General features: G+C 52.1%; 2 protein-coding genes across 19 annotated transcripts in view; both read right to left on the bottom strand.

Moving 5' to 3' along the window:
- The window catches only part of EBF3 (EBF transcription factor 3), a 117,402-nt gene extending 96,784 nt beyond the window's left edge, over positions 1–20,618 (bottom strand). For 5 of the 11 annotated variants that reach the window (XM_045068741.1, XM_045068742.1, XM_045068748.1 and 2 more), the window contains exons 1-6: positions 19,923–20,615; positions 19,661–19,817; positions 19,234–19,297; positions 18,487–18,542; positions 15,403–15,476; positions 13,710–13,778 (exon numbers count right to left, since the gene is read on the bottom strand). In XM_045068741.1, coding sequence (XP_044924676.1) covers positions 13,710–13,778; positions 15,403–15,476; positions 18,487–18,542; positions 19,234–19,297; positions 19,661–19,817; positions 19,923–20,056 — 554 coding nt within the window. In that variant the 5' untranslated portion in view covers positions 20,057–20,615. Of the gene's footprint in view, positions 1–13,709; positions 13,779–15,402; positions 15,477–18,486; positions 18,543–19,233; positions 19,298–19,660; positions 19,818–19,922 lie in introns of all 11 variants that reach the window. The other 6 variants (XM_045068745.1, XM_045068743.1, XM_045068746.1 and 3 more) reach the window with 4 other exon arrangements.
- A 54,129-nt stretch (positions 20,619–74,747) lies between these two features.
- Positions 74,748–130,688, bottom strand: CUNH10orf143 (chromosome unknown C10orf143 homolog). 8 transcript variants are annotated; one of them, XR_006603132.1, is made up of 5 exons: positions 129,389–129,845; positions 103,137–103,244; positions 102,967–103,029; positions 98,539–98,657; positions 90,907–91,462 (listed from the first exon to the last, which is right to left on the bottom strand). XR_006603132.1 is itself a non-coding variant. In XM_045068510.1 (4 exons), exons 1-4 carry the CDS (start codon positions 129,650–129,652, stop codon positions 91,433–91,435), a joined length of 465 nt encoding a protein of 154 aa, XP_044924445.1. In that variant the 5' UTR covers positions 129,653–129,837; the 3' UTR covers positions 90,907–91,432. The 8 variants fall into 8 exon arrangements, 6 of the variants coding, with proteins under 6 accessions (XP_044924443.1, XP_044924445.1, XP_044924441.1 ...); XR_006603131.1 differs by lacking the exons at positions 102,967–103,029; positions 103,137–103,244 and adding an exon at positions 97,737–97,868 and having other exon boundaries at positions 129,389–130,688; XM_045068510.1 differs by lacking the exon at positions 98,539–98,657 and having other exon boundaries at positions 129,389–129,837.
- Between the last annotated feature and the right edge of the window lie 12,032 nt (positions 130,689–142,720).

Raw genomic sequence — 142,720 nt, 5'->3', positions numbered from 1 at the left:
ATGGGTGGGGGATCAGGGGAGCGTGTTTTTGTGCGGAAAGCTCAGGTAACAGGCTTTCGTCCTGAAACCCGCTACCCTCATGCTCCACGGACGCCAGACCACACTGCAACGTTAAGTCAGGGGACTTTAGTGCAAGACACAGTCTAACTCAAGGTACTTACTTATTTAGTGCTTTCTAATGGAGATTCTCCTCCAGATTCCTACAGGAAGGTTGCAGACAGGACAGATTCCAGACTCCATGATTCTCAACCGCTCGGCCTGCAGGACGGAGGCGGCGGTGTGACCCCTCCCCCACCCAGCTGCTCAGAAAGCCGAGTCTTTCTTGCACACAAACAAGGCCAGCCCGGGTGTCCACGCCGCCAGGCGGCCCCTTCATTACAGCAAGGCCTGACCCGCATTGCTAGTCGGAGGGGAATCCAGCGGCTCTCCACAGACAAATAAACAGCAAATACTTCCAGGGGACAGCCTTGTAGAACTGATTCCTTAATCAACAGTTAAAGAAGCAAATTGGATTTGCTCTATCACAAAAAAAATTAATCCCAGATTGTCGTTTTTGTCTTAAGTACAAGAAGGTTGTCTTATAGGCTTGGTTGGATAATTTCATTTTAAAAGTATCTCTAAAATTTGACATCCCTTGGGATTTGTGGTTTTCCCCATCATTATATAACTGTAAACTTCTGGATGTTAGAGATTGGATAATTTCTTTCAGCTGGACCTGGCCTCCAGTGCACTTGGACGCAAAAGATGAGCCCCAAACGCCCGCCAGCGTTACCAGTCGGGCTCAGGAACGAGACGGGTCCCTAGCATCCACACCGAAAGTTTCGGCGGGCAAGACGTCTCTTGTTTCTTTTCCTTACTACATTTTCTTCTCCCTCTGCCATTAGTTAAAAGAACTGTCAGGAATTCCTCCGACAGGCTGCGTCTACTCTAGCTAGTAACAACAAAACAGAACCCAAGTCTCTTTAAGGCTTTTGGGTTCGATCCCGTGGAGCAGTATTTCCGTCTGTGCTCTCTGGAACCATATGCTCACACGACATTATGGAGGGAAGCTGGCCTTCAGCACACAACAGTCGTGGGCTCGCAGACCAGCCGAAACCGTAAAACGCTCAGTAAAACCAGCGGCATGCAGAATGCGGCGTGTGTCTCCACGGGTGAAATATTCCCCCAGACTCTCCCGCCCCGCGCGTGATTTCTGAGTTGATTAACATCGCACCTCTAGTGTTATGTTATTATGGCTTTTATGTTTTAATCCATTTTTTACACTGTGGGAGAAGGGGAAAATATCACTATTCTAGTAATCAAGTTATTCCTGTAAAATCCTAAATAAAATGAGAATTTTATTAAAGATATTTATCTTATACAACAAGAATAAAATCAATTTGCGCGGCCGGTCCGGCATCCAGTTATAATAACGTTAAAATATACTGTTTACGTGCGGGCGGGGCTGTTTCTCTTCTCGGATTGGTCAATGCAGAGAACACCCCAGTGCACTTCTTTCAGAATATTGGCTTGGTGGCTGGACATGGAGGAGAGCATTTTTATTGTTAATCAATGCCAATCAATTCTGAGCCTTGATGTTAAATAGGGATCAATATCACTGGGCTGCAGATGAGATCTGATTTCAATTGGTGAGCAAACCTGCACAAGTTTTTAATCATAAGGTAAATCAAGACCTGGAACATAAGTCAGATGAATTAATATCGGCCGTGCAGGACCTCTCTTGCCACTGATCCAGCACAAGGAAATTTCTGTCATATTTCATTATCACTCTTAGGGCGAGCTGAAGGCAGCGTTTGGGGAGCGTTTTCCTAGCGGAAGCTGGAGCGCCCCTCACACCGCGCAGCGAGTCCTTCCCGCAAGTGCAGCCCGCCGGTCCGCCGAGTATAGTTATACGTATGCCCCATGAATCTCATTTTATGCGATTAAGATCCATAAAAATTCAATAGCTTTTCTTCTGCAATTCACATTTTACCTGGTGAAATATCATAAGAATTTCATTATCTTTGCAGCTGTTGCCTAGGATCAAGCAAAGGTTATTACCCTCTTCGAAAACACTATAGAATATGTACGAAAATGTCAGGAGAACTGGGCATTTAAAGCTTGATTTTTTAAAAGAAAAACACTGTCTGAAGTTTAGAATAAACTGTGCTTGACATTTATGTGCCATGATGCATTTCTTGGTAAACTGATTTTGCAAGGAAATTCTTTGAATTCGACTCTGTGACTGGATTGTAAAAGGAAAAGGGAGAATGGGGAGGGGAGGCAGGTGGGAGGGAGATGCTGGAGCCGTCCGAAACCGAAGCTCTGCCCACGTCAGACCGTATAGGATTTCTTAACCTTTCAGATAACCATCACAGGAAAGATAACTCCGGAGAACCCTAACCGATTGCCATGGCCTAATCCTATGGATCACTCAGGCCCGTTTAAAGCATTTGAAGAAAAATGGCCAGTGCAAAGGACGTGATTGATCAGAAAGCTCCGTAAATCATGTGGATCCGGTACAGTCCTCTGGCCTCCACTGCTAGGGTCCCATCTATGATGATAAATTAGCATTAGATGGAACCTAATGAGTTTACTAAACATTTGGGATTTGTGCTAATAAACTGGCTGGCTGTGAACTAGCAGAAGCGATGAGCAATCCCGGGGCTCCCTCTTATCTCTGTACATGACAGTTAAACCACGCTTCCAATCTGCGATCAATTCATCATCCAACATCATTGTACATTCTTCACAAAAAGATAATTACTGCTTCCCTGGATCAGAACACTCATATTTCCTTGCAATTGCTGGTCTTGATAGCAGGCACTGTCACCACTTCCTCCGAGCCTCACTGTACAGCTCTATTTATGATCATTATTTTCGCCTAAACAAGCCTTTTTCCCCGACTTGATAACGAAACCTGCTATGATGAGAAGGGAACAGTTACGGCATTGTTTCCTCTGCGGAGTGCTTTTACGTTTAGTGGAGGCCGCTGACAAATATTTTATTCAGGGCATTAGTAAAAGTTTCCACTCGTTAGAAGATATCGCTTCCATTTCCTTCAAAAAAAAAAAAAAAAAAAAAATCCTGTTCCCAGCTCTGATTTGTTAAAAACAGAAAGGGAACAAGAGTAAAAGCAAGTAATGTAACAGAGAATAAATCAAAACATGATTAAAAAGACCGTAGCAGGTCTCTAATCACGTGCCCCCCGCTCCGCCGCCTTCAGGTTACTAGACCCTCCGTCCTCGCCCTGCGAGGGTCTGCCCTGTCGACTGGTCAACTCTGTTTGACCCCCAGCACACGCAATAAATTACCGTAACACACAACTCTGAAACAATGTAAATTAGTTACTGCTCACAGTCTAATAAATGGGAACAAATGTGTTTGGGGCTGGCAGGGGGTTCTGGATGCTCTAATTGCTGGGGATAATTATAATGGGGTCTCGGGGAACGTAAGCAGGAGCCACTTGTCATGACAGACACCCCCAGCCCAGCAAATCGCTCCTGACCACAAGACTCGTAACAGTCCCCTCTTCTTTTGCTTGAAGTTAAATATACTTATAGACCTTGCTTCGTTCACAATCACATAAGAAAGCCTGTACTGCAGAGCTTTTTCTCGGATTGTCGTGGGCACGTGATACTCGAGGAGAGCAGAAAGTCCAACACAAAAGCTTTGGTGACCAGCAGAAACGGGAGAGGATCAGCCCTTCGTGAGGGCAGCGGGAGAGGGCAGGGTCTATTTCTGAGCTGCACAAAGGCACACCTCTGGATGGGGAACCTGGCCGTTTATTAACTTGCATAGCTCATTTATTTGTTCAAAGTAATGATCTTTGGGAAAAGGGCTGTTATATTTAGAACCTGCTTGTCAAATTTAATAAATGATAGTTATTGCCATTTTTTCCCCTGAAAGCACTTTCCCAGATCCTTCTCACCTTCCCTGGGGTCCCCGCCGGCCAAGGACCGATGGGCAGCCGCAACTCGGTAACTGATGACTGCTGCCCGGTGGCCGGATCAGGCCGATGACCTCGGACGGTGGGGATGAGCATCACGTCTAATCCAATCCCCCACTTATTTCCTGACCCAATCTTCCTGATGTCAGAGGACGAATCGCTTCATTGAGAAAATGGAAATGGACGGGGGAGCTCCCTTTGGCAGCGATTCCAATAACCAAATATCAGGATGGAGAGACAGGAGAGAGCCTGCTGGGGACCAGCCCACCCCGCGCACTGATCTGATTTACAAACCTCTCCTAATGCGAACCAAATGCTCTGGGTGTGAATTCATACTTAGCCATAAAACCCTTTCGTTGCTCTGTCTCGTATTAAATACCACATATAACTCTCAGCAGGTTTTATGCTGTGTTTCACTGTCAGCAATGGCTAAAGCTGGCCTAACATTTTGTTTGGCAATTAGGAAAATTTGTAGTTTAATTTATTAAACCAAAAAAGCCAACAACTATGCTGAATGCCGAATTCATGCCATTTTTAGGCCACAGTGTAGTACACTTGCCTTCCAATAATTTAATCATTCTCCTTCTATGGCCTATGCTATTTAAATAACCCAAAGAAGTATTACTTGGGTGGAGAGAGAACCCTGATAATAAGCAAAATGGAGTCATACCACTTAAACAAATTCTTGGTAAAAGGTGTGCATTTCTTTGCAAAGGAGCCGACTGCTTTAAAAAAAAAAAAAAAATGAGGAGCTCCAGTGGCACAATCGGTTAGCGCACAGTACTTATTTCTAAATAAATAAATAAATAATGGGCAGGGCATGTAAATTTCTAAAATCCAGGAGAAACCCAGACAGTATCCAAAGATCCAAACAGCATGTCACTGTGTGCAGTGATAAGCGCCCAAGTAAGGGAGTTTATTACAAAAACACAAAGACATTAAATGAAAGGGAAAATATCATTCAGAAACCTTTAAAAAAGGGAAAAAAATAGAAATTCCAAATATATTATCCGTGGCTATAAAGCCACAAAAATACACAGAAGTTCTTAAATGTGGACTTGTAAGTGAAAGAAACTAATCTGAGAAGGCTACGTTGTGTAGGATCCCAAATATATGCCGTTCTGGAAAGGAAATCTATGGAGACAGGAGAAAGCGGAGTATTGGTCAGGGACGATGGGTGCGGAGGCACGAACAGTGGACTGATACATAATATGACATAAACTGTGGATTTGTTTTATGTACCACGTATCAGTGTTGGTTCCTCGATTTGTAACAATGTGCCCACTCGCACAAGACCTTACCAAAAGGGACTGTGGCAACTTTGTACTTCCTGTTCCTGTTTCTATAAACCTTGAACTGCTCTAAAAATATACAGTCTAGGGGCCCCTGGCTGGCTCAGTCAGCAGAGCATGGGACTCCGGACAGGGTTGTGAGTTCGAGCCCCACACTGGGCCTACTTAAAAAAAAAAAAAAATCTATTGATTTTTCTAAAAAGCAGCCTCCGACCATCTTGGAATCTATCTCAGATGCAGAGGAAGGATGTGCCAAGTTGGGGTGGTTGTCTCTGGTGTGGGTGTGGAATCTGTGGCCCCGCTCCCTGACCACCCGTGCCACGGCATCAGTTTATACCTCAGCGTCTTTCTTCCTCACCGACCATGGGATGTCACTTACAGAGCTGGATGGCTCGGTGACGCTGAGCCATGACACGAGGGAAGGACAGCTGTGTGGAAATTGGCCAGAAAAGGGTTTAGGTACCTACAGACCATACCCCTGGCACCGAAGGTCTTAGAAGACTTAGGAGATTGTCAGGAAGAAGCATCCCTGACCACTCCCCAATGCCACGTTGGTTTTGCTAGGTGTTATTTGAAATAAAAGGGGCACCTTCCCTAACGGGCCAACCCCGCCCAGAGTCAGTGGGACCTGACCGCCCCGGACCCAGACACACCCCTGTGCCGCACACAGGTCACCCTCCGAAGGCCCCATACCAGGGGGGGCCTCCAGACCCCTTTTTCAGGGACTTCATCACATCCAGATTGGCCACTCCTGCGAAGGCTTTCCATTTCTGTGAAAACGGACATCCAGGTGTGAGGCTGTGCAGCCTTTACCGGGACGGTGGGCCTCAGGTCAAGGCTGGTCTTGCCCCTTCTGGAATCTCATCATGAGAAGGGCAAATGTTTTCAGGGCCTTCAACACCGCCCAAGTTTCCTCTTGTTTTAACAGGGCACCCTGCCCCCAACTGCTTTCTGCTGAGAGACAGGGAAAAGGAAAAATATAGGCGAGGAGGGAGGAGGGGCGGGGGAGGGGGAGGGGAGGGAGAAGAGGGGGGAGGGGGAGGCGGAGGCAGGGGCGCGGCTGGAGCTGCCTGTCTGGGCGAAGCTCGGCCTCCTCCCCAGATGTGTGAGCGGCTCCCTCCACACCCAGCAGAGACAAGCTGGAGCCGACTCCTTCCGTCCGTGGGGCCTGGGCTCTGCGTCCTACAACAACACCAACTCGAGCCCTTCCTTTCCGCACATGTTAAACTCATTTCCTAGTGAATTACTGGGGCCGCGCGGCGCTGCTGCCTTCGGATGCCACGAGGGCGTCCGCGGCTCCCCCCGCACCGGCCCCGCCGCCCCCCGTGCATGCGGAGTGTTCTCTAGCGGAGAAACTTCCAGCGAAGGAATTAGAGGGATATTTTTCATGTGTTTTGTTTTGAAAGGGAAAGGGAAATGAGAGATTCGAAAACCAACCAAAGTAAGAGTTTCCCGGCAGCAGCTTCCACGGTGCTCTCCACCGGACTGGTGGCAAATTTATAGCATTTATTCACTCAGAGATAGGACAGACTGTTTTCTGAATAAATAGTTTAGAAAACAGTTTCTCCTGAAGCGCCTGCGATTTAATGAACCCTGGTTACCCCCAAAACTAAGAAGCTTATAAAATGCAACCCAAAAAACCCACACACAAAAAAAAAAACCCTTAACACATAAAATGCCTCTGCTTATTTATTTCAATTAGAGCCATATTTTTTTATTTTAAAGCATTAATAATACCAGCATAATGTCTCATTATGTGGACTTTCGACCACAAACATTTTTGGGAGATTTGCTTCGAAGATAAACAAACAAGAGGAGCTTGTGTTCTGGCCGGCTAACCGGAGTGCATGGTTTTCATTTTCTCCGAGTCTAAGCCCCAGAAGCCAGGCCAAGCGCAGGCGTAAGCTCCCTGAGTTTTCACTTCCTGTACCCCTACTTGTCAGTCACTTCCTGTCTGCCACGACAATTTCCATCATGAGTGCGTGGGGTTTTTATCTCCTCCACCGCGCCTCCCCACGCCACTGTCGGTTTGAATTCCGGTAAATTATTCACCATCGCTGAAAAGTAGCCGAAAGCACGGCGTCGATGCGAGCCACCGACACGCAGCGAGGACCAGCGTCCTCCGGTTTGTCTCCTAAACGCTCTGATGAGGCCAGCGCCTCCTGCTTTCTTCAGCGGCACGAGAAGGCCTCTGGCCAGCCCCAATTATCTCCTGGTGCACAGAGAGTAATTATTTGCTTCCTGTAAGCATGCGTAACAGAACCCCGAGTTTGGACGGCTTTCCATAAGGTAATCCAATTCATCCAAGCCATCCTAACACAATTACAGGCACTGGCAATATCTTTGCTTTTCACCTGATAAGGCTGCCGCAGAGGCGCGGGATGGCTTGCGTCAACATACCTCGTGGAGTATAGCTTCTGACAGCCCTGCCTGCAGCCCCTCCCCTCCGCCCCCTGCATTTTCATGCCCGGCCTGCTGCCCTGGGCTCCCGGCTTACAGCGGCAGCCGGGAGGAGGCCTCTCCCTTGCACAGGAGGAGGAGAATCGGAGTTGTTTGAGAGCCTTGCGGAAGTCATTACGGGTGTGTGGCTTGTTGTAAAACCCAGCCTTTGCCGGCCTTGGCCAGGGAGTCCTTACCCAGGCCAGGCAGCCATAAATCTCTGCAGGGCTCCCGGCCCCAACCAGAGGCGCGGGCCCTGGGCCTGGTGGCGGCCCTGAACCGCGGTGGCAGCCGGCTGCCCTCCCCGTGGCACGCGGTGGCAGTGAGCACGCGGGCTTAGCGTGTATGACGGAGAGCCGCGAGTCCTGGGGCTCCCAGGGAGGGAAACACACAAAGTGGGATCTGTTTCTGGTGTCCCCCTATTTAAGTGAAAGCCTGTCATTGTGACTCAGTAATGTAGTGCTTCCTCTCCTGTTTATTTTCAGAAGTTTATGAAAAAAAAATTTTTTTTTAAGGCTGAATGAGCACGGTGAACTTTTTGCCTCTCCCCACCGGCGTGCCAGGGCATAAAACAGCCATTCACACCTGAGTGTGCGAAGCCAGATGGGGCTGGTGCCAGGCAGAGTCAGACTCTTTGTAGCCACATCCATTCATCCAAAGTGTGCCTTCGTATTGCCAAATTCTAGCCAGTATCTGCCCTTCACTCAAGTCCCAGTGCATTAAAACAGCCCCTGAGCCGAACCGTGTCTCAGACGCACAGCCAGCGTGGAGAGAAAGGCTCCAGGACCTGCAGGCCTATTCGCTGATAATTATATTCACATCTTGAAGAGAACCGAGAAGGAAAAATTAACACCAAACTGTACTGTTTTCATCGCGTTATGCAGATGAAATGACACGTTGTCGTTTAAGAAGTTAATAAACAGTCTCCGTTTTGCAGGTTCTCCAAATGCTACTGAATAGAAAACCCTGGGTCCCTAAATGATGTGTAATTAAAATTATTTTTAAAATCCTCCTTGACAGGCCGGGGCTTAGCCAAAATGTAAATGACATTAAAGAAGACAATGAATTTAATTTTATTTAATGTCCCTTTTTGCAGATCCTCATTTACATAGCATTTTTAACAAAAGCGTTGACCTTATAAATGCTGGCATTTGTACAGCTCCCTCGGAGCTGGATTTAATCACGCTCGTGCAAAGCCGGGAGGGAGGAAGCTTTAAGTTCTCTGCTTGGAGACGGAGTAGGAATAAAAACAGTGGGACTGGTCAAATGTTTATCCTCCCCGCTTCTGAAAACAACCTGACAAGAAGATGTAAGGGCTGGGGAATAGCCCAGTGCTGTTTGTAAGGCTTGGTAATAATCATACATAATCGTTTGGAAATATAGCTAATAAAAAATATAATGAGTGTTCAGCAAAATCGGCATTAGGCCCAAATTACATGATATTAATACTTGAACAGGTGCAGAAAGGCGCTTTAAATGAGGTAAATGAATAAAATGTCCCAGAGCACAACTGTGTGTGCTGACAAAAAGTCAATGCCATGAATAATTCAGTGAGGAGGACTGCCAGCAAAGGTCGGCTCTCTTTGACCTTTGTGACAGGAAGTGAAAGGAAACACTGTTGACTAAAAAAAAAGAAGAAGAAGAAGAAGAAGAAGAAGAAGAAGAAGAAGAAAAAAGGGGAGAAAAAGAAAGAAAGAAAATATCCAATCGGTCTTCAGCTCCCCTTCTGCAATCACTTTAAAGGTGTAAACTTAAAAAGCGCAAATGAATCAAAGTGAGGCTTTGGAGGGGGGGGGGGGGGGTTCGAGTTAAAATGGTTGGTAGTTAGCACATCTGACTAAGGACAATGTGAAATCGCAGACAATGAAAGGTTAAGTAAATAATATTTTTCTACAACCCCATGTCAATGATGTATAAAAATCTGAGGTCAGCTGAAAAGTATTTTCAGAGCCCACAGGGTTGAAATTTTGTAACAGCTGTTAAATATGACCAAACTCCCACCCCCCCAAACTAGAGCTATTCCAAACTCTGTATGAGAGAAAATGGGATAAACAGATGTCTGGCTTCCAGACAGGAAAGTAGGACAGACTCGGAATGATAAGTCTCCCAAACTCTATAGACCAATGCCAGATTTATTGGGGAGGGGGCACTGCCCGCCGCAGCGGTGCCAGCAAGCAGGACGCCGGAGACGGTGCCATCTGGAACCGCCCCGCCGCGCACGCTCCCGGCACCGGGCGGGCACACGGTGTGCGACCCGGCCTGCTTGGACGGTCACGGCACCCGGGCTCCCGCCGCCTCGCAGGTTGCAACAGTTGGACCGTGCGCCTCCCGTCCGCGTGGGCCAGGCAAGGAAGGGAGGTGAGAGCACGGACCTTCCCGGGCACTTCCAGAAGGCCTCAGGGAGCACACCAGGCTGGCACGGGAGGAGGACGAGAGCCAAAGTGTGGTTCTGGTTTAGCAGCTACACCGACATCCTGTAATCATTTACAGCCCTTGGAATGTACGGGTGAAACAAGAGAGATTTATCTGTTCATAGTTGGGATATGCGGACAATGGGTGTTCCTAATGAAGACCATCTGCTTTTGTGTTTTCCCAGAAAACATTATTCCATGAGGACAATGATACTCCCATCCCTTTCAGGAATACCGTAAAAAATTACGCATACATATGCAGATGCGCACACACACAGATATACATACGTGTGGGGGTGTGTGCCTGGGTGTGTGCACACTCACTCACTCACACTCACACACACTCACACACACTCACACTCACACTCACACACACACACACACTCACACACACTCACACACTCACTCACACACACTCACACACACTCACTCACACGCACTCACACTCACACTCACTCACACTCACACACACACTCACACTCACTCACACACACCCTTCCCTTCCTTGCATCTGGCTCTCCACAGGTCCCTGCAACGCACCAGAGATGCTCTCTCCCGTAGTTCCTCTTTACGGACCACGCTTTTTACTTTACAATGTTACGTTTCCCCTTTCCTTTACCCCCATAAGTTGTTACATTATCTTGCATAAACTCCAGTGTAATTATATTTGTGGAGCTATAAAAAATGGTTTCTCCGGCATTGTTTTATGAGGAAGAAAACAGTTAACGTAAGTGAAACCCTTGCAATAAATTAAAAGGGTTCGGTTATGCTTTCTCCCTCTTTTTGACTCTGAAGGGTTTTCTGTGTTGTTCATGAGTATTTAATGCTTCTGAAAGATAACTAAATTGTGTAATTAATTGATTTAAGGCATCAGAGTCTATAGAATGTGATTTCCCTGCCAGAGCGGGAAGCTTACTCCTCTGTTCTCATAACACAGAAAAGCAGTCTCGGCGTGCTGGAAAAGGCTCAGTGTGGGTTAGAACAAATGTGGGCCCATTGATCTCAATTCAGGTTGGAATTATTGGTTTATATCCTCAGGACAAATATGCCTTATCTGGTCAGAACCTGCTAAATGTATCCAAAGGCCACAAGGAGCTGGCGAAGCACATTGTATATAATTCTTTTTTAAGCCAACTAACCAAGTGATGACATTGCTGATGGGGACCTGTAGACTGACTCACCAACCTGATGGGGTATTTTATCCTGCAATACTCAAGAGGGAACGCAGGCTAGAAACTCAACATAAGCAACTAATTTTAGGAGGCAACACACACCCCACAGAAATGACTATCATTACAAAATTGAAACACATCTCAGTTCGCCAAAGACTGCCTCTCTCTAAAGATATTCCCCTCCTGTAGGTGTTTTTCTTTCTCTGATTAACACAACTTGCCCTAGTGAACAGGAGAGTCTTCATTTTTCCTCTTGAAATACGCCTACAACTGGAGATTGGGCCAATACAGCAACCATGTCAGGAGGATTTACATCAAGCAGCAAAATGCAAATAGTATTTATCCATTATAAGTGACAACTCTCTTAAGAATGCTAAAAATGTACCTTCTATTTGTCCTGCGTAGACAACTGTCCTTACCTTAAAAATCCTAACATGGAAGGTGATTAAAATTCCTATAAAATTGTCGTATCTTTGAATTTAGAAGCAGAGCAGATTTTTCATCAATAATTAAGACCTCCAAAGCATTTGCGCCAGGCGTGAAAGGAGCTGCAATCCTCCTTATTCAAATAAACTTGGTAAACCCATTAACCAAATGTTTTTACATTTTTCCCCTCCTCTCATGCTTCTAGAATATCAAACGATCACACACTTCTCTTACTTAGATGAGGAAGGTATCAGTAATCTTCGGATACACTTTAATTAACCAAATATAAGAGAGAATTCAGACATGAATTACAGTGTACATTTCTGCATATCAAGGGAAGCTATTTGCCATTGTGGGATTACAACCGAGTATTAAAAGTTGCTGGCTATCAATAGTCAATAAATGACGGACTGTCACACAAACCCAAAATGATTCTGAAGGGGAAACACAGCCTCCAAAACGTTAGTTGGATCAGCCTGAGTACTCCTCTATCGTGCCATGCTGAAAACCGCACAATTTGAAAGCAAGTCATCTTTTCAGAATGTACCAACATCACAAATCGAGGACAGCTCAAAAGATGAAACACTTGGCAGTCCTGGATCCCGAGCAAACAGGCACTGCCTTTTCAAGCATCTCCCACTCAGACAAGATTCCAAGAGCTGCTCAAACACTTTCAGCCAATCAAAAATAAAATAAAATAAATTCAGTTACAAGACGACAATCCGAGGCTGTGTGATTTCCATAGCCACAACACTAAAGACAAATATAATTATATTGATTTTTGTAGCTGGAGTTCCATAAAGTGTTGAACTTGTTCTCAATTGAGTGACGGCCACAACTGGCCAGCCCTATTTGATTACTAATAAGAGAGCTGTCCCTTCTGTCAGATACCGAACATTCTCCACTAAGCAAACAGCTATTCCAGTTAGTTAAACATTAGCATTGCTCGCCACTGGTGGCGCATATTTCTTTAGGCTTAACTCATAGAGTTTTCCGGGTTTAATTTTTCAGACACTGGACAGCAAAGTTCACGATCAAAAGATAACTTTGTAATGAAAGCTGCTGAAACTCAACCCCTTTTCCAAACAGTCTAAACCTGCTTCACAAAACCGGTGTCATATGTCCACGCCTAACATTTATTCGGTTTGGGTACCAATTGCAAAATCTGCAGTCAATCACACCCTGGGCCTTCTGCTGTTCCCCATTGTTGGGAAGAAAGCAACCCTCGTCCCCTCCAGGTCACCGAAAGCCAGCGATTTGGGTGAGTGCTCGAAGAGGAGGGTGGGAGGAAGTGTTTTTGTTGTTTCAACTAAAGCCATGCCAAGCGCACATTAGCACTATTAGGACTAATGATTAGTATCTTAAAAGGATGCAACATTGCCCAAGGAGTGTGATAGATAGCCAGCTGAGGAGCAGCAAATGTAAAGAATGCATACAGCTAATCTAGTCATGGAAATTAATGCTGGAAAATGTAACCAGCATGTGTAATTAGTTTCAATTATAACAACTTTGGTTTGTTAGTTACATATTTGCTACTTGACATAAAACGACAGCCACAATTGGAAAAAAATTAGGAGACATTTTGCAACTAATTGAGAGCAGATTAAATTCATTCTAACACTGGGCAACAATTACAACAGGCACACCACCCAAGCCTCAACTTCAGCTATCATCCGAGATAAAAATAATGCAAAAATGAAATACTTGTTAACAAATTAGCAAAAAGCATTTTATGACATATCTCTGGGTTTAAAGCCAGAAACTCTCTAGGCATAAAGTGCTCCTCACAGTGAGAGCAGTGGCAGATGAAACCGCTTCCCTTGACAACTCACAAGCAATTACCGAATCCCCACAGAGCGAGCCACCAGGTTTCCAAGTCAACCCACCTGTGCACGGTAACACACGCGGACAAGAAATGGTGCGACGCGCACGAGGGCCTCCACACCAGACTCGGAAATATGGAGCAACCGGAAACCGAGCAAAGCAAAGGGTTTGGTTGCTGCTGCGGTTTTGTTTGGAGAAATAAAGAAGTCATCCTTACCTGTCAATGATTACAGGGTCTGAGGGCGTTTCATTTCTGTTGCCACAACTTTTCTTGTCACAGCACCGGCTGTGGAGGAATTGTGAACAGTGGTTTTAATATGCATTGTGTCCGTTTATGCCTGACTGGTCTTTTTTTTTCTTCTTTTTTTTTTGGAAGTTTGACACGGAAGAGGCTGGAGTCAAGAAAACACAGTCTCCTACCCCAGCACTTGGGCAGACAGAGACCCAGAGAGCTCATGGGCTCTGCGGCTAAACTTCCGATGCAAGTTTCTACCGGAAGGAGCAAAGTTGAACACATCTCTCGCCCTAGGAGGGTAACCTAGCTACAATATAAATTCTGATGCTAAAATATGGAAAACATGTTGTCGGTGTTTGTCTTTGCAGTGAACTGAGGAGAAGGGGAGGCAGGAGGCTTGGGAATAACTTTTCACAGCTCCGGCTTTTGTTTACCTCTAATTGTCAAGCTGTTATTTCTGGAAAAGATGCAAGATGCCACCTTCCACCAATATTTCTTTTGGGCATTTATTAATTATAACCACAAAAGCATGCATCAATCCTTCAGAAACTTCTATTGTTCCTTCTTTAAGCCCACCTTAACTCCGTTATTGAAACTTTAATTAAAGCAGAAATGAAACAAAAATGTTATGCTTCTTGCATTTTAAAAAAGCATACTTGTATAATGGTTACATGTCTAAATTAGCTAAATTAACACCATATGGTAGGCAAAGTATATAAAGCCTTTTAAAGCTGACAGCTAAAGTGATTAAAGAAAGTCTAGTCTTCCACTCAGAGCTTAAATCACATCTGTGCGCTTTCTATGTTAATTGCAGTACATGCAGAAGTGGATAATAAAGAAATTCCACTTTATTGGTTGTAATTTATATTTATTACCTGATATGAGAAAAAGTCAGCTTTTGTATATTAGTGCTGTAACAATATGTCTGCTCAGAAATGGCATTTAGGCAACAGGCCCCGTAGCCAGGCAGAGGATGCCCCTCAGAGTCCGCGGCCTGCTACTGTAGCCTGGAAGCCCGAGAAGCAGGTCCTTGCTCCTCGCAACAGCATTTCACATGCCGCACATACAAAGTCAATGATGCATTTTTATTTGCCATGTAGGGGTGAAACTCTTGTGGTAGTTAGAAAAAAACAGGTGGGAAATTGCTCTTCTGACAGAGATCTCGAGGAAGGCGCACACAGTCTAACAACAATCGGAGCGATGCCTGGCTGCTCTGGGGAAGAGGTTAACTGACAGAATCGCGATCCAATTCTCACATGCACGAGCTCTATAATAAGCACAAAAGAGTTTCCTTTTTATCAACAGCAGACAATTGTATATCTCCGGATGCGAGGGCTTGAGAAGGAAGTAGTAAAACCATTCAGAGCGCTGCTGACTCCTCCCGCATCGGGGACAGAGGCACCACGCAGGACCTGTTTTCGGTTTTTGACTACACCGCTGCGACACGGCCAACATACTAATCCGCTCTGCTGAGCAGCCGGTCGCGCTGGGCGTCCTCACGGGGGGAGATGAGACCCGGCCCCTCGGTGGCCCGGCGCAGACTGGGGCCGATCACATTTCAATCGATGCCCTACCCGAGGTCGGGCGGGGTGGTGGCGCCTGGATGCAGCGTCTTTTGTAGACGCAGCTGGCGCCGAGGCCGCCCGCGCCCCCGCTGCCCGCGCCCGCCGCTCACCTGCACATTATCTCGTGGGTCAGCAGCACGCGACACATCTCTGGGTTCTTGTCCTGGCCCTCGTACACGATGGCCTGCGCGGGGGGGACAAGCAGAGGCGGGGGTTACGCGGCGTCCGCGGCTTTGGCGCCCGGTCGCCCCGGGTGCTGCGGGTCTGGCAGGCGGCAGGTGCACGGCGGGCAAGGGGAGGCGTCAGGGCCCGGCCAGGCCACCCTCCCGGCAGAGTCACCCCGGAGCGGGGCTGGGCCAAGGCAGCCTCCCTCCGTTGCGGGCGCCCGCCGGGCCTGCGTGGGGGGCCTTGGGATCTGGAGGATGCCAGCCGCGCTGGGTCTGGGGCTGGGAAGAGGAGGGGGGAGGGGACAGGGAGGCCCAGGCCGGGGCGCGGGAAGCGAAGGGGCTGGGACGCCCCGGCCCCCTCGGCTGCCCGCGCCAGGCCGCGTCCTTGGGCCATTGTCTGCCCGGAGTTCCAGTCTGCGTGTTGGAAGCAGCCGGCCAGAAGGCGCCGCGGCCATAGAAGCGGGGAGGAGCCGCCGGGGCCGCAGTGTCCCCGAGCTGAGGCCCGCGCGCCCCGGCCGCTGCCGGCCTCCCGAAGCCAGGTGCCCAGGGTGCGCCTCCCGCCCCGGCGCCGCGCGAGCCCGCCGGCCGCCCCGCCAGGCCCTCGGCGGCCGGGCTCCCATCGCGGCCGGCGGCCCGGGGTGCTGCAGCCGCACGTGGCCGCGCCGGGCGCCCGCAGGAGTGCTCAGGGCCCCGGGGCGCCGGGCCGCGCGGCCACGTGCTCGCCGCCGGATGATATTTGGAAAGAAAGTGCTAATGGCCAATCTGGTGTTTATTTTGAAACTGCTAACAATGATTTTTCTCGGGTAAAAAGGCAGTGTCTGCGCACACGCTCGGGTGGGTTTTGAGCAGAGGCTCCGCCAGATGGTGCGAAGCCCTAGGTGCGCTCACGACCGCGCTCGGCCCGGCTCCGCCGCCCGGAACCCGAGCCGGGGGCCTGGGGGCCGCCCGCTCCGCCGCCAGCGCCAGCCCCACCGCCGGCCTCGCCGAAAAAGAAAAAAAAGGGGGGGGGGAGGTCACTGGGGGAGGGGCCGGGGGGCGGGGAGCCACTAGTTCCCGGCAGAAAATTCCACGGAAGGGGGAGGGGAGTCCTCCTCTCCAGTCCCCCTCCCCCCACCGAAAATTATCTGGAAATTACTTCCAATCTCCTCGGGCACTTCTAACACTTTCCTCCCCTTCCAGGCGGACAAAGCCCTTTCTCGAGAAAGCCCGAGGCAGCCCTCTGGGAACAGGGAAGGGTCCCAGCGAGCCCCTCTCCCCCAGACTCCCTCTGGATCTGCTCGGAACCGCAGAAGTGATGGGTGTCACCTCAGGCCAAGGGGCCGCCTGGGGCTGCAGGGCGCCTGGCCGAGGCAGGCACCAGCACTTCTGAGAGCTCGGCTTGTCCTCCGATGGATCCCCCGTATTTATATTTGATTTATTTTTTATTTTGTAGCACAAACAGAAATCCATAAACTGTCGGTTCAGCGCCATTGACTCTTTGATCAGTTACTGGGCTATTTCTTCCCCCCACCCCACCTCCCCGTCAGTGAGAGGAGATTAAATGCCTTTATTTTCAGCCCTGTTTATGTTGCAAAGGTACCAGGCTAAACGGACAATAAGAATACACTTAAAACGAAGCCTCCTGCTGTAAGCAACAGAGAAACTTAGCACTGCCTACATCAACCTCTTAATTAGACCACTGCGGTTTCTGACAACATTTAGCCCTTATATACAAAGGAAATAAAAGCACCCTGTCAAGGAGCAGCCCTAGTTCCAGAGGCTTCTCTGGATCCGAGTGGAATAATTACCGAAGGGCACACTGCCTCCATCTTTGTCAGAAACAGGGTAGTTTACCTGAAAGATCTGTTTTACTCTAAAAGAAAACCACACTGTTTTACGTGGCAGACATTAAAATCCAACCCGCTTGTTGCCTAGGTAAGGACTAACTTTTTAAAGGGGAAGTAAAACCCAAAAACCAATTACTGAGCAGAGAGTAGGAAGCAAGCGTGCTGGGCTGCAGGAAACCCCAAGGAGTTCTTTTTCACTTGGCTCCCAATTCTTAAAGTTAGCATCAAAAATGAAGGTGCTACTTTCATTTCTAAGCCTGAAGCCCACCTTGGAAGTATATGTTAAATCAATCTGTTCCCAGGGAGTTTACTATACACATTAAACTTTCTCCTCCCCCAACACTATTTTAAGAAAATGGGGGGGGGGTGTCTTTACAAGGACTACACAACAACGTACCACCCAGCACAAAACCAGCCAGAGACTGCACAACATCAAAAAGCAATGAAGCGCTTTTTCTGCAGTTAATCACATTCCTGATAGCCAATAGTTATCATCGGAAAAGTTGACCAAGACAGGTTAAATAATTTAATAAGGAACTGCTTGTAATTATGTTATTTACAAGGTATGACAGAGGGTGGAAGAGGGAGCAGAAGCTGCTCCCAGAGCAGTGGACGGATGTGGGTGACCTCTGGAGCTGGGAGTTTGAATTATGGAGAGGAGAGGCTGAGAGGTGAAGACGCACTAGCGGAGAACAAGGTGACTTTTCACCCCAACACATTTCACTTTTAAATCCAAATCAACGTCTCGCGTTACTAGACCATCACACTGGAAAGGAGAAAAAAATGAACTAATCAAGTCCAACTCAATGGGCTTTAGAAAGGAGTTAGTTGCCTTTGTTAGAGGGGGGAAAAAAATCAATGAAATGATCCCAAGCAGAGAGAGAAACGTTTAAAAAATATACAATAGGAGAAGCATCCTGAAATTTTTCTGTCAAATATTAATCACCATAACTAATGAAGACAGAATTTTATCCCAATCACATGCCATCTGATGAAACCATAGATGTCCTGTTCTAACGACAACATAAACCGTTTTACCAATCGCATCCTTTATTCCAATAAATATGGAATTCTCATTAGTATGTCAAGGAAACTAGACGGAAAACAACTCCACCAGATCCATCTGTCACGACCCTCCTCTCAACCCCAGGACAAGCCCACCGAGCAGCGCAAACTAGTGCGAAGGCTTAAACTTTCTCACCTGTTTGGTCATTGAATCTATGAGGCGAACATACAGGTCCTGCTCCGTTCTGACTCCTGCAAAAAACAGGGACAAATTCTCATCAGGATTTTGGCGAGGGCACCTGAGGCCCAGGAAGTCGGTAACTCAGAACTGCTGCCCGCGGTGATGCAGCAAAACTCAGGCATGCCGTTTGAAAGGCAAGAAGACAACCCCAACCACTTCTCCTTCTCTTGCTCTCTTCCCTTAATTAAGAACCTCGAGAGGCTTAGGGTTTGCACTGAAAGATGTAACAAATTTGCCGGACTGCGAGCAGGCCTGGTGGCCACACCGGGGGGGCCCATGTGGTCATTTATTTTTAGAAAACAGAAAGCACCAAATGAGTGAGAGTTTGAACTCTTTCTAATGTCTCTCGAGGATTTTTTAAAAACTCCTGTACAGGAAGTAAGTTATGCTCGGCTTATGGAGCTACCCCCATCTCAAGAATTAACATTAATTTGCAAAATTGAAAAAAGTCACTTTAAAGCGACGCCCTGCGGAAGCCCCTATCGATCCCCTCTTCACTTTCTGCTTCAAGCCTCACCGGTTAATCATGTGAAGTGCCATCGACTTATTGATCGTTTATGTTTTGTTTTCCTTCTATGCCATGAGAAGATTTCGTGTTTACATCCATGTCATTTTAATCTCAAAATCTTTACGTCCTTGAGCCGGCTGGGGAAGGGAGCGCGCGCCCGGGCTGGGGCGGGCCGGCGGCGGGCGGCCACTTACCGTTGCTGTACAGTAACTGGAGTTTATAGTGGATGCCGTTGTTGGTTTTCTCGTTGTTGGGCTCCTGAAAGTAACGGTAAAGAATTGCATTTAGTGGGATCGGCGTCCGGCGCGGCGGCCGCGCCCGGTGCCCCTCCGCGACCGAGGCCCTGGGGCCTCACGCAGGGCAGGACTCGTAGCTCGGGGCGGCGCGGTGATGTCACTTTCCCGCTGGAAGCCCAGCGTCCTCCTCGCCCCGAGCGAGTCCGGGGCCGCGGAGAAGTTGCGCAGCCCTCGCCGGGCCCGGGCGGCCGCACGTGGCGGCGGCGGGGGCGCCTCGCGGAGCGGACCCCGCCGCCGAGGGGGGCACTCGGGGCCACCGCGCGCGGGCACCGCCTGCCTCCCGCTTCCAGAAAGGCGGAGGGTGTGACTGCAGGTTTGCACTTACTTTCTCTTTCTCCACAAAGTCCACAAAAGCGGTCCTCTCGATCTCCACCGGCTGCCCCTGCCTGTCGTAGAGCGCCAGCACGAAGTGGAAGAAATTGGACTTCCGGAGGTTGGAGGGCGGCTGCTTCTCGAAGTGCGCCCGCGCCAGCCCCACGCCGCTGCGGGAGGAAACAGACAGCGGCCCGGTGAGGCGCGCGGCGCCGGCCGGCGGCGGGGACCCGGCCGGGCCGGGGCCGGGGCGCGCGGGGGCGGCCGGTACGTACCTCTGGGCGGCCGTGTTGGCGTCCACCACCCCCGCCGTGTGCATCCACGAGCGCACCGGGTTCATGCCGCTGCCCAGCGGCTCCTCCTTCATGGTCGTCCCCCCGCGCGGAATATTCTCCTGGATCCCAAACATGAACCCTGCTGGCGGCGGCCGCAGCTCCCGGCCGAAAGCGCTTCCGCGAGCAGCGGCGCTCGGGGCTCGGCGGCAGGCGGCTGCCCTGGCCGCGCTCGCCCTGCTCGGCGCCTGCGGTCCGGCCGGCCGCCGGCTTCAGCCCGTCCCGGGCAGGCGCGACATGCACCAGCGGCCGGGCGCTCCGGGCGGCCGGGGGCGCGGGAGCGGCGGCCCCGGCGGCGGCGGCGGCGGCGGCGGCGGCGCTTCGGAGGAGCGGGACGCGGCGGCCGCGGAGGCGGTGGTGGTGGTTGTTTGCGCGCTCAACGTGCTGTCATCCTAGCCGGGCGGCGTCCGCGGCTGCAGGACACTGCGGGATCGCCCGCTTCTGGCGCGGCCCGCCTGCTCCAAAGACAAATAAACGGGGCAGTGAGTGCCGCGGCGCAGTCCCGGGCGCAGGCGGGGCGCGGCGGGGCCTGGAGCGGCGCGCGCAGCGGACGGAGGCGCACAAAACTCAGCCCTCTCTCCCCGAGGAATGGACCCTTTCCCGGGAGCCAAAACTCGAAGCCCCCGGGAGCGGCGCTGTCAGAGGGTGACGTCGGGGGGCGGCGCCTGCGCCATATATGGGAGCGGCCGCCCCTCGCCGCGCCCCTCGCCGCCGCCGCCGCCGCCGCGCTCGCTGACTGACTGCCTGACGGCGCCGCGAGCCGGCCCGAGCCCCGCGAGCCCCGCGAGCCCCGCCGCCGCCGAGCGCCGCCGAGCGCCGCCGCCGCCGCCGCCCCCAGCCACGCTGCGCGGCTCCCCGCGCCCACCCGCAGCCCAGGAAGTTACTCCTCGCCCAAATCAATCTCCAAGTGAAACAAACAGCCACTGCACCATTGCCGCTCGGCCCCCCGAACACCTCCGCCCCAAGTCAGCCACCCAGTCGAAACGCTGTAGGGAGCAGGGGTAAAATGCCGCGCGAAGCGCCCCCAACTTGCCCAAACGCAGGCACTAAACGCGAAGGGCCTCGGCTCGCCCTGGGGCCGCCCAACAGGAAAAGCGGGAAGAAGCAGGCAGGCCGCAGGGAGGGGGCATGCGGGGGCAAGCGACCGACCGGGGATGGGGATGGGGCGGGGGGCGGGCGGGGTGAGGGCAGGGCTCCCTCGCCAAGGCGGGGCGCGCAGCCCAGTCTGGTTTCTAAACAGACCTAAGGCGGCTGGGGGGCCAGTCTGCCCCCGCCTGGGCCTCGCCGGGCGCCGGTGCCTTCTGCCCTGGCGGAGGCTGCTGAGTGCCGGGCTGAGGACCCACGTCGGAGGCGGGCTTTGCCAGATGCTCTGTCTTTCCCGCTGGCCACGGGAGCCCCCGTCCCCCGGCCTGGGCTTAAACGCGGCGAGTGACAAAGAAGGCTCCGGCTCTCCGGACCGACGGGAAGCGCGCCCGGCCTCTCCGGCGACCCGGAGCCGGGTGTCCGGCTGCGCGCCCTGCGCGGTAGCTAGACCTCCCCGGCGCCGGCCTCTCTAAAAGCCGAGCGGACTTCGCGGGCGCCGGGGTCCTGCCCTCAGGGCCGCCGGGCCCGGGTGAGCGCGCAGCGCGTAGCTTCCCGACCTGGTTTCGAGGAATCGGGAGGGCAGCGGGGCACGGGCAACGCGTGGGCCCGGCGGCCGAGCTCCTGCCGCGGGGACTCCGCACCTAGGCGCACTGTCCCCCCCCCCCCCCCCCAGGACGTCTGCACGACACGGAGCAGAGACCCAGGGGACAACCAGGAGCTGTCCTGGCACTTCCCTGCCGAGAGAAATCAGGCCCTTTCGATTAAAACAAAACCAAAGCAGGTTTCAGGGTTGCAAGTGTGTCGCAGGGCACCCCTTCCCCGCCCGCTATGGGGTGGGACTCCCTTTTCCCATGAATTGGCAGTGTGTGTACGTTAATATTTTAATTAATCGGGAAAAAGCGAAGTCCGATTTACGTTATCTGGGGACCCCCACGCCTCTTGGAAGGGGTGAGGAAAAAAAAAAGGTGTGTTGGAAAGCAATCTATTTTGCTGGTGTTGGGGGTTAATGACTATTGCCAAAGATAAGTGAATTATCAAAGCTGTTGCGCCAGTCCCATCTCAAAATCCATTACGGTGCCGGCCGTCTAATTAAATACGTAAGTATAATAAAATCATATTTTATGACTATTTGAGGGTAATGAGATTAGTCTTTAGAAGCGATCGCCACATATTAAAGATGCCACTGTCTATAGAATGTTAATAACCTTAAATCAAAGTGTATGGAAACTATTCACGATAAATTAAAAGAAAATTTCTGTATTCCTAATAAGCCCAGAGCTTTCCACCCACCTCAGACTGAGTGGGGAAAGGAACACTTTCTTCGTGGACCGACGATGCAAAATAAAGTTGGCCATAGGTGTAGGGTGGGGTTGAGAAATTGCTTTGTCTCTGCGCGTTTAGCTGCTTCGGGGGCTCACGCAGGGCCAGCGGCCCTGGCAAGCGCTATTGTCAGAATATGCAAAGTGCCTTTTCGGGAAAGATGAAGTTGGAAATAGGAAACAATGCTTCCTTTGTAGCACACTTCCTAAAATGCCCAGCCCGCCTTGGAGGTGCCCCTTCCTTGCACTAACGAAAGTATCATGCTTAAAATCATTTACAGTATCTTTAATTCAGATTACACGCGCCAAGGCGATTTAAATCTGATTACCAAATTAGAAGGTTTAAAAACAAATCCTTCTAAATCTGATACTGTTGACTAAAGAGGGGAAAGAAGTTGTATAAGCCCATCACATAAGGTAACGATCCTGCCCCAGAAAGAAAAGGGGTTTTAAACCTTTTTGACAACAAATGCAGCTGCCCCACTATTTTGGACGATATTAAGCGAAAATGAATGCAAATCTGTGTTCAGCAGCCATCTGGCCCGAAATGGGGGAATCAGCTGCTCTCACAACAGGCTCGGAGGCTGAATCCATTTCAGCTCATTTTCTAGATCATCTGGTCCCGCACCCAAAGCGTGGAAAATACGGTCTTTATCATTCACCAACTTTATCTTTTTTGTCACTCCACTTCTGGCTCCGAGCTGTGGGCACAAGGACTGCCCGACCGGGCTGGGTCTCCACCCGGGCCTGCTGGGGAGCCTCCTGGAAAGGCAGCCCCTTACCCCCCCCCCCCTCATCCTACCCTAGATTTTCGCTTTAAAGCAGGGGGAGCAGCAGCGGAGAGGAGCAATGGACTGAGCACCCAGGCTGGGGAGGAAGAGGGGGCATGCAGGGTAATTCCTGATGCCCTGAGAGATGCTGGAGCTCAGCCCTGCGCCGGCCTCCTCCCTCTGGAGTGGGACCCCCGCCTCTCTCCCTTGCTCGGGAACTAGGGGAGCTAAACGCCCAGGAAGGGAAACCATGGGGGTGGGGAGTGGGGAGGAGGGGCGGAGAAGCAGAGAGACAGGCTGACACTTTGGAAGTTAGGCAGGCCCGGCCGCTCGTCCGGCCTCGGTTCACATAGCGCTCCCAGGGGCCAGACAGACGCCCAGGGGCCGGTCCGGGCGGGGCCTGACCTTCGTTGGGAACCCCGCGGGCCGCGACGGCGGCGGCGACCGCTCAGGGCCCCGCGCTCAACGCGATTTGCACGGGTGGCCCTTGCGCCGCCGCCGCCTCTCCGCCGCCGCCTCCTCCTCCTCCTCGGAGGGTGGGAAGTATTCCTTTTGTGCGGATTTACGGGGAGAGGCTTCAATGAGCCCCCTCACATTTGCATTTAAATAGCGGCATCAAGCGCTTCGCGTGCCACACACCAGTGGGCTCCCAGATGTCACGCCGGAGTCAGTCAGATGGCCAGTGCCCAGCTGTCCTCCCCACGTCGTGGCGGAGCAGGCAGTGACCTTAAAGAGACAGCGCCCGCCGCCCCTGGAGCCCTGTTCGCGGGGAGCGGCGTGCGGAGCGCGGGGCAGAGGCGGCGCTTGGCCGCTGACCCGCAGCACTACCGAGGCCCAGCCAGGCGGTACGACCGACCGGGCAGCGTCCGCGCCCAGGCCCAGCCCGGCTTCCCTGCGGGCCGTGCAGCGCCCCGTGCCCCGCCGTCGCGCGCGTCAAGCCCCTCCGCCCGCGGCCGCTACCCACTCGGGGAAGGCGAGGGGCCGCTCCGCCAGTGCCGGACGTAACCGCCCCCTTGTACCACCCCAGTCCCGGGGCCTCCACTGCTGCGGGATGCAAGGCCTGGAGAGCCGGCGGCGGGCTGGTGCCAGTCTCAGAGGCATCCTGAAACTTGGACCAAGTTAGAGTCCCAGGGAGTGAGGCCAGCTGCAGAGCCCGCCTCAGGGTACTTTGTGAACGCCCCACCTCACTTGCGGCCCACTCCGGGGAGCCAGACGACCTCCCTACCAGCCTTCCAAAGAGTAATAAACTGCATTTCCGGCGTTGAGAAGCCCGGGCAGGGTGTTCCTGGAAGCCAGCTGAGCCCCCTGAGAGATCCGGGGGCGCGTCCGTGCCCGGTGCCCTTGAAGAGCTGGTGGTCTCAGGCCCAAGGCTGCCTGCCTTACTCCTCGGCCCTCAAGAAAGGGTGAGAAGCCAGGGGCGCCTAAGGCCCCCAGTGCCGAAATGCCAGCACTGCCGTCCACACGGCCTCCCCGCCTGGGGGTCACGCTCAGCCGGCAGCGGCCACCCGCCCTCCACCCTCCTTCAGCTCCTGCTTAGGACCCTGCACTGAGCACCGGCACCGGCCTGAGAAAGAACCCAAAATTGGGAGAGTCAAACAGACCTTGGGTCCCGGCGGGAAGGAGGCCACAGGGACAGAAGGGCCAGAGAATAGGGAAATCCCAGCAAGACACACCTAGAAAGTCCCGTGAACTGTGGGACAGGGTAGAACAGTCACGCACGGGCAAACCCTGGCCACCGCGAGTCACTGTCTTGTGGGCCCCTGAGAGCATCCAGGGCTCAGACTTGCGCTGTGGGGTCACGCTCACCCCGGGGCTGCGAGAGGCCGAGGAGGCAAGGGCTGTGGTCTCAAGCCACCCCAACCTATTAAACTGGGCACAAAGAGGGCCGGGCCAGGTTCGGGTGGGTTTTCCAGGGCCAGAGAGCATGCCTTCACCATCTCCCGGCAGGAAGGAAGCCACGGGGCCCTCAGGAGTCATGTGGAGAACTGAATCCGAGCCAGGCCGCGGGTCGCGCCTGCCCTCAGAGGCAAGGAACTGGGCACCTCGCCCAGGACACCCGGGCGCCTCAGCGGGCTACTCTCGCCTCTGCTAGAAGGGCTGGGGGAGGCCTGGCTGGAGTCACGGGTAAAAAGTGAACACTGAAGGGTGTCAGACCCTGATTCTCTGCATCACCCTCCACCCCACCCCACCCCAAACCCGTCATCCTGTAAGGTTAAGGTTGGTGAAGCCCGACCCCTCAGTACCGAAAAAGGCTCAATTCTGCAAGCTGGAACATGCAGGCGCCTCCTGTCTAAGCAGCCAAGTTTGACAAACAGCGCCTCCTGGGGTGGGGAGAGCGGTGTGGCGGCAGCCCGAGCCCGAGCCCAGCCGAGGCTTCCACCTACCCCAGGGCAGGTGGCTGCCGAGGCTCCCTGCCCGGCCTACCAGCTGCGCCGCGACTCCGACGCGCCCTGCGCATCCTGCGCACCTAGGCCCCGCTGACCCCCTGACCCCAGAAGCGCGCAGAAACACCCACCCAACGCCCGGTCCTGACTGCCGCCCACATGTGTCTGCAAAATCCAGGCCGAGCCCGGCACCCACAACAAGGCCAGGGCGTTGAGCGCCGCGCCCACGCCCTTGCTGGCGAGAAGCATGCGCTCCAAGTGCCCGGCTCCGCGGTGGGACAAGCGGTGGCGACCCGGAATTCTCTCGACCCTGGAAAACCCAGGGCTCTCCTAGCTGGGCGGGAAATGCCGGGGCGCTCCTCGGTTCCTGCTGCCTGCGAAATTAGAAAGGAAACAGTTAATTACTGTCTCCTTGTCCTGACTTTTCTCTGGTTCCTTCGGTCACTTTGGCTGACCCCACCATTCTGAATCTGCCCTGGGGGCTCTTCAGCCACAGCGAGAATCCCAAATCAAACCCTTGCATTCTGCAAGCTGGGCTTCTCCCAACGCACCTTGCAACCTTACAGATTGCCTCTCCGCCAAAAGCTTGAGAGGAGCACCTGAGCTAGGAAAGACAGCTGGTGCGTGGCGGGGTCCCTCGGACCCGAAAAGGTGCAGCGGTTTCACAATGAACTGGAGTTCCGGAGCTGCGTTCAGCGGCGCCCTAAGGCAGTCGGGCGCACGCACGGGAGTCAGCGCCTGGTACGCGGACCCGCCCCCGCCAGTTTACAAAGCAAACTTTCCCCTGAGTAGTTTCTGGATCGAACAGTGCACGGAGTGCGCCAATCAACACCTAAACAGACCCAAAACGTAGAAACACGGATCGATCAGATAATTTCAAATATTATAATTGGCTTTAATTAAACACACTGCGTTCTAATTAACTCTGAAATTTTAGCATGCTTTGGGACACTGGTGTCTGATTTGATATTGTCAGTCCAGATGTCCTAATAAAATTCAATCTTCCACTCAAGACTTCAATATTCACTAAGAACAAAATGCAAATTAAATGTAAAACCTAAAGTGTCGCCAAAGGTATAATCAAGAAAGGTGTCTCAAAACTTCTCACTTTTTATTACGCAGTAGTTAAAAAATGCAGATTACATCCTAACAAGACCTCTCCGGCACACCATAAATCTTAACTCTTTCCTGGGAGGGGGCGGAGTGCCCTGCCACCGGCTCAAAAGTAAAGGAGGGGATAACCAGACCCTGGGCGAGAAGGAAGCACCCTCATCTGATAGCTCACGGAGCCCCAAACTTTGCCAATGACGTTCTGGCTTGAAACGGGTTTGCCAAAACTGCAAAGGAGTTGAAGGTGGTAGAGAGCCAAGGGGGTGGGGTGGGCGGATTGGCAGGGGATTGACGTCCTCCTCTGCAGGGCCACTCGCCCCCTCCTCGGCGGTACCTTAACCGGGTGCGTACACATCCGTTCCTGTGCGCAAAAATGGGTTGGTGGTGACAGCTGCCTAGCCTGGTCAGTCCGCCAGGGTAATTATCTCAGCTGTAGGGACCGCGACCACGAGGCTGGGAGGGACGGGAGAGCTCCCTACCCTTGGTCAGAAATGTGTCAAACCCTCCTCCCTTTCCGCCGACACAAACCCTTTCACCCTCGTTCTCGGGGCTTCTAAGGGATCCAAGCTGGCGGACGGTATCGGGCGGCGCGTGGCGGCGGGACGGCCCCTCCCGGTAAGCCGGGCGCAGGCCATGCGACGGGTGCGCCTTTGGTGACACACTTGGTCGCGACGTGATTCTTTACCAATCCGAGGGTCTGCTAAATTTACAGCCCAGAACGAGCCCTGTTAAAAGGAAGCTATTCCCACATTAAACATGTGTATGTTTTCCATACTAATGGAGTCACTTAAAGCTGTTGCTAATTTAACTTTTTAAAAAGGCCACACTGTGGAAATTTGCATTTTCTTTAGGATATTGAAATGAAGAGAAAACTGCTGGGCGGCGAGGCTGCCCCGGGCATAGCTAGGGGCCATGCAGAAATAAAAACAGATAAAGAAAAGAAGAAAGAAAGAAACCCGCTTCTCTCCTAGACTATTAATAAGCAATTTGTCCCGCTGAAATTTACATGGCAAAGCCGAGCGCGCCGGCAGCGGAGGCGGCGGAGCCGGCGCGGGCGCGGGCCGTGCACCCTGCGCGGGGCGGGGGCGGCCTCCCGGCCGTCCCGGCCGCCCCCGGGGGTGATCTGTGGGCGGCTCTGAACTTGCGGTCCTCGCCGCCGCTCGGCCGACCCTCGCCCGCGCCCACGCGTGTCTGCGCGCCAGGGCCCCGCCTGGGCCGCGCGCCCGGACAGCGAGGGCTGGGGTGCGCGGTCGCCGCCAGGCGCGCCGCGGCCGGGCCGGGGTCTGTCTGAGAGAAGCCCCTCGGCTCGCACCGACGCCCCGGGCTCACGGACCCCCGCCCGCCCCCCCACACGCTGCCCTGGCCTTACACGTAAAAGGCCAGCATAAGCTTAACTCCCTTCCTGCCGAGCCGCGCGGCCCTGGCCCACGTCCACGGCGAGTGCGGAGCCCCGCGCCCCGCGCCCGCCCCGCGCCCCCGCCGGCTCCCCCGCCCGCGCGCGCCCGGCGCCGGCGGCTCCCGAGCCTAGCGTGGGGCCAGGGCGCCATCTACGGGCGCCGCGCGGCTGCCGGCGCCGCCGCCTCCCGCTCGCCCGCCGGGGCCGCTCCTCCGCCCGCGCCGGCCGCTCGCCCCGCGCCCGCGCCGCGCCGCGCCCGCTCCGCCGGGCCCGCCACTCACCGCGACCGCGCGACGCTCCCCGCGCCGTGCCGCTCACGAGGCGCCGCTGCGACCCAACTTTGCGTTAAAACTTCCGAGATGGAGGCGCCCTCCCGCCTCGGACTTGGAGGCGGCCCGGAGCCCCCGGAGCGCGCAGATAACGCGGCGTGATTTGTTAGTCTAACTCTGCGGTCTGAGACTTGACGTCCCCGAAGACCCGGCGAGTTTTCCCCTTTATTTATTTTTATTAAAACATCAATCTACGCCGGAGCTGGTGAACTCGGTTTCACCTGGAGAACATAAAATGCTCCACACCGGAGAAGTAAGCACCTTTCATAAATCAGCGGTATTCCTGACACATCGATCAATTTTTGGTTGTTAATCCGAGAGGCGGGGTTTTAATTGCTTCCTGCGCTCTCTTCCAGGCACCTTTCCCTCCCTCGCTCCAAGGGTCTCACCTCGGTACGGAGGGGAGGGGCGGGGATTGAAAACCCGGGTCCTGCCACCAAACCCCGGAACCCCCAATCTCCGCCTGCGCCCGCGCGCGCCTCCCCAGCGCCGAGGGCCCTCCGCCCGCGCTCACCTCCGCGCTGTCCGGCCGGGAGGAGCCGACAGAACCGCCGGAGCCCGAGGGGCTGCCCAGGCACTGCTCGCCCGCCGCCAAAACGCCGCCAGGACGCGGCGCAAAAGTTCACTGCGAGGCCGGAGCCGGATCGCCGCCCAAGGTCCCGGGGTCCCGCAGCCCCAACCCCGCGGCGCGCGCCCCCGGAGGCGAGCAGAGCGCACCCCGGCGGCGGGTGGCGCAGTCGGCGCAGCCTGGGTCCCAGCGCCCCGCCCTCGACGCGGCAAGTTCAACTTTAGGGGCCGGTGGCCTCTGGGGGCCGCAGGCTGGGGCGGGGAGCGCGAGCAGTCCCCGCGCGCTTACCTGCGCGGCTCGTTCGACGGGCGTCGCGGGGCGCCCTGGCCGCGAGGTGGCGGCGGCGCCAGCGGCGGGCCGGGAGGGTGTGCGGCCCGGCGCCTTCCCACGTTCCCACTTCCCGCTCTCCCGGGAGAGCCCACGGGCCGGGCCGCGAGCGCGTCAGTGCGCACGCGCCGCGCTGCCTTCCACCGCGGGAGGCGGCGGCGCGGCGGGCTGGGGGCCGGGCGGGGGCGCAAGAAGGTGCCCGCAGGCGGCCCCGCGGCCGGCCCGCCGCCGTGCCCCCCGGGTCTCAGCTGCGCCCCGCTCTCGTCGCCTTGGGGAGGGACCTCAAAGGCGCCCCCCTGGGCCGGGCGAGGGGCCTCCAAGAGGGAGGCCTTGCGCTAGGACCGGAGTCCCGCTCCTTCCTCCGGACCCCGAAGGCTTTGGTGACCCCTGGCCGAGACAGCGCACCAAACCCGGGGAGTCCCGAGGCCCGTGTCCCAGGCTTGGGGTGGCCCAAAGCCGTCGGGTGTAGACTTGTGCACGCTCCCAAGGAGAGGATGTCGCGGGTGGAAATGCCAGGTGAGAGGACAGCTACCCTGGAGTCTGGATGCGAAGAATCTAGTGGGAAGCTCAACGCCAGGCAGTTACAGTGAAATGGGGCGAGGCAAGAGCTCTCCCGCAAAGAGAAGGACTGGGATTCTCCGGATCAGGCCGCTGCGCTGGACAATACAGTGCAGTCCTAGGAGCAGAGCGGTGCGTTCAGGGCAACGTTAGCAGGATGGGCTTCTGCTGCCCCCAGGAGAGAACGAGGCCAAACGGCCCTGACCATCCCACTCCTACCTTGGGTGTCACCTAGGAAATGATCAAATGTGGGAACTTTGCCATTAACATCTGGAGCTGCTGCTGAAGGCAAGAACAGGGTTCCTGCCAGGGCGTCCACATCCTTGACCTGCTGGGTTGACCCTTGGGTTAAAGAAGCTGACTTCTAACCAGGGTGCCTGGCTCCAGTGCCTGCTTATTTCTGTAGTATGCCCCTTGGCTAAGAACCTAGTACTATCTCCTACTAATTCTTATAGTCCTGCTTCCTCAAGACCCAGGTGCACTGTAGATGCCTGGGAAAACATGACATTCCCGCAGCCAAATTTCTTCTTCAAAAACAGAAAGCGTCACAATGTCAGAACTGGCCTCTCACCGTCAACCATGTTTTGCTTTTTTTCGCCTGTTTCTTGCTTCTAGATTTGTTTTGTTCTCTTTATTTCAACCTTTTGTAGTGAATGTTGAATGTGCTGAATCATGAAATCTTACTGGAAGGGAACAGATATTTTTGGCCATTTATTTAGTAAAAAGCACTCTAGAGAATGCAACCCAGAAATGTACTTTATTATGATAGCTTAATGTAAGAAAAGAACTAAATAAGGAATATTTCCCCTTTGTCATCTTCACTTGGGAATCATTTTTAATGTGAGCCGGCATGAAACCATTTAAGCAAGATGCAATATTTTAAGATACAAAATTACCCATGTTTTTAATAGCAGCTCGCATGTGTTGAATGTTACATCCTGGCCACTCAGGCCAGGCACAAGCTTGGGAAAGTCAAAGGGCATGTCCCCGGTTACACTGCCAGGAAGCTGGGACTCCAACCTGGACACCGGAACTCCAGCCCTTACGTAGCTCCACAACATGTAGCTTCAGAGGTGAACAATGGGAGGTTCAGTGTCTTAAAGTCACTTTGCATGCACGGAGCCCTGAAATGGCCCTTGCTACGTGTGCCCAGACGGGCTGTGGAATGACAAGAAAGAGGCTAGGGGATGGATAGGATCCCACTAACGCTGGGTTGGTGACCCTGAAGCTAGGGGATGGGTAGGATCCCACTGATGCTGGGTTGGTGACCCTGAAGCTAGGGGATGGGTAGGATCCCACTGACGCTGGGTTGGTGACCCTGAAGCTAGGGGATAGGTAGGATCCCACTGACACTGGGTTGGTGACCCTTCCCTCCCAACACTCCTCTGCAACCTTACCTGTCCTCCAAAGAGGCCATCCTGGGCCTCCTTCCTCCAAACACTCCTAGAGCATGGAGGCCTGGCCTTAGTCTTGGTAGGTCCTCAAGGACTTGTTTTTGTTTTTGTTTTACAGGAATGAGAAATAAATGGAGAACACTTAGTTATGTAGGTAATTGTTCCTGATCAGCAGCCTGGGAAAGAAATGGTACTCGTCACATAAGTTCCTGAAGGAAATGATGTAATCCTATGGGACAGTTTGAGGAAACCCATCACTTTTATGGGAAAGAGCTTGGCCATTGACAGGAGACCCGTGACCTCACCTTCATATACAAGTAACAGCACAGAGTAAAACTTAAGTAGGAATAATCGCTGACTTTCTCCATGCCTCACTTATGAGATACAGGGATTGCTGTCCCCTTCACTGTCCGCCTTTGTCCCACAAATATTCCTGTGGTCTGTCAGGCCGTGCTCAGCAGTGAGCAAGGCCCTGCTTCGTGGTGCTTGAGGTCCACCCCGCAGTGTGAGGACTCAGCTCGGAGATGTTTGCAGCAGGAAAGGCTTTCGTACATCTAACAGGCACAGAAAAATCAATGTCCATGTCATCATCTGTCATTGTCACGTGTGTGCTTTGTCACTGGCCTCTGTACCCAGAAACAAATTCGCAAACATCGATATTCAAACATGTTTCAATATTTACTTTTATCTCTTTGTCCATAAGAAGCAATGTGCCTTGTGGCCCCTGCTAACCAGCCAACATTTCAAGTGTGAGACTTAGGGTGGGACTTCACCAATGCCAAATCAGCACTATCCAAGGGCGCAGAGGGTTAGAGGGGCGCCACTGCAGAAATTCGGCAGAGGCAAAGCTTCGTCACCTAATCCAGAAGTCAGAACTATATGCTGTGCATTTTCAGAGGACTAAAGTGTTCAGCAATTGTTTGCTTTATTTGCTGACCTATCAGTCTGGTCGGAAACCCATCCATACGCGGATTCCTCCTGTAGGAGACTCCCGAACTTGGTACCCACCTGTTCTCTTCATCTAGTGGGTGAGTTCCTGGCGCAGAGCTGCATGGGGCACGCGGGATCAGCAAACAGCTGTTGAGTTAATACGGATGTGATTCCGCCTCAGAGACGTGGCACCGTGGAAAGTTTTAGACACATACCCAAGTTGATAGACCGGGAAGAAAAAAGGGGCTCTTCTGCTTGGAATGTTGTCGTCTGTCCACAACTCTTCCTGCCTCTAAGGAAAAAAATACTTTAATTAAAATGGCAGCGGATTTGGTCAAATATGCTGTGACCTGCTTTGTGACATTTTGTCCCAGTGGCGTAACCTGGGTGAGAGTAACAAACCCACCCGCTGTCCATGGAAGACAGCCAGGAAAAGGCCACCTGTGGGAGTCAGGTGGGCAATGAGACCCGCCAGCCTGGGCCATGTGGTGAGCAACCAGCCATGTGATGACAAGCCTGGCCAGGGATGGTGGGTACCAGCTTCCTAGGGCCTCTTCTGTTGGCCCTGGGATGGTGGTTCCAGGATGAGACCCACTTGCCAGTGCATAGAGATGGCAGACTGCTTTCCCATGTAAACTGCTTTCCCAAGACTAGATTCAAGCACCTCCACTCAAGACTGTTTTCAAGGTGTGAAGGGAGGCACTCGGGGTGACCCCGTGAGGCACCCTGGCCCTCCATGGCCCCCACTCTTGGCATTCGAGGGAATGATGACGGTTCCTCCCTACAATCATTCATGAAGGGAAATCCTAGGACTGGAAGCTCTAGCTGTGTTCGAGGTCCGTGAAACATCATATTTGAGAAAGACTGAGATGCATGCATTGGTGGGGGAGGGGTCGTCCTGGGGTCACTGATGCTGGTTTTCGCCCTGACGTAAGTATATCCGACTCCTTGTTTTTTCAGCATAGGCCTGAACATTTTCATTTCTCATTCTTCTATTTACCTAAAGCCTTGAAAGTCAACTCTTTTAGACCTATGGCATGTGAATTACACCTCACTTCAGAACAGTTTAACCTAAATACAACAGTCGGGGCACACAACGGTTTCCTGAGGCAGGGACTTGCCTCCAGGTGGCTCGCCCAGAAGGGCTAGGCAGGGGCTAGGGAGGCAGGCAGGATGTGGAGGCTCAGCAGAGGGTGGCCTGACTCCGAGACCCTGCGGACCTTCCCATCACACGACAGAGCCAATCCCCTTGCCCACCCTTTGATTCTGAGCTGGGGGTATGACTTGCCTGGGCCTCTGGATGTTAGCCGCTGCGCGGGACGTCCCATTCCTGCTTTTTGCATCTCTGTCTTCACTGTAGGAACAGACCCAACCAGCGACCAGTATGGAATGGACAGGTGGCACGGAATCCAGTGGCCCCGCCAAGGCCATCCTGGACCAGCTGGCAGCCAGCTGACCCACAATGGGGGAGAGACCCCACCAGGACCAGTGAGTGGCAGGTGCGTGAGCCCACACCAGCCACCTCTCTGCGTGGGTATGAGCTGGCCAGTTAGCAACATTAGTGTCGCGTCACTTGTAAGATGGGCTTCAGTCTGGTCCCTCGAGACGCTCAGAGTGTAAGTTTGCCTTACGGTTCTCCTGCCCAAGGTGAGAAGTGGGCCTTTCCGGTCCCTGCAGCCAGTTGTCCCCGGCTGAAGGGCTACCTGGGGAGACATGACTTCTCTGGCCCTTCTAGACTGCACAGCCTATAGCAAAACTTCATATTCTTTTACAATCTGGAACCCGTTGTAAAATCTACCTGGTAAGGAAGCTCAGATGCTCCCCGCCTAGGAAATGAATAGGAATTCTAGTATCTGGCGATCGTGCAGACTGGAGAGGTGGAGACAAGCAGCGTTCTAGCTTCTCCTCCCACACCCGTCAAGAGGAGACAGCAAGCCGTGTGCCCATGACTCAAAGAAAGTGACATCAGGGGTGTTCTGGCAAGCACCTGGTCAAGCCCACCCTGTTGTCTGCAATGCGGAACTCTGAGATAGGAAATGAGTATTGTTTGAAGCTGCTACATTTGTGCCAATTTATCACAGCAACAGCAGACCAGGAGCGCACCTGCCTTTGCTGCCTGGAGGCCAATGCCCATCACTCACACTGTAGATCGGTCAGTTTGGCCACGGGGGTGCTGCTAACCTTCCCAGGGCGGCCACTGTACAGCAGCCGAGCTTCCTCGCACAAGCCCCGCCCGTTGGCTGCAGTGGCTGTGTGGATCTGGGCCCTGCTGGTTGTGAATGGTGAGGTGCGGCCTCGGACCACAGGTCCCAGTTAGGTCAGCTCTGCATGTCCCTCGCCTTCTGGGATCAGCCAGCCCCGGGCATATGCTTCTCGTGGCAATAGCAGGAGCTCAGCGGGACGAGCACATTCGAGATTCTGTGTCCCATGTACGCGCTCTTTGCCGATTCGTGACGGAGAGCGCGTCCATGCAGGGGGAGCAACTGGGACAGGACCGGGCGGAAGTAGCCTGAGAAGCGTGTGTGGTCTCCCCAAGTCCTTGGGTGCTGGAACCCTGAGAAGGAGAGACACGTTCTCCTCGGTCTTCGGCTCCTTTGTTCTCTTATCCCATACCCTCCAGCAGGCATACACAGCCAGCTACGACCTTCCAAGGGGCCAGCTGCCCCAAAATGGCAGATCTCTAGAGCCAGAGGACCCTCCTCGGTCCCGCCTGGCCTTGTACTCTGCTTGCTGCCCGTGGCTTCACCGCAGACTTCCTGCTCCTGCCCGCAGAGGCCCCCTCCCAGCTTCTAGGAAGGCCCCATAGAAGAGAGAAGGGCCAGCACGTGGGCTCGGGGCCAAGACAGGACACCCTGCAGAGGATGGGCCCCAGAGAAAGCCTGCAGAGCAAAGAACTTGGCCTCCAAAGAAAGGTGTGGATTTGGTCTTGCCGATAGGAAGGTCTTTGTTGCTTATGAGCCCTCACCACATCTGATAGTGTGTGCTAATGGGACGACCAGGGCAGGTGCTGGCTGTGCCAGAAAAAGCAGCCATGGATTAAAGGATGGGGACCACAGGCCACAGGGTGCGGGGCCAGCCTCCTGGCGGAGGGGAGCTGGAGCTGGAGTTCAACCGCATGGGCCAGTACAACCAATGGAGCCCGTGGCTGTAGTGAGGCCTCAATGGCAGCTCTGCACACTGAAGTCGCGGGGGCTTCCCTGCTTGCCAGTGCCCAGTGCCCAAGGTGTGTGGTCACACCTTGTGACAGAGGGGTGACACCGTCCAGGACTCCACAGAGAAAGGAAGACCGAAGCTCTGCGTTTGGATGCCACCCCGATCCCACCATATGCATCTCCCCCTTTTGCTGTTTCCACTTTCATGCTTTGCCTGTAATAACTACAGGGGTGATGGAGCTACCGTGAAATGAGCAGCATCTCCCACCATAAGGGGCCCTCCCTCCTGATCACAACCCCGGGCAGGAGCCAGAGACCGTCTCAGCAGAACTATGGATGGGCCAGCTAGTTTTCTGGGAGCTTCCTAGCTCCACGTTGGCCATAGGCTGCAGCAGACCTGGTCTTGAGCTCTGCAGGCCAGATGGACACTGCGGGTACCTGGGGAAAGGCTACCCAGATGCTGAGCCCTACAGTGGGGGAGGAGACGCCCATCAGCCCTATCAGGATGTTATAAATGCTGAAGAGGTTGCAAAGATCGAAAGGTAAGAGTCCTCAGTACTCGCCCCCACGTGTCCCCCCGGCTGGAGAAGGGCTCCCGACAGGCCCCGTTGAGTCTTGTCCTTACTGCCTCCAGCTCCCCAGTACCCAGCGCAGTGCTGATGGCCTCCAATTCACATGCCTTCATTTAGCAACTCCTGACTGCCTTAAAAATCCCAGAGAGCTCGGTTTTGTCTGGGTTGGCTCACATAACTGGTCACAAACCAAGTATGGTGATGCCAGGAGTAAGGGTTCTTTGCTAGGTCAGCATCTATCCCAAAACTGCCTGGTGAGGAGTGGACCCAAGGGAAAGAATGCAGGGCAATGAGATGAGTCCACCACAGCAACCAGAGGCCGCGTCCCTTGATGAGCCATGCAGTATCTTTCAATACAATTCTGTCATTCAATTCTGGCTGCAGCAGCTGCCATGGGGGCATCCTGAGTTGTATTTCTAAGAGAGACTCTCCCCTTGCGTCCTGATGTGACCCTGTCCCTCCATGGTGTATAGTAGAGGTGCTATATCTGTCCTCTGGGTTGAGCTCGGAAGATGATGTAGGCCTTCTCCAATCTCTTTGACCTTCCTCTGGCTGGAATGCAGGTCTCCGTGGCCCAGGGGACAGCAGAGCCACAAGCTGGAAGGAGCCTGGGACCCTAGGTCACCATATGGAGGAAGGTTCCCCACCAAGCAAACCTTCATTGGACTATTACGTGTGTGAACACTAAACTATTTTCAGCTGTTGAAAGTGCGAAGCTTACTCATTTGTAGCAACTAACTCATGCAATATTCATGGTGATCAGCTTTAAATGGCCTAGAGAAAAATGTGCTACTCTGGGCTGGAAAAGTTATGTTCTGCAAACCATAATAGCTATCAGCACACTGGGAGTGATCCTGTATGTAACATTACAGTGGTCCCAATCCATGGGACATAAGGAAAGACTCAGGAATGTGCAACTCTGTCTATTGGGGGTGGTAGCACAAAGAACAGCAGCTTATTTTTAAAAGTGGACATTTTTAATGTTTACTTAAAATTACAAATAGTACCTGCTTATAATAAACAATTTGGGAATTAGACAAAGGCAGAGAGATAAAATAAATGAGTCACTGGTTAACTTTTTGGAGTATTTCCATCCAGTCTTTTCAAAAAGACATTGGAAATACACACTTTCCCATGACCAAGTGCATTTTGTGCACCTAATTTTTTTCTTAAAAAATATTAAAAACAAGAGATTTCTGCTTCTGAGAAGATGAAGTAGATGAACTTTTTTCTTTTCCTCCTGCTAGATACAACAGAAAACCCTGGACCTTACACATAAAACACATGAGAAGACTGAAAAGTGTCCAGAAGAAGAAAGACTAGTTAGGGATCTTGAGACCCAGGAAACTACACAATGATGATTTTCCTGGATTTTCTTTTAGCATCATACATCCCAGCCTTGGAGCTGACAATGTTGTCAGTCCAGAAGTGTCAATCATACAGATTTAAATTAAAAAAAAAAAAAATCCCTGCTATCTCTAGCCAAAGGACCGGGAAGGAGCATCCTGGTAAGACAGAGAACTTGTAGACTATAACTGCTCTATACCAACCAAACACCACAGAAATCTTGTGGCCCAACCCTACTCATGCCACCAAAGACCAAGTGGGGAGACTATACTCCTATCCCCAAGGGGCTGTAAGGGAGTGCTTCAACAGGATGGCATCAGAGAAGGCCTAGTGGGGATTTGGGGACTTTACTACAATTCACAGTGTCAGTAGAGGCCATGTGGGGAGTAGTAATGAAGCACTCTCTCCCAGGCCAGGAGGTAGTAGTGGAAGTTTCACAGGCAGCCAGAACTCCCAACCGCTATCCAGCAATAATAAGGAGCCCCCCCCCCCCACTGGCTGTGAATGTGGACTGAGTGGGAAACAAAGACTTCTACCCTGTACTTGGTAGCAATGAAGTGATACTTCCCTTTTCCCATGCCAGAGCAATGCCAGAGAAACCCAACTGGAACAGAAAGTTTAAATAAGATGCTTAGAACATAGTAACCAAAATGTCCAAGCTTCAACTGAAAGTCACTTGTCAAATAAAGAATAAGGAATTTCTCAAACTGAATGAAAAAAGATCACCAGTAGATGCCAACATTGAGATATGAACAGGTTAGAATTATCTGACAGATATATTTAAAGCAGCCAAAATAAGAATGCTTCAACAACTAATTATAAATATGCGTAAAACAAATGAGAAGATAGAAAGTATCAAGAAGTAAGATAGACGGTTTCAGCAAAGAAATAGAAGATATAAAGAAGAACCAAATGGAAATTTTAAAAATGAAAATATAACCAATATAAAACACTCAGTGGAGGAGCTTTACTGAAGTATGGAAGATCGGAGGAAGTAATCCATGAACTTGAAGACAGAACAATGAAAACTACTCAATCTAAACAGAAAAAAATTTAAATGAACAGAGCTTTTGAGGAACATGTGGAATTATAACAAAAGATCTAACATTATGATTTTGGAGTCTCAGGAAGAAGAGAATAAGGACACTGCTGAAAAAGTACTAAGAAAAATAATGGCTGAAAACTCCCCAAATTTAACAAAACATATAAACATAGATTCAACAAACTTAGTGAATCTCAAACAGGATAAGCTGAAAGAAATCCACGCCAAGGCTCAACACAGTCAACCCTCTGAAAATCAAAGACTACATATATACATAGTATTTTAGTAGACAAAAAGCTTTCATACAGCAAAGGAAACAGTCAAAAAAACCTAAAGGCAACCTACAGAATGCGAGAAGATATTTGCAAATGATGTATCAGATAAAGGGCTAGTATCAAGATCTATAAAGAACTTACCAAATTCCACACCCAAGAAGAAACAAAGAATCCAGTCAAGAAATGGGGAGAAGAAATGAACAGATGTTTCTCCAAAAGAAGACATACACACGTGTATGTGTCAACAGACACATGAATAAATGCTCCGAATCACTTGGCATCAGAGAAACAGAAATCAAAACCACAATGAGAGACCACATTATGCCAGTCAGAATGGCTAAAATTAACAAGTCAGGAAATGACAGATGCTGGCAAGGATGCGGAGAAAGGGGAACCCTCCTACACTGTTGGTGGGAATGCAAGCTGGTGCTACCACTCAGGAAAACAGTATGGAGTTTCCTCAAAAAGTTGAAAATAGAGCTACCCTATGACCCAGCAGTTGCACTACTGGGTATTTACCCCAAAGACACACTACAAATGTAGTGATTTGAAGGGGCACCTGAACCCCAATGTTCATAGCAGCAATGTCCACGATAACCAAACTGTGGAAAGAGCTGAGATGTCCATTGACAGATGAATGGATAAGGAAGATGTGGCTCATATATACAATGGAATATTACTCAGCCACCAGAAAGGATGAATATTTACCATTTGCATAGATGTGGATGGAACTGGAGGGCATTATGCCGAGTGAATTCAGTAAGTCAGTCAGAGAAGGACGGTTATCATACGGCTTCACTCGTACATGGAATATAGGAAACCGCACAGAGGATCAGAGGAGAAGTGAGGGAAAACTGAATGGGAAGTCATCGAGAGGGAGAAAAACCACGAGAGACTCTTAACTATAGGAAAGAAATTGAGGGTTGCTGGAGGAGAGGTGGGTGGGCGCATGGGGTAATTGGGTGATGGGCATTAAGAAGGGCACACGATATGAGGAGCACCAGATATTATACAAAACTGATAAACTGCCGAACACTACATCTGAGACCAATGATGTATTATATGTTCGCTAAATTAATTTAAATTAAAAAGTAACAAAAAAAAGATTATGGTGTTCCAACAACCCACAAGAAGATAGAAGTTATAAAAAAGAGAAATAAAATGCAGAGGGGATAAATTGAAAACACAACATAAAATGACAGACTCAACCCCTTATATATAAAAAACTACATTAAATGTAAATGCTCTAAATACACCAATAAAAAGATCGACATTATCAAAGTGGATTAAAAAAATTATACTCCACGCCTCCCGTGTTCCTTAGAAAAAAAAAATTATACTCAGTAATACATTATCTACAAGAAACTCATTTCAAATGAGTAATGAGGATGTGAGGGCGATCTGGCTGCGACATCTGTCACCCCATTGATCGCCAGGGTTGATTCGGCTGATCTGGCTCGCTAGGCGGGTGTCCCCTTCCTCCCTCACCGCTCCATGTGCATCCCTCCCGAAGCTGCGCGCTCGGTCGAAGAGGACGACCTTCCCCGATAGAGGAGAGGACCGTTCTTCGGTCAAGGGTATACGAGTAGCTGTGCTCCCCTGCTAGAACCTCCAAACAAGCTCTCAAGGTTCAAATGAGTAATGATACAGGAAGTTTGAAAGTAAAAGGATAGTAAAAGTTATATCATGCAAACATGAATTTTTAAAAAGCAGATTTTGTTTCACTGAAGTCAGATAAAGTAGACCTCAGAGCAAAGAAAATTATCAGAGACAGAGAGAAACAATATATAATGACAAAAGAAAACATAAACACACCAAATGTGTTTGTAGCAAAACAGCCAGAAATAGGTGAAGCCAAGAGTGATAGAACTGAGGGACACCTGGGTGGCTCAGGCATTAAGCATCTGCCTTTGGCTCAGGTCATCATCCTGGGGTCCTGGGATCGAGCCCCAAGTTGTGCTCCCTGCTCAGCTCCCCCTCACCCTCTCCCACTGAGCCTGCTTATGTTCCCCCTCTCGCTCTCTCTGTCAAATAAATAAATAAAATCTTTTTTTTTAAAGTGATAGAACTGAGAGGAAAAATGGAAAAAAAAAAAAAAAAAAAAACCCTATAATCCCTTTCTCAACAATTGTTGGAACTCTTAGAAAACCAGCAAAAATTCAGAACTCAGTCACACAATTAACCAAAAATTCAGTCCAATTAGGATCTAACTGCCACTTCTAGAACAGTCCATGCAACAATGTCATTATACACATTATTTTCAAATATCCATGAAACACATGCCAATATAGGCCATATAATCTAGGACATAAAAACAGATCTCCAAAGAATCAAAATCATACAGAATATGTTGTCTGACCACAATGGAATCAATCTAGTGTCCAGTAACAGAAAAATCTTCAAACACTTGGAAATTAAACAAGGCACTTCTAAATAATCCTATCAATCAAGGAAGTCTTGAATGAAATAAAAAAGAAGAAATAAACGGAATGAGGATAAAAAGACAACATACCAAATTTGGGGACAGAGCTAATGCCATGCTCAGGAAAAAATCGTAACATTAAAATGCTTAGGGGCGCCTGGGTGGCTCAGTGGTTAAGCCGCTGCCTTCGCCTCAGGTCATGATCTCAGGGTCCTGGGATCGAGCCCCGCATCGGGCTCTCTGCTCAGTAGGGAGCCTGCTTCCTCCTCTCTCTCTGCCTGCCTCTCTGCCTACTTGTGATCTCTGTCTGTCACATAAATAAATAAAATCTTTAAAAAAATGCTTAGAGAATAATGCTTTTCACAGACAACCAAGCCTCACATCTTATATAAAAATTAGTTCAAAATCGATCATGGACTCCGTGTGAAATGTAAAACTACAAAACCTTAAGAAAAAAATGAAGGAGAATATCTTGGGGTTCTGTGGTTAGTCAAAAAATTCTTAGACTTGACATAAAAGCACAATCCATAAAAGGAAACACAGATAAACTGGGTTTAGTCAAAATATGTTGGGAAAAACATCTCCCACTTGGAGTCTTTTGATCCCTGCACTCAGCTGCATAAGCAGGGGCACTGGGCTTGGAACATTTCCCTATCAAGAGGTAAAGAGCCCACACTGCCTGTGCTGACTTGTCTCCTTGTGTGGATAGCTTTCCTGGTTTCAGATTCAATGTGTCCTTCTCTGCCCTGCCCAGGTGTGCACGAACTAGAGCCCCTGGCCAACCCTATATGCAGGAAGGGGACAGAGTCCATCTGACGCAGCACAAGAGGGGTGCACGCAGGCCAATGGCCCCGCATCATCTGCCGTGGGGAACCTGCTGACGATGGGGAAGGGGCTGATGCTTACTACTGATGCAGATTTTGCCAAGTCCCATCTCTGTGTGAGGAAAGCCTTGTTTCGTGGGGTGCCTGTGTTGTTTTTCCTTGGTCCCTCTGATACCAAGACACAGCAGCCATGGTCAGACTTCTGCTCCTGGTAGTGGGCAATAGATCTCACTGGCTTGACAAAAAGATTAAAAAAAAAAAAAAACACTTAGTTTAAGCACTTCCCTGTTAAAAAACATTTGGACTGTTTCTTGCTTAGGGCTATTATATGAATAAAATTGCGACAAACATTTGTGTATATGTTTTTGTGTGAACATAAATTTTAGGTTTGCCAAAGATCCTGTAAGGAGATCCAATGATAAGCCGCAGACTAGGAGAAAGTGTTTGTAAGTTGAAAATCTGACAGAGGACTAGTATCTAGACTACATAAAGAACTCTCAAAATTCAACTGTAAGAAGACAAATAATCTAATTACGAGGCAAACTGATGACATGAAGAACCATCTCAGCAGAGTGTACACCGATGGCAATTAATCACATACAAAGATGAACAACATACTCATTAGAGAAATGCAGATTAAAGTCACAGTGAGATCCCACTACGCTCCTATCAAAATGACAATAAAAAATAGTGCCACCACCAAAGGTTGACGCAGACTTGGGGAAAATGGATCCTTCAGGCACTGTTGGTGGGAAGACAAAACGGTGCAGCCGACTAAACACACGGCCACTACACAGCCCGGCAACCCCACCCCTGGCCGTTATCCCGGAGAAGAACCTTGTGTGCATGAGGGAGTCTGCACACGTGCACCACGTCTCCCAAGCTCCTCCCGGGGCTGGCAGTCTCCTTAGGAGTGTCCTTGGGCTGCCCCGACACATGAGCACACCTGGGAGGCTTACAGCAACTCGAACGTCTTCTCTCGCAGTCCGGAGGCCGGATTCCAGCATCAGTATCCCTGGGCTGAAGTTACAGCATCAGCCACGCTGTCCCTCTGGGCGCTCCAGGAAAGGACCGGCTCCTCGCCTCCTTCTGGAGGCTACCGGCTTCTCCGCCTCCATCCTCAGCCTCTAGCTCGTCTCCTTCTTCCTCCCTCCAGTGAAGACACATTTAGGGTCCTCCAGGACCCTCTCCCCTTCTGAGCCTTCCACGTGTGGTTCCACGTGCGAATTCTTCCTTACAGGGAAAGACCGTTGGTTGCCGGGGTGAGGGCCTGGCGTCTCTGGCGCAGCTGTTAGTCAGAGTCCCCTAACCTCTTCCCTGGCATCTGTCCTGTCCAGACCTGCGCTCATCACTCCCGCCCTCCTGCTGAGCTGCCTTGGGCGTTGTAGCCTCGGCTGAACGCCCCACTCTGCCCAACAAGCCAGGAACCGGGGCCCCTCCCCCTGCCACCACCTTCACATTGGGCTGGCCCCCAGGCCCGTCCAATCTGGCCCAGAGACCCTGGCACACATTCGGGGTGGGAGGTCAGTCAGGATCATTTTTCGTGTTCAATTTGTGGACCTAGGACTGCCCACTGCAGCCAGGACTCCCACGCTCTCCAGAGGCTCCCACTAGGGCTCCTTCACTGTGGGTTCCCTTCTCTTGGGCTCTTCTCCTGAAAAGCCAGTGGCCTCCAGGCCTCCGCCCCGATGCCTCCCCCTCTCCTCTGTCCGGGCACCTGCATCTGAAGCCACCTCCAAAGTATTCTCTTGTCCCCAAGGACTTGATCCCTGTCTGGGGACCGCAGCAGGTCCTGGGCCAATTCTGAACTGACCAAAGGGCTTTTGTCCTGGATGTCACTTGTCGCTGGGCTTGTCCAAGAGTATGGCTTCAGTCCCCATCATAGCCTTATTGGTCCTTCTGCTTGCTCTCGGTTCTCTTCACGTGCTGACCAGCGGCCGTGTCTGTTGCAGGTCTGGACCTTCTCTCCACTTAGAGTCTGTCTGCCTTCTCCACTGGGACCTGCACCACCGTAGGGAGTCGAGGCTGTCCCCAGTCTAAGATGCTGCATAACGTGTACCGGACACTTAATAATACCCACTGACTTTTCCCTTTAATGTTTTGTGGGTGTTTTGATAATCCACGTGTCTTCATATGAGACCGTGTGCCCACTTTGTGACACAGACGTGCTCTCGGCAAACTCTCCGAGGGCGCCTCGGTTTCTAGCTGCCCACGAAGCTGCGAGGGGAGCTCAGCTTACGCACTGCTGACCACACCACCTCGGCTTGCCTCCTTCGGTTAGGCTTCTGGGAAGGCAAATCTTGGCCTGGAGGGCTTTTGGTTCAAACCAGGAGCAGCTCCTTCACTAGCTCAACCCAGGATGGAAAGAGCTGTCCATCTGGCGGAGCCTCTGGCCCCTGCGCTGTGGGCCTGTCCTTCCTCTGGCCCGGCAGGACGGATGTGGGCCCCTGGGGTCTCGGCCCCGCTCAGCCTGAGCAGTGCCCCGAAGCGTGGCGCTGAAGCGTGTGTCCGGGGACGCAGCAGCTGGCCCCTGGCCCCTCATGAGGATGCAGGCGGCAGCTCTGAGGGTAAGACGGTTGGTCCACAGGCCTCAATGGTGCCTCTCCCCAAGGCTGTAGGACCCAGGTGTGCTGGCTACTTCGGCCTTATCTGAAAGCTGCTGTCCCCCTCCACTGTCATGCCCAGTGTCCAGAGACCCTGAGGACAAGTCCCTGAGGCCCTGAGGTTTGTTCCAAGTCCATGGTTGGGTTATTGAGATTTTTTTTTAATTGTGGTAGACTTCACAAGCAGAAAGTTAACCACTTTGCCTTTCAAAGCACCCAATCCAGTGCATTTAGTCAGGCCAGTGCATCCACACAGCCGTGCCACCACCTTGTCCGTCTGTTTCCAAGCATCCCAAAAGGAAACCCTGAGCCCACAGAGCAAATGCCCCCATCTTCCTGTCACAGCATTGACACAAGGAGGCCGCTAGGCTGACGTGGCTGACGTGTCTCCGCGGCCCACGCTGGCCCAAGTCCCGCACTCGAACCTGCAAAGATGGAACTTGAACACAACCAACGGCAAACGGCCAGCCAGGCTCTCGCAGAGAAGGCAGCGGCTCCCACTCCGGCCAGTGCGGTCCTTGCCTTGCCTGGCTTCCCCGGTTCCTCTCCAGAAACCCCTCCCCCGGCTCCTGTCAGGGGAGAGCTCCCGGCCACCCCTGGTCTGCTGCTTCCCAATACGAATCAATGTTTGCTCAAACAAACCCCGGGAAAGCTGCTCGGGCCTCACCTTACCTGTTCACGCCCCTCCCATCAGCTCCTTGTCAGGCCAATCTGCTTTCTCCATGGATTCCCCTGTTCAGGACGAGTTGAACAGATGAACTCCTCCACTATGTACCCTTGGTGTCTGGTGTCTTCCCCGAACATCCCGTTTTCAAAGCTCATCCGCATCACGGCGTGGGCCAGGGCTTCATCCCCTTGGATGGCTGAGGACTGCTCCGGGGTCTAGACTGTGGCCCCAGATGGGAGGGCCCCTCCCTCCCCTCAGGAAACAGCAGACTCAGCTCGGGCCCTGAGCCTGCTCTGAAGGTGCTGTCACCAATATGACACCCAGAGGCCTGGGCCCTGGGGAGGACACAAGACAAGCTTCTTTCATTCCGACAGGAATAGCTGTCAAACACTCACGAACACATGCCCAGTGAGGACACATCCCCTGGCCTATGGGGCAGTGAAGGTAATGGTCACTGTCACAGAAACCACAAGCCCAGGGCTTTGTCCCTGCCTGGGGCTGGCTCCTCTCCTGCTATGAGCCCTGACAGCCTCTCCCTGTGACCTCGATCTGGGACAAGGCCTTCACCTAGGTATAGGTGCAGAAGGGAACAGCTTTCCTGCCAAGAGGTGGTGGCCACACGTCCGAGCTGGGACCTCCGGGGCGTCAGCCCATCCAGAAGCCCCATGACTGGTCGAGAGGTGGGCATCCCTGCCCTCTGTTGGGGAGAGGCTCATACAGGAAGGGGGCCAGTCGTGCAGGCTGTGCCACTGGGTGCGCCAGGCACTGCCAGCACCTGGCTCAGACTCTCGGGCACAAGCCGGACTCTGAGGCTGGGCTGGCCTCCAGACACCTGTGGTGGGCAGCTCCGAGCCAGGCAGCTTCGCTGCCGGCAGAGACGGGGCCGGGGCCTGGCCCTCCACTGGAGTGTGTGGGAATTTCTCGTCTGCCCTTCAGCCAGGTGGGGCTTGTGCCACAAGACAAGGTGTCCAGCCCATGCCCAGATCCCAGGGGCGACTGGATCCTGTCACACGTGCATGCAGACACGGGCCTGACTTCACAGCTGCACGTGTGATGTCATGGGCTTGACCTCGTGGTCTGAGCTCCTCCTTTGCAACAGGCTGTGTTAATCCGTGGCTGGATGGCTGCCTTGAGAACTCGGGTGCCAGAGCGCTGGCTCTCACCCTGTGGGTGACGAGGGGAGGGTGCTGAGAGCAGAGGAGGGGAGGGGTAGAGTGAAAGGGAGGGTCCCGACACAGATGAGCATCACACAGGTACAGAAGCAGCAACAACAAAACCAAACAAGCCAACAAAAAAACTGGTTTCCTTAAACTTGACAACTGTCCTTTTACCACAGATAGTACCTCCTTCCTCCCCTCCTGGGAACTGCCAGCCTATCAGACATTCACACCTTAGTATGAAATTGCTGAACCTACACACAGCTTCTCTCCCAGCACGGCAGTCAAAGCAAGTCGTGTTTCAGGCCCACCCAACCCTGTTGGTCCTGTAAGACCCCAATTCCTCCACCCACAAGGAAACTCAGACTCAGTACCAGCCTTGTGAAATTCTAAGATATCCAGGATTAAAGAGAGATCCCTGGGCATTTAGAGAAGGAAAAGACAAATTAACCATAGAGAAATGATGACACAGTTGGCAACAAGCTCATCGGCCAAAATAAATGCCAGAGAACAGTGGGGCTGAGCTTCCGAGTGGGGAGGAAAGCATTTTGAATCCAGAATCCAGGCCAGACAAACCAATTATATTTGGGGGTGAATTTTCAGATATGCAAGTTGGGGGGACATTTACCTCTTGCATTGCCGTTGTGCTTTCTCCGAGAAAAATTGCTTGCGGGTGTACTCTAATTTAGCCAACCACAATAACAAAAGAACTTTAAGAAAAAGGAAAAGCTGGGATCCAAAAAGCGGTTGCATCAACCCAAGAGTGCAGTACGAAAAGAAATTCTCGTCTGAGAGTTTAGAAGGCAGTGGTATGAATTAGACATTCAGAAGAGGGTAATGAAGAAGCTGAATGGTCTTCCTAATGTGGTGAGGAAAGCACACTTACACCATCAGTATGAAAACATGAAGGCAATCAGCAATCCCAGGACAAACAGAGTTATAAAAGGTTGCCATGGACCCAGATAAAACATCACGACATGATGTGAGCAACAGATAGAAGGTACGAAGTGCATCTGCATTCTAACAGTGGCTCCTGGACCATCACCCCTGCCGGCAGCTATACCTAGCAGTATAAAGTTTCATTTCCTTCCTGAGTACAGAAAGGAATAATATTTATGAAGTCATACTATATGTTTACTAGCTTTAGACTTATAGACTAAACATATTGGCATTGACAGAGCAGACGGAGTTACAGATTTAGAACAGAGAATAAATGCTATAAATTCTTCTGGCCATTTATTGAATTGCAGCTCCTCATCGCCCTCCGTTTTCCTCCATGGATTTACCCTCCAATACATTGTAGGTTTTACGCATGGCCTTTGTTCACTGCCTGTGTCTCGGATAGGAAGCGAGCTCGGTAAGGCCGGGGACCCGTCAGTGTCGTCGCAGCCTACAGCAGGTCTCGCTATGTTCTGTGGAGAGACAACATCGAAACAATCTAGATGTAAAAGAGTCGTTGACACAGGTGGGTGTGAGGGAAAGGGCGCAGAGCAGGGAGCCCTCACCTCAGCACCTGACGTGGAAGGGGGTGGTGAGATCCCGTTCAAGGCCACTCACAGAAATCGAGATCTGTGCACGATTTTAAGCCATTAATGACAAATGGGAGAATGAAAAATAAGGTAATAAAATTAAAGGGAGACTATAGAAAGTAGAAATGACTTAAACTTCTCTATCATACTGGAAAGTCAAATAGAAATTGCTTAAAACTGACAAAAGCAAAAACAGAAGCAGAAGCATTTTATTTAGAATTACGGTGGTAACAACAAGATCTGAAAACATAAACTGTTAAAATGGTTCTCTCCCGAGAGTGGGAATGGTGTGGGAAACTTTTCTTTTTTATTTAATACCGGTCTACACTGCTTTAATATTTTTGCTTTTTGTCTATTACTTTTATAATTTTAAAAAATGTGGGGAAAAAAGCCATGTACACAGACTTCAATGTCCTTGTTTCCAGTAAAAATGTCTTCACTTATTTATGACTCAGTCTTATGCCACTGGACTTTATAGAGGGTCAACATAAAAAAATGGCCATCTGAAGAGTATATCTATACTGTTTGAAAACCGCAATAAAAGACATTATGTCTTTTATGTCACCTAATGTCCCCAATACAAGGATTCATGCCACAAACTTCTCCTGGAATTTCACACCTGAAAAAAGTTTGTCTCAACTAGGGAAAAATACCGACAACAGACATGAAGGACAAAGGAACTGACATTCTTTACACAGAGAGACATCCCCAAATTAATTAAAAAAAAAAAAAAAAAAAACTTCTTAAACGCCTCAACAGGGAAAAGAGGGATAAAGGATACAAAGTATCTCACCAAAGAAGAAATAAAAAGTAGCCAAATAAAAGAGTGAGTTAATATTTTTACCTCTCAGGCTTGTGAAATTGAAGAAGAGGAGGAGGAGAAGCCGAAGGAAGAGGAAGGAGCAGGAGGGGACGCTGGGGTCGGGGCAGGGAGGAAGGAGGGGGAGGGGGACGAGGAGCTCGAACGGTGTGGGGGGCTGTGCGTGCGGACTCGGCCCCGCTAGGCTCTGCCGTTGGAGACACAGCTTCCCACCGGCCAACTGGGTAACGTGATCCGAAGCCCAGCAGTTTCACTTCTGGAATTCAGACTAAGGACATGGTTGGGTGAGTGGGTAAAGCTCTATTTCAAATCAATGACTAGTGTCATTATCAGAAGAGAAACCAAGGGCGCCTGGGTGGCTCAGTGGGGTAAAGCCTCTGCCTTCAGCTCAGGTCATGATCCCAAGGTCCTGGGTTCGAGCCCCGTATTGGGCTCTCTGCTCAGCGGGGAGCCTGCTTCTCTTCCTCTCTCTCTGCCTGCCTCTCTGTCTACTTGTGTCCACTACTACTATCTGTCCAATGGATAAATAAAACATCTAAAAAAAAAAAAAAGAGAGAGAGAGAGAAACCAAAGGCAGAAATGGGAGAGATGCAACTGTAAGCCTCAGAAAAAGCAGGTCACATCAGTACCAGAAGGAGCTGGGACAGAGGCCACATGGGATGTCCACACAGAGCCTTCAGAGGGCCAGTGGCCCTGCCGACCGGAGCTGCAAAAGGGCACGTCTCTGTTACTGGAAGCCATCAGTTTGAGACACCTGGTCCCACAGGCCTAGGAAATGCTCTTCCGCAATGGCCTTGAGGCTGAGACAGGCCGACAGTCTTGGGCGGAACAAGGACACCCAAGCACCACCCTGGTCCAGACCAGCAGCCAACAGGCCACCTCCCTGATCGAGAGCAGCTGCCACCAATGTCCCTGTTTCTGGGTCACAGGATGATGGACAAGGATGGCTGAGGGGCTGCTTTGTCCATAAGGAGCCTACTCATTGGTGACACATTGTCATGGCTGCCCAGGCCAGGCGACCGGGCCCCAACCACCCCTGAGGCTTGGGGCCGTGCAAGGCAGACTCTGCCAGGTGACAGGGTCCCCACTGGGACTCCCTGGCTTCCGGGGATCTGAAAGAGGGAACCAGGGGTGGTTTGAGTCATCTTGCTTGCTCCCCTCCCTCTTCTAGTCAACTGTGGCCCAGATGATGGCTCCTGGGGACCACCCATGATGTGGGGCTCAGGTCCTTGGAGGAAGGAGGGTTTCCCAGGTCAGCGGCGCAAGTGAGAGGGGAGAAGCCCAGCAGACGGTGATGCTTCAGACTGTTCCTGGCATAGCTTAAGACCACCACATCTCTTTTCTTCCTTCCTTTCTTTTTTTTTTTTTTTTAAGATTTTATTTATTTACTGAGTGGGGGGAGCATGGCCAGGGGGAGACGGAGGAGGAGGAGCAGACTCCCCATTGAGCTGGGACCCCCACCTCCACGCGGGGCTCTATCCCAGGATCCTAGGATCCTGACTTGAGCCGAAGTCAGACGCTTCACTGACAGAGCCACCCAGGCGCCCCTCTTTTCTTACTTTCTCTTAAAAATGGGTCACATAGGAACTTTATACCATATTTAGAAAGTGATGCATTTCCTCTTAGCTCTGCTGAGAAAGGCAAAATAAGACCGTCTAGCTGTGTCTAACCAGAAGGCATCAAGAATGCCTGTCCTGGGGTGTCACCACAGCCCAAATGATACCCAAGGGAGCCCTGGGTGCCATCTGGCAAATCTTCCAGGCTCAGAGGGGAGCACATCTCTTTGACCCTTGTTGTGGCCGTGTGAGGGTTAACGGCCCGTTTCTCTCCCTGATGAACAAGCTCCAGCGTCACAGGCCATCTGCTTCTCTCTCTGAGCACTGCAGCGCCTGTTGCAGGAGGCGGGCGGGCCTGGGGCCCTCTGGAGGATCTGGGTTCGCCTGGACTCTGTGTGAGCAAGAGAAAATCGGGTCATTTTAAGCCACTATGATTTGGGTGTTGGAGTTATTACCTGGCTCAGCCTGATGACCGATGGGGACATCTACACATGGACCAGGTGATGAGTATCTCAGTCAAGATTGCAGCCCTTCGGGGCGCCTGGGTGGCTCAGTGGGTTAAAGCCTCTGCCTTTGGCTCAGGTCATGATCCCAGGGTCCTGGGCTGGAGCCCCGCATCGGGCTCTCTGCTCTGCAGGGAGCCTGCTTCCTCCTCTTTCTCTCTCTCTGCCTACTTGTGATCTCTGTCAAAAAAAAAAAAAAAAAAGATTGCAGCCCTGCACAAATGGGGCCAGATGTCCCACACTGGGCAGCAGGTGGGAGGGTGACCTGATCAGGACCGTGGCCACCAAGGTGATGGGCCACGAGCCCTTCAGAGCCGCTGCGCAGTGTCCACGGCCACATGGCCAGGGCACACGGAGCGGCCACGTCGTGACGTTCCTTCACGTAGCCAGGCTGCAGACCCAATGTGCTTTCCGACCACCGGGTGGACAGAATGATACATGGTGGGGGTCAGATGGGGCACACAGGCCACCAGCTGGACTCGGAGCATCACAGAAAGGAAGGTGCATGTCTACGGGGCGCTCTGGGGCCAGGAGAAAGAAGACGATCCACCGCGGGTACCAGCACTGCCCAGGACCCGCACGCTGCAGGAGCGCAGGATCCCATCGAAAGCCAGCGTTCAGACAGAGAAGCGTGGGTGTTTGCACACATGCGCGGCATCGACAAACTGGTCCTTCTGTACCATGGGCTATCACTCGGCCATGAAGGGAGAGGAGCCCTGATACGCCCTCTAACACGCACAAACCTCGGAACAGTGTGATCCCTGAAGGGGCCCGGCCCGGAAGGCCACACAGTGTATGATTCCTGTTACACGACGTGTCCGGAGCAGGGAGCTCTGTAGACAGTCATCAAACAATTGTTTGCTCAGGGATGGCAGCCGTGGGGGGCCGGATGGGGGCGGTGGCCGAGGGGCACAGGGTTGTCTCGGAGTTGGTAAGTGGTCTGTGTTTGACGGAGGGGAGGGTGGCCCATCTCTATGAACGGGCGAAAAACCATGGAATTGGACGCTGTCAGTGGGTGAATCGCATCTCAGAAAAACTAGCTAGAAAGAGAAATGGGTGTGTGTGTGCTGCCGTGGACAAGACCTGCTAATAGCATTGGCTCCAGGGAGTGGGACAGAGGTGGGAGGGAGGGGGCGGACGGGGAAGTTTTTGCTTCAAACCTGAACTCACGGTTATTTCTGAGTTGCATGAATTTTTGCAAGAAGAGTTGTTATTTAGGAATCCAATAAAGAGGAGGCGGAGGAGGAAAAGAAGAAAGGAGAGCCCGGGCCGTTCTTGACTAGCGCAGCGTCCCGCAAATCCAGACACGCTGTTCCTGCTGTTTAAAAAAGCTTTGCTGCCGTGAGTAACCTCCGTGTCTTCAGGCCTGGCTGGAAAGGGCAGGGCTTAAATGCGCTAGTGCGCACCCAGAAAAACACACATACGTTCCCCTAAGTCAACGTGGCGAGCTCATCACCTCCGAAGGGCCCCATACCGACGCTGCCACTACTGAGAGCTCTGGTTATAAACCTTGTCCTCGGAGAGGATAATTAAAAGATGGATTAGACAGAGAGCACGTGGCCTGCTCCTGCCACAGAGAACCCAGGGCGGGCCTGCGGCTGGTGGGCTCGTCCTCATCATCATGACGTGTGGGTCTAGCCTAGTGTCTTAGGCAAGATGAACACGGTAACACCACTTCCCATGGATTCTGAGGTGTTCACTTTTGGCAAAATGGACTTTTAGTTCCCAAGCTGGCCCCAGTCTCGAATGGACTTAGAAGGGAGGCCCCAAGAAAGCCATGCCAGATGCCAGCCCAATGGGCCCCCATGGAGCTAGAGCAGGACCGTGTCGAGGGGCAGGGCCACGGCTGGCTTTGGGATTGGAATGCTCCCACATCCAGTGAGCCCCGCTGCTGGAGGCTGGGCAGAATCCCACAGACGTGTGTATGCAGCAGCCCTGGGATCTGGGTCCCACGTTCTGCTTTGTTCTTGCTCCCTGGGGTTTGGGAGAGAATAGGTGGCTGGCATCAGCAGCCCTAAGATCCACCTCAGAGCAGAAGCACGTGGCCTGCTCCTGCCACGGAGAACCCAGGGGCGGGCCTGTGGCTGGTGGGCTCGTCCTCATCGTCATGACATGTGGGTCTAGCCTAGTGTCTTAGGCAAGATGAACACGGTAACACCACTTCCCATGGACAGGTTCAGGAGCTCTCTGGCTCTGTGAAGCCCGTCACGATGGCCACGGGGAGCTGGCGGGCAGGGGCAAGCCTGGAAGCGCCGGGCCACGCTCGCACCTTCACGCTCTCCCTCGAGCTGGGGCGGCTCCTTTCTAAGACTCGGCGTCTGGTCCTCACGGCGAGCCGCCCTGTGGTGGGCTCCCTGGACGATGGGGACCGCGCCGTCGCCATGTCACTGGCCATGTCACGCGTCCGTCCTCCACCGGCCACAGAGAGCAGGCAGCATCCAGGGGCCACAATTCCAGGCACATGGTAGGCGTTTCAGGCTGGGCTCTTTTAGCTGCTAGAAAATGGCACATCTGCAGATGTCTGGGTGGCTCCGTAGGCTGAACGTCCGACCCTTGATTTCGGTGCAGGTCATGATCTCAGGTCGTGGGATCCAGCCCTGCGGCAGGTTCCCCACTCAGCGGGTGGCTGCTTGAGATTCTCTCTGCACCTCCCCCACCCGCTCCCTAAATAAACTCTTTTGAAAAAGAGATCACTCTCCTCCAACTCGGGCACTTCATGTACAGGGGTTGTTGCCCTGCTTCCAGGCGGGGTTTGTTGCAAGACACAGGTCCTGGGGGGCCACTTACTGACTGGCCGGATGTCAGGAGCTCACAGGCCTGATGGGCAAAGGGGACACCACGGCCACTGCAGGCATCTTACGAGGGGAGGCAGATAAACATGTGGCTGCTAAGATGCCAAGGGCTTGCCCATCGTGCGGGACACAGCTCTGAGACCCAGAGCTGAAGGGAACAGTGGCTTTGGGGACAGAGAGTGGCCCAAACCAGACCTCCTCCTGGCCAGGGGCAGCCTTAGGGGCTGGCTTGTCTGGGGGCCGGTGCCCATGGACCCAGGAGAGTGGCCACTCTGGGTGACTGGTGCACGTGGGCCTGGGAGAGTGGTCACACACACCAGGTCCCACATGGCTTCACTGGGGTACCACCTCGGATGTCCGCAGTCACTGCCCCATGAGGGCCGAAGGCACGGTGGCTGCATTGAGCACCCCAGGCAGCAGGCGTTGAGAAGTTGAGAGGCAGTGGTGACAGCTTTCTGGCATGACCAATGCAGCCGAGCCAGCCCCAAGAACAGGAGAAGGGACCCTGCCACCAGGGCATGTCCGGGCTCTGAGCCAGGCATATGGTAAGCAGCAGCGTCCCTGTGAGGTCACACCCAGGCTGGAAGGCTCGGCCTCACGTGCCCACTCAACAGTGAAGACCGTGGATCTGACCAGGAGCCAGGTGCACTGTGTCTAATGCCCACTGCACTCTGAGAGGTGGGGACAGGTGGAAGGCTGCCCCCAACAATGTGTCCTTATCCTAACCTCCGGATCCTCAAATGGGGCCTCATGTGGCAAACCAGTGACCATTACCTTTATGGCAAAAGGTCCTGACTTACCATAAGTTCAGGTTCTTGAAGCAAGTTTGTCCTGGAGTATCCAGGTGGGCCCTACAGGCCATTGTCCTCTAGAGGGACACAGCGGGGGACAGCGACAGATGCCCCGAGGAGGCAGCCTGTGACGTGGCCACAAGCCAAGGAACTGCGGGGATTGCCAGTCACCTCCTGAAGCTCCAGGAGGCAGGAAGGACCCACTCTGGGGCACCCTGGTGTCACAAGAACAAGGACAAAATACTGCTTGATGTCACACCCCCAGCCTCCAGAACTGTGCGGAAAGAAACTTCTGTTGATCCAAACTCGATTTCAGCGAAGTGTGTGGTGGGTTGTTACCGCAGCCGCAGGAAGCCGTGCAGGGGCGCGGCCCACCCGGCCATGAGGGTCCGGCCCGCGGACGCTGAGCACCTGCTGAGGCCGCAGAGCGGGCACCAGGGGAACCAGGACCCCCCACAGGCCTTCTGGAGACTGTCTGGCTTCGCGGTCCCTGCCAGTCACCATGTGCAGCCGCCGAAACTTAGCTCCGGGGCTGGGTTCCTGAGTGATGACGACCAGAGGGCCCCAGGGACCACGAGAGCAGGAGGTGAAAGCGGCCTTGGACCATGATTGCTGAGGCTCGTGCAAGGACAGAGGCCACCAAGGAGAGCGTCACCTGTTCCCCGGTAGAGTCACTTCCAGGACCGGGTCGGGGGCGACGTGGTCGACGGGGTTTCAGGTTGCAACAACCACAGCTGGTGCCTTCGAGATTTCTGTGCGGCTTCCCTGGGGTGCTTTGGAACAGGCAGAAGAAGCGAGAATTTAGGAACCAGACAGTCCTCATGAAACAGAACAATGAATTCATCCCAAGTAGGAGCTCCTGACGGAGACTCACCTGCGAAGTCATCCTAACGCTCCGTGAAGAGTATGTGCGCAGTTCTGAACTCGTCGAACGGCTGCGTCAATTTTATCCGGTTTTTCCCCATTGGGTCTAAATCTTCCCTTCGGACTGTGCCGTGCGGCTGCGACGGGCACTGACATGGCGACAGGTGGGGTTCGGGAGCCCATTTCCTTCCTCCAAATGAGCCCATGCGCTGAGGCTGCAGCCGGCCTGCCTCTTTCCAGGCGGGTGACTGTGAAAGTGTGGGCAGTGGGGGGGGGCTCCGTGAGGGAGGGGACTCCACGGCGGGACCCCGATGTCACGATGGCCCGGGTGTCATCCCGCAACGCACCATCATGTTTTCTGTGTTTGTGAGGATGCTGCTCTTTCTGGCATTAATTGTGCGTGAGGAACCCGAGGCCCGGGGAGAGCCCGGCAGTGACTTGCCCCGCAGTAGCCACACGCGCCTCCGTGATGTTCCCACGACGTCCACGCCGCTCCCAGGCTGCGCAGCTCCGAGGCCACCGCTTCCCTCAGGGGGCCGGGCTCCAGCCTCCCACAGGCCAGACACCTTCCTGGCAGAAGGCTGCCGGCGGACTCCTGCCCTCCCTGGGTTCCCGACTCTCCCCCTGCCGCCCAGGTGGCTGCTCAGCTGACGAGGCTGGTCCCACCACACACGGGCCCCACTGAGGCCAGAGACCATCCCCGGGCAGGGTCCAGCTGCCACACAGCTGGGTCCAGGCTGGCTTTGGTCTCCACGACCTCCAGTCAGAGAGCCGGCGGTCCCGGGGGGCAGGGGATCTGGGGGTCGGGGTGGGGGGAGCAGGTGTATGCCATCCCCGTCAAGGCCACTTGGCAACAACAGGGGTGAAACTCCAGGTTTTTCATCACATGGGCCACCTGGTGGGGACTTTTATTGGTTTTGTGGACCTGCTATGTGAGATTTTCCCCAGAACTCCACCATGATAATGTTTTCTAGTCAGCCTGATGATGTTTCCCCCAAGAGGTATTAATATTTGAATAAACTGTTCTTAGGGTGCATCTACTTATGAAACAGACTCTAACGAGTGCACCAGTGTTCCATGGGGGCACAGTAGACGTCGTGATACACAGAAGGCTGCTAGAGATCTGTAACCTTCTTTTAACTTCTGGGATCAGTCTGCAAGGGTTGGGTGCCTTTCAGAGCAATCTCTGCTGGAGAGGAAAACGGACCCAATGCCTCACCTGAAGGAGGCAGGGGTCGCCGGGAGCAGCCTTGGCAGTCAGTTGGGGCAGAGGCGACTCGCAGAGCCCTTCAGGAGCCCCTGGGGACAGCCCAGGAAGCCAGGGTGCTGGGGGGTGGCGTCTCCTTTGAGATCTTCGTTCTCGCTGGGCTCTCTGGAGAGTTCACTGCCTAGACCCCAAAACCACTGCTTGAGGAGGACTTCGCTGCATTTGAAGCTCTCTTCTTTAATGGTAGGTGTCAAATGCGTCTCCGTATCTAAATATTCAATTCATTAAGTATTAAACATCTGTTCTAAATAGCGCTGTGAAATGCTAATGAAAGCAGCTGTGTTATATCTTAATACAAAATTCATTAAATGCGTAGCCCCAAACTTTCCAACCTCATTATAAAGCCATGGGCTCAACCCGTGCTACCGTGGACGTGCTGTAGCTCTTCAGCCTCTTCTGGAAGCCGCAGCACCCGGGCTGCGGGCATGGGAGAAAGACACCGGGGGCGAGCGAGAGTTTACCGCTGCGGCCAGGAGAAACAGGAAATAAAGCTTTGCCAGCTCTCCTGTGTGTCCCCAGGAGAAACTGTGTTCGGTTCAAAGAACTTTCAGGCTTTGCTACCAAAGTCAACCCAGAACGGGCATGCCTGGAGTCCCAGTGGCTCCCACAGCACAGAGCAGGGCACGGTGGACCACGGGCCCAGACCTGGGAGCTCCCCAAGCCGTCAGCACCCTGCAGGGCCAACTGGCTACGTGCGGGGAGAACCTGCAGACAGCAGAGCCGCCACCCACCCCGGGGCACGGGGAGATGAGTCCCACCGGAGAGAGGAGCCCCAGGATTGTGTGAGGACAAACTAAAGAGGACAGGGGTCTGGTCGGTCTCAGAGCCTTCCCGGTCACTGCACAGATGCTCAGAACCCTTCCCACAAACCTCTGCGACTCGGGATGAGGAGCCCCTGGGCAGGGAGGGGGTGGCGAGGGGCCCACAGGGCTTCTGATGGCACCTGGTGCTGATAAGCTGGCTGGCTGGCTGGTTGGTTGGTTGGCCGGTTGGTCAATGAATCCGTTGTACGTTCCCTCCTCCCTCTGCCCAGCATGCTTCCTCCCCCGGTATCTCTCTGGCAGTGATCTCTACTCACTGGGGTGCCTTCAGCCCAGTGATGCTCTTTAATCCCCAGGCCTGGCAGAACATTCCAGAATTGGCAGCTTCCCTTTGGGCTTCTCCTTCTCCCCATGCCCAGTGCTGCCCTCTTCTCCGAGGCGAGCCCGTGTGTGCCTCCCATGTGGGAGCTGCTCCGTGACTACCTCCTGAACGATGAAAAGAACAAATGAACGTACGACACGGCCTATGGGGTGAAGAAGGAGCACGCGGCCCACTTTCCTCCAGCCAAGGTTCGGGCCAAGTGGGAACAGGGCAGGACAGAAGGTGCAGGCTTGACATCCACGCGGCCCCTCAGGAGGTGTCTGCCTGGCCCCGGGCTCAGCACCCCAGCGGCTACGCCAGCTCTGGGCCCCAGGCGGTGTGGGTCCCACTGACCTCAGGGGAATGTCCGTGGGACTCGGCCCCAGCCCATGGAGGTCAGAGCCCCGGAGGCCTGCGGACGGACGGCCTTCCTCACGGGAGCACTCCGCATGTTTGGTGCTTCTCAACGCTTTTCACAACCCACGGCGGGAAATGCAGTTTGCATCGGAGCACTACTCACGTATTTACACACGACTCGCCGTCTCTCCCACCAGGCACAGCCTTCCAGCAACTCTAAAAATGTCATCTTGCCATCAAAACTCCCTGGGCCCTCCACACCTCACCAGCACTGTCCGTCTTACCGGGACCACATGGGCTGAATGTCATTTTCGTTAGAAGGTCTTTGCGGGGAGTTCTAGGATTCCTCACTGAAAGGAAAGGATTTGGGGTTTTCGGAAAAATAGCAAAGCTGGGCACGAGTTCACATTCAGTCACCAAAGCCAGGTGCACTACCAGGACAGCACACATTCATCGTCAGGAGAATGACCCGGAGGCCCATGCTTGTTGTTTCCAAAGCAAGTGCTTTCTGAGCCTTAAGAAGGGGCATCTCCTGCACGTAGAAGAAGTCGGGTTGTGACCGAGACACAAGCAAAAGGATGGACTAGGACACAGTCCGCCATGCAGCCAAAGGAGAGCCTGGTGTTTTGAGAGTCTGCGCTTTAACACCATTCATTGTGGTATGACTGCGTTTTCGTCTTATTCACGAAAATCACAGTATAAATGCAGATCCAGGCACCCACCGATGCACCAAAGAACGCACAACTGAAACACCTGCGCACCAACGCTCGTCTGTAGTGTGCGAGGCACGGCAGACGCTTTCTATCCTATTCTCCTTCATTCTTCCAAAACTCTGGCCGTGACCTACTCCATGGATTTCCTGGCCCACTGAATGGACTGTGACCTACAACTTGCAAGCATGGCGCTGGGAGCCATCTCCCAGCCACGTGCAGGAAGCCCCGGAGAGGCGGACGGGAGGCGTGATGCCGACCTGTGTCTAACTCGGTGCCACGGGACAGAAACCCAACGGGAGCCTCAGAGGACGCTGAGACTTTTCCAGTCGCCACGTGAGAAGTGTAAGAAGCAGAAGGTGAAATTAATCTTTATAGTATGGTTTTTTTTTTTTTAGATTTTTAGTTTTTATTTATTTAACAGAGAAAGAGATCACAAGTAGGCGGAGAGGCAGAAAGAGGGGGAAGCAGGCTCCCCGCCGAGCAGAGAGCCCGATGCGGAGCTCGGTTCTAGGACCCTGAGATCATGACCCGAGCCGAAGGCAGAGGCTTAACCCACTGAGCCACCCAGGTGCCCTTGTATTATTTATTAAAAAATATCATCTTGGGGCGCCTGGGTGGCTCAGATGGTTGGGCGTCTGCCTTCAGCTCCGGTCCTGAACTCCAGGTCCCGGGAAGCAGCCCCGTGTCAGGCTCCCAGCTCGGCAGGGAGTCTGCTCCTCCATCTCCTCTGCTTCTCCCCTTGCCTGTGCCCTCTCTGTGCCCTCCTCCCTCTCAGATGAATAAATAAAATCTTTAAAGAAATAAATTAAATCACCATCTTAAGCCATCAGTGTGTGAAAATTCTCAGGGAGCTACTTTACATCCTTTTCTTCCTACTGTCTCCGAGATTGTGTCACGTACCCTTACGGCCCATCCTGGTGCGGACTAGACCCGTCTCACGCATCTGAACGACGAGAGCCACGTGCAGCCCGTGGCCACCCTATTGAGCAACACAGCCCCAGAGCCGGGGTCAGCAAACCTTTTGTGGGAAGGGCCAGAGGCTGACTATCTTAGGTTCTGCCGGCCTCCTCGAGTCTGCCGTTGTGGGAGCGCAGACGCAGATACAGCTTAAACGAATGTCTGTGGTTATGTTTGGATAAAAATGCATGTACCAGAACAGGCGGCAGGACGGATCTGGCCCTCAGGCTGGAGTGCGCCGCCCTCTGATGTGGGGCATTCCGTGCCCGAAGCCATCAACACCTCCCAACCCTCTGGTTCAAGCCACAAACGCTCCTCAGTTCACTGATGATCCAATTAGGACGGCAGCCATCTGCGTCTCCTGCCCCACGGAGGGGCACTGGGCAACTCTCGAGGTCCCTCTGCGTCTGTCCCCACCCAGCCTGCGCCGCCCATTCCTCCCGAGAGCCTGGCACCTCTGCCCACTGCCCGTCCTCTTCTCAGAGGCATCGGCGGGGTCCTCGTGCATTTGAAAAGCGTGGAGGGACGCCAGGTTGACTTCCGTGAGAGCCAGGGTTGTCGCCCACAGGTTTGGAACCCCGATCCTGGGAGCAGGGAGAATTGTCAGCTGGCTCAGGGTGAGCTGGCCGGACCGGCGGGAGGGCCCTCCAAGCGCACAGGCTTCCAGGATCTACAGAGAAGCCTCTACTCCTGCCATCGCCAGTCACTCCTGCCCTGAGGCCCCAGGAGGAGCTGGTAAACCCAGGGCCACGGCATCTCCCACAGACAGCACTGAGTCAGCCAGATGGCTCCGGCCTCTGACTTCAGCTCCAGGACAGAGACTTGCCCAGCCCTGCACAGGAAATGATTTCCAAATGACAAACATTAGCCTAGTGGTTTCCAAATGCCGTTCTCGGAGCCAAGTGATCATCATGGAATCAAGGCATTCAGCAGGCCGCTGTGGGTGCGTCTGTCTGTCCCCTCCCTTTCCTGAAGGGGGTTCCTGGTCCCCGGTTGGTCTCCAATGACTGGGGGACACCAGACCAATGAGTCATTGCCGTGAGGATTCTGGACTTGGAGAAAGCCAGTTCGCAGGGAGAGTGAAGGAAGCCAGTGGCTGAAATGCCGAGTGAGGCTGGTGGGGACACAGCCAGGGGACCTGTGGTCATGCACGTCCCTGGATCTCATATCCAGATCGGGCCCACTCTTGCTTTTCTAGTGGCTAAGTGGCTCCTGGGGACGCCTCCAAGTCTCCCAATCAGCCCTTTCGCTTGGGCAGTTCCCAGTTTGTTCCAACTGAGACAAGCAGATGAGTCCTGCCGAGTCCCACTGCTCCAGCCCGGGCTAACGCGGCGGTCAGGAGTCACCGTGGAGTCACGGGGGTGGGAACGGCAAGGGGCACCGCTGGGGGCTCAGCCCTGTCTGCGGCCGGAGGCCCCGTGCCTCCCTTGCCTCCAGTGGCCCCGTGGTCTCCGGGCTTCGCGCAGCTACGGGCAGCACCTGTGCTGTCCAGGGAAGAAGCATGTGTTTGCTCACGGTCCTGGGTAGGCGGCTCTACCTGCCCGCCGCGGGACGCCGAGGAAGGTCGCCCGCCGCGGGACGGGGGAGGCAGGAGGCGCTGTCAGGAGCAGCGCGTCCGGGACTCTGAGGGCTGGGCAGCTGGAGCTCTGCCCGGAGAGATGTTCACCTGGAGAGAAGGCCCTTCCCCAGCCCTTTCCTCCAGAACACTTGGGAGTTTGTAATATCACATGCTGCTCGGGGATTGCAGCATGACCTGGGGAATGAGCCACAGGGTCCCAACAAGCCGGGACAAGTTTCTGGGTGGGTTGACCAGTCTCCCTGCACTGTGGACGGGGCGTTATTTGGACTTAGATCTGTGCAGCTGTACTAAGTGAAAACGAGGTTATGCAGCTTCGTGAGGGCCCCGGATCTGGGGACTGGTGTCCTTACAGGGGAGGGGACAACACACAGGGATGATGGTAGACACAGAGGTCGGAGGCGTGCAGCTACAGCCAAGGCCCACCAGCAAACCCCATAAACCACCCCTGCCCCTGAGCCTGCAGAGTGAGCGCCCTGCCGACACTTTGATCTCCGACTTTCAGCCTCTGAAAAGAATACATTTCTGTTGCTTTAATTCATCCAAATTTGTGGTAATTTGTTACAGCAGCTCCAAGAAACTAATGCAGCGGGTCACCCAATGAAAAGAAACTCCTTGGTTGGGTGGTCCCCCCTGTGGGCCCCAGTGCCCATGTGCACTCTGGTCAGCCCCTTCCTAGCGGCCAGCCACTCCCTCAGCACAAAAGCCTCTCTCTGCCTCATGCTCCATGGGCCCCCGTCCCTCCTGGAGAATCTGCTCTTGTCCTGAGGGGCCATTCTGCCGGCACCCACGGGCCTGAAGAGCTCCTTCCTCGGGGCTCCCCGTGCCCCACAGAAGGCCCCGGCACGATGATCTCAGAGGATGGTGACCCCAGTGTCTGCACCTGCGCCCTCTCCTGCAGCAAGCTCCTGGAGGCCGCCCGGGGCCCTGGCCAACCCCCCAGCAGCCCGAGAGGCACTTCGTGAATGGGGTGCCAAGTCCAACCCCTCAGCAGGGACAAACCTTGCACGTTCATGAAGACGCAGCAGCTGGGGCTCTGCTGGAGGAGCAGGGATTTGCGAAACGATCGCTTCTGCTGCCCGTGAGTGTGAAGGACAGAAGTGCCAGGCCAGACTCTGGCTGCCTGAACGGATGAATCCTGTTCTCCTTCCAGCGTCCGTGGGGGATAAGCTCGGGTCCCCTTGCATGGGTGAGGTGACTGGCGGGGGGTGCTGTGTCCAAGGGCGGCCGGCTTCCCCGAACCACCTGTGGCCCTCCAGCTGCAACCCGGCCCTCCTGGATGTCTCCCTTACACATGCGGGACGAAGCCCATGGTGGTCTCTCTGAAGCCCCCAGCCCCAGCCGCACTGTGGTCACCAGCAGCTGGTGACAGCCACTTGCATCTGTGACTTCTCCAAATCCAAACACTCATGGATTATATTTCTGGAGCCTACTTAGCTCATAGTAGGACCAACTTGTGGCCCCTCCGGAAGCTCTTGCTCCTGGTGCTGGAGGACACGTGGCAGAGGCGGCTGGAAGTCCACGGCCTTTCACGGCCACCGCATAAAGGTTGCCAGCTGTCTGCCACAGACCGGGGACAAAGGCAAACGGAGACGTGGGGTGTCCACAAAGCACCAAGACACCTCATACCTCCTGACACGGTCCCTTAATGCCACCACCAGGGCTGGGAGAGAGCCTCACATATCTGTCTCCTGCTGCCAGGCCAGGAGGGCCTGAGCCCATCGTCTCCAGGCCTGGCACACACCAGCCAGTGCCAGGCAGATGGCCTTTCTCCCCGATCCCCGGCCACCCTCTGTGAGCAGAAGCTTCCCACGATCTTGCAAGAGGTTGTGAGGGTGTAAGACGGGCGGGCACATAGGCGTCCCTCAGAACGGGGTCATCGGTTCCGCTTCCTGTTTCAGAGGGACGAGGGAAGGCTCACTTCTAGGGACCTGTGACCAAACCAAAGCACACACCGTGAGCAAACGTCCAGCCAGCAGGAAGAGTGGGTTATGGATGGGAACGCGGCCCCTTGTGTTGCCCAGGGGGAAGCCCGAGCCCTCACGAGGCTGTCTTTGGAGATGGGGTGACTAAGGTTACAGGTGGTCAGTGGGACCGGAGTCCTTACAGGAGAGACACCAGGGATGCCCGGAGCACACGCCACGTGAGGACACGGTGAGCAGGCGGCCATTCGCAAAGCAAGGAGAGAAGCCTCGGAAGAAACCAGCCACACTGACGCCTGCACCTTGGGCTTCCAGCCTCCGGACCCGGGAGAAGATCAGTCTCTGTGGAAGACCACCAGGGGGTGGCACGTCGCTCAGCCGCCCTCGCCGACAAACACAGCAAGCATCCCTGGTCTTCCTTCCTGGTCTTTAAAATTCAGGTTTTCAAATCAGCTCCTTGGTTGGTACCCTGCTGTGTTCCGAGACGGACACAAGGGTTTCAGAATCTGCGTTTCCAGGGCAGTGGTCCCCGGGGACGTTTTCAGGAGCTGCCGCACATCTGTGAAGATGAGCCTTTCACGTTCCCAGGTGCGTGGTTCCACGGGGCCTCGGAGCTAGGGGCGCCGGCCAGCAGCGCTGCTGATGGGGTTGCTGCTGGGGTGATGCGTGGTGTCTTTGGCGGGGGCACTGCGCTGTGTCCAAGGCCTGGTCCGGGCTTCCTCACTGCAAACTGCGTGGACAATGCTACATAGAGGGTGCCAGCCTCGGAGCTCCTCAAACCCTCAGGAAAGCATTGGGGACACGTCCACAGGCCCTCACAGAGCCCTCTCCTCTGGGCAACTCCAGGCCGTGTTCAGAGATGTTTTCCTCTTTTAAAAGGCACTTAGAAAGGGCTGTGCTGGTAAGCTAAGGGTTCCAAGTGCTCCCAATTACTGGAATGTTCTACCCAATTTGAAATGTTTTCCTCTCACAGCTCCCAAAAATTTGCACAAACGATCCCACTGTTCAGGTCTGGATCAGGCTCCAGCGCCGGCTGTTGCAGCAAGATGTGGGCGGGCAATTCAGACGCCCCATTAAGGTGATAAACCCTCTTTCTGCACACTGAAATACGCAAAAGGAACAGGGAACCGGCAGTCAGCAGCACACAAGCATTTCCTTGTGGGGCACCAATGAGAATCGGCCTGTTGGTCCAGTGGCTGCACCAGAGGGGCTGGGCAAGTGACCCAGGGAGCCGGGCCGGGGTTCGAGATCCACCCAGCCAGGAACTCCCTTCCTCAGGGCGCTGCGGCCTCCACTGGCTGTGCTGTGAGTGTGGGCCAAGCGCCGGGCATGCAGGCTGGTCAGCCCTGCTGAGGAGCAGCTCCACAGCTGGCCAGCATCACCCTCTGTCCCTCCCAGACACACCGTCTGGCCACAGTGAGAGGCGGGCCCTGGGCAATTCCTTGCCGGCCACTGCATGGGCCCAGAGTCCACACGGCCATGTCCTAAGGCCTGGGTGACTGCAGGGCTCTGAGGGGATGTGGCCATGATGGTATTTATCATAGCAGATGGGACACCCCTGGAGGAGTAGCTCTCTGGGCCTGAGCGGTGGCCGAGGCAGGAGGCCAGGCCAGCTCTCCAGAGGTTGAGGGGAGAGCACTGGTGGCTCAGGAGTCTCACCGGGCAGAACAAGTCCAGAGAAGCTCAAGAAGGAAGCAAGCCTGACTCCTGGGCCCAACTCCTGCCCACTGGTCCTTTTGCCAGGTGTTCCCTGGAGTCCTTGAGCACCTGCTTCTGGTTGTAATGGTTCAAAGGATGACACTCTGGGTGTTTTTGTGACCTGGAGCTGCTGCCACAAACTATTACCAACTGGGTGACTTAAACCAAGCAAAAGGACCCTTCCCTCTCTGGAGGTCAGAAGTCCAAAACCAAGGGTCAGCAGGGTTGGCCCCTTCTGGACCCTCCAGGGGAGAATCCCCCTCTGGCTTCCTCCCAGCTTCTGGCGGCCGCTCAGAATCCTTGGCGTCCTACGTTGGCAGATTCTTGGCAGATTTTTCCCTCCGATGTCGGCCTCCATCTTCAGATGGTCTTCTCTGAGTCCCTGCCTGGGTCTTCCAACAACCCTCATGGAACTTAGAGCCTGCCTTGGTCCGGTCGGCTCTCTTCATCCTTGATTACATCTGCAAAGACCCCCTTTCCAAAGAAGCCTGAATTCTGAGGTTCTGAGCGCAAATAAATTTTTAGGGGAGTGCTCTTCAACCTGCCAGAGTGGGTGTGGGGATTGCTTGTCCTGTCCACTGTGGACATACGGACGATGTGTCCACACCTATCCAGGGCTGGGGAAGGAAGGCCCAAAAGGACACGGATCCAGCATTCCTCCAAGGCAGACTCCCTTCATTGTATAACCCCCTTAACTTTTATTTTAATTAAGTCCAGGAACTGCAACAACCTGGTGAAGTGAAATCGATGTTCTGTTAGTTCTCTACTGCGGTGGTAATCGTGCCCCCAAACGTGGTGCTTTTAAACAACCCAAGCTAGTCTAGAGGTCTGTAAGTCAGAAGGCCAATGTGGGTCTCAATGGACAACAGTCAGAGTATGACTGCAGGGCTGGGCTCCTTTCCAGAGGCTCAAGGGGAGAATCCACGTGTGTCTTCTCTGGCTTCTCCAGGCTGCCTGTGATCCTTGGCCATGGCTTCCTTCCTCCATCCTCAAGGCCAGACACGGCAGATAGAGTCCCCCCCACGTCACATCACTCTTACTTCCTTCTCAGCCTCCCTTTTCCACTTAGCAGGACCTCGGTGAGAATACCAGATCAACTCAGACAATCCAGGATCATCTCCCCTCCTAAGGGAAGCAGATTAGCAACCGTAATTCCATCTGTAATCTGAATTTCTCTTTTCACCTAACTTGACATATTCATGGGTTCCAAGGATTAGGACATAGACACCTGGTGGTGGCAGGTTTATTCATTGTTCTATCTACCACAGGTGGTTTTCCTAGATCTCTTCCTGCTCTTGGTTCCTAATCTCACTCCATACTTGTCAGTGAAAATCTTCTGCACTAGTTCAGTTCCTTAAATTTAGTAAGACTTGTCATGTGGCCCAGCGTGTGGCCATCGATCTTGCAGAACACAACATGTACTGTGAGGTTGCACATATGGTAGAAATATCAGTTACGTCAAGGTAGTTGATAATGTTTTCATATCACCCATGTTTTAGCTGAATTTTTTCTCTGTTTCTATCAAGTGCTGAGAAATGGCTGTTAAAATTGCTAAGATTAGAGAATTTCTACTTCTTATTAGGTACCTGTATACTTATAATTATTATGTTTTCCTAATTGACCTTTTGTCACTATGAAATATACCTCTTTATCTCTTTCAATGCTCTCTGTCTGAAGGTTTATTTTGTCTGATAATAATGTAGCCATGCCAGTGTTCTTATGCTTATTGGTTGCATGATATACCTTTTTCCATGTAATTGCTCAACCTTTCTGGGTTTTCATATTAAAGTAATCATTTTAAAGTAATATATTTAAAATAACTATTTCAGCTGTGCCTTACTATTTTTAATTTTTATTTTTAATTGTGGTAAAATACACATAACATAAAATTTATCACCTTAAATGTACCATTATGATCTTTAAGTGTAATTTACCACTTTTAAGTGGTAAATATATCCACGTTGTTGAGTAACTGACCTCTAGAATGTTTTCATCTTGCAAAACTGAAATTCTATACTCAGCACATAACTCCTATTTCTCCACCCCAACACCACTTCCAATCCCGTGAAACTGCCATTTTACTTTCATCTCTATGAGTTTGACTCTTCTAGATATCCCATGTAAGTGAAATAATCCAGTATTTGTCTTTTCATGATGGGCTGGCCTATCTCACTTGGCAAATGTCTTCAAGGTTCATGCATATTGTAGCCTGCTTCAGAATTCCTCCCTTCTAAGGCTCATATTCCATTGTACGGATTTACCACATTTCCTTTATCTGTTCATCCACAGATGGACATCTGGGTTGTGCTGCCATGTTATGGCTACTGTGAACAGTGCTTTAATGAACAGATGTATATACAAATGTCTCTTTGTGTCCATACTTTCTTTTTTGCTTGTTTTTGTTCTCTTGGGTATGTTCTCAGAAATGGACTTGCTGGACCATATAGTAATTTTATTTTTTTAAGGAATTGTCATACTGGTTTACATACCTGCTGTACTATTTTACATTCCCACTAATAGTGTGCAAAGAGTTCCAACTTCTCCACACTTTTGCCAACACATTATTTTTTGTTTGTCCTTATTTTTTAAATTGTAGTGCCCTAATGAGTATAAGGTGTGGGTTTTGCTTTTCAAAATCCATGCGTACAATCTGTGCCTTATAAGTGGCATACTCAATTCGCTGGTATTTGATGTAATTTGTGATATGGTTGAATTTAGGTGTGCTAATTTATTGTTTGTTTTCTGTTTATTCCCACTATTTCCTATTCCTCTGTTCTTCATTTTCTGTCTTCTTCTGGATCATCTGAATATTTTTTAAAATTCCATTTAAATTAATCTACTATGTTTTAGCCCTATCTCTTTACATTACACTGTTACCAGTTGCTTAGGGAAGATATCCAAAACAAAAAACCTTAGCCTTTCAGTCTACCTGGAGTTGATACTGTTCCATCATATGTAAAATGTAGAAAACTTGTAAATGTATAGGTCCATATGCTTCCAGTCCTTTATGTTATAGTTGTCGTGGGTCTGAAATCCACATACATAATAAACTCCAGAAGACAATGATGTTATTTTTTTGTTTTAAACCGTCTTGTGTTTTAAAGAAATTAAGATTTTAAAATTCTTTTATGATTACCCACATATTTCCCAGTTATGATACTCTTCACTTATTCCCTAAAACCTGAATTTCCAACTATTATTACTTCCCTTCAAGTAATTTCTTTTAGCACTTCTCATGAATAGCAACACATTTTCTATGTGTTCTTTAATCTGAAAATATTTTCATTCTTGAAGGATACTGTCCCAGATCATAGAATCCTATGTGGACAGGCTTTTCTCTATGCACTTTGGAGATATTGTTCCACTGCCCTCTGGCCCCCATAGTTTAGGATTAGAAGTCTGCCGTATTTCCGTATTTCTCCTCCAAGTACAATGTGTATAGTTTTTTCTGTCTACCTTAAAGGTTTTCTCTTTCTTTTAATTTTCAGCAGTTTGATTATGAGGCTTAGGTGTGGTTTTATATACATTTATCCTGTTTAGGGTTTGCTGAGCTTTTGAAACTCACATGTATGTGTTTGCCAAATTTAGGTAATTTCTTGGCCTCTAGATCTTTAGATACTTCTTCTGCTACATTCTCTAGCACTTCTCTTGGTACTCAAATTAAATATATAGTAGACTTTCTGATAGTGTTCCTGACACTCTGTTCATTATTTCCAATCTATTTTCTCTCTCTTCTTCAGGTTGGACACTGATACTTTTTATATTCAGGTCTGTTCACTCTTTTATCCATGATCTCCATTCTAGTAATAAGCCAATTTTCTACTTTTAGATACTGCATTAGAATTTTTAGTTTTAGATACTGCATTTTTTTTTTCAGTAGAATTTCTATTTGATTTTTCCATAATTTCTATTTTTAGCTGTGATTCCTTCTCTTCTTTCACTGCCAGCATATTTTATTTCATTGAATACAATTATAATAGCCTTTTAAAAAATACTTGTCTTCTAATTCCAACATCTTCGCATCATCCAGCATCACTCTCAGTTGACTGACTTTTCTCTTGAGGCTAGATCACATTTTCAAGTAAGTTTAGTTTGAATCTTGGAATGTCATGTATTGGGAATGTTATGTTGCAAAGATTCTGGGCTGTTTTAATCCCAGAGAATGTTGATTGTGTTTTGTTTTTGTTTTTGTTTTGACTGAACTTAAACTGCAAACTCTGTCTCTTTCATGTCAGGTCAAATCATAGTTCAGATCTGCTTTTATTTTAATGCTCTGAGTCTGCATACAAGGATGCATATTTCAGGGGTTGACCAGAGACTTGGATAGAGTTGGTTTTTCCTTGGTTGTATGCTTTGCTCCAGTGTTTTTATTTACAAGAGGGTTAGGTTCATGGGAGTTTACTTGACCATACCCTTATGCTTGTTTCTAACACACCAGTGTTTTGCCCACCAGTCACAAAGCTAGGAGGCCTCTGAGCAGGAATAAAAGGCCAACTCTCTAGGCTGAAGCCAGAGGCATCTGTGAGAAAACCTGCCTTCATTAGTTTGCTCTGGCTACCTTATCAAAATACCACATACTATATGGCTTAAACAACAGAAATCTATTTTCTCACAATTCTGGAAGATAGAAGTCCAAAATCAAGGCATCAGTGCATTTGGTTTCTCCTGAGGCATCTCTCCTTGGTGTGTAGATGGCCACTGTTTTCCTGCATCTTCACAGTTTTCCCTCTGTGCCTGTGTCCTGATTTCCCATTCTTAAAGGATAAGAGTAATATTGGATTAGGGCCCATCCTATGACCTCATTTAACCTTAATTACCTTTAAAGACTCTGTCTCCAAATACAGTCACATTCAGAGGTACTGGAGGTTAGGACTCCAACATATGAATTTGGGAGGAAAACAATCCTGTAACACTTCCCTGTAAAGGCTGAGTACCACCCTTTCTTAAACAGCTGTGATTAATTCAGTTGATAAGCCCAATGGCACCCATGTCATTATCATACTCTGTTGAGAAACCCGAGGGTCAGGAAGATACCGTCACAGAGTGAGTGAGGATTGTGTCTAATACCAGCCTCCTACCTCAGGAACTCAACCCACTTTGGGTCTTGGGCTCTGGTCTTCCAAAATCAATAGGTCATGGGTACCACCCACAGACGCCAGCACCTCCTGTCACAGGACCACAGGACCACAATGGATGGAGAGTGCCAGACGGTTTTGGTGGGGCTGGTCTGTGGCTCAGCATCAGCTGTTGGCATTCCCAAGAGCCGGCCCTGAGGTAGGCAGTTTCCTCCCAGGGCCCCCTGACACCTCATCCAGCACTTCGTATGGGGTGCAGCCCCTTTCCCCTCATCAGCCTCCCCAAGGCATTGTGTTGCTGTGAATATGTCACATTTCAATGGTCTTTGATTTGACAATCAAAGGGGGAAGCAGACATGGCTCCATGATTGGTGTAAATCACTCCAGAAAGTGTTCTGAGTTCCCAAAGTATGGCACGGCTGCACATAGGTATGTGGCTACCTTAGCGTGTGTTTCCCTGTGTCGTCCTTCTCCACGTGGACTAGGGTGGGGTTCCCAGAGAAGGAGGGCGCCAAGCAGAGTCTACAGTCCTCTCCTAGAGCATCCAGCATCCCACACTTGCCTCTCCCCCACTGGGGACCACCCCACAAACGAAAACTTCTGCAGAGCTGTGTCCCATTTGGAAGGGGTGGGCTCTTCTGAGATGCAGCCCAAGGACTAAAGCAGCAAATGGGACTGAGATGTTCTGGAATACTTGGCCTCAATGTCATTTTAAGTGCAGATGATACTGCAGAGCATGGCATGGACCTGCCCCGGGGCCACCAGAAAGTCTGGGTGGAAAGGGGGGGGGGGGGTCAGGGCAATGCCATCTACACTGTGGGAGAGGATGGACAGCCAGAAGTCTGCTGGCTATTCCAATTCTCCACAGCTCCATTGCTGGCTCAGCGGCATTTTATGTGTCAAAGACTTTTAACCAAGCTCTGCGGTGTCCCTCGGCTTCATTCACGTGATTATATTCATGCGGTAGATTCACATGCACTGCCTCAATTACACTGTCATGGGAACCACTTAACCCATTCATCCCCTGGCAGAGTGTCGGAGAGGCAAACAAATTCACAAAAGGATGGCTGACGATCCCGAATTTCCCCCGCACTCTCCCGTGGAAGGTGTCAGAGTGCTCGAGCTCCCAGGGAGAACTGGGTGGCTCAGGTGGCTCTGTCCTGTGCTCTATGAGCTTGCCCTTGCCACCATCCAGCTGCTGCCCGTTCATCCCCCGACTCAGGGAGACGCCGTATCACAGTGGACAAACCCCAGGAAAAAGGGAGTGACATGCATGCAACATGCCGCCCAGTGTAGGGTCACAACAGGAAGATGTGCAATTACAGGGACAAAAATACCCCGAGGAAATCAACACGGGACTTATTAATATCAGATCCGTAGGTGACAACTGTCAGACAATCGGTCAACAAGGCCTTGTGTCTGCATGATCCCGGCTAACCCGTTACGATCTTTATGAAGTGTCCTTCTGGGGGGTCCGGATCTTCAGATATGAGGGGAAGCCCTGCCCTTTTATTAGGAGCTAAGCTCTTTATACTCTGACCATATTGCAGCAGGTTAGAAGTCTAAGCTTTATTGTCTTATGTTATTGAAAATCCAGATTCCGGCAGGCTTCTCCCTCAGGTCACGCTTTGTCTGCGAATACATTCTCATTTCTCCATGTACAGAGACCGTCTGGAGAGAGGCAGAAAAAGATTATGACTGTAATATACTTAAATCCAATTTATTTGCCTGGCCAGAAATTTCCACCCTCCACAATAGCTTCCTACCCAAGATGTTGTCTTTAATTCTTTGGTGACAGGGAGGAACATGCGGCCCGACTTCCAGCAGGTATGGGCAGAGCGGGACGGCGTGGGTCCCCAGGTGTCCGGGCCAGGAGGCTGGGGGAGCGCCCCGGGTGGAGGGCCCGCACAGACTTGGGTTCCTGGCTCAGAACTTCTCATTCGTTGACTGGGGGTAAATGCTCAGTCGCATGCCGCCCCAGGGAGAGAAATGCATTCCACTAGAGAGTCACAGGTCTAGGAAAGACCCCCGGCCCCTCGACTTTTGCCACAGGCCCCTGCTTCTGTTCTAAGTCAGCCAGGAGCGTCCGCCGGCTGGCTGCCAGCTCCTGCCCAGGCTTCTGCCCTGGCAGGGCCATCCTTTGAGTCGCAGTCAAGGTCCTCATTACCCGTGTTAGCATTTCCTCCAGACTTTGCCTCCAGATGCAGGCATGTAGCCTGGGAGGAAAATGATTTGGGGGGATTATTTCTTAATTCGTATTTGGCCAATTTAAATGATAGGATGCAAAGACCAGCCAGGGCAGTGGGGAGGTATGGGCAGGGTCCACGGCCTGGAGGGGGCCCAGCAGCAGCCCTTCCCCACCTCCACCCTCCCCCTGGCCTCGGACTGCCCAGCTCACAAGGTTGGCACTAGGATGCCTCCTGGCTCTCCTCTGCAGGTCCTGCCCACTGCCCACTCAGTGCTCCAGGGAACACAACCGCCGAGCATCCGCTGTGTGCACTCTCCCATGACTGGCCTTGATGGGATGGGGGTGGGGGTGGAGGAGGCAGGTACGGTCACCCAGAAGGATCTCATGAACCACGGGGCTCTGAGCTTGGAGGCAGTGTCCCAGCTGGGACAGAGGACCCAGGAGCACCCTGGGAGAGGCTGGGCACAGTGAGTAACTGCTTCCAGGGTGCCTGGAATGTCCCCAGGTTAGCACCGAAAACCACATGTCCCCGGAGACCCTCCATCACAGACAGACTGGGAGAGTTTGTCCCCTGGCAGCCAGGAATGGAGACAGAAGCCCTACCCGGTACTGCTCTGTCCCATCTGACTGAGCCCTCGAGTCAGCTTACAACCTGGGCAGGTTTTCTCATTCATAAACCGCAGACGATAGGATGCCTCTTTACCTCTAGGAAACCTCTGGGCTTCTCATACGCTCTTTTGTTTGGGGACAGGCACTTTGGAGGTCCATGAACTACTGTCCCCATGGCATGATCCAGTGACAGACGTGGCAAAGTGCACAGCCTCGGGGCACGGGGTCTGGGGTAAGGAAGCGGCCTGCCTGGGCATGCTGGCTCCGCAGCTGGCAGCGGGTTGTGTGAGGGTGCTCCTGGAAGGAACCCCCGTCCTCTGCCCCTCTCCCTTCTCCTGGGATGAGCCTGAGAGCAGATGTACCCGTGGGGATGCCAGGAGCTGGGGTTGGAGCGGTCCAACCCTGGGTGCCAGCTCTGGAGGGGAATGCTGGGAAATTGGGCTACCAGCGGCACTAGCAGGCCTGGGGTCAGGGGCCCCAGACCTTACTCCCTCCTGGGCTAGAGATGCCCCTGTGCCAGCCAGCAGCTTGCCAAGCAGCCCACAGCGCTCTGGTAACTGTGTCCCAACATCTGCTTGCCTGCCGTGCAAGGCACACGTGAGCACGTGGCTCTCTCCGAGGTGAAGGCCGTGTCCTCCGGCAAAGCCACTGGGGCCGCGGGTCATTTGGTTTACGGACACTGGGTAGTGGTGTCCAGTTCTCGTCATTCATCTTCCAATGAGAGGTAAGACAGCAGTAAAAGCCTTCGGTGAGCCTCCCCTGCCCCACCCCACCCCGCGAGACCACGATGGTCAGCGCTTTACTCAATGGAACAGAATGCAGAGGCCGCTGTGGTGGGGCAGGAGGCACAGTGTTTGGGGGACACTGCGGGCTGGGAGGGCTCTGGGGAACTGTGTGGGCCCCCTTGCTCAGGGGACCAGTCTTGGGCAGGAGCCAACATGAGAGGGATGCTGGGCCTTGATGAGGACCCCACAGCCACCCCCAGACCCCTGAGGTCCCGAATGGCATCACCTCCTTCCAACCCCTGAAGGGCAGTCTGTGACAGTGGTGTCACTTGGAAGGAGACGGCGTTCCTGAGCCGGCATCTTGCCCCGGAGAAGCCGTGTTGGACTCAGAGTGCAGAGCGGCAAACTCCCACCGTATCCCTGAGCACACACGGCGCCGCGTGCTGAAACCTCTTGGGGCGCCAGTTTCCACATGAAGGTCCTTTCAGGAGGTCTGGGGAGCCGGGCTCACAAGGCACCTTTGGGCACAAATCTATGCACAGACTCACTTCCCAAGAAAGCCAGAATTAACCAAAGACCAGAAGCATTTTACACGTTAACAGATGTTACCAAACTGCCATCCAAAATGACTGCGACACCGTTCCCGGCGACCGAGAGTGACCGATGCCTTTCCTACATTTCACCAGCACTAAGAATTGCACTTTTTAAAAATTCTTGCCAATTTGATAGTAAACTATCTAGATCAGATTTGCATACTCTAACCTATGAGTTTTAGCATGTTTGCTGTAGGCAAAGTTGAAGAGCAACCCAGTGTCCGTCAATAGTGCACGGGCTGCGGGAATTCTTCATCTTAAAATCACGAGCCAGATTTGTGCCGCTGCACACTCACACACAGACACACACATGCGCGCGCGCGCGCACACACACACACACACACACCCGCCAGCAGTGTTGTGGGCATCGGGAGGGGTTGGGGGAGGAAGACACGAGACAGAGCACGGCCTGGGTCTCCGGGCTGGACCAGGGTTTGTGCTAAGCCAGAGGCTGCTTAGTTGCCAGGTGGATGGGAAGTTCGTTCTGCACGTGCTAGCCTCTCAGGACAGTCTGGACCAACTACGTTAACGACCAAGGAAATATATTAGAAGACAAAAACTCTGCTACTTGGATTGCATTTGCATTTTTAGGAGAGTTTATAAGTGGACATGTGTTTTCTTCAGCTTATTTTTTCAGAAGTGATCCTGTGATCCATTTACTCTCTGTTTTCTCTAAGTCTTGGCCCTATGTCTCTGGGCTGGTGGGTCTCGGGCTGAAGCCTTGGAGCCACTTGGAGCTTCTCCTTGGAGCTCCCCAAGCCACCCAAATGAGCCTCTCCACGGAGATCCCTTCGGCGCCGGCGCTTTCCCCGCGGCCGTGCTGCCCCCTCGCCCCGAATGCCTGACCCCGTCTCTGTTCCGGATCTGCTCACTTCTCAGACCCTCCTCAGGCACACCGTCTTCATGGCTCCAGCCGAAGGTAGAACGCCCACGTCTAGCTGATGTGAGAGGCAGGAAACTGGCCACGGAAGAGCGGGAAGAAGGTCTAGGAGGAAGGCGGGCCGACCTCGTCACCTGGAGGAAGAGTGAGCGTCAGGTGATCCGGGGGAGTCGGCGTCTGGGGAGCTACAGCGCCGGTGACAGTGGGGAGCTACAGCGCTGGTGACAGTGGGGAGCTACAGCGACGCCAAGGAAGCCTCCCCTGCAAACGATACCTGGGGCCTTCGGGGGACACGTGAATGCCCTGGGTTTGCTTCATACACCCCGGGATGCACGTTCTCAAGGAGGGGGGAGCCACAAGTCAGGCCGAGTCGGACCCTGACGACGCTGGACGACGCACGGGGCGGCCAGGTCTCCAGCTCTGCTTGGGAGCATACCTGAACCTCCCGCAACAGAAGCTTCAGAAAGCACCTGCCAGGAGTAAAAAGTAAAAGCAGGTAAATAAGGGGATTGAGGTGCCGACACGACGCTTAACCCAATCAGTCATCACTATAAACTGTTGGTGATCTTAGAAAATCTAGGAGAATTAACTTGTTAAAATATTAAAAACCCTTAAGAAGCTGTATCAGGCAGCCAGATCGAGCACATCTATAAAGACCTAAAACTTCTCCCACATACCAGCCACCGGAAGAACCAGTGGGAAACAGAGTTTTAAAAAGATGTTGTTTATAGCAAGTGCCAGGTCCCGTGTGCACGTGGGAGAAAGGCCGCCGCCCCGGGTCACCCTTTGCTTTCTGGGTCCCTGAGCAGCTGAGACACGGCACACCCCCCACGGCGCCTGTGATCTCCCGGAAGACCCCGCACCTCCTCGCCTCTGTATAACCAGGACATCGGTCTACCCACTGCTTAAACCAAAAGGAAGGACCGAGGCCCCGGGACAGCGCGGAGCACGGCCTCCTGCAGGAAAGACCTGCTTGCAGCTTGTCGATGATGGGCAGTTTACTAGTTTGCACATGACGGATTTGAAACTCTGAGGGCTGAGGCTCACGGGCAACCAGCCCCACGGGCCCTCGCAGTCCGCAGCTCCCAACAGTACGTCAGCGATGTGAGGGGCAGAGCTCTGGGGCCTCCTGAGACCCACACCTCTCAGCCTGCACACGGCAGGCACCTGGCTCCGACGTGCAGCCCTCTCCCCTCGGGTGCTTCAGCTCAGCAGATGGTCACAGCCACTGCGAGGCAGCCCCCATGGAGCCACGGCCAAGGCCTGGGGCCCGGGGAAGTGAACAAGACTCACCCCTGAAGAAAGTTTGGGACGCGACCCAGGGACTTGGGTTTCCCTGGAGGGCAGAGACCAGCTTCATCCTCAGGCCAGGCCTGACCACTGGGGACCCTGAAGGTGTTTCCCAGCAGGGCAGGCTCTGGGGGAAGGCCTGCCACCAGGCACTCCTGGTTTCTTCCCTCCTGCCTGGGGCTGTGCCTCGGCCTGCTCCCCGTGCTCATCGGAGGATGTCCAAACCAAATGACTACACCTGGTACGGGTGCCACAACTTCTGACAACAGAAAGGGACATCAGCACATGTCGCAGGTTGGCAGGCTGACACCAGCAGGTCATCAGAAAGGTATGGGTCCCACCTGAGTGGGCTCCGAGACGTGGTCGGCACCGTCTCCCACACTGCAGCGGTGTTTCCACAGCCACGTCTGGGTCTGGCACCCTAGCACGTCTCTCTGCCTAGAAACCGCAGCACAGCGTTGCTGGTGCCAGGCTAAGACCTTTCGTCCAGAAACGCTGTTGTTCTGTGGCATTTTCGTCGGAGGCAGAGGTCTCAGAAAATGAGTGCAGACCCAAAATCACCATTAGGCAGCCTCGGCATGTCCAGTCACAACCCCCGCCAATGGAGACGAAGTCGTGACTCAGAGTCACATCCCGTCACGCCAGCGGGGCACGTGTCCGTCAGCTGCGGGGTCGGGGATCTGAATTCGAGGCGGCCACCCTCTACCCCCCGAAGGTGCTTCCCCGTGTTCCGAGGCAGAACCGACCAAGCCACCTGACACGGAGAAGCAGACCAGATCCACAAAGCTTTCCCAGGAAATCCATCTGCGCGGACTTGGGAGACAGGACGCGAAGCGAGCGCCGGCCTCCCAGGCAGGAGGAGCAGGTGCGCTCCGTGGCCGATGGGGGTGCGGTGGGGCGACCCCGGGTACCGGCAGGTGAAGGGCCCGGCTGGGCACTCAGAGGTCCCGTCTCTGCCAGCAGCCCCTTGTGTCCCCTCTGCCAGGTGCCTCCCCAGCCAGGGCCCGCTCTAGAAGCACCGGCCCGCGGTCCACACACGGGGGGAGGCATTTGCTGGTTCTCACTGCGGTTCACTTTAATTACGTGTGTCGTAAAACGACCACCCACGGCCGAGACAACGCTGCTGAGAGAGTCTCATGGTTCCTGTAGGGAACATTCATAACCGAAGTGTGTTTTCCCCAAGGAGTTCCACTATCATCTGATTTAATTTTTAATTTTTACATTTTAATCAAAAATAGATCAAATGGTGGTGGTCTCTCCGGGGACATCCTTCAGACGGAAGCCGGCCACGCTCTTCTTAAATCCGTAAAGCCGCCGTGCCCACGTGAGCCACAGAGCCCGCGGCCCGCCGCCCCTGCCTGCCCGGGGCCGGGCGCGTTTCCGGAGGTGCCGGGCCCCACGCAGCCCCTCCTGCTCCCGCCCTTCTCGTGGGCTTGAAACTACGGCCCCGAGTGGCACCGCGTGTGGCCTGAGGTCTCCCGGAGAGGCGGTTCCCTCTCCCAGGGCGGGGGGGTCCCCTTAGCTCTGCAGGGGCGGGGCAGGTGGGCCGTGCGAGTCAGCGCTCGGTGCGTGCGTGCTCTGCCCTCGGAACAACAGGCACCACGGCCTCCCGACCGCAAGGACAGGGCTGCGCGTCCTGACCCGGGTGCCTGACAGAGGACGGCCGCTGGCTTGTCGCCACGGGACGCCGCCACCTGCCCAGCCACCCGCTGAGATCCGGGTGGGCCCCAGAAGCCAGTGCGTGCACCCACGGCTTCTCTGGGGGACAAGGCGGGGAGGGGGCCGTGGTGTCGTCCTGAGGATCAGGAGCCGCCGCAGCGGTGTGCCGGGGGGTTCCTGCCCGCGCCCAAGGGCTCACCACTGCGGTCTGCCACCGTTGTCACTACCGCACATGGGGCAGAGGCAGGCCGCTCTCACGCCTCCCGTGTCAGCTCAGGATTTCTGAGGGCCTGTCAAGGCTCGAAGGGCCTGGGTGCGTGGCAGGGAGCAGCCAGGCCTGGGGGAAACCCGGGGTCTCCAGCAGCCCGGCCCTTCCAGAGACGGCCTTCGTGCCCCAGCAGGGCCCACAGCTCCGCAACCTATGGTCTTCCTCAAGGACATGATCTCCCCTCACGGAGCAACCCCACGGCAAAGCCAGCAGACCCCCGTGAAGCTGGGGGAAAGGTAGAGGGAGCGAGAGACGCGCACTTTCTCTAACTCCTGTCCCTACATCAGCTGAGACCGCGGACCCAGGGCCCACCTCAGCCTCGCTCCTGGACCCATGCCGTCATGCTTTTATATTACAACACCATGGCCTTGGCCTCTGGTGCCACAAGTCAGGGATGTTCCCCACCTCCCGTCAGTGTCACTTATGTAAAAATCCCCCGGAAGTATTTTTTCTGATTTAGCTCGAGGGAAATAGAGCAAGAAAAACAAACAAAGAACAAGTATGCTTCTTTGTTCCCAGCCATCAGGTATCACCCGTCCTTGTGGTTGCCTTAGAAGCCAGAGGAATCCGTGCTCAAGGCCGGTGGCTGGCTTTCTGGTCCCACCGGCTCCCCTCCGGTGCAACACGATTTGTAGGACAGTGGGGCTAGGTAAGGGCTGGAATGGCCGTGCCCCCTCCCTAGCCCCGCCAGCCAGTGGCCCCAGTGGCAGGAGGTCCAGAGGGTGGGAGCTCCCTTTCCCCCACGCCGGCGCTGTCTTTGCTGCTTGCTTCATCCGCACGTGCGCCCCCCTCCAGGCCGGCAGTGACCCCGCACTTGGTGTGCGACACAGCAGGCAGGTCCACATCTCTCCCTGTCGGGGTCAGGGACCCTGCCTGGGGACCTGCTTTTCCCCAGCTTCTGGAAGCATCTCAGGGCAGGGAACCTGCAGAAGGACCCAGGCTTACACTCCAACCAAAAACCAAAGAGTTTCTTTTTTTTTTTCTTTCTTTTCTTTCGTTTTTTTTTTTTTTTTTTAAAAAGATTTATCCCTCCATTTGTTATGTATTTATGCATCCGCTGATTTATCTCAATATCCGTTGAGAGAGAGAGAGGGTGCGCACGCGGTCTGGGGAGGGGCGGAGGGAGAGAGAGCCTCTCAGGCAGACTCCAAGAGGGGCCCCATGCAGGGTCCAATCTCACAACCCCAAGATCGTGACCCGAACTGAAACCAAGAGTCAGGCACTAGCCAGTGGGGCCTCTCGGCCGCCCCAAAGACAGCTCCTGACTTAGCAGCCGACCCTGGTTGTTTGGGTCTTTTGCAGCCAGAGTGACAAGTCCTTCTTGGGCCACATGAGGGACGTGCCCCTTCCAGTTCTGGGGACAGCATTCCCCCGGCCGGGCTGAATCTGAGTTTTTCAACTTTGAGGACTTGGCTCAGGAGCAGTGCTGAGGAAGAGGCAAGCACAGCAGCACTCAGACAGGGGCTGACGTGGTCAGATTAGGGGTGAAGTGAGTTCTGATCTCACAGCAAGTGTTCTTTCTTCCTTGGCCCGCTGGGCTGTCACCCAGGAGAGGGTCACCCAGACACCAGGGACACAGCTCAGGGCGCAGTGCAGGACCAGGCGGCGGGTGGTGGACTCGGAGCTGGGAAAGATGGACCCTCGGGAGCTGTGGGCATAGGGCCCAGGAGCAGGAAGGGGACCTCAGTGGCCCCCCAGCCCCTTGGCACACGCACCCGCCTCACAGAGCCCAGCTGGCCAAGCACACGGCAGGCCTCGTGGTGGCTGGAGCTCCGGAGGCTCTCAAAGGTCAATAAAATCAGTTCAAGCTGACCCTGTGGATGTGCCCCAAACCCGTCTGGGTGCGAGGGAGCTCTGCCCAGCTCCGGGCCCCTCCCCGCGACAATCCTCTCTGCGTCCCATGCAAGCCCGGGACAACCCTTGCTCGGCTTCGCCCCTGGGTTTTACGACCCACTTCCTCATCTCCAGAATGGATGATGGCACCTGCCTTAGTGCCCCGGTGGGGAACGGAGCTACCAGCCCCTCATGCAGGGTGTTGAGGAAGAGGCCCTGTGTAGACGGGGCCGGGGCCGTCACAGGCTGACGGCTGAGTCGGTGTGACTGGATACAGGACAACGGCACGGTGACCTTGTCATCATCCTTGAAACACTGAAGTCTTCACCCACAGAATGAAGTCAAACTACAGAAAAGAAAAATGCAATCCTAGGAAAGCTTTATAACATGCTTTAAAGACACTTGAAAATCCACACATGACATCGTCCATCTCAAATAACACAGGGGACATCGGAATTAAGTTCCAAAAAGCCACCAAAGAAACAGGAGTTAGCATCCAGGTTTCATTTTAAAAATCATTCTGAGAGATTGTTCTCGGCATAGAGAGCATGAGGCAAGCAGAACCGCGCGGGCACCGCCGGGGGCTTCGGAGCCCCTCAGCTGGGGCCATCCCTGCTTCCAGCACCGACCTGCCCCGTGGCCTCAGCCAGGCACCTGCCCTCCCTGTCTCCAGAGCAGATGACCCTTCCTGTCTCGGGGGACCATGTGGGGACTCCCCAAGCTGCTCTGCTCAAAGCACCCAGGACGCGCATGGACAGAGCCAGGCGCGGCTGTCCCCGCAGACCCTGGGCTGTGCTACGAAGCCAACGTGCCCCTTATTCCACGTTAGTTTCTGAGGGAACATCTTAAATACAAAAAGACAAAAGAAAAATACAGATGCATGCTCTCACACACATGCATGCTCTCCCCAGAATTAAGTGTGAGTCCTGGGTCATATTGTGTTAGACTTTTAAACTAGTTAGTGACAGCAGCAGCAGATGTTCCTGCAGTCACCAGTGCTGGTCCCTGCAGCCCACCCTCTCTTTGCCTGGCCGCCAGCATCCTTCCCACCCTGCAAAATGTGCTCTGCCCTGAACTCTGGCCAGGTCCGCTGGGAGGGAGCCCGAAGGAGGAGCACCTGTGCCAGGAAGCGTGGATGGGCCCCTTAAGAGGAAGGAGCAGGATGGGAGAAGCAGGGGCAAGGCAGCTTCAGGAGACGTCTGATCAAGCAGGGGCCGATCCCCCTCGGAGCGGTCCGAGCACCTGCAGCTGAGGGAGCAGGGGCCCGTGGACCCCACACAGGCCAGTCGGTGGCTCTGAGCCCCGGTGGGAGGCAAGAGTACCAGCCACAGCCCCCGGACCTTCTGGGCATCCCCAGGTCAGGCAGCCCAAGGCGACCACACCCCAGAGGAAGCCACCAGGAACCCGAGCCCCAGGCCTGGCCTCGGGTCTGCACGGTCCCATCAGGCCGGCATCATCCCAGATACCCCCGCCTATGCCCATGTTACAAGCATTCTTACAAGAATACAGGGCTGACGTAGGAGTTTAGACCAGGACACTGTCAGAGGAGCCCAACAGTGTCCTAGATAAATTAAGTAACAGACGAGCGTTTGGAAATCTTGCATTGACTTTGAGGAAAGAACACATGTCCTTAGAACGTTTCCCAAGCATGTCTGCTTAAAATGCCGTTCGGGTGTTGGTGGAGATCGCTTGTGCAATAAACATTTCTCACCTTCCAAATTCCACATCGAACAATCTCGTGATTTATATAAATTGTGCCAAAATGTCATTTTTTGTTACGACCCAAAGGTTCTCGGACGGGCACAGAGTAAGACAGCTTGTCGATACCGCTCAGCTGCTGTGGGACTTATGGAGTCTGTGGAGGCCACAACTGCTGTTCTTGGGGTTTTGCGGAACACTGGGTCAGAACTTCCAGGTCTAGCCTCTATGTCCAGGGAGGTGTTTCCCAGAATGAGACCTGGAGCCCGCAGGGGCCTGGTGGGAGCGTTTCCCCTCGTGTGGGGACTTCGCTGTGGGACGTAGGTGATCAGCTGTGGGAATCTGCAGTCTGGGCGGGGTGGCCGCTGGTGTGGGCATCTCTGCAGCCTGAACTCTGGGAGCACAGGTCTTGAGCGCATCCATCACTTATCTGGACGTCAGCGAGACCATGCTGTAAGGGGAACGGTCTGCGGAGATAAAGGGTCTCTGTGAGAAGTGCCCCCTGCTCTGTTGTCGGGGTGCATCCCTAACCTCAGGAAGAAGCTGCTGACCATGGGGAGTGTGAGAAAACCCTCCAGCAGTGACCACGGAACAGAGGACCCTCTGGGAGCAGCCGTGTCTGGACCCAAAGGGAAAGACCGAGCGCGAGCAGAACCCTCCCTCCAGAGTGCTGCTGTAGCGACACGCGGGGTTTGGGTTTGGGTTTGGGTTTGGGGTTTTTTTTGGTTGTTGTTGTGATAAGAATGCTTAACATGAGCTCTAGCGTCTCCGATGTCCAAGTGCACAATTCGTACTATGGGCTGTGGTTTCTGCCTTCACAGCCGAGCTCCCCAGCGTAACGGTCTCGCAGCTGGAGCTGTTCCCGCTGAGCCGCAGGTCCTCCGCGCCTGCGCCCGCTTGTCCTTTGCTTCTCCGAGCCTCCTGTGGACGCGGAATGACGCAGCATTCGTCCTTCAGTGATTGGCACACGTCACTCAGCAAAATGTCTTCCAGGCTCTTCCCTGTCGTCGGGTAATGCTGGATCTCCTCCTTTTCAGGCTGAATCGTACTCCATCGGGTGTGTGTGCTCCTTTCTCACCCACGAATGTGTGGTCGGACACTCGGACTGTTTCCAAGTCTGGCTCCTGCGAGTCGTGCTGTGATGAGTGTGGGAGAGCCAACCGCACTTCGAGATCTGACTTCAGCTCCTTCGGGCGCATACCCAGGAGTGGAGCTGCCGGATCATACGGCAGCTCAATTTTTAACTTTTTGAGAAACCTCTGTACCGTTTTCCATAGCAGCTGTACTAGTTCGTGTGCCCACCAGCAGCACACGAGGGCTCCTGTGGCCCCAGGGCCTCGCCAGCACTCAGTGTCTTTCGGTTCTTACGAGCGGCCACCCCCTAGCTATGAAGTGAGATCTCATCGTGCTTTGGGTTTGCATTTCCCTGGTGGTGAGTGATCTAGGGCGTCTTCTCATGTGTCTGCTGAAGGCAATCCCCCACCGACTTCCGAATATATTACAAAGCCACAGTCACCAAAAAAAGTATGCCCTGGCATGCACACAGGCATGTAGACCTGTGGGGCAGAACAGAGAGCCAGGAACAAACACATCACGGTCAAGGGGCCTTCACCGGCAGCGCGGAGAACACACAGCAGGGAAGTGTCTTCAACAAATGGTGTTGGGGGGACAGGAGCCCAGGATCGGAAGAATGAAATTGCAGGCCTCGCTTACACCACACACAAAAACGCGTGGCACATGGACCAAAATCCCAAACGTAAGGTCTGAAATGCAAACTTGCGGAGGAGAATGTGGGGAAAGCATCCTGACACTGACTCCGGCAATGACGTCACGTGGCAGGGGCAGGATGCCACGCGCACCGGCGACGGGAGCAAACGTGACCCCACGCGGCTTCTGCCCAGCAGAGAAAGGCCCGGCAAAGCGGAAAGGCTTCCTGCAGGCTGTCTGGAAAGGCCGGCACCCCGACCGTCGGACAGGAGGAGAACTCCGAAGGTAAGTCAGGAGCTCCTGTCCTTCCCTCGACAGCATGAAGCTGAGAACTCGGTTTGCAAAGGGGCCGAGGTCAGGACAGACTCGTGTCGGAAGGAGACCGCTAACAGCCACGGGTCGTTTTTCACAATCGGCAGCTTTCAGGGACTGGAAAATCTCACTGAGGTGAGATTTCTTTTGCTAATTCAAATGAATTATTAGGAGGCTTGTAAAGAATGTTTAAAAACTAAGAGATGTAGATCATGACCGAGCTGGCTGTGCTGAACCATGACTAAGACGGACCAGAGAGATCACTTTCACCGAAATATACATTTGTGGTTGATGGTTCCGTCTTTTCCCGTAATGGACTCTTTCTTTTAAAGGTCATAACTAAATGTGATCTAAGTTTGTATTTGTGTAACTATTGTCACATAAATGAATTTAGATGTCACTCACCAACCTTGTGTGTCCTGAATTTCGGCTAAAAAGTCACCGTGTGTTTATAAATGCACAATGAGCCTTGAGTGACCCAAGCAACCCATTCCGAGTGCTGCTCCCCGTGCCTCCAACGCTCCCAGAGTCTCCTGCCCACCGGGAGGCTGCAGGTGGGACCGCTGTCCCCAGCAGGATGGGAGGGCACCCAGGGAACCACACGGACATGGTTCCACAGCCGCAGCGACCCCGTGGGGAGCATTCCCCACAGGCGTGTCCCCTGAGGCAGCCCACAGACTAGCCGTGCCTCCGTGAGATAGTTGGCTCAAGATACCGTGGAGAGCAGGGTGGTCGGACAGAAGCCGCAGCTGAGTCCGGGGGGGGGGCGGGAAGCGCAAACCCACACTCTGCATTCTGCCCCCGTCGGTCAGCGAGGGACCCAGTCACCTGCCACCTCCAGCCAGGGAGCGTGCACACGGCCACCATGTGCCCCGTGTCCTGGCTGCTCAGAAACAGCTCAGTGAGGGACGCCTGGGTGGCTCAGTTGGTTAAGCAGCTGCCTTCGGCTCAGGTCATGATCCCAGAGTCCCAGGATCGAGTCCCACATCGGGCTCCTTGCTCCGCAGGGAGCCTGCTTCTCCGTCTGACTCTGCCTTCCACTCTGTCTGCCTGTGCTCGCTCTCGCTCGCTCTCTCTGACAAATAAATAAATAAAATCTTTGAAAAAAAAAAAAAAGAAACAGTTCAGTGAACCCAACCCACTTACCACCCTGGCTCCAAGGGACATCCAGCCAGCTGTCCATGGCAGGGACTGGAAACGGGGCGGCAGGGGCTCGGTTTGGGAACAGATGCTGCCCAGCCCTGTCCAGCGCTCTGCGAGAGGGCATTCCTGCTGAGGTCTTGAGACAGGCAGTCACTCTATTTTACGTAATCTCTGGGTCCGGGGGGCGTCTAAGAGGAAACGATATCAGGCGTCTGAGGAAGACCCCTAGCAGAAAGGTACCATGAGGCTCAGCGCTCCAGACGGGCCCGCTTTGTCCTGCTTCATTTTGTCAGCCGGGCCATCCCACATGTGACGGACAGACAGGCCCCAGACCCACACACGTGGCTGCCGCCTGCGGCCTTCCCCTGCGACATGGCCGGTCTGGTCGTCCCTGGGTCACTGCCCAGCGCTCTGCCATCCAGCTGCCCCCCACCCCCACCCCTAACTCCAGTGGGGGCCCAGGAGCGCCAACCACCCCTGCAGGACGGCCCAGCATGGCCGGGAGGAGTGGAGCTCATCGAGACCCATCAGGGCCGTGTGCCCCCCAACACGGGGTCGAAGCCGCACCCCCAATGCAGGCCGTCTATCTGCCCATCGCACCAAAGGTGGGGGTGCTTGTCTGAGTCCCCAGATTATCCGGGGTTTCCCGTGGCTGGAGGAAGGGGACGTGGAGAATGAGTGACAAGGTCTGGGCCAGCCACAAAGGTCCTGTTTTCTCCCTGCCTCAGTGACTCAGGGATGCCAATTCTCAGAACGGGGGCGGCATCTACGGGAGCTTACTGAAAGGCCGACTTCAGGGACCCTCCCAGACCAAGTGTCTGCATGTTAACAAGGTTAACAAGACCCCCAGCCCTGGGCCCCACCCACGGGCGGCCTGAGGAGCATGGTCTGCACGGGCAGGCACTGGGGTCCGAGAAGCCCCCTTTGGACAGGCTCTGTCCTCATTAGTACAGTGAGGATAATTACTCCATCAAAGGGTTTTAGATTGCAGAGACGATCATCCAGCACATGACCTACAGTGTCACTAAGTACAGAGTAGCTTCCTTCTCGCTACATTTTGGGAGGGAAATGCACTATTCCGTTGCAAACAGCAGTATTCCGAGAAACGATCTGCTAAAACAGTTATGATCAGAACATCTAACGGAAAAGAGACAGCTAGGACTGAGCTTCAAGTACGGGACCTGTACTAGCGAAACAAGAGCCAAAAGCAGAAAGAAAAGGAAGGCCCTAGATACATAAAACGTGTTTATGTGGCAAAATACCCCATGTCTCTGGGCAGTAGGTCCCAGTCCTGGAAATCTGCTCATCCTGCAACTAATCAGTAAATTCAGCCGCAATCCAACTGCCGTCTTCTGCGGCTTTTATTTCTGAGACCCGATGAGGTGATTCTGAGGTGGATGTGGATGAAAAAGCGAGAAAAGCCGGGAGCCGGGAGCCGGGAGCCGGGAGCGCCCTGACGGACAGCGGGAGCGCCCTGACGGACAGCGGGAGCCGCAGAAATCGGCCGCCCGCGTGAGGACACGTACGCGCCTGGGCCTGGCTTCTCACTTTCTGTGTGCGCTGTGTTTTAGTGAAAAAGCTACATGCATGCATGCATCCCCATCACACACACACACGTGCGCACACACACGCATGCACATGCACACACACGAACGCACACTCATGAACACACACGCACACGCACACACGCACGCAGAGCTCCAGCCACCAGACGAGAAAGCCAGATCAAAGAATGGAAGAGAAAGCACTTTTCTCAAAATTTTACTCTTTTTTTTAAAGGTCATAACTAAATGTGATTAAGTTTGCATTTGTGTAACCATCGTCACATAAGTGCATTTAGATGTCAGGGTAGAAATGGAATTTACAGTCAGTGGAGAAAATGTGGTTGGAGTAACTGCTAGTATCTGGGAAGAAATCGAGTTAGATGTATCACCCTTTGCCCCTCAAAATTGTTTAGCCAGAGCCAGGTTTTAGATGTTAAGAATGAAATAAGAATCATGCAAATTTGTAGATGCATAATTACATGTCAATTCATATGCGGTACAGAATTTGGGAGAAAGGAAGGCCTTTCCTGAGTGATTCTCAACCTAGAACCAGAGAAGAAGAGGCTGACAGACAGGGCAGGAAAGCCCTACGCGCGGCTAAGGGGACCATAAGCACCACTGAGAAGAAAGTGAAAAATCATAAAGTGGCTCTCTGCTCTGTGGGGAGCCTGCTTCCTCCTCTCTGCCTACTTGTGATCTCTGTCTATCAAAAACAAACAAACAAACAAACAAACAAAAAACCAACATTTAGAACTAGGCCTCAAATCCATACTTAGTACAGAAAAAATTTAAAACTAGATACATCGATGAAAATGAAAAACGACCATGAAGTTCCCCAGTCCCACCCTGATGGTAGCATGCGTGACGCTGTAAAACTTTCCCCGTAAAGTAAACTCCCAGAGACCTGTGCTTCGATGTTGACATCATGCGCGTCTTCCTGTCCGTGAGTGTGTACGGGGTCCTCTCCTTGAGTGGCTGCACATTGTCCCCTTGAGCGGAAGTGCCCCGGGGCCTCTGTCTCGTCCCTCTGGGATGTGTAGGTTCTTCTCAGTCCTTCATTCGCTCACTGTTCACTCATCTGCTCGCTGTTACAGCGATTGCTGGGTAACCATCCTTACACCTTTTCATAAAGTTTTCCAACTGTTTTCATAAGAGAACATCTACACGTTGAATCGGTGGGCCAGAGGGTCCGGTCTGGTTTTCTGCCCTCTCAAAGTTCCTTCCAAGAGCCCCCACCCCCCCCTTCACCAATGCTAGGTAGAGCCTACTCGCTTCTTTTTCTAAACTTGGGACATGATGAACACACCCGAAGCTGGCAGAAGAAACAGTTCAAGGGACTCCTTCAAGTGCCGTTCATCTCCGGCAGTGCCCAGCCTGTGGCCGGCTCTGGCCGCCCACCCACTCCGTGCACTGGACGCAGGTCCCAGACGTCATGTCAGTTCACCTGGAATTACTTCCATGGGACCCTCCCAGAGACGTTTAAAAAGCCACCACCAGGATGTGATTGTTACTCCTCAAACAACATTTACAATAATTCCTTCTGCTAAGAAATCTGTAGTTTCTGGTTAAATTTCTGCATGTCTTATCAATGTCATATGTGATTGATTTTGTTTTGTTTTTTATGACTTGTCTGAATCAGGATCCAAGTAAGGCCCGCATATCCGGCGGGCTGATGAGCTCTATCTCTACAGATTGAGGGCATCCCTTACTTCCCTCCCTTGGACTGTATTTTCAAAAAGCGAATTTCTTCGTAGAGTTTGTGTTAAGATTTTGCTAATCATGTCTCTATTGTGTTTTACCTACGCCTCTGACCTCTGCATTCCCTGTGAATTGGTAGTGATTGGAAAACTTGATCAGATTCGATTTTTGTGTTTTGGCAGAAGTTGTTTTGACTCTTGCGCCTCTGATCTTTGCTGCTGACTTTGTTCCGTTCATCGGTGTTTGCGTTTCTGCTACATTCACCGGCCGTGTGCGCATCTTTCATGAACTTCCATCTTCGCCCATCTTTCTTTTGGGACCTTTATCTTTTTCTTAATTATTTTTAAGACTTCTTTATATATTAAGGCTAATAAGCCTGTTTTTCTGTTACAAATATTTTCTCCACTTTTTTTTTTAAAGATTTTATTTATTTATTTGACAGACAGAGATCACAAGTAGACAGAGAGGCAGGCAGAGAGAGAGGAGAAAGCACGCTCCCCGTCAAGCAGAGAGCCCGATGCAGGGGCTCCATCCCAGGACCCTGAGATCATGACCTGAGCCGAAGGCAGCGGCTTAACCCACTGAGCCACCCAGGCGCCCCTAATTTTAAATGTTTAAGAAAAAAACTTGTAAGTGAACTATATATTAAAAGGAGGCAAAACATTTTGAACGATGTTAATGCCTCTTCCTTAACCACTTAACCGCATTTTTGGGTTTTCTGAAACGAGAGTTTTAGAATTTGTGGGTTTTGAAGCCACCAGAAACTCACTTTGTGAAACGACACACGAACAGTCCGGGAGGGCGGGCTCAAGGCCAAACCGAAAACCGAGCTGCTGGCCCTGCGCAGACAAACCGCTCGTCCGCTTCCTCAGCTGACGAGGCGGCTCTATCCCTTCTCTTCCGACAACAGAACACAGACGGGCGCTGGGGTGCTCAGTCGGGTGAGCATCTGCCTTCAGCTCGGGTCGTGTGCCCGGGGTCCTGGGATCAAGCCCCGCATTGGGCTCCCCGCTTTGGCCTGCCACTCGCACTCGCACTCCCTTTCTCAAATCTTTTTTCAAAAACGAGAACACAGATGAAGCACTTTAAGGCAAGAGCCCTTCTGTGGGCCTCACGGGTGGGGTGTGAGGTCTGACCTGTTCGCCGACGTGCTCGGGTCCCGCGGTGCTGACAGACTCACGTGGCCGGGAGGGGTGGCTGCCGTGGGAGGCGTGTGGCCGCCCCGGGCACTCTTCCAGCGAATCCCAGCAGGACACGCGGGCCTCGAGTCGGCCACGCCGGGCATCCTGGCCTGGCCCTCACCACGGAAGACAGAAAAGACATCCCCGCGCTTACCTTCCGACTTCATAAACAACCGCTTCTGACAAGACGGCAGACCTGGTGTCGGCGCCACAGAGCGGTGGGCGGCGCGCTCTGGGAGGGGGTCCCCCCCACTTCCCTAGGCCACGCTTCCCTGCAGCGAGCGGCCCCGGCCACAGCTCGGCAGTCCACACCGGCCCCCAGCCACGCCCTGTGCCCGTGGCGCCTGCCTCCCCGGCTCCGCGTCCCCCGTTCTTCTCCAGGGAACAAGCATTGCTCTCCTGACCCTGAACACAGCCAGACGGGCGTCACCTGCGCGCGGCTCTCCCTTGTGGCCTCCAAGGGCAGCGCCTGAGGAGGCTGACTGGGCGGGACAGGCCCAGAGCCGAGGGGTTGGCCGCAGGCCGGGGCAGGGGAGGCCCGGCTGGGGTGGGCCCTGAGATGGGGACCCCACGGCCGTCTGGCCTGTGACCCGGCCTGAGTGGACGAGACGCGCGGAGGAGACACCGAGGCCGTGCGTCACACGCACTCGCGGACACGGTGTCCGGGTGGGAACCGGAGGGATTCGTCAGGAAACTGCCGGGTCCGGCCTCACCCCCACCTTTGTCCCTGCTGCTGCGGCTCGAACTTCCGTGTCCTTTTGCTCTGCGGAGGAGTGTCTGCTTTGGGGTTTGAGGGGCTGCACGGTGGAGCTCGGTGGCAGTCCCCGAGCGGTCCCCGAGGTCGTCTGTGCACGCCTGTGTCTCAGGCTCCCCGCAAGGCCTGTGCGCCGTCCCCCCCTTGTGCAGATGGGAGGGGGACAAGGCTCCAAGACGCTGGTGGCCGGCTCACGCAGCACGCCGCCGCGGGGGACGTGAGCCCCGCACCCCGTGTGCCCGGCTCTCCGCGGGGGCTTTCCAGGCGGGAGGAAGATGCACGGGGCTTATTCGCTACAGAAAAGCTTTTCATTCCCTAAGTAGCCGGGGCGACGTGTGTGCTGCGGCCCTCACCACAGGGACCGAGTCTGGGTGTGGCCGCCCCCTCTCCCCGCGAGGCCAGGGCAGAGGCACGAGCTCACCCCAGAAGAAGCGCTGTGAACCTCAGAACTCCAGAACGCCCGCTGTTTCTCGGAGAACGAAGACGTGTCTCCTTTTGAAGAGAGGGGCCCGTGACAGCTGTCGCACAGCACCCATTCAGGGCCACGAGTCCCAGCCACGCCGCTCGGGGCCTCGGCTGTGCTGGCGGGGATGGCCGGCTTGGCTCAGCAGACCGTGCCCTGACCCGCGGCCAAGTGCCCACAGACCGCCCAAGACGCTGGGGGCGGAAAAGTCTCCTCTGCCTCCTGCAACACGGCAGTGTGCCCTGCGGTTCCGGATGACCCACGGCCGGCTGGCACTGCGCCGGCTTCCTCCGCACACGGGTCTTCTCCGGCCCGTCCGCGCCACGGGAACCCCCTCCACGACCACAAGCCGTGGCCATGCGTGGACTGGCTCTTCAGACCACCAGTGCAGGGGGGTGGCCGCTGGCGGAGAACATGGCCCTGGGGATGACACAAGGACAACAGAGGGCGTGCGGGGGCTCTGGGAGGGTAAAGGGCCTCGGAGCAGTCCCATGACCCAGTGGTCTCCGGGCGACCTTGCCTGTAGGTACCAGGACATCTCAGGAAGCCTTCAGACCCGGGGAGAAGGCCGCCAGTCTCCACAGTCAGACAATGCACAGAAAACCCAAGAGAAATGAGAAATTTCCATTTTAATATAAAAGAGGCTCTGTGTCTGATAACTTCATTTGGGGAATTACACAGAACAGACTGGATACCCGCATTCACTGAAATTTAGTGTAAGATTATAGAGCATTTTAAATATAAAAATAAGACTTTTAATTACAAAAGAGTACCCGAGCAGCCCCGGATCCATCCACCTAACGACGGGAAAGTGTGAAAGCAGGGCCACATCCGGATACCGTTCCAGAGGCCACACGGTCCTCAAACCTCACAGGAAATTTGACACTGACACTTTTTTTTAAAACTTTTAAACGAGGCAAACGATTTCCTCGTCAAGAAAGAGACAGACATCTGAAAGGTGCGGCGGGGATGCCGGGCTGAAGACTCCTCTGAGGCGACAGGGTCCTCCTGACTCGCGCGGCAGGCGGTGGGACCTCCCGCCCAGGGCACGCGGGCTGCGGTGGGACGGGTGGGCACCCAGTCCATGCTGAGGGCGACCCTCGTTGGCACACAGACAGAACCTTCCAGCTGGCACTCCTACTGGCTCTCGGTGTGGTTAAGATGTCCCTACAATGATACAAAAACACACGGTGGGAACGGATTCACCGCGGCTGTCACCCCCGCGCAGAGCTGCACCTAAAATGACAGGCCGTCACTTGGGAAGAACGTTTTATTTCCGAGGTAAATACACGTTTACAGACTACACATAATGTATAATAAAGAAGATATTTAAAGCACTTCCTACAGTGCTTGTTACATAGGAAGTTCTCAATAAACATTATTTTTCTTCTCCCCTATAGTGCTATGAGGGGAAAAAGAGTGAAAATAAAATTTATATATTCATAAAGTAGAATTTTTAAAAATTATGTTGTCTATATATCGAGTAGGGGTCCAACACAAAGGCGCTGTGGCGGGGACCAGGCTCTGGACGCACCCCAGGTTCGTAACAGTCCAGGGCCCCTGCCCACCTCGCCTGACGCCCCCACCTTCACCCGCAGGAGGAAACGGGAGGACCCGACGGCCCGGGGCAGACAGGCGGCCCCGCACTGAGCCCCTGTGAAATGACCGGTCCTGCCCAGCATCTAGGAGCCTTTGTCCCACTTGGGCACGATCCCAGCAGAGAGCAGCGTGAATCCGTGGCCCAGCGGCAGGAGCCGGCAGGGGTCCTGCTCTGTAAGACCACGTCATGATGCCAGTGGGCTCCCCGGGCTGGCGGAGGCCAGGAAGGGTGGGTGGGGCCGGAAAGCCTGCTCCATGACCGTGTCCACTTCCGAGAAGGGGGTGCTGCTCTGAGCCATGGGCACCCAGCCCGAGAGACCTGGCACTGGCGAACAGTCGGGGAGGTGGGACCCAGGCTCGTGAGCTCCTGTGTCACAGACATGGCTCATCCAGTGGCTCGGAATGGGATGGTTTGGAGGCCACTGATTCTACCTGAGGGGGCGGGTCTGGAAGGCTTTACACAGGAGAGGTATCTTGAGTGGACCAAAAAGACACACTGGAATCCTACAAGGTGGGAGAGAGCCTCCCAGGCAATGAGAACAAGAGGTCAGAATGTTCTAGAACCAGAGAAGCCATCGGGGACGACGGAAGCCACGTTCAGGGCACACACAGGCAGGGATCTGGATGCAGGCTGCACCCAGATTGTGAAGGCAGGAGCTGAATTTACTCAACAGGCCGGTGTTCCCAGCACAGGAAGACTGGCTGGTCAGGAGGGGACTGCACAAGGCCACCACCGTCTTCACCACTGCCGCCAACAGCGCCACCAGCACCACCAGTGCAGCGCTCGGAAACCAAACTTTCTTTTCAAGAAGGTCTTCACTGAGTCGTCTCCAACTAGCCCCCGTCCCCACCCTCCCCGTGCAATGGGGTCTTGCTGGAGGCAGAACGGACCAGACGGTAACAGCTACACAGACAGAGCCACGTCAGCATCAACACTGAGCCCCAGGGTCAAGCACAGAAGAACCCGCAGAAACTGCTCCTTAAAGCCTGTCGCCCAGCTCTTGCCAGGTTCCCGCGTCACTCTAGTCACTCTTCTCAGCGTCTTCCAGTCTGTCACCGTCCATCTTGCAGTGCAGAACCACAGTGACACCACAAACCGGAGCCTGTCTGTCCCTGACCAAGTGGTCAGGCATGCGGTCCCCGGACCTCGCAGTGCCCGTGGTGCATGCCAGCCCCCTGGGGCGCATGTGACGGCGGGGTCTGGGCGCTGACTGCGTGTCCGACTCCACAGGAGCGAGGAGAGTCGTGCCCGTAGGCCTGCGCTCGCTGACGATGCCGGTGCCTGAGCAGGCCTGAAACGTCATCTTGTAAGAAACCGTGGGAACATGTCACTTTTGATAAAATACACTTCCAACAATTTTCCACCAAAGAAAGATGGTTTTTTTTTTAAGACTTCATTTATCCACTTGATAGACAGAGATCACAAGTAGGCAGAGAGGTGGAGTTGGGTGCTCGTGCTGGGGAAGGAGATCTAGGGCTGAACCTGGGCTGAGGCTCGTGCTGGGCGCAGGTCCCCCAGCCCGAGCGGGCGACTCACAACACGCACATCCCAGATGTATGAGGATGGGGAGCACCGCGGAGGACTGTTGAGCTGGGGACAAGCCGGGCACGCGGAGGAATGTGCATTCTGGAAAAGCCTCGAGTTTACAACAAAAAACCACACAAGCCGCACGCCCAGCTTCCGTGGACTTCGGAAGTGGGCACGAGGGCAGGCTGTCCGAACTCGTGAGCGGCCGCTCTCCCCCAGAACCGTCCCAGCGCGGACCCATGCGTCCGGGCTCTGGCGGAGGGGCGTCCGGGGCGCGGAGAGGACGCCGCCGCGGTCTCCAGCAGGCGCCCCTGTGAGGAGCCCGAGCACTTTAATGAACCCACTCACCCGGGGCTGCTACTGTCTTCTAAATTTTAAGATTTTTCGTTTTACCCCTTTTGACCGCTCTCACCCTCGACGTTTGGCAGCCCACGCGTCGCTCTCAGTCTCTACACGCTGCTTTTCTTCTCCAAAGACTCCACGCGTAGTGGGAGTCTTCTTCTGACTTCTCTCGCTCAGCACAAAGCCCCTGAGGTTCACCCACGTTGAGGATTCACCCACGTGTTGCAAACGGCAGGACGCCATCCTTTGTTTATGGCCGAGGAACGCTCCGCTGTGCGTACACGCGGCTTCTCTAGCCGCTCACGCGCCCTGCGTTCGAAGGATCGTCTTACATCCGACAGGCAGGAGGGCTGTGTCCCGGCACTGCCCCTGCAGCTGCTCTTGGGTTTCTGGGTAGGTAAGGACAGCGGCTGGAAATGACAGTTTATTTTCTCCTGTCCGATTCCTACACTACTGCTTCTTTTCGGTTGTCTTTATGCGCCAAAAGTCAGAGCATCATCCCTCCCCGGGCAGTCAGGCACCCGGCCCACGAGCGGACTCAGCGCGCTGAACAGAAGTGAGACGGCCGGCGAACCTGTGCTCCTCTCTGTCAACACAAATGCTTCCACGAAGGGGGACAAGCCCCAAACTCCCCAGGATAAACACTTCTGTTTCTGGTTTGCTGAGTTTTATTCTGCGTGAAATTGGGGATAACTAGATGCCGTTTCTGCATGGACCAGATGATCATTTGGGTTTTTCCTCCTTTGGTCCAGTAGCCACTTTCTAACGTGAACTCACCCACCTGTTACTTCACAGAGGATTTCTGCTGACCTATAAAGGCACCTGCGATGGTAGCTTTTGGGTTATCTTTCACAACTCATCTCAATCCCATTATTACTGGTCCGTTCCTGGTCTCTTCTGGAGTCAGTCTGGGCGACCGCATTCCCTGGGTGGGGGCGGGGGGGCTCCCACTCTGGTCATCCTAGCCTTGTGCTTGGTACAGCCGGTCCCCATGTTCACACGCGCACTGTCCCCTTTGAGTGCGTCAAAGACGTCATGCCAAGGTTTCCCCAACAAGAGGTCCGGGGTCAAAGCACCACCCGCCCCGAACAAGCCCTCCCGCCTCCCCAGCAGGTCCACAGAACCTCATTACCTTCCCCTTCACCGTGATGATGTGTGCAGACTCCACGCCCAACACTTCAGGAGAACGAAACAGCTACAGACAAAAACGCAACACGGCCTCACGGAGCACCGCGTAGCCGGCGGGGAGCGCACGTGAGAGAAACGCCTGAAGCGCCCTGCATCCCCCGAGTCCGCCCGCCTGAGGAGAAAGCAGCTCATCGTCCTCAACTTGGGGTGTCTCCTTCTCAGCAACATCTTTTACTCCTTTAGTTTGTATCAACATTTTACATGTTCACACTGGCTCTCAACAGCCTCATACTACACGCGGTCTTCTGTAATGCCCGTAATTCATCCGTTTTTACTGTGTATACTTCATTGAGTTAATATACCCAAACTGATCTATCCACTGTCCTATTGGACAGGGGGGTTGTTTCCGGCTTTATGCGAGCGAGCAATGCCACTTAGTCTAAGTTCTGTACACATTTCTTCGAGCATCTGTTAAGAGTCCCAGGAAGCAATCTTCTGGGTCACCCGGAACAGCCACCACCACTCTGAGCAGGTACCTGCTCTGCAAGTCACCGAGCCTCGAACGAGGTGGGCCTCGAACGAGAGGGGCGGACCCTTTCGCTCCACATTCTCGCCCGCACGTCCATCGTCAGCTTCCAGTGAGCAACCCGGCACACTGTTCAGACTCCGTCTCCTACGGATCATCTTTAAAGGGCTCGGGTTTGGCAAGCAGTTCCTTTTGGATCAGGGGAAGGGATACGTGGGTAGGACTCAAGTGGGGGGAGGTGGACTACGGCTAGAGGACAGAGGATGTCCCGTATCCTCCACACTGGAGCTTTGTTCCTATTTTTTTCTTGCTAATTCGATGCTTTAGGTTGATACCCTTAATTACTAGCAAGGCTTAACGTCCGTTTACATTTACTGGCTACTTTGGTTCCCTCTTCTCTGAACTGCCATTTTGCAGACTTTGTCCATGTATCTGCTACACTCCATTTGTATGTCACAAATGTCTTCCCTGCCTTATGGATCTTCTAAAACCGTAATGAGGAACTTCGATATGCAATGTGTCTTATGTACGTAGTCAACTGTATCCATTTTTTTCCCGTGTGGCTTTATTAGATTTTGTACTTTGCACACTTAGGGTCTTTAACCTTCCACCCACCTCCCAAGACTGATATGTGTGAGGGAGACATCTAGTCTTCTTTTTCCCCATAAGATGGCCAAACATCTTGGCACAGTTAGAGGACTCTGTGCTTCCCAAATGACCTGCTCTACCATCTCTGCAATGCATATACCCAAGTTTAAAGCCCACAGACTTACGGCACTGGTCTACTTCCCCACCCCTGGGCCAAGAGCACACTGTCGGAATTCTCGCAACTTTGTAATGTGTCTTGACGGCTGACGGTGACCTCTACCACCTGTTCTTCCATTCTTCCGCTTCTAAACTGGCTGCCTACACGTCTTTCTTCAATTCTGGGAAATTCTCAGCTACTGTCTTTTTAAAAGCCGTAAGTCTTTTCATTATCCTTTTCTTTTCTGTTCTCTAAATTCATTCCTTCTGGACTTCCTGACAGAACTTCCATTCTTAGGGGCGCCTGGGTGGCTCAGTGGGTTAAAGCCTCTGCCTTCAGCTCAGGTCATGATCTCAGGGTCCTGGGATCGAGCCCCACATCGGGCTCTCTGCTCAGTGGGGAGCCTGCTTCCTCCTCTCTCTCTGTCTGCCTGCCTACTTGTGATCTCTCGCTGTCAAATAAATAAAATATTTTTTAAAAATTAAAAAAATTAAAAAAAAAAAAAAAAAGAACTTCCATTCTTTCTTCTGACTCCCAATCACAATTTCGTATTTTCCAATTCATGCTGTTTTGGATGACTTCCCTGGACAAACCTAGTTCACCAGCTCTGTCCCTAACTCTGCCTCACTTCAATGATTGTACCATTCACTTTGATTGTATCCTTCACTTTTAGAAGGGCTTTTTTTGGGGGGGGTTGACCTTCCAATTCTTTTTTCACACTACCCTCTCATCATGGCTCTGTTTCTTCTATCTTAAATCTTATTATTTTTGAGGGCGAGAGAGCGAGAGAGAGTCCGTGAGGGGGAGGAGGGGTCGAAGGAGACGGGGAGAGATTATGTCAAGCAGATCCTCGCTGAGTGCAGAGCCCAGCACGGGACTCGATCTCACGACCTAAGTTGAAACTAAGTGTTATAGTGTCAGTCGCTTAACCCGCTGCATCACCCAGTGCCCCTGACTCTATTTCTTATTTGTTTTTGAAATTCAAAATAATTATCTTTATAGTGAACTTCATACAGTGAAGGTCTTTCAGAATCTTGGAGGTTTATATTCTGTTTGTTGTCCTTCCAGATGGGACCCCGGCCCCACAGTGGCTTATCTGTTTATGTCGTTATGTTGTTCTGATGGGACATCCTCCGTGCAGACGGCCTCAGCTCTGAATCCTGCGTGCCCTGGACGGTGGAGGTGTCCCCGAAGGATGATTCTGCATCTGCCACTGTCCAAGGCCTTAAAGGACTTCAAGAGCCTGTATCTATTTTTATGTTCATGCTTTCTTTTTGGTTCTTGTAGCACTGGGACAGAACAAACATGGCGCCCACATCCGTGTATGGCCTGGTATTTTAATTTCTAATCCCCTTAAGGTACAAGCAGTTCTCCCAGGCTCAGAACTTTTTGCAAGGGTCCAGATTCTGGCTCCCATGCCTCCACGGGTCAAAGTCACATCTGCCTCTGGGCATTAGGAGTTCGCCCCCTTGCCCTCGGGCCCCTCCCCGCCCCATGCCAGGAGCAGCCCCAACAAAGGAGGACCTCACCACGGCCACCAGGATGTGTGTGCACGCACAGACCGCCCGTGTACCTGGCAGCGCCGTCCACCCACAGAAGGCAGCACGCACGTGGGTGCAGCCGAGCGGCTCCGAGCGAGTCTACGTGACGTTTTCCTTAAAGTGCTTCTGACCCACGGCACCATCTCCTCGCAGTTTCACTCACTCTATTTAGAGAGAACGAAGCACTCATTTCATTTTTCTAGTCATCTCAAGGCTCTGTGTTCCTTCAGAGCCTGCAAATGAAATCCATAACACAGTTTTAAAAAAAGAGAAAAAACCACACTATGTTCCTGGTTCCTGCACTCTAAAGACATTCACCGTCAGAAGCTAAATCCAGGGGAACTTGGGTGGCTCAGTGGGTTAAAGCCTCTGCCTTCGGCTCAGGTCATGATCCCGGGGTCCTGGGATCGAGCCCCACATCGGGCTCTCTGCTCAGCGGGGAGCCTGCTTCCTCCTCTCTCTCTGCCTGCCTCTCTGCCTACTTGAAGACAGTGTACACAAGTCGATCCAAACGCCTCTGTTCTGGGATTCGCCTTTGGCTGTCCTGACACAGCCAGGCCCTTCTCCTGGCCAGAGCATTCCTCTGGTCAGTCATCCAGCACTGAGCCTTGGCCAAGGAGCTGCCCCTGCATCTGGGCGAGGCGGCCGTGAAGACCCAGGCCCCGCTGCGGGTGAGAGCCGCTCGCTACGCCCAGGGCGGGACAGGGAAGCCGTGAGCACGCGGACCGGCCAGGAGACGCAGAGAGCACCGCGAGCCTGCCCACAACCACGGGGGCCCCGACTCCTTATCTCTCAACGGATGGAGCTGAACAAACTCAAGGATCCTTGACAAACCTGGGCCAAACGGACAGGCGTGATCTGATTCTCACAGAAGCGGTGACGTTTCCCTTGGTTCCATCGGGTGGCGTTTTCTCGTCTCAGGCTAAGAAGAAAGGACCGACAAGCACGAGCTTCTGCAGAAACGGGACACAAAGGGCAAACGCGCTGCACCTCGGCCTTCTCTCCTCTGTGTCAGGACGTCACATTTTCATCCCCGCCTCGGCTGCCGCCCAGGCAGCGGGGCGCGAGCACGGCAGCATCCGCCGCGGGCCGCAGGCCGGGGACAAGGGCGGACCGTGCGCGCCAGCTCCTGGGCCACTCCTGAGCCGCTCCTGGGCGGCTCCTGCCTCGGGGCTTTGCCGACAGGTGTCGTGGAGGCAGGAAGCAATCACGGGTAAGACAGAGAGGCAAACACAGCAAGTATTTTAAAGGTCACCCATTTGAGATCAAAAGTGCGAAGAAAACAAGTGTATCCATTCAGAATCAGAATGTTCCCCCATGGGCTGGCCCGGATGGCCCTGTGGGGACGCCAGGCGGCGGGCATGGCCCAAAGCCCGGACGCCCCGGCCTGGATTTCTGCTCCCGCCTCTCCCCGCAGTGGTGAGACAGCGCATCCCGGCGCCAACAAGCGAGCAGCACAGAGGCGGGGAGACGGCTCCCTTCGCGCCTGCCCCCCGTCCCCCAGCCCTCGTGAACGGGCTGCTACCCAGAGTCCGCTTGTTGCGGGGCAGTGGGGGGCGGTGTGTGTGTCTATAAAGCCAAACACCTGCTTCGTGCGCTGGCCTCCGAGCGGCAGTTCGCTGGCAGCCCTGGGCAGCGAACTGCCCCGAACAGCCCTGAGCGGCAGTTCGCTGGGTCAGGTCCTGACATGCAGGTCGCCCCGATAACACAGCGAACCACCAGAGCGCGACACAGAAGGGCCTGACTGTCTCCCAGGCTAATGCCAGGCGGCTCCGAGCTGGGCCAGGGGCTGTCCACCCTCCCGAACACCGAGCACGCTGGCCTCAACCTGGAGACCCAGAGGCCCGTGCTTCCAACAGCAATCTTTCTCTTTTTTCCCCCCAGGTGGACTTGTCCTCTTTAGATAATTAAACCCAAAAGGGTCTAGTCAGAGAGGGACCTAGGGACTCGCACAGGGAGTTTAACTGGCTTCAAGCACACTAAGGGAGGAAGAGCAGAAAAGCCCCGTGGGGGAGGGCGAGGCAACCAGACACTCCCTCCCCAACAGCCTCAGCCTCCCCCAGGCCAGGAGCCCAGGCCACTCACAGAGCTGGGACCACGGGGACAAGTCTGCAGGAGCTGGCACCCTGGAGGGAGGGGCAGAGAGAGAGATGCTCCCGCTCCGGCCGGCCTGTCCCCTTACCCCCGCGTCCAGGTCAGAAACCAGAAGCCGAGGAGTCCCCACAACGCAGAGCAGAGCAGAGGCAGGGAAGGTTGCTAAGGAGGAACAGGCAGTTGCGAGGGCTCCTGTGCCGGGAGCTTGGATGTCAGAGACCAGACACTCCTGACAGCCAGCATCTCCACCTCAGCCAAGGAAGGAAATCTGTCCTTCCTGGAGTTTTCTGCCTTACTACCCCCTCAGCCCACCGGAGCTTCGCTCGGTTGCTTGGAGAGCTCGCAAAGCCCTGCCAGGTTTCACTTAATGGGTCAGAATCCGCAGAGGACGGCGTGGTCTCCACCCTCCCCGCGGCTGCCGCGGACCCCGTGCCGGGCCGGCCGAGCCAACCCGAGCAAGGAAGCGGGGGGCAGGGCTGGGCCCCGAGGAGCGAGCACCTGTGAGGGACGGGGGTCCGCGCGCGGCCGGCGGCACTGCTTCTGGGCTCGGGGCCCCCGTGGGGCAGCACAGAGCAGTGGGGCAGACACCCCGGAGCCAGAGCACCACACCTCACCCCAAGGACGGGGACGGTCTTCCTGCAGGTGTCAGTCACCTGAGCAGGACACAGCAGAGCTCAGAGGAGGCGGCTCTGCCCCGGCAGGGACCTTGCAGCAGCCGAAGCTGTGGTCCCCGCACAGGCAGCCGGCGCAGACCTACAGAGAGGGGACCACGCGCCAACCTGGAAATGAGGCGGGGAGGCCAGCTAAGAAAGGCCCCGCACACCTGTGAAGCCAAGACTCCGCACTCACGAGAAACGGTTCATGTTCAAAATGAGGAAAAGCTCAGGAGAGAGAGCAGGTGCTCGGGCACGAAGCTGAGAGCGCGTGAAGATTCAGGGCAGGACCCGCCCGTCGGATGAGGTCCTGCTCAGTCAGAAGCACGCCAGGAAACCAGGTGCAAGCGAGGTGATGGGGGAGCAGGGTGGTGATGGGGAGCACAAAGAGGTGATGAGGAGGCACCGAGGGACGTTATAGTGAGAGCAGCACCAAAGCAGCCGAGACTCACTGGCAGGTTTCCCGTTAGGGCTCCACAGACCCCTCAATACAAACTTTGCTTCTCTTTGACCCCAGGTCCCCACCCTGGGTCCGCTCTAGGAAAACGGTACAGGACAGGGCACACTCACGCACACGAGTGCACATTTGTGAATGGAGCCGTGTATCTAATAAAGTCTTCTGGAATTTGGAATTGCTGCCCATCTGTGATTTACTGTTAAGCACCTCTCCCTGGGATCTCACAGTTCTAAAAATACTATTTGCTTTTTATTTAACACTGAACCTTTTGATGTTCCAGAATACAAAAATGGTGTCTTATTATTTTAAAAGCTTAGGAGAGAAACTAGCCATATTATTAGAAAAAGAAGATATATGCAGCTATAGTCTGTTCAAATATCAAGAGGTGTGACTTTTCAAATTCACATTTCAATCTTTATTTACATAAGACTTTTAGAAACAGTGGGTGTAAATATTAAATCACCCAAGCCTGGGTGAAATTTTATTGAGAATAACTACAGATAAAGGGAAACTGATTTTTTAAAGTCGGTTTCTGAAATTTAGATGAAAAGAATATCGAGCACTAAGGGAAAAAATGATGTATTTACCTATCAATATAGGTTCTCTGCTCACAGATTCATTTCCTATGGAACAGAACAGAGGCAAGCTTGGGGAGTTACAAAGGGAGGAAAAATCCTAATCAAATAGAAACTGTTGTTCAAACAGAATATTAGCTAAAATGATCCAATCAGTTGCTTGAGCCAAATTTTTTTTCTTTAAGCCATTCATGCCAGAACATAGCATCTCAGAGCATTAAGAATCCATATGACGTTCCAAGTGAGTTAGAGTTAGTCACTCATAATGGGGCTGCCTTTCTCAAGGTAAACCTTATGTAATTGTATTCCTGGGCATGTGTGCCTGTTATAGGAATCGACCTAAAATACAGTAAGTTCTAATTACCAGATCTCTGACTTTACTATTGTTCAGGATTATAGCACAGAATGCAGCAGCAGAAATTCTCCTGAAAATAAGAGTATGAAAAGCACACCTTCACAGAATGAGTTGGACACTAAGCTTTGTTTTCCTATTTCTACAATGACTTCAGACGATCGGCAGTTCACGTGGGTCATAACTGACACAGCGCTAGGTCTTCAGTTAAAACAAAATCCGTGCCTCTCACTGTAAAACATGTAAAACCCGGCAGCCTGCGGTATGCCCATTTAAAATCTTACAGTGGATCAACCCAATCTTTTGCTGACCAAAACAGAGCAATACAATTCTCTAAACCCTGCAGAGGGAAATCTAAGAAACACTCACGTGTACAGAGTACACACCCCAGTTTCTACACACACACACACACACACACACACTCTTCTCGTGGTTTCTATGTGGCAATTAAATGTAATTCTATTTTATTCCAATATTAACATTCTAAGTCTAAAATACAAAAAAAAAAAAAAAACCACACAAGAATTACAGAGGTTACCAAGGACATTAATTTGTTTTTAGAATAAGCGCAAAATTAATAACAATTGTACTATTATGCTTGTGTGTACTTTACGGTACTCTGCCCAACAAAGGAAACTGAGATTCTGACCAGCCATTATAGACCCCTTTATGTTGAATTAACAGTGTGAACACTGCATTTCTCCTTTCTCCTCCTGAAATCTGCAGTTTCTGTGAAGTTTATGGGAACACCAAAGAAAGTTTAACCAGGAAAGAAGAAAAAAATGTCCATTCCTATTCCTATTTTTATAATTAACTGAGGTCAGGGCTTTGCTCCAAGATGCCCTCAAATGATCTCTTTAACTGTATCCGGTGGCCTGTTCCCTTCCCTGAACCCTGTGTTGAGAAAAGATTTTAAGTGCATTTTCATTTCTATTTCCAATCTGAAGCTGGAAACAAATCAGTTTGCACCCCAGCAGAAGCCAAGAAAAGCTTAAATCAATCTGCACCTTTTTATTTATATCCCTCATTCCTTAGAAAGGTAATTGCCGTTTTTATTAACGTTGTTTTATGGATCTAATATTTACGAACAAGTCTGTCTTTTATGTCACACAAGAAGGTTAATGCACTTACAGACTCCCCCGCAATACATCTCGGGCAAGGCTGGGCCGAGCTCCCTCCACCGTTGAGAGGAATCTAGTCAACAAATCAGAGCCGCAGACGCATCAGTACAGACACTATTTACACTTTTTATTAAAATATTCAAGTGGGTCACAGCTGGCTTGGTGGGAACAGGAACCTACCCCGACACGTGGCCGCCCCTCACCACTCCAGGACACCGGGGCGCTGAGGTTTGTGGGGGGGCAGGCCCACTCCGGCCCGGCTGCCTCTCCTCTCCTGCATGCCCGTTTCTGAAAGACACGAAACATCACTTGAGGTGGCTCCAGGAGCACGGGACACTAATTGGATTTGCCTTCCGTGAACTTCGGCAGCAAACACAGACCCCTGCAGAGTTGCATGAGTTTATAGGATGTCTGAGGGGTGATTTTAAACGTCATCTTTCAGGAACACATTCCATCAATTACATTTAACTTCATTATTTCTAGCACTGTTTGGTGTTTACTTGGCTTTATGGATTTAAAATAGACATTTTAAACAACTTTGGTTAAAACTCTTCTAATAAACTCTTATGACTGGTTTATTGATATTGAAAATATACAAAATCTATCAATTTTGATCTGGAAACTAGTTACATGCTTTAACACATTTTGCCTAGTTCCAAGTTCCATACTTTCTTAATACAATATGAATAATTCACAGGAGGATAATCCTTTGTTTCATTGACACTGAAGAGCAAATTAATTTTACTTATTTTCAGGTTGTACACATGCTCTGTAAGTGACAGCCTTCGGGAAAGTTAGCATTTGGCTTTTGCTTCCCCATGAACTAAAAAGATAAATCACAAAAGCAATCCTCAAACACTAAAGGAAAAAAAAAATTCACTCTCAAAATCCCAAGACTTTGTGCATTTTCTGTACAACTTTGCGTTCAGCAACACAAAGTTGAGAACCAGGAAGAGTTTTGCAAAGGGTGGTGAAGTCCATGCCTTACCCCCAGGGCCAGCCTGCAAACTCTGCTGCTGGACAGCTCCCACCAGGTCAGAAAACAAAGCCCTCACACCCCCACCCTCTGCTTCTCTGGTCTCTTGCAAACCATCATCATGGTTCCCACCCGATTTGCCTCTCATCTGTACTATTACTTGTACTTTCTAAACTGACTTTTTTTTTTTAAACTTAATGGATTCATTCAATACAGAAGCCTTATATCATGGGTTTGGAGTGCTAGATTTACTGTTCTCTAACATGCCTTAAAAGATTACAGGGAAATTTTGAAATTAAACCAGAAAATGCTGAACTCTGAGCCCCTCAGCCCACAGAGAAGAATTTCTTGGGTGAGTGCTTGATCTCTGGATGGTGAAGACAAGACTGGCTACACAGTCACTGACTTCTGTATGGTTCCCCAAATGAAACTACAAATTCTACATCAAACCACACCCTGGGCATAATGAAGCCAGAGAATGTGAAATATGAGGAAAAGGGTAAGAGAAAAGCCACTGGATCCTGGTGTGGGCTCCTTAGGCCCCCACCTCACACGTGCTGTCACAAGCTCCAGGGAGCCAGGGCAGAAGGAAAGACCACAGGACAGAGAGGAGCACCGAGAAGGATGAGAAGTCCACATGAACATGAAGACGTTCTGACGTGCCCGAGCGCCTGCATCAGCCCACACGCAGCCTTAAGGGGACAGACACCATTTACAGAGGCATTTCCAGGAAGACAACAGGCAAAAGGGGAAGGGAGAAGCACCCTTTGGCACCTGAGTGGTGAAGCTAAAAGAGGAAGAGGAAAAGCGTGGGGTTGTAGGAGTAAAGAGGAAATAGCATCAGATTCACCCCAGCCCATCCTCACCAAAGCCAAGCAGCCAACAGCTACCACGGCGTCACCTGCACCAAACAAAGAGGCTGCTGCCAGACTTGCGATCTTTCACCAGAGAAACATCCTCCTGAAAACCACCGCAAGTCAAAAGAAAATTGGAATTTACACTCCCAAAACATAATTAAACATATTCAAACATTTGAGGGTATGACAAACCACCCTGAATTAGAAATGCAGAATTAAAAACAGAAAAGGACAAAAACGGAGAGAGCAAGGGATTGGTAAGTTGGACTCAGGATAGTAATGGAAAAAAATAAAATCACCTCAGGAGTAAGGAACCGATTACAGAGCATCCAAGAAGAATAAATTCAAACAAAACTAACAAAGGGCACGGAGGAAAGACAGGATCACAACCAAGAGGAGGACAGCAACAGAAAGATTGGAAAAGGGGAGGAGAGCAAAACAATACAGCAAAGCTAACATTTAACTCTGTAAGAAAACTCCCAGAATAGAAAAAGGCCCAAATCTTCAAAGGAAAGGGCTCACAGCGTACCTGGGAAAAGGACTCAGAAGCATCAACTCTGAAATGCCTCCCGATGAAACAAGGGATTTCAAAGGAAAAGACAAAGTCCTCAGGGCCCGAGGGCAACAACCAATGACTATGCAATGACTATGGCAGGCGATTTCTCAGAACCAACACACATGCACCCCAACGAGGCAGCAACATTTTTTTTTAATTCAATTAAAGTATGAACCAAGACTTTAAAATCCAGCCATCCTTCAATTACCAAGCCCACAGAAATGCAGTCTTTGACAGCGTGACTCTGGAGAGGAGGACACCCAGCCAACCTTTCTGGAGGACTCTACGGGAGGGTAAGCTTCACCTGCCCCGGTGATGACTGCTACAGCAGAAGGATTTAGGAGACACACATAAAAATACTTAGATGTACACATTAGGCCGGAATAAAGGTGCACTGAAGCTGAAAGACCCATGTGCAAATATGACACACAGTGACAAAACAGAAGTAATTCAACTAAAAAATGTGAGATGAAGGAAGAGGTAAAGAGTGAAAACTGTGAGTAACGCACAGGTGATTACCGTATATGCAACAGGTGTGCACGAAAGCATGTGAGAAAAAACCAAATCAGACAATAAAGAGTTCAACAAAAACAGGTTACTAAGGACACAGAAATAGGTTTAAATACAAAGGTATTGACTAGAAAATACAAATCTCTCTAAATCCAAAATAAAAAATATAAAAGTGAAGACTACAGATCTTATAAAGGAATTGCAAATACAACAAAATACGCAATATACAGTAGAGTCCATACCCTGATAACATAGAAAAGACATTTTCCTCAAGAATCTCTAGCACATTCCCTACAAATGGTCATATATTAGGTCACAAAGAAAACATCAACCATTTCCATAATGGTTTAAATATCCACTTGGATATTTAAAATATCTATTGTTGACATAAATACAAACTAAAAGTATAGAATTTTAAAAAATAATTACACAGAAAGCACAGAATCTATGGGATGCATTTAAAGCAGTAATCAGAGAAAAATTCATAATAACATTTTTATCAATAAAAATGAAAAAAAAAGACATTAATCAACCAACATGCCTTAGCTTGTTAGTACCCCAAAACAAAATGCAAGAAAACATGGAAGGAAAAGCTGACTAATGAGGGGAGGTTTTCTACTAAAAACAGCAAAGCTAACTAGTAATTAATTCTAAGTCTAATGGCTTTTTGCAGGGCTGGGGGACGGGAATTAACAAAGTAGACAATCTACCAGCTACTTGATCAGGAAAAAAGGGGAGAAAAAACAAATGAGGAGAATAAGAAATGACACAGGGTAAGTGACCAGTGAAACAAGAAATTTTAAAAATCCGAAGAGACTCCTTTGTAGACCTCCATGCAAACAGACTCAAGCATGTTGCTGGCAGGGACAGCTCCCCAAGGAAGCTCAGATGGCCATGACCGAGACTGACCCCACCGTAGTCAGAGAGCCAAACCGGATGAAAGTCAGAGAAGACAAAGTTTGCCAAGGAGGCACCTCCCCAGGAGCATCAGGCCAGAGAGCTTCACGGGGTTCTACCAAACGCTGAAGACCAGAGAGTTCCAGTGCCCTACGTAAACTGCTCCAGAGCACGGACGGGGATGGAGAAGTCCCCAAGTCCTTTTACGAAGTAAGAGTAATACTGATACACCAGGTAGAAAAGAACAAAGAAAGAAAACCATGACCAGTGTCCCTCATGGATATCAATGCACAAATATTAAATAAAACATTAACAAACAGAATCTAACACCACAGGAAGAAGCCACATACCATGACCAAGTACGATTTTTTCTAGAAATGAAAGTTGGGTTCAATATTGGGAAATCCGGTATCATTCCTTGTATTAATAAACCTAAGAAAAAGATGTATGATGATACCAGTATCAGTATGTATCAGTATCATACTGATGATACTGAAAAATGCTTAAAACTTAAAACCCATTTATAAAAATTACAGGAAACAGAAATTGAGAGTTATATTCTTAACATGATAAAATATACATACTTTATTCCTAATGAGAGTATCTTATTTAATGGGAAAAGACTAGTGGCATTTCCACTAAAACCAAGGCGAGGATGTCCAGTCTCCATTTCTGCTTACGACCACCCTACCCTAGAGGCATTACATTACCCTAAATAATTACGAAAGATAAATCAAATGGAGGCATAAGAATGGGCTAGGAAGTAAAACTATCACTGTTTGCAGATGTCATAATATGCATCTGGACACCCCCCAGAGAATCAATGACAAAACTAACCCAAACAATGAAAGAATCAATTGACTAGTAGGACACAAAGTTAATATTAAAAATTGCCTTGAAATATAAAATAACAAGTAGTTAGAGAACATCCCAATTCAGATCATTATAACAAGGAAGAATGAATGTTTAGGAATAACTTTAATAGGAACTGCACTCAACCTGTACAAGGGGGATGTAAAACATTCTTGCAAGACATGAAGGTAGAAATGAACAAATGAAAAAGCATCTCCTATTGTTGGTTAGGATGACTGAACATTAGAAAGAGGACAGTTGCCCCTAGGTAAATTTATCAAGTCAATGCAATGCCAGTAAAAACACCAACAGACTACGGTGTAGACTTGCATGGGTTGGTAATAAGGGTCATATGGAAAAACAAACACGCAAGAATGGCCAAGAAAGGGGCGCCCGGGTGGCTCAGTGGGTGAAGCCTCTGCCTTCGGCTCAGGTCATGATCTCAGGGTCCTGGGATCGAGCCCCGCATCGGGCTCTCTGCTCAGCGGGGAGCCTGCTTCCCTTCCTCTCCCTCTGCTGCCTCTCTGCCTTCTTGTGATCTCTGTCTGTCAAATAAGTAAATAAAATCTTAAAAAAAAAAAAAAAAAGAATGCCCAAGAAAACCCTGAGGGGAAAATCAGAATCTATGGGATGCCTTTAAAGCAGTAATCAGAGAAAAATTCATTAGACTAATATTTTTATCAATAAAAATGAAAGAATAAAATTAAAACTACTGGACACAAAACCGTATATAAAGACTCTACTTTTAAAAAGGGTTAAAAGGGTAGAGCCGGTGACGGACAAATGGGACTGAATACAAAGTGCAGAGATAAGCCTGACTGCACACAGAACTCTGCCACCACACGTCGCTGGGCTAAAGACGGGCCTTTTACTACATGGTGCCGGGACAACGGGGTAGCTGTTTGAAAAAAAGATGAAATCAGATGTGTGTTTTGTATCATATATATGAACGAACCTCAGGTGGACTAAGGGCCTAAAAATGTAAGAAAATGAAACCACAGAATTCCTAGGAGAAAACGGGCGAGCTGTTCGTACAGACAGACTTTCTCACTGTGACTCCATACCCAGAAGCAATGAAACAAACACGGATGAATTGGACTACATAAAAATAAAAATGTCGGCAGGGCAAAATGGAACAAAACAAAGCAAACGGTGCCCTCGACTGCACAGAATGTAAGTGACAAACTGGAGGAAGTCTTTTCAGCCTATACCACAGGAAAAGGGCCACTCCCCTTAATATATGAAACTCTCCTGGAAAATGAGGGACAAAGAACCAAACACACAAAAGAAACATGGAAAAAAGCCATGAAGAGACAATTCACAAGAAGTTTACAAGTCCATGCTCACTCACACGTAGAGGAGAGCAAGCGAGAAGACCGCACATGGCACTCGGCATCTACCAGACCGGCCACGGCCGAGATGGGAAGCGGACTCTGTTGGAGGCTGTACGGAAACGGGCTATCCTGCACTGCAAATTGTGCAGGAAACCGGTGCTACCTAACAAAAGCTATAAACAGACTTTTTAACCCAGAAATTACACCTATAGGAACTTACCCAATAGGCACACCTCAGACAATATGAGAAAAAAGGCAGCACAGGGTTATTCACTGTAGCCCTAGTTAAGCTGGAAGATCCCAGAAACCACCTAAGTAGGCACAGGCACAAGAGCAGCTGGAGAAGCACCTGGAGAAGCAGCTGGAGAAGAACCTGGAGAAGCAGCTGGAGAAGCAGCTGGAGAAGCACCTGGAGAAGAACCTGGAGAAGCAGCTGGAGAAGCAGCTGGAGAAGCACGGCACAGCTCAGCAGCGTGGCTCCAGACAGCTATAAAAACCAGGGGAAGACCTGCGCGGACCAGCTTGTGGTGATTCCCAAGATTTACAGCGACGGGAAAAAGTGCAGAAGAAGAAGAGAATGCAAGAAGGGGGTTGAGCTTCTGCCTGGGCCAGAGGTGCCAGACACCTGCCGGGGCAGAAGCAGGAGTCTGGCGGAGCCTCCGGTCCCCAAGGCCACCAATCTGAGCATCTGCCAGTGGATGTGGGAACACTGCGGCCAGGGATTTCCAGATTTTCACATTTACCTCAGCTCACTTCCCCACAGATTGACAGCCTGGAATCCTAAGGAAGACCAAGACTCCTAACAGTCAGCCAAGTTCCTCAGTTCTTTAATTTGCATTAGAAACACAGCTTTTGGCTTTAACAACGGGGAGGAGTCAAGATGGTGGAGAAGTAGCAGCTGAGATGCCATCAGGTCAGAGATGAGCTAGACAGTTATCAAACCATTGCGAACACCTACAAATCCAACAGGACACCGAAGAGAAGAGGAGCAGCAATTCTAGAAACAGAAAATCAACCACTTTCTGAAAGGTAGGACCGGCGGAGAAGTGAATCCAAAGCGACGGAAGATAGACCACGGACGGAGAGACTGGCTCCCAGCAAGCGGCGGAGCAACGGAGCACAAAATCTGAACTTTTTTTTTTTTTTATTTATCAGAGAGAGGGGGGGAGAGAGCGAGAGAGGGGGAGAGGCAGACAGAATGGCAGGCAGAGGCAGAGGGAGAAGCAGGCTCCCTGCTGAGCAAGGAGCCCGATGTGGGACTCGATCCCAGGACGCTGGGATCATGACCTGAGCCGAAGGCAGCTGCTTAACCAACTGAGCCACCCAGGCATCCCCAAAATCTGAACTTTTAAAAGTCTGCTCCACGGAGGGACATCGCTCCAGAGGCTAAACCGAGGTGAAGCCCACACAGGGACAGCATGGCCTCAGGTCCTGCAGGGTCACAGCAGAATCGGGGGTGTCTGAGTGTTGCAGAGCTCGCAGGTATTAAAGGGGGGAAGCCGGCTACAGAGACGGAGCCGAGGAGTGAGCGCTCAGCTTGGGCTTACCTTGAACTCTGATCCGTGGCACAGTCAGACCACTGTTCTTTGAGCAGGGACCCCACAAGTGGTGGATCCAGGGACATCCCCCTGCAAGAGCAGCAGGGATCTGCTGGGTTTGGAGACAGGGCTGTGTGTCAGAGACAGAGACACAGGTCACGGGCTGGGGGAGCTCGGAGCGCGGCCAGAGGCCAGGGAGACGGGAGTGACTGAGTGCTTTTCTCCAACGGTGCACTGAGGGGTGGGGCCCTGAGCTTTCTACTCCTCCAGGCCAGAGATTGGGCGGCTGCCATTGTCATTCCCGTCCTCCGGAATTCTACAGAGAGCTTTCAGGGAAGAAAAGCTCTCAGAGCGAACCCCAGCGGATTACTTAGCCCAGCCCAGGGCAAGGGTGGTGCAATTCCCCTTCAGGCAAAGATACTTGGGAATCACTACAACAGGCCAGAAGATCAGCAAGAACATCCAGCCAAGACCAAACTCACTGATCAAGAAGAGCAGAATTCCAGAGGAGGAGAAAGCAAAGCATGGAATTCATGGCTTTCTTTACATGAGTCCCTCGTCTTGCAAAGTTAATTAAATTTTTTGAATTTTTTTCTTATTCAAATTGTTTAAACATTTCCTCTTTCCTCTTTTAACGTTTCTTAACAAGTTTATCTTAACAATACCTTTCATTTAAAAAAATATTTTTGAACCTTCATTATTATAGTCATAATTTATCTTTCATTGTGTCTAACTTTATTTTTTGCATTCACATGGGGTTTTTGCTTCTAAAAAAAATTTGGGATACAACTTATTCTAATAGATCAAATATACCCGAAATCTAGCACAGGGCTTTGTTCTAGTCTCCAGCTGGAGCAAATTCTCTCCACTTTTCTTTTTCTTTCTTTTCCCAACCAACTTATCAACTCCTTTTTTAGAATTTTTTTAAAAAATTTTCATCTTTATAGTCACATTCCATCCCTTCATTGTGTTTACCCGTATTGTGTGTATGTGTATCTATATCTATATATACAAAGGTTTTTCTTTCTTTAAAATTTTAGGAGGTAGTTTCTTCTAAGAGAGCAAAATACTCCCAAAATTAAGTGGGTGGCTCTGTTCTACTCACCAGTCTAATATATATATTTTCTTTTTCTTTTTTTTCCTTTTTATTTCTTCTTCTTTTCTTAATTTTTTTTTTCTGAACTTCTGTTTCCTTCCCCCCATGATTTAGGGTCTCTTCTGATTTGGTTAACACACATTTTTCTGGGGTCTTTGCCACCCTTTTAGTATTTTATTCTCTCCTTTATTCTTATCTGGATAAAATGACAAGGCAGAAAAACTCACCACAAAGAAGAGAATAAGAGGCAGTACTGAAGGCTAGGGACCTAATCAATACGGGCATTGGTAATATGTCCAATCTAGAGTTCGGAATGATGATTCTCAAGGGGCTAGGTGGGCTTGAAAAAGGCATAGAAGGTATTAGAGAAACCATGTCTGGAGAAATAAAAGCCCTTTCTGGAGAAATAAAAGAACTAAAATCTAACCAAGCTGAAATTTAAAAAGCTATTAATGAAGTACAGTTAAAAGTGGAGGCTCTTACTGCTAGGATAAATGAGGCAGAAGAGAGAATTAGTGATATAGAAGACCAAATGATGGAGAATAAAGAAGCTGAGCAAAAGAGAGACAAACAACTACTGGTCCTTGAGGGGAGAATTCGAGAGATAAGTGATACCATAAGACGAAATAATATTAGAATAATTGGGATTCCAGAAGAAGAAGAAGAAAGAGAGAAGGGAACAGAAGGTATATTGGAGAGAATTATTGGAGAGAATTTCACTAATATGGCAATGGAAACAAGCATCAAATTCCAGGGGGTGCAGAGAAACCCCTTCAAAATCAATAAGAATAGGTCCACGCCCCATCATCTAATAGTAAAATTTACAAGTCTTAGGGACAAAGAGAAAATCCTGAAAGCAGCCCAGGACAAGAAGTCTATAACATACAATGGTAGAAACATTAGATTGGCAGAGACTTATCCACAGAGACCTGGCAGGCCAGAAAGGACTGGCATGATATATTCAGAGCACTAAATGAGAAAAACATGCAGCCAAGAATACTATATCCAGCTAGGCTATCATTTAAAATAGAAGGAGAGATAAAAAGCTTCCAGGACAAACAAAAACTAAAAGAATTTGCAAACACAGAACCAGCCCTACAGGAAATATTGAAAGGGGTCCTCTAAGCAAAAGGAGAGAGCCTAAAAGTAGTAGACCAGAAAGGGACAGAGACAATATACAGTAACAGTCACCTTACAGACAATACAAATGGCACTAAATTCATATCTCTCAATAGTTACCCTGAATGTAAATGGGCTAAATGCCCCAATCAAAAGACAAAGGATATCAGAATGGATAAAAAAACAAAACCCATCAATATGCTATCTACAAGAAACTCATTTTAGACCCAAAGAAACCTCCAGATTTAAAGTGAGTGGGTGGGGGCACCTGGGTGGTTCAGTGGGTTAATCCCCTGCCTTCAGCTCAGGTCATGATCTCTGGGTCCTGGGATGAAACCCCACATCGGGCTTGCTGCACAGCAGGCAGCCTGCTTCCCCATCTCTCTCTCCCTCTGCCTGCCTCTCTGCCTACTTGTGATCCCTCTCTGTCAAATAAATAAATAAAATCTTTTTAAAAATAAAAAAATAAAGTGAGGGGGTGGAAAACACTTTACCATGCTAATGAACATCAAAAGAAAGCTAGGGTGGCAATCCTTAGATCAATTAGATTTTAAGCCAAAGACTATAATAAGAGATGAGGAAGGACACTGTATCATAGGCAAAGGGTCTGTCCAAAAAGAAGATCTAACAGTTTTAAATATCTATGCCCCTAACATGGGAGCAGCCAACTACATAAACCAATTAATAACAAAATCAAAGAAACACATCAACAATAATACAACAATAGTAGGGGACTTTAACACCCCCCTCACTGAAATGGACAGAATATCCAAGTAAAAGATCAACAAGGAAATAAAGGCCTTAAATACACACTGGACCACGTGGATATCACAGATGTATTCAGAACATTCCACCCCAAAGCAAAAGAATACACATTTTTCTCTAGTGCACATGGAACATTCTCCAGAAAAGATCACATCCTGGGTCACAAATCAGATCTCAACCGGTACCAAAAGATTAGGATCATTCCTTGCATATTTTCAGACCACAATGCTCTGAAGTTAGAACTCAATCACAAGAGAAAATTTGGAAAGAACCCAAATACATGGAGACTAAAGAGCATCCCAATAAAGAATGAATGGGTCAACCAGGAAATTAAAGAAAATTTTAAAAAAATTCATGGAAACAAATGATAATGAAAACACAACGGTTCAAAATCTGGGGGACACAGCAAAGGCAGTCCTCAGAGGAAAATATATAGCAATACAAGCCTTTCTCACAAAACAAGAAAGGTCTCAAATACACAACCTAATCCTACACCTAAAGGAGCTGAAGAAAGAACAACAAAGAAAGCCTAAACCCAGCAGGAGAAGAGAAATAACAAAGATCAGAGCAGAAATCAATGAAATTGAAACAAACAAAAAAAAAAAAAACAATAGAACAAATCAATGAAACTAGAAGCTGGTTCTTTGAAAGAATAAGATTGATAAACCCCTGGCCAAACTTATCAAAAAGAAAAGAAAAAGAACCCAAATCAATAAGATCATGAATGAAAGAGGAGAGATCACAACCAACACCAAAGAAATACAATTAAAAGAACATATTATGAGCAACTATATGCCAGCAAATTTGACAAACCAAAAGAAATGGATGCATTCCTAGAGACATATAAACTACCACAACTGAACCAGAAAGAAATAGAAAACCTGAACAGACCCACAACCAGTAAGGAGACTGAAACAGTCATCAAAAAATCTCCCAACAAACAAGAGCCCAGGGCCAGACGGCTTCCCAGGGGAAGTCTACCAAACATTTAAAGAAGAATTAATTCCTTTTTTCTGAAGCTGTTCCAAAAAATAGAAATGGAAGAAAAACTTGCAAACTCATTTTATGAGGCCAGCATTACCTTGATCCCCAAACCAGACAAAGATCCCATCAAGAAAAAGAATTACAGACCAATGTCCTGGATGAACACAAATGCAAAAATTCTTACCAAATACTAGCCAATAGGATCCAACAGTACTTTAAAAGGATTATTCACCATGACCAAGTGGGATTTATCCCAGGACTGCAAGGTTGGTTCAACATCCGCAAATCAATCAATGTGATACAACACATTAATGAACAAAAAAACAGGGTGCCTGGGTGGCTTAATTGGTTGGGTGACTGCCTTCAGCTCAGGTCATGATCCTGGAGTCCCAGGATCAAGGCCCGCATTGGGCTCTCAGCTCCATGGGGAGTCTGCTTCTCTCTCTGACCTTCTCCCCTCTCATGCTCTCTCTCACCCTCTCTCTCTCCAAAAAAAAAAAAAAAAAAAAAAGAACAAGAACTATATGATACTCTCAATAGATGCTAAAAAAGCATTTGACAAAGCACAGCATCCTTTCCTGATCAAAACTCTTCAAAGTGGATGGAGAGAGGGTACATACCTCAATATCATCAAAACCATCTATGCAACACCCACCATGAATATCATTCTCAATAGAAAAAAACTGAGAGCTTTTCCGCTAAGTTCAAGAACACAGCAGGGATGTCCATTATCACCACTGCTATTCAACAGAGTACTAGAAGTCCCAGCCTCAGCAATCAGACAACAAAAAGAAATTAAAGGCATCCAAATTGGCAAAGAAGAAGTCAAACTCTCACTCTTTGCAGATGACATGATATTTTATGTGGAAAACCCAAAGACTCCACTCCACCTGTACAAGAATTCAGTAAAGTGTCAGGATATAAAATCAATGCACAGAAATCAGTTGCATTTCTATACACCAACAGCAAGACAGAAGAAGAAGAAATTAAGGAGTCAATCCCATTTACAATTGCACACAAAACCGTAAGATACCTAGGAATAAACCTAACTAAAGGGGCAAAGAATCTGTACGTAGAAAACTATAAAGTACTCATGAAAGAAATTGAGGAAGACGCAAAGAAATTTTAAAATGTTCCATGCTCATGGATTGGAAGAACAAATATTGTGCAAATGTCTATGCTACCTAAAGCAATCTACACATTCAATGCAATCCCTATCAAAATTCCATCAATTTTTTTCAAAGAAATGGAACAAATAATCCTAAAATGTATATGGAACCAGAGAAGACCTCAAATAGCCAGAGGAATATTGAAGAAGAAAGCCAAAGTTGGTGGCATCACAATTCAAGCTCTATTACAAAGCTGTCATCATCAAGACAGCATGGTACTGGCACGAAAACAGACACATAGATCAATGGAACAGAACAGAGAGCCCAGAAATAGACCCTCAACCCTATGGTCAACTAATCTTCGACAATGCAGGAAAGAATGTCCAGTGGATAAAAGACAGGCTCCTATGATCTCCCTGATATGAGGAAGTTGAGAGGCAACATGGGGTTTAGGGGGGTAGGAAAAGAATAAATGAAACAAGATGGCATCCAGAAGGAGACAAACCATAAGAGACTCTTTATCTCACAAAACAAACTGAGGGTTGCTGGGGAGAGGGGGGTCGGGAGAGGGAGGTGGGGTTATGGACATTGGGGAGGGTATGTGAAGTGTGTACACCTAGCAATTCACAGACCTGTACCCCTGGGGCTAATACATTATACGTTAATAAAAAAATTAAAAAAAGAAATACAGCTTTCAGGGCTCCAAACTTAAAATCAATCACGGACTTCTGTAAATGCTAGGAGATGCGTCACTGATTGGAATTATTTTCAGAGATGCAATTTCCCCTTCTTGACAAGTTTCTTGGATGTTTCTCACTTCCCTTCCTTGTCTTGTGTTAATTTTGTTTTCTACATCTTTGGCAATAAAATAAAATAAATTATACACAAGAGAAAAAAAAAGTAGGGGGGTGAGAACACCTGCCCCTGTCTGCTCATCCGGACAAAGGAGAGACAGGGAGGAAACGCAGGAACTGAAGACACCGCTTTCCCACAGGTGACGGATGGGAAAAGGTAAGAGGACGGGGGACGACAGGTACGCAGCGGGCAGACACTCGGTGCAAATTCTCCCCAAGCTCTAGTCTCAGCACTGCAGTAACAGTTCACATACCCTAAAAGAAGTACCAAACTGAAATCAACCAGGACGTCAGACTCAAAGGGAACACAAATTATAAGAAATGAAACTATAAATGAAATTATAAGAAATAAACAGAGCCACACTGAAATGCAAAACTAGCCTCAGTAATTCTGGAAAATACTATTTTCACTAGAAACTCTTAAGTCTAAGGACAAAAAAGAGCTGTATGCAAATACTGAGTCTAGTAACGAATCTGGTTCTCCAAGATTAGCAATTTTGAAACTATGTTATTGGTAAACTAGGACTGAATAAATACGTAAACACACTGTGAATAGAGAGAGCCAGGTGTCTCTCTGTTGAAGAGACAAGTTACAAGTCAGGGAGGGAGGAGGCTGGTGGTGGGGCACCCGGTGGCTCAGTTGGCTGGGCATCAAAGTCCTGATTTTGGCTCAGGTCAGGATCTCAGGGTCATGAGATCGAGCCCCACATCGGACTCTGTGTTGGGTGTGGAGTGTGCTTGAGATTCTGTCTCCCTCTGCTCCTCCTCCTCCTAAATAAATCCTTAAAAAAAGAAAGGAAAGAAAAGAAAAGAACAAGAACCCAGGGATGCTGGATCTGGACTGAAGTCGGCATGAATACAGTTCTCAGTACGTATCCAGACAGCGGCAGAGGAACACAGCTGTGTGGATGTGCATGTGATATGAAGCACAGGTACGAGTACTTACACACCAGCACACGCACCCACACCAATACGTACATTTTCTAGCTGTGTCCACTGTGACTGGTGGCATCCTACTGGTAGCAAGACTATACCTAGCACGTAGACACTGCTTTCTAACTAGCATCTCCTGTTAAAGGAATCTAGGCTCCATGGAGAGGGGCTGAATCAGGTCTCAAACAGGCAAAGCATGAGATGAGCCTGAGACCCTTTGGGTCACCCCAAATAAGTTTTTTGAAAAAGCATGAGACCACATCAAAAAGATGAAGGCACAGCACCCTGAAGGAGTTCCCAACAGCCAAAGCCGGAACCACTTAGGTAGTGAAAAAAGTAACGCGAGCACTGGACCGTAATCTAGAGAATAAAACAAATACCCGTGAGTCTGACCGTGACATCAACAAACGGACACATCACCGGGGGAAGAGATCCTGTTCTCCTTTCCAGCGGAATTCTAATTAACAAGTGGAAAGGAATGAGGAAAACACAAAACCACCATTAAGGAAATGCCACAGTGAATGTTATTTCAAACGAGATTTACCAGGAGATGCTAAAATTCACTGGGCAAAAGTTGAAGGAGAGACAGGATATCGGCACACCTCAAAGCATCTCCTCCAAGGTTTTCATTAATTGCAAAGAGAAAGATGGGGACTTCACAGTGGTTGAAATCACCTTCGTGGAGGGACAAGGTCGTCGTCAACAGTAAGGACAGGCACCGCGAATCCCTGACGTGACGTACTGAGAAGGCGGAGCGTCACCGCTGCGGTCCTCATGCCAAACGTGTGGCCTTCATTGATCACAGAAAACGTGAGACAATCCAGACCGCGTGACGCTCTACAAAAGAACTGACCACCGTCCATTAAAGTGTCAAGGTCATGAGCACTGGTTAGTGCCACAGATTGGAGGAGACTGAGCAGCACAAGAACCACAGAACCACATGCAGCACGGAACCTGGATTCCATCTGGTCAGAGAAGGGCTGTGACGGGAAAACAGGGGAGACAGGAGAGGGTCTAGCATCGTCGCAGCCCCTCAGCGGGGCTGGTCTCACAGCGCGCTCACTGCACTAACATTAAGTAGGTCGTTTCGCCGACGGTATACCTGAATTGTCTCCATCATATTCAGGGGGACCCTTTCTGTAAATCTGTAAATACTCTGAAATAAAGTTTTTTAAAAATGAAGGGAGAAAAAAATCTCTCATAGCCCTGGTGGTATGTATACCACACTTGCAGAAATACTGATTTAAGCCAAACTGCTTTCCCATGATCTCAACCCACTGATTCCAATTCTTCCCTCTTGAGCAACATAAAATAAATAGTCGCTCAAGCAGGAGATAAACATCCTTCCAGATGTTTGCAGATCCCGCTCAGGTAATGGTGAGGTTTCCTCTCTCCAACCAACCATTCCGTGGCCTTCGCCATCCCACACCTGAGACGTTTTCCAGACTTGTCCTATCCGAGACACCCCGCTCTAGAGTTTCTAAACTGTCAATACTTCTCTTAAAATAAACCATAAAAGACACTTGCAAAGCCAAGTGGCCCCCACCGCGGAGAGCAGAATGACCACCCTCCATGGCTCCACCAGTGTGTGTGCGAGTAAGAAACCCACGTACTGGGACAAGCACAGTGGCCACGTGGCGTGGCTTGTCCCAGAGAGGTGGGCATCCTCCACTGCCCCCGCGTCTTCTCCGCGTGAAGCAGCTGCCCCAGCCCTGGCGCTCTCTGAGCGTTCTTCTTTACATGGAAGGCCTCCCTAAATTGACATCTGTGTGGTCTTCTGGTCTATCGGAGTACGTCCAGTCCTTCTAGCAGTCCCAGTAATCCTACTAACCACCCCCAAGATGTTTGCAAAGAACGCAGCCCCCCGCACCCTGCCCGAGGCAGACGAGAACCCCCGGGAGACCGAGGACGGGGGGTCTCCGGTTACTCAGGACATAACCCTGACACCGAGTACAGTGGGTGAAACTGGTCTACTCCCGCAAGCTGGGCTGACAGAGAAAGTGGAAATATAAAATACGCCCACATCACTGTATACACAGGCTTCACGCTCTCTGTCCGCAACACGGCAGCGGGCTGACAGCAGTGTCAGCTTCTCCGAGTGTTACTTCTCCGAGTAACACCAGACTGGCCAGAAAGGAAAGCGAAGAGGCACAGGTGGGCGACTCCGAGCTAGAACCCGTACTTTCTGGATGACCCCTCAAACGCTGGAAGTGCATTCGGAACCATTCTGTGCTGCGTCAGGTGACACCGGGCACGTTAAGTCAGCAGACCTGTGCTCATCCGTGGCGACAAGCTGCCATTCTTTAAGTGGGTCAGGCGGTTGGGGAATTGGGTCCCCATACCCAGCAGCGGGTGAAAGGTGGAGTCACGCTGGTACGTAGGTGGTGGGTGAGAGCTGGGCTCCTCTGGGGGATGTGGGGGTTACCTGCTTGGGGGCCCTGACCAGCTGAGTGCATTCAATTATTCATGTTTTCTGCTATTTACAGCGGATTACTGAGAGCTGACCGCATGCGCTATTGACCTGGACACTTACTTGGCAAATTGTCCAGTTATTACGGATTGGCCTGGACCAAAGGAAAAGGAAGTCTGCGGAGACATTTAACTCTAGGATTGTGTTGCATGGTTCATTTTACTCCCTCCTGGAGAGGCTATGTCAGCCTTCATAAAGGCAAACAAAGATTTACCACCCAACTATGAAGACACTTGCACTGCATAAACAAAATTAAAATCCCGAGTATACACAAAGACCCCATTACTTAACAATAATGGACTATCAATCGAGTAGCAACCTCACCAGAGAACACTGGAAACAGAAACACGGTTGGCTATGAGAAGACACTTGATAAGACACATAAATTAAAATATAAAATATGCCTCGTGCTGCCTCACTGACAGAACAAAAACCCTGGCAGGTGTCGGCAAAAACGAGGTGCCCCCCAGTGAGGAGGCATGAGCCCACCTTGGTTGCCACGGACTCTCTCCTCCATCAGAAGTGCCGAGGCCCAGCTGGACGAGCAGTGCACAGGGAAGGGAGGAGGGTCACGGCTCCACGATTCGACAGAAGGGGAGAAACCAGACTGGGGACGTCTTCACAACGCACCTGGCACACACTGCTGAGCCAGAAGAGGGGGCACAAGCCCATGGAGCGCAGCCCTGGGCCACCTCTGGAAACCTGTTCCTCCGCCCTATGCTCCAGAGGGATGTGGAGGAAAAAAAGATGCCAACTTCTTGAAACGTCAACAAAAAAGCACCCTGTATTCTCCCCAATCTGCACAGCCAGAAAATGGATTAATTCTTAAAAAATTAAACACCTTGAATTAAGCATCTTTAATGCATGCTCTAGTACACAAGCTAAGCATACAAAGAATACAGACGTAAATCACTAGAACTCAGAATGCAGTTGAGGGTGAGTCTCTGCGCACACACACATCTGAACTTTCATTCTGTACAAACTGTGGGCATCTTTATGACTAATGGCCTTTTTTTTTTCTTTTCAGCATAGCAGAATTCATGGTTTATGCACCACACCCAGTGCTCCATGCAATCCGTGCCCTCCATAATACCCACCACTTGGCTCCCCCAACACCCCAGCTCCCGCCGCTTCAAAACCCTCAGATTGTTTTTCAGAGTCCATAGTCTGTTTTTTCTTTCTAAAGACCATTTGCACTAGCAATGTAACGCTGGTTAATTAAGTCCTAGTTACCAGAAACAGTGGCAGCGTGAGGCTGCGGAGTTCAGTAGAGAAATTCGCTTTTGCTGGAGGAGCAGGTGTGAGCGTCCACCAGCCCCAAATACAAAACCATTAATGCTGGAACAGCAAGATTAATAAGGCCTGCAGACCATCAGAGAGGAAACAGCTCCACCAGGCCCAGAGTCTCCTTCAGTAACACTGTGGTGTGGCGTGGTATGGTGTGGTGTGCCCTCTTGGGAGGCCCGCTTTCTTGGGAGGTTGAGGACGGTGACACCTGACACAGAGTCCACTACAGAGACCAGAAGCTAGGGTTCCTCCTCTCCACTCCACACTCTCAGGGCACGCTGAAACTTTAACCACATGGATCTTACATCTTGATGCTGTGCTTTATTTGGCTGTGACCACTTTTGGAAGACGTGTCAGCCAACCGTCCATGGGCTTCCCAGCCCATACCCCTACCCCGTCTGGCTGGGACATGGGGAGGTTTAGGGAAGAGAAGCAGTCTAAGACCATAGTCAAAAGCAAGAGTGACAACTTAATTCCCAATGGGCTAGTGACCTGGAGGAAGACAACAGAGCCGGGGGGCAGGGAGCCATGCTCCTACTTCCAATTAAAGTAAAAAACGTGAATGAACTTACTAGACCTACGGAGGATCAAGTGCAGGCTCGCGAGATTTACAAAGTCCACCATAAACCGCAGTCACCCTCCTGATTAAAGTGAAGGATCTTATGAAACCGGGTATACAAATTTACCCAGCACAGCTGGGACTCATAAAGGTCGCGCACAGTTATAAGAACTGCAGCTTAGGGACGTTTCCACGTTGGGTACTTCATTGGATCCTCTTAACAACCTCATGACATAGGAAGGGTAAGAAACTTTATTTCTGTTTTGTAGATGAGAAAAATGAAATCCCAACACCTGAACTAACTTGTGTGGAGTCTGGTGACCTGAAAGGGCGGAGCTTCAGCCTAACTGGGGAGATAAGACTGAAAAATAAAACCAAAGAACACTAAAAACCAAACCATGGATGAAAAAGATTTGAAAAGTTAATATAGACTTAAACAGATCTACAATAATCAAGACAGTGTGTTACTGGCATAGGAATAAACATACAGATCAACAGGGCGCACGGAGAACCCAGAAAAAAACAGTACATTTACGGTGATCTGACCTTTGACGAAAGCGCCAAGACAACAGTCTTCGTCAGAAACGGTGTGGGCACGATTCGAGCTCCGTGTGCAGAAGGAGAAGCTTAGGGCCCTACTACACACCCACACCGACACTCCCACAAAGGGATCAGAGAGCTCCACGTACGTGCGGAAAGCACAGACACTTTAGAGGGGAACACGGGACAAGATCTCGGTGAGCTCAGGTTAGGAATCCTCAGATCTGACTAGAACAACATGACCTAGAAAGAGCCAAGTTAACAGACAGGACGTCATCAACATCCAAGACTTCGTGGGCGCGGAAAGGCGGCTTCACGAAAGTGAAAAGACAAGCCACATTGTTGGAGGAAACGTCCAGACACGTCTGCACGGAAGACGTGCGTCCTAAAGAGACGCCTTCCAAGTCCACGCGGTGACCTGATTCCTCACCGAGTAAAGGACTGGACGGTCATTTCCCCAACAAAGACATACAAAAGGCCCGACACTATGTGAAAACACATTCGACATCATTTGTCACTAGAAAAGTGCCGACCGGAACGCCGCGGGAGAGCAGAGCCCCAGCACCGCACCGTCAGGCCAGGGGGCGCAGGGCCAGCAGCCTCGTCCGCGCCGCCGGGGCTCAACGGAGCGGGCGCTCTGGGGCACCCTGGGGCACCCTGGGGCCGCTCCTCAAATGTGAAGCCTGGTGACCGTCGGACGCAGCGGTCCCACCGCGCAGTCCCAGCCCACGAGCAAACACGCGTGTGCGCAAACACGCGGGCGCCCACACAGCGCCCCGTCGGGTCCCAAAGCGCCGGCGACTCGCGCGGGCCCCGGCGAGGCACCGACGGACGGGAAGCGCCGCACCGGGCGGCAGGATCCCCCGCGGGAAACGGGGGAGACGCGGGCACGTGTCCACGGCGCGTCCGACGCGCGGCCCCGCCGAGGAACGGAGCCGGTCGGGGCGCAGCGACCCTGTGTCCGGGTCCCGCCGGCCTGGCCGACAGACGGACACAGACGGAAGGTCAGCCGCGGCTGCTGAGGGCTGCGGAGGGCGGAGGACGGGCCGGCCCTGGCACGCAGCGTCTCTCCGGCCCCGAGGCGACCTTGATTGCGGCCGGGAGACGCGCACGGAGCCCCGCGCACACAGCCCGGCCGCGGCCGGCGCCCCGTGTGACAGCGGACTCTGTGGCAGGCGAATCACGAGCAAAGCTGCTTTCCACACGCGCACGAGCGCTGGATGGTCCACGCACAAAGTGACCGCGGCGAGAAGCCCATGAAACGCTGTCCGCGCAGGTCACCGGGGCGCCGCTCGCACGGAGACGCCGGCCGCACCGCCCCGGGGGGACCACAGGCCGCGGGGGACGCGGACTCACCGGCGCCCTCTGCAGGCCGCCCGCGGGACGCGGCAAACGCGGACTCACCGGCGCCCTCTGCAGGCCGCCCGCGGGACGCGGCAAACGCGGACTCACCGGCGCCCTCTGCGGGCCGCCCGCGGGACGCGGCAAACGAGGACTCACCGGCGCCCTCTGCAGGCCGCCGCCAGGACGCGGCGGCTTGGGCAGCGCAGGCCAGCGACCCCGGCTCCGCGGCTGGGGACCGCCCGCGCCCGCTCCGAACGCGGCACTGCCCGCGGCAGCCCCAACGCAACTGCCTGGAGGTCCGAGGAGGGACACGAGGGGAAAGAGGACGGGGCGGGTTCACGCAGGGGAGGGGCCGCGTTCAGCAGGGACCCCACGCGGGCCGGACGGGTCGCGGCCTCCCCGTGGCTCCGGTGACCGCCGCGGGAGAAACGCGGGCTGAGCCGCAGCCGGGCCGGCGACGGCGACCACGGGGCGCGCTGTGGGCACCTGCCCACCGGGTCCCGTCCCTCCCCTGCCCCTCCCGAGCGCGGCCCGGTCCCTGGGAGCAGCCGGGGCGCCGCGGCCGGACAGTCCCTTCGCTCCCCGGGACACGCGCCCGCGGGACGCTCCCCCCGTCCCCCGACGGGGCCGCCGCCTCCGTCCGACGCTCCGGGCGGCAGCAGGACCCACGGCCGCGGCCACGGCAGGCGCAGCGCGAGCGCGGGAGGCGGCGGCTGGACACGCTCCGGGCAGAGCAGAGAGGACGGCAGACACCCTCCGCCCTCGACGGGAGACGCAACTATTCGCGATGCCACGAACGGCTGAAAACGGTAGATTGGAACTGTAGGATTCTGTATCCAAGTCTGCCCATTCATCAAACATGTTCCGTAAAGCCGCAGGATACAAAGTACACAGCAATCTGCTGCGCTTCTGTCCAGCCATAAGGAAGGAGCAGGAAGAGATTAACCCATTTATAACTGCACCAAAAGTAAGAAAACGCCTAGGAATAAACGGAACCAGAGAGGTCAAAGCCCTGTACTCTGAAACCTGAAAAACTGATGAAAGAAATTAAAGACCCAAACAAGGGGCGCCTGGGCGGCTCAGTGGATTAAGCTGCTGCCTTTGGCTCGAGCCAACATCTCAGGGTCCTCGGATCGAGTCCCAGGAAGGGCTCCTTGCTCGGCGGGGAGCCTGCTTTCCCTCTGCCTCCTGCTTCCCCGTCCGTGCTTTCTCTCTCTCTGACAAATAGGTAAGTAAAATCTTGTATTAAAAGGAGGGGCACCTGGGTGGCTCAGTGGGCTAACGTCTCTGCCTTTGGCTCAGGTCATGGTCCCAAGGTCCTGGGCTCAAGCCCTGCACTGGGCTCTCTGCTCAGCGGGGAGCCTGCTTCCCCCTCTCTCTCTGCCTGCCTCTCTGCCTACTTGTGATCTCTCTGTCAAATAAATAAATAAATTTTTTTTAAAAAAAGAAGGAAAGAAAGAAAGAAAGACACAAACCAATGGAAAGATATTCTATGCTCATGAACTGGAAGAACCAATACTGTTAAAATGTCCATACTACCCAAAAAGATCTACAAATTTAATGCAATCCCTACCAAAATACTAAGAACATTTTTTTACAGAACTAAAACAATTAATATTAAAATTCGTAGGAAACCAAAAAAGACCCAAATAGCCAAAGCAATCTCAAGAAAGAAAAACAAAGCTGAAGCTACCACAACCCCAGATTTTAAGATATCCTACAAAGCTGTAGGAATCAAAACAGCATGCAAACTGGCACAAACAGACACAGACATCAATGGAACAGCCTAGAGAACCCAAAAATACAACCACAATTACATGGTCCCTTAATCTACGACAAAGGAGGCAAGCATATGCAATGGGACAAAGCGAGCCTCTTCAACAAACGGTGCTGGGGAAACTGGACAGCTACATGCAAAACCATGAAACTGGACCACTTTCTGACGTCATATACAAAAAATAAATTCAGAATGGATTATAGACCTGAGCATGAAACCTGAAACCATAAAAAACCTAGAAGAAAACACAGGCAGCAATCTTCTGGACATCTAGTAAGAAGCTGCTGTCTCCTGAGGCAAGGGTCGCAAAAGCAAAAATAACCTTTTGAGTCTACATCAAAATAAAAAGCTTTTGCACAGTAAAGGAAATAACCAATAAAACAAAAGGTAACCTAGTGAATGCGAGAAAATATTTGCAAATGATATATATGATAAAGGGTTAATTTCCAAAATATATAAAGAACTCATACAACGCAACATCAAAAAACCCAAATAATCCAATTAAATGGGCAGGACGTGAATAGACATTTTTGAAAGAAGACATACAAATGGCCAAAAGACACATGGAAAGACGCTCAACATCACTAATCACCACAGAAATGCAAATCACAACTACAAAGAGCTACCACCTTACACCTGTCAGGATGGTTAAAATAAAAAACACAAGAATAACAAGTGCTGGTGAGGATATGGGAAAAAAGGGACCATCGTCCACCATGGGTGGGAAGGCAAACTGGTGCAGCCACTGTGGACAGCCGTGTGGAGGGTCCTCAAAAAATTAAAAACAGAATCAGCATATGATCCAGTAATCCCATGACTGGGTATTTACCCCAAGAAAATGAAAACGCTAATGCAAAAAGATACATGCACCCCTATGTTTACAGCAGCAGCATCAACAAAAACCCAGGTATGAAAGCAGCCCAAGAGTCCATCCATAGATGAATGGATAAAGAAGATGTAGTATATACACACAACGGAACATCACCTGGCCGCAAAAAAGAACAAAGTCTTGCCATCTGCAACACGGACTGACCTAGAAGATACAATGCTAAGTGAATTAAGCCAGCCAGCAAAAGACAAATACCATATGCTTTTGCATATGTGGAATTCAAGAAACAGAACAAAGAACAAACAAAAAGAGACCAAAAAAAACCTTCTTAAATAAAGAGAACAAACGTGGTTGTCACAGAGGCCGCGGGTGGGAGGTCCGGTAAAGGGGATTAAGCGTGCGCCCACTGTGATGAGCGCGGGGTAGTGTACAGAACCGCTGAATAATCATACTGTGTATCTGAAACTAATACATCACTGTACGCACATTACACATTACATACCAAAAAAAAATACTAAGGTAAAAATGTTTTTCAAAAGAAAAAACAAGTGATAAAAAAACCCTGTCAATACCAATTAATTAATGCATCCTGATATGTTATTTCCACAGGATACTGACAAAGAATCAAAGGAAATTACAAGAGAGAAGTGCCCACTTCTCCTTAGGAATCAAAAGCTGGAAAATGGATCTTGGATCAACCCAAAGGAAACTGGAAAAGATACCAATTCAATTGTGAGCTGAGACATTCTGGGTGCTTCTCTCCCAGAGAACTGGCTTTTTATAGAGGTCATGTGGAAGGAGCGTCTTCACGGATGGTACGGGCTGAGCATTCAAGACTCGAGGTGTTCTGGGCATGTGCTTTCCTTCTGGAACAGGCAGTGTGGTGACTGTGCCGTGGGCGGGGGCCTGAACGAGCCACGCACCTGATGCCCCCAGGTCTCAGGGTCAATCTAACCAAGGATTTCCCTTTTCTCTCTGCAGAGCCTAGAATACTGCTTGCTACACACCAGGTGCTCAAAACATGTCTACCTAACAGAAACGGATAAACCCTACTGATACCTAACTGCTCCACATGTGACCTCATAAGGCACCCTTCCCGCAGTCAGGGCCCTCGAGGGATGAGCGGAGGTGGCTCCCTCTGGCTCTGACAACTGCTTGTGAAGCTACTACAGAGTTGGGTCTGGCAGCTGCGGTTCCTAAAACTCCACTGGTGGTCATAATGCACAGGGTGTAGAGCCACTAATCTGCGAACAGAAGTAGGAAATGCACTTCGCACAGAACCAAATTCTGGAGGGGGCGTGTGTGTGTCTGTGTGTGAGAGAGAGAGAAAGAGAGAGACAGAACAGAAAACGCAGAGCAAGGACTTGGATACTTTATTGAACTCCATCTGGATTATTAGATCAAAGACCAAGGCACAGGACAATATAAACAAGCAGTTTATGGCATTAAGAGGCCATACACACCCTGGCAGTTAGACACTGAGCTCACTACTCCTGGGCAACGGCCGGGGGCCTACTGCAGCCTCAGGCTGGGCACTTTGTTTCAGCACGGCAATCTGAAAGGCCATCCAAGGTTTCGCCTCTAAGCCTTTCTTCCTTTCCAATCAATAAGGACTTTGTTGCGAAGCCCCACACAGGAGGCTACAGAGCCCCGTAGCTGAGAAGACCGGCTCTGGAGGCAGACAGTGGGGCCTAAGCCCTACTTCCCTACAAGCTGTGCATCCCCGGGCTGATTAACCTCCCTGCGCCACAGCTTCCTCCCTTGTAATCTGGGACCAGCAACAGGGTACAGAGAACCCCCTGGTACCCACTCAATGAGCAGAAGTACCTGTAACCTCTGTTAAATGTCCCAAAGACGGAAAATGCAGCCTGTCCCAAGCGCAGCTCCTTTTGTGCGGCAGATCCACACCAATCCTCTCTCAGTAACAGCAGCACTGCCCACCCAGCCCCGGAGCCCGCCCATTCACTGTCTCACTGTCTCACCGTCCAAGCCTGTCACCTCTCGGCGTCCAGACACTCCCTGCCTTCATTCTGACCACCAGCCCCTTCATTCTCCCCAGAGCTCCCAGAATAAGCTCTTAAAATGTCAGTATGATCATGTCACTTTCATTTCCTTCCAGCGTATGGAACGTGAGCAGGGTCGTGATGACCCAGCGCTGACCTCACCTAAGAGGACAACACTGGGGAGTGCAGGAACCAGGAGGAACCTGGTCCCTGGGTGTCTCCGATCTGGGCAGCACCAGTCCCGGCCCTGCATTTACGGTCCCCAACCCACCCAACCCTCCGCCTTGTTGGAGCGAACGTGGTTTGAAGCCTCCCTTGCAGAAGCTGAACCCGTGCCCCGGTAACATGGACCCTGGTGTGCGGGGCTTCTGTGACAGGGCGTAGGTGACACTGGCCTGGTGTCAGGCAGTGGGGGTGGGGACGCCTGGGCAGGAAGGAGACTCGCCAGTCCCACACGCCGACCAAAACATCGGAGCAAACAGCGCTGCCTTACTCGGGCGCCCGACCCCAGGCTGATGGAGCCCGCAGGCGCAGAGGGCACAGAATTCCGGGGCGGGGCGGCCGGCGGCTCCCGGGGGCTCTCCGCCAGGACCCCCGAGTCGAGGCGGTGCGGGGAGCGCCAACCCGCAAGCGGCCGTGGAAGTCAGAGCCCGGCTGCGGCCCCACGGGCCCTCCTCCAGCTCCCGAAAAGGCTGAGGCATTCCTGGGTCCCAGCCCGCTCCCCCTCCAGCCTCCCGCAGGCCGGTCACGCGGGTCCAGCTCCCGCCGGACCCTGATCGGGGCGCCCGCCGCCAGCCGCCTCGCCTCACCCCGTCCCCTCCGCCCGAAGCTCTGCACCCGGGCGCGCCCTCCGCCCCGCAGCCCTACCCGCCCCGCCCGGCGCCTGCACGCGGGGGCGCGACTCAGGAGCAGCAGCGCGCACACCCGGACCCGGCGCGGGTCAGGACCCTGCGAAGGACACTGGGTCGCGTCCTGCCCACAGCGCGGAACTAGCCGCCCGCGAGCCCGCATCTCCGCGCAGGCGCGGCCGGGGGGCCCGGAGGCGGGACAGCGCCGCGGCCCCGCCCCCTGACCCCACCCCTGACCCCGCCCCTCGGCCCTGGCCTCACCCAGCCCGCCGGAGGGCGCGGGCGCGACCCCGGCCAGGCCGCCTCCGGGAAGGCCCCGGGGGAGCCGCACGGCCCAGAGGAGCAGGCCCAGGGACTCCGCCCTCCTGGCCCTCGCGCCCAGGCCCGGGGCTCACCGCGTCCCCCGGAACCTGAAGCTCCTCCGCCCTCCGCCGTCGCCACCGGCCCAGCACCAGCGTGTCCATGCGGCCCCACGCCCGGGTCCGCGGGCCTCTCCTGCCCCCGCGGCCGCCGGCCCACGCCGCTGTGTCCACGCCTCCCCCACCCACGTGTCCCGGGGGAGCCAATGAGCGATGCGGGCGAGGCGAGACCCGGCGGGGCCGGCCCCGCGGAGACCAGCGTCTTCGGGGCAAAAGGGCGCTTCTGTCCCAGGTCCCCATGTCTCGAGGGCCGGCCTGTGCTTCTGTCCCAGGTCCCCATGTCTCGAGGGCCGGCCTGTGCTTCTGTCCCAGGTCCCCACGTCTCGAGGGCCGGCCTGTCCCCTCTCGCCCACCCCGAAGAACCCAGTCCGTTAGCGTCCCGCCACGCCTGGTCTACAGGCGGCCGATCGGCCGGGGAGCGCCCGCCTCCTCGCTGTCGTGATTGGTCGCTGAGCGCCGTCGCAGCCGTCTTCCCGCGGCGGGTGGCTGATGGACGGCGCAGCGAGCCAATCCGCTGGGGCGAGGGAGCGGGTCTCTGGGAGCTGTAGTCCCGGGGATCTGGCCTCACTTCCGGGCGGCAGCGGCGTGGGGCGGTCCCGGGCCTCCGGCGGGCGCCGCGCGCGGGGCTTTCCCGGCCGGCTGCGGGGCTGTGCGGAGGGGCCGGGGGGGCCTCGCCGCCCGCCGCTGCGCTCGCGTCCTCCGGGAGCCGGGCCGGGGGGGCAGCGCCGCCGGACCCTGCGGTTAACCGACGCCCGCGCGAGCCGAGCCTCCGCCCGCGGCCGGCGGCGGGAAAGGGGCGGCCCCGGCGGCCGGTCGCTCGCAGCTTCGAACCCTCCCGGGCCGCGGACCTCGGCGGTGCTTCTGCCGCTAGAGGCTCCGAGCGAACCGCCCTGCCGCCGGCCAAGGCTCGGCCCGGCCCCGGGACCCGAGCGAGCCCCGCCCGGGCTCCCCGCGGCCGGTCCCGGGCCCTGCGGGCGGGAGGTGAAGCGGGGCGTCCTGAGGGCGAGGGGCCGCTGCCCGCCGACCGCCCCGTGTCGAAACCCGGGCTCTCCCCGCGCGAGGCCGGCCCCGGAGACCGGACGGAGCGCGGCGACCGCGGCCCGCACCCGCGTCCGGAAGCCGTGAGGAGTCGCTGTGCGGCGATCTGGCCCGAGAAGAGATGGAGCGCGCGAGGCGACCCGGCCTGACCGACCCATGACGTCATCCTGCAGCAGGAATGCGCGGGTCATCGCGGCTCTGCAGTGCTCCGTGCCGGCGCGGCGCGGTCAGCGTGGGAGGAGGGACTGCGGGCACGTGTGTTCTTGGAATCCAGGATCTCGGGGGTTAAGGGCAGGAATACGCATGGTGCGAAACCCCTGCAGCAGGGCCTGGGTGACGCCCTACAATCGAGCACGGCATCTCTGGGGCAAAACGCGCGAATGTTCACAAATATTCACCCTAACGGGGACATAACGCAGCTTTAGTCTCGTATCAGCTTACCTGAGTTTGCTCAAAATGTAGGAAGAACTCACTTGTAGGACCTGTTCGCATTGCAGAATGGAAAATAAGGCGCTATCGTGATCCTGTAGGACTCCCCCTACCTTAAAAGCTTTTTTTTCTTGGGGTTGCAGTTTAGATGAAGTGATCTGCTGTGCCGACTGGTTTCAGTATCTCTGGTACTTGGGGCTGCTCTTCCGGATGCCGAGTCAACCGTTGGGTCCTGGGGGTCATGTAGCTTAGCCTACAAGCTAGTGACAGACCCTCTCCTTGACCAAACTGCCCTCGGGCTCCCATGAACTCTCTTCTCAACGAGTCCCCAACTTTTGAGCTTCCACATCAGTCTCTGCATCGTCCAATTTAAGCAAGAATCTTGCTAAGTCAGTTTGCCAGAATCCCCGATCCTTGATACCTGATGAGCCTCAGCATCTGATGGGGCTTTTCATTCCCCACATGCCCCCAGGTGATGTCTGACTGCCCCGCCTGCCTTCAGCAAGAATCCCATTAGGTTGATTTAGAAAGAATTGCCCCTCATCCCAGATGCTTCCTCCTAGTAACTTTTCACCCACCAACTTTCCCCTGCCCAGATCACACCCCTTGGCTATAAAGTCTCCCTCTTCTTTGTATTGGGAATTGACCGTACTCTTCTCCCCTGCTGCAAAACTCCAATGTAGTAATTCCTACAACTGTCATAATACATTAACTGTTAGAAAAAAATTGCCACAATGATCCCCTTGAATAAAGTCTGCCTTACCTTCATGTCAAGTGTCATGAATAATTTTTTCTTTAACACTGTGTACAGAAATAGATACATATTTAATAGATCACAATTTAGTGTAATACACTACCAAACACCAATCATTTGGGCGTCAATTACAATATGTATACAAAACTCTGCTATTACTTAGTATATTGGTTTAAATTAATATCGTAAATTTTTAAAACTAAAAATAATATAAAACATTTGTTATGTTTATAGTACTCACTACTTTAATATTTTAAAGCAAATACATTAACTATTAGAAAAAAATCTGGAAAATCCTCATGACATTGGATTCTTGCATATGACTCCAAAACCAGAGTCAACAACAACAAAAATACATAAACTGGATGATATCAAAATTAGACACTTCTGTGCATCAAAGGACACTATTAACAGTGATAAGGCAACGCACGAAATAGATGAAATATTGGCCAATCATGTCTCTGATAAGGAGTTAATATCTAGAATCCATAAAGAACGCCTACAATTCCACAACAGAGAAACAAACAACCTGACTAAAGAGCGGGCAAAGGGCTTGCATAGACATCTCTTCAAAAATGATACACGATGGCCAATACCCGCTTGCAGAGATGCACAACATCAACTGGTTATCGGGAATGGAAATCCAAAGCACAATGAGGTACCACCTCATACCCTTTGGGAGGCCCATCATAAAAACACAAGTGTTGGCTAGGACGTGGAGAAATTAAAGCCTTGGGTGTTGCTGGTGAGAATGTCAAACACTATTAAAAGAATGGTGAAGTCCGTCAGAGAAAGACAAATAGCACATGATTTCGCTGATACGCGGAATATGAGATACAAAAGAGATGTGTTCATCTCTTCTGAGGGAGGGGAAAAAACCCAGAGGGAAACAAACGTAAGAGACTCTTAGCCCTAGAGAACAGACTGACCTTGACAGAAGGAGGTGAGGGGGGATGGGCTAGATGGGGGATGGGCATTAAGGAGAGCACTTGTTATGATGAGCAGTGGGTGTTGTATGTAAGTGATAAATCACACAATTCTAGTCCTGATACCAATATTCCACTATATGTTAACTAGCTAGAATTTAAATAAAAACTTAAAACATAAAAAAAAAATCCTGTATAACATTTCCTCAAAAAATGAAAAATAAAATTACTATCCTGCTCCACTTCTGGGTTTATAACACAAGATAACTGAAAGCCAGGGCTCTAGCTCCCATGTTCATAGCAGCACTAGACACAGTAGCAAAAGGTGGAAAGAACCCAAGTGTCCAGAGACAGATGAATGGATAAATAAAATGTGGTCCACCCATGCAATGGAATACTGTTTAGCCTTAAAGAAGGACATTCTCTTTTTTTTTTCTTTTTTAATTTTATTTATTTACTTGACAAACAGAGATCACAAGTAGGCAGAGAGAGAGAAGAGGAAACAGGCTCCCTGCTGAGCAGAGAGCCCCATGTGGGGCTTGATCCCAGGACCCCAAGATCATGACCTGAACCGAAGGCTGAGGCTTTAACCCTCTGAGCCTCCCAGGCACCCGAGGAAGGACATTCTGACACCAGCTACGACATGGAATCCCAAGGGCGTTATGCTCAATAAAATGAGCCCATCACAAAAGACAAAGGATAACCCTACTTCCACGAAGTGCTGGGATAATCAGCCTCGCAGAGACAGGCAGATGGTGGTTTCCAGGGGCTGGGGGAGGGGACTGGGGTGTTAGTAGTTCATGGGTGCAGACCTTCCCTTTAGAAAGATGGGAACGGTTCCAGACACGGATGGATGGTGTTGATGGTCGCTTAACGCCACTGAACTGTATAGTTAAAAATATTTAAAATGGTGAATTTTATGTTATGTACATTTCACCACAATATAAAAGTAAATATACTAAATAATAAAAGAAAAGTGTCTTTCTGTGCACTGCTTGCCATCACTTGCACACCGCCTTCCAGGGAAATGGCTCTCAGGAGGAAGGTGACCTGAGTTCCGCTTCTACCCTGCTCATCTCCAGCTCCCAGGCAGAGTGCTCTAACCTCCCATTCCCCGTCCCTCTCAGGGTATAAAATTGGGATGCTAAGAGAGGTGCCTACCTCATTGGGGTGCTGTGAATTTTCGGTGAGATACTGTCTGTCGAGTGGCGGGCATGACGCCCGCCAATGTGGCGTACATGGTCAGCTCACAGCTCACTGTAGCTGCCCGGCCACTTCGGGTCTGTCCCCATCTGAGCACTGGACGTTTCTGGCAGTTTGGTTTGCTGAAGGCTGCAGAACCTAACGAGTGGTGTGCACCGGGGCAACTGTTCATTTCTGAGCCCCAGTTTCTCCATCTGCACAGTAGGAATAAAATAGCTTCCTCCTGTCACCTGCCTTCTTGGAAAGAGGGAGCTTCAAGGAATGGCTGCAGATTGTTCGGAAAACATGCTCGGGGGGGAGCCTGGGTGGCTCAGCTGGTTCCGTGTCTGACTCTGGATTTCAGCTCAGGTCATGATCTCAGGATCATGAGATCGAGCCCCACGTCTGGCTTCGCGATGGACATGTCTGCTCGGGATTCTCTCTCCCTCTCCCTCTGTCCTTCCCCCGACTCACACGCTCTCCCTCTAGAAGTAAATAAATAAAATACATGAAAAAAAAATAAAAGAAAGAAAGAAAAACATGCTCAGGTTAGCCTGGCCACGGGAGGTGTTTGTGTGTGTGTGTGTGTGTGTGTGTGTGTGTGCGCACGCGCACGCTAGTGTGTTGTAGGGAAGGGGGTTGAGTAACTGTTTTGCTGCAAAGCTACGTCTGATTTTCCAATGACTTAAACATCCCCCCTTTCAAGGTCCCTCCAATGACCTCCTAAAAATTGTTACCTCTGCTCATCCTGCTGGGATGTGAAGAGGCATTGCATGTTAAAGCTCTAGCACAGAGATTGGCACATAGTAGCTACTTAATAAACAACAAAGGTCCCTTCTTGTCCTTCTCGCCCTCTTATTAAAAGAAATTCCCAGCATTTCCTTGGGTACTTGTATAGCCTTATCATTTTTCTTTGAAAACCACAGCTTTAGATATTATTATAGCAATAACGATCACCCTCTTTGCCTGGAAACATTTCCCCCTAAGCTGCAAGGGCTTGTTTCTTGTTGCTCAGATGTGGACTGATCTGTCCCTCCTCCGAGGGGCCGGGCCGATGCCCTGCCCTGAAGCAGCCGCAGGGCTCGCTGCTCACCCACAGCCTGGCTCCCCACCTCCACGGCACTCGGCCCGAGGCGTTCTTTTTCTCTTCTTCCGTTGGGGTCCCGTACCCACCCCCTGCCACCAGCGTGCTCGTGCTCCACCGGCCAGGGACAGGCCCGCAGCTGGACGCAGGCGCTGCAGGCTAGAGCAGTCTGTTTGGGACCCCGGACGTCAGGGAGCCCCACAGCAGTGCTGCAGGGCCGTCTTCGTGCTCAGATAAAGAACCAGGCTCAGATGCTTCGCCCGCGGTGCCCAGGGCTGCAGAAGGCCCGGGGGGCGGCCCTGACTTCTGACACAACCCTGCCTGGATCGCCGACTGTTTCATTCCTGTGGAGAGCCTCCTTACTGAGTGGCGGGTCGCAAGCCACACACCCCACTCCTACCCAAGGGCTCTAGTCTGCCATTCGCCGCCCGGGCCTTGGTTCCTCAGCCCCGTTTCTAGGCCCCTGCAGTCAAGTGCAGCTCCAGGGACGGCCTTTGCAAGGGGCAACTCTGTTGCACACCTTTACTCTGCGCTCCGCCTCTGTGCCAAAGTGGCTCGTGCACGGGAGTGGGTGGTCAGGGGCCTTCTCGTCCCTGAGAACCTGGGAGGTCTCTGCCTCGCTGTGTGCCGCCTCCCCAAGCAGCCTGGGGCCGCCAGGTCCCTTCCCTGACCCGGGGCCCTGTGCTCGCCTGGCCTCTCTCCTCCTCATTGCTCGCAGTGCAGCTGCCGTCCGTCTCTCCCCCGGGAACCCCCTCCACGTGTGGGGACTGGCCTGGTCCTCCACGGAAGCCGCCCCCTTTCTGTCATGCTGTCCTTACTTTCGCGACTGCATCCCTCTGGACTTGGACGCTTTCTGCATAGAGCGGGCATATAACAAACCTTCTTTCTTGGGGACTTAACAGGGAGTACGTGCTGCCTAGGGAAGTCCTCTCACTCATGACGAGAAGGCGCCTTACCAGAGAGACCATCTGCGGACACATCACAAAGTCAGAACCGCAAGGGCAAAGGCTCAGTACTGATGGGCGACTGAGGCTCGCACGCACCTGTTCACTCACTCGGAAACATTCTATTGCCCGCAAAGTGGAAGGTTCTCTGAGTAGGTGCAGGTCTGTTATCTGTGAACTCAGAGGCTGACCCTCTGTTTGCCGGAAGCTCTAAGAGTGTCTTTATCTCTGTGTCTCGAGCGCCCAGCACAGGCAGGGCCCAGGGTGGGGATTCAGGGCCAAGACAGTGAATGAGTGAGTGCACAAGGTTATCAGAGTTGTGTCTGCTCCAGCTGAGGCCAGAGGCCTTAAGAGAAGTGCCCTGGCCTCTCACCTCTCCGGGCCTGCTATCAGCAAATGACATTTATTTGTCGCTGGACCGTTAAGTGGAATAACAAACTTTCCTGTCTCTTGGCCCTCGTTGTTAGGCTTGGTCTTCAGCTCTACAGTGAACCAGCAACTTGTAAGGGCCGCTCACTGGGGACAGCTTTATTCCTGGAGGATCCACGTCTAGAGATGCACTTCTGTCCAGAAGATCAGCACACATTTGTTTTTCTGGGGGTCATGGTTTAGTGTCAATGCCATTTTAGCTCGGGCTCTATTTTCCTTTATGGCAAGACTTGGTGTAAGATTTCACTAAATGCCATCTCTATAATGATCCAGGAATACTTCACTGAAGCAAAAAAAAAAAAAAAAAAAAAAAGAAGAAAGAAAGAAAGAAAAAACCCACCACATTTCAACTTCCAAAATAATATCTCTGTGTGGAGACTTCTGAGATCTAAGCCAGTTCCCCAAATCATTTCCTGCTTCTGTAAATGTGCTCTTCAGGGATGACCAGCAGCGGATACTTATTTAGTATCGAAGGACTTTATGACCAGTTCAAATGAGACCTGTATATGCTGCTGTGCAAGGTACGTGCCCCAGTCCCTCCCAGAATGTGAGTGTAAACACTTGGCACGTACAGGAGGCAAGCATTTCACGGTCTGCCGTTTTGCATTTTCTTGCCAGGTGCTGTAAATAAATAAGAATATTAATAACCCACAATTGTGCCTTCTAAAATCAATAATAGCTTTCTGTTTGAACGGAAGTATTAATTGTATCTCATCTTAACTTATCTCTGCTCCTAATCACTTGGTAGTATTTGTCAAGTGCCAGACGTCAGTGTCCTTTCTGTGCTACGCTATGTCTCAACAACAGATTGAAATTTTAGCATGATGTTTTATATTTCACCCTAAATTTCTTTTATATGCAAGTGTACGAAGTCACACTGGTTATGTTCGATAATCCATTTTTGGCATGTATTTTCATATAAATTATAGGGTGTTTTGGCCTCTCGGCTCTCACGACATAGCAAGGAGATCCCTGGCAGCGTGTGGAAATACGACTGTGTGTGGGTTGGAAGTAATTAGGGTTATAAATGACTCACTAGGTACAGAAAATCAAGGAGGAGACTTATCAGGGAGAAGTAAAGAAGCTTGCTCTCTTTATGTGCCACGAAAGAAGGCACCAGAAAGATATATTGCCGCCCCCTTCTTGTTATTTCTAAGGAGGGTTTTATTAACCCCTTTATATCAGTCAAAATAAATTGATTGCCAGTGAATGCAATATTTCCTGACTATATACAATTTGAAATTATAAGACAAAAGCAAAGGCATGGAAGCTCATATGCTACATCTCCCAGTATATAAGAGACAGAGCCCCTCCGAAGAGATTGCTAAATAGTGGTAAAGGTTTGTACGACCGTCCCTTAGAACATTCTCTTTAAGGACATGGCTAGGCCTTGGGATCCTTTGGAGTTTGGCTTCATCCTGCCATGTTAGTGACCAGGTGTTGTAGAACGCTGTTGATTCATATTTACGTCCCAACGTAAAAGGACCTATTTCTGTGGGGTAAATATGGTTATGGCCAATAATAACTCAGTCCTCTGTAGGAATGATGATTCAAGGGGAGAGAACACTGGGTGGCCGGAAACTCACTGTGCCTCCTGAAGAGGGGTCCGTCTCTGCTTGTTGTGATTCAGGGACAAAAAGTGTGTGCAAAACTAGAAAACTGGGATTTCATCCAAATGGCAGATAGCATCCTTCCTGGTCTGGACGAGTCCTGAGAGAAGACTGGAGAGTCAGGGGCAACAGGAGTAAAACAGCGCAGGACAGAAGGTGGGACTGGGAGCCCCCCCCCCCCAACGGAGGGACCAAGGATGCCAGATAGCATTGTCCTCTTCCACCTCAGCCTCTAGGGCGGCTGCAGCTGGACCTCTGCCAGGCTCGGGACCTGGCCGAGCTGCCCTTAGGGTCTGCAGAACCTGCCAGATGGGGCTTAGCGCCTCTGTCTCCCTCAGACGGGGGGCATGGGCTTTTCTTTCCGGGGCCCCACACCCCTTCCTCTTTTTTTTTTAATTTTAAAAGATTTTATTTATTTATCTGACAGACAGAGATCACAAGTAGGCAGAGAGGCAGGCAGAGAGAGAGAGAGAGGAGGAAGCAGGCTCCCTGCTGAGCAGAGAACCCCAGGTGGGGCTTGATCCCAGGACCCTGGGCAGAGGCTTTAACCCACTGAGCCATCCGGGCGCCCCACACCCCTTCCTCTTATCAAAGGAAGGACACTCTCCCCTCTACCTCCTGTTATTCATTTTGTGGGTCAACACAATCGGACTGAGAAAAGAATGTGTGTCTTGCTTTGAAAGTCTAAAGTGGGTGCTGGCACTGAAATGATTAAGTGAGCTATTTATTCTGAGTAAATGATGAATTAAATATTATATAAGTAGTAAATAACATTAAATAAATATTATATAAATAATAAAGCATATTTCAAAAAAGGAGCGAGTGATTGCTGCTCACTGAAGGTAGGCTACCGACGGAGTGACTACCAAGGTTTGCTGTCCTCGGACGGAAGGACACATGCTCGGAGGTGTAAACTCAGCTACTTCGTCACGAGAACGTGAAGTGCTGCCTCATTTATATTACATACACATCAGGGCAATGGGGCCCGTGCATCGTGTAAAGATCAGTGGTTTGCTTTTTCTCCTTTCTTTTTTGCTTGTTTGGTTCTGAGGAAGGAATTCAAAGCCAGCAGTGATCTGGCAGGAAAACTGTCACAGCCATCAAAATCCAACCCGGGCAGGCCAGCTTGGAGACCATTCAACTGGGAATCCTTTCTGGATTCAAAGCGAATCTGGGTTGGTCCCCAGCACCCAGAGTTACATCATTCTTTTGCCGCCCCCGAAAGCGCCCCTGAACTTCCTGGAGAAGAGCTGCTGACAGGAGCCGGGCTCCCGAGGCCCTAAGGGCGGGTGCACTGAACTCCGAACATTTTGCCCCGAATGGCCCACTGGACTCCAGCGAGGGCTGTCGTGCCGGGCCGCGTTCACACAGCAGCCCGGGAAGAGCCCAAGAGTACACGCTTCCGATGACCGAGAGCGGAAGCCTATCACCCCATCGTCCTGTGCCCGGGGAAACGTCACTGCTCTCTTTCACAGAACAGAAAGTGCAGGAAGCGTGTGTGGCAGGATTTCGAGGCATTGAGGCAAGGGTGAGACTGCGGTGCTCATGGATTTAACTGAAGTTCTGGTCAGCTTCTCGGGCTGGGATGGCATCTGCCGTGTGTTGAGAACCAGCGAAGGACGGTGAGCTGTGCGCTGCGGAGATCTGTCTTCAAGGGACGTGCGTGTGTGTCCCCGGTGTGCCCCAGACCTCTGTACCCTGAATTCCTTCCACGGGTAGGAAGGGCCGCTTCCACGCACGGGGCCCACTGGATGCTCCAGACGGCCACTCCACACGCACATCTCCGTGCCAGAGCAGACCGTGAGAGAAGCCAAGGTCGGCGCGCCCGAGGCCACGCGTTCACATGAGATGACACGGTGACGGGCCGGTGTCTGGAAGGGCCCTTGTGGGACCTCAGTGCGGAAGCCGTACAGCCCGAAGGAGCTCGCCTGGTTATAACTCAGCTCCCTTAAGAATTACTTCTGATTGATAAGCGATGCTGTTTGTGACTCCAAATCGAGTTCATCTGTGTCCTTAGTTTCTCAAAACTGAAGCAAGAATTATAAATGGGAGCAGGGAATTAACACCAGAGGGACTTAGAGAACACCTACACAGACACACATGGGCACACGCAGTACTGTTCCATGTGGAAAGTTGACCGAAGACAACAGGCAGCTGCCTATAGACGTACGCAGAGATTACGAACACTCATGATCAACAGAGTGTCTCGGTATCCCCACCTGCCCCGTCACACCCGCAAACAAACACGCATGTGCGCGTGCAAGTGACGCCCTGGTCCCCGCCAGCACCCTCCCTCTCCCCCAGCCCGGCACAGGCACGCCTTCCCAGCGTGGCATGGACTCAGGAGCTGTCACAGCCACTGAACTGAGAAGGGCCTGGGAAGGTGCTCGAAGTTGGCAGGTCAGGGAAAGGCATGTGCTTAGTGGATCAGCAGAGTGCCGACAGACACAATATCAGTTTGTGTAAATCCTAAACGGTGGCCTCTCCATGTTGCATAAAGAAGCCACCCAACAAAGGATGCTCCTTGCCCAGCCTGAGGAGGCAGCTGATGCCACCTACAGCCTACAGACAGTCCGCAGCCGATCCCGCTGCCCGGTCTGGCCCTGCGTGGAAGAGTTAGAATTTACACTGGGGATGGAAAAACGGGCTGTCAATTCTCAGGATGACTTTTTTTCCTGATAAATTATAAATAATTAAATGTGAATTTAAAAATTATCGACTAAAGTGTTTTTGGAGATCAGAGTAATTGGATTAAGATTTGTGAATACATTTCTTTTTTTTTTTTTTTAAAGATTTTATTTATTTATTTGACAGAGAGAGATCACAAGCAGGCAGAAAGGCAGGCAGAGAGAGAGGAGGAAGCAGGCTCCCCGCCGAGCAGAGAGCCCGACGCGGGGCTCGATCCCAGAACCTCGGGATCATGACCCGAGCCGAAGGCAGCGGCCCAACCCAGGCGCCCCGTGAATACATTTCTTATAAATATATTTCCTCTAGAGAGCACCTTAGGAGATATGCGTGTGTGTGTGTATATGTGTGTGTGCACGTGTGTGTGTGTGTGTGTGTGTAGCAAGCCCAGAACATTCATCCCAATTCCAGTTCAGGTGAGCAGGTAGGTACATGCTTACCCATGTAGTCACATCTTAGGAGAACCCAGAGGGCTGTGGAACCATCAGATAACACACACATCTGAAAAGAAATGGAATGTATTTTTATTGGCACAACCAAGATGAAGTATGTCTTGAAATCTGTTTTACAAATAAACTTGCACATAAATTGTCCATTCACTGCTTCGAAATCTTTTTTCACATTTGAGGAGCTGTCAGGGGTCCCTAATAAACATGAGTCTTATTTAGTTTACTGGATATATAATTCTTCTTTTCTTTGAAAATAATTATTTTTCAAGCAAGTGCAGCAAAAATACAACCAATAAAAATCTAGCTATGACAGCATAAACAACGTTTATAGCCAGCATATACATGGAGTTCTTCCAATAAAAGCAGTTTCTAGTAGGCAAAGGAACACAGAAAATTGGCCGACTGGTGCCGAGATCCAAGACTGGGCTCCTAAGGGTTGACAGACAAAGCCTCACCGCCTGTTGCCACTTCCCCGTCAGGATAGTCCCTGACTGTCGGGACCTGCTGGAACATCCCGCCTGCCGGCATGTTTCAACATGGTTTGTGAGACGCCCTCCCCACGACCCAATCTTGAAGGGGCCTCCAAAGCTGATGGATAGTGGGGCGAGAAGGTCCTGGGAGGGCTCTGGAGGTCAGGACACAGACCTTCTACCTTTTGGTTCTCCCTATTCTGTGTCCAGAGCTGTGGTCTCTTGAGAGGGCGGTGCCAGGGTGAGTGCAGGGCTGGGGCACGGGGTTTAGGGTGGATTTCACAGAATCTGGCCCAGGGATTCTGCTCTGGATTTTGGTCACTTCCAGTCCCCTGGAAGGCCCCTGCGCTGTTTGGGCGCTTCCCAGCCCTGTACCCAGCGGTGGTCACCGTGCCCCTGGTTAGGAGCCCCGGCCACCAGTGTGTGTGGACAGAGTGTGAGCCTGCGGGGAGTGGGGGGAAGGGGGAGACTCCTGGTGTCCCCAGCCAGGTGCGGACCCCTCCTGGGGAGCTCCATGTTCGAGGGTTCTCAGCAGACGTGCGGGTGCTCATTTATGCTTTTTATAGTAGCTGGAGAAGATGTTATCCCAGCTTGAGAACAGAAATTAAAATATGTATCCTTCAGGTGCAAATCTACTGTACTTACAGTTTTACTGTTTCTCTGCAGGGGGGCTCCATTAATCTTGTAACAGGGAAATTCCTAAGGAAATTAATTCCCTCCAGTTGGGGTTATTCTCAACTGGTCTTCGGGGGCGGAGTAATTGGAATTTAAGAGTCTCTTTTAAAAGAAAGGAAACATTGGCCATTTTACTTGAATAACAACACTTTTTAATGCCATGCTTTGCCCATTAAAAACGGCTGGCTCATTCTCTCCCTCTCCAAACTCCTGTGTCTCTCAGCACCTTGGGGTGAAATTTACAACCTGACCCCCCTGCGAAGCAGCCCCCCACCCGCCCCCCTGCCAGGCTGGGGTTTTATTCCCGTCCTCTTCTGTCGTGTCCAGGCACTCCTCCCCACTATGGCTCATTGGTGTCTGCATTGCCTTTGGCCCTGTGCCCTGCCAGGGAGACACTTGGCCCCGGGAAGGAAGGATGTGTCATTAAAAATGCACGGCTAAAATAGTTCCTCGCCTGTTGAGGAGCAGTAAATGTCAGCTGTCGTTACCGGAAAAAATGATCACACCTCCATCTCTCTCGCGCACACTCTTCTTTAAAATGGGGTCAATTCACCAGCGTCGGTGGACCTGCTTTGCTCCCAGGAAGGCCCCCTGCAGCTCTGTCTAGAGCTCTGGCTCTCCTAGGCCAGGATT

This window comes from Mustela putorius, unplaced genomic scaffold (genome assembly GCF_011764305.1).
Source record: "Mustela putorius furo isolate JIRA1106 unplaced genomic scaffold, ASM1176430v1.1 tig00003909_pilon_pilon_pilon, whole genome shotgun sequence".
Classification (NCBI taxonomy): domain Eukaryota; kingdom Metazoa; phylum Chordata; class Mammalia; order Carnivora; family Mustelidae; genus Mustela; species Mustela putorius.
The sequence above is the reverse complement of the archived record's forward strand: the minus strand, read 5'-3'. Positions and strand labels throughout refer to the sequence as shown.

Coding starts and splice junctions, on each gene's coding strand:
- CUNH10orf143 (XM_045068506.1), bottom strand. CDS start 130,616: ATGACGTCATGGGTCGGTCAGGCCGGGTCGCCTCGCGCGCTCCATCTC. Junction 98,658..129,388: donor TTCAGGTTCCGGGGGACGCG/GTGAGCCCCGGG, acceptor CCGTTTCTGCAG/AAGCTCGTGCTTGTCGGTCC. Junction 91,463..98,538: donor CGCCTGTCCGTTTGGCCCAG/GTTTGTCAAGGA, acceptor GTATCATTGTAG/GGACATCTTAACCACACCGA.